A 137,529-nucleotide genomic window follows, 5' to 3' on the forward strand; every position below is an offset into this window, starting at 1 on the left:
TGGTGAAACCACCCTCTGGATCTGAATGGAGAGGCTGATTTGGACTCATCCTTCTTCTGCCAAATCGGTGGTGCAGACATCCTCCCACCTGTGATGTTTTACATCCCCTGGCTCAGTATTCTCTTAGGTCTGGAGGAGCCTTTGTCCTGGAACCCTAGTGCAGTGGCACAAAGGCTGTCTAGGGCTGGGTGTGTCTCTGTCATGTCTGCTGGAAATATAAATGTCTAAACCCTCACTAATAAAGAGAAGTAGAATTTGTCATCACAGCACCAGGCCCCACCAGGAAGGGGTTGTTACCAGAACTATTGCAGCAAATGGGATTGGCAAAGGAGATAGGAGGTTCTTCATTTGAAAGTGTTATGAATACTTGTGGGTATTAAAAGATTCTTTCATAAGACTGACATACAGTGGACAGAATTAATACTCCTTCTATTACTCTCTTGATCTTTTTTAACTCCAGATTTCCCCGAATTCACTGTTGCTTGTAAAAGTTTAGGCATTACATCAGATATCATCAGTGTGATGCTATTTCATTAAAAGTCTAGCAAACAGAAACCTGTTTTAAACTGCTTGGGATAAAATAATAATGATGATGATGATGATAATAGTAGTAATAATGATGATGTTAGTAACCACCTGTGATTATGTACTGCTGTAAATGGAGGGGAAGTGAAAACATTTTTCTCAGAGGTTCACAGTACAATATGGGAACAATTACTTTTAGACTGTGCTTTTCTCAACAGAGGACACATTTAAAAATTTGAAGTCAGTGGCCTTAGAGAACTTTTATGCACAGCTTGTGAACATTAAGCCCCTTTTACAACATGCAGCTGGCTAGGACAGCATGGCAGGGTCCCACCCCAGTCTCTTGGGAATCGATGGCAGTCATCTCCTAATGAGAAAGGCACTGAAACCCAGCACCGATGTCAAGGTGGAGTCCCCACTGAGAATATGACATCAATGGAGAAAAAAGTTCCTCTTTTGGCAAGGTGTATGAATATAAAGGAACTTATAATTGGATTTCCTTAAAGACTTGTAGAACTAACACTCTTACAACTCTTCACATTGAAAGGAAGTTCTTTTAAATTCTGTTAGTTCTCCAGCCTACATTTTTTAGAAAAGTAAGATGTGCAGCTTCTGAAGAAAGCCAGGAACAATGAGGTGAGCCGTATTTGCATTCACGAGTTATTCTGTGGTGGCACATTGTCATCTTTTGTTGAAATATCACAACTTTCAAAAAGACTCCTTTGAAGCTAAAGAATTATATTTCATCTTGTTTTCTAAAAAGTTACACTGAATACACACTTTGAAATGACAATGTGAGATCTGACTGCCCTTTAGCATAGGTCTGTCACCTAAGGTGCCTGTGTTCAAATCAAGGTCATTGTGTTTTCTGTTAGCTGTGGATGATAGTACACATCACATCACTCTGTATCCACACCACTGGCATCCCAACATTTGGTATGAGAGTCTGCAAGATACTCTATTTGGAAGATGAACAAGAGTCAACTAATAAGGGCATTAGATTTAAAAACCAGTCTCTGCTTTGGGTGGTTTCTCAAGATCAAAGTTGAGGCTGATGCAGGGCTATGTGCCATACAGAATTAATGGTCTACAAGACTGAAAAGAAGGTATTTTAAATGTCTGTGTTATGCAGTGCTGAAAGACTTCTGCTCTCACTAATCAGTGGGACAGAGCAGTCCCAAACTTTTAAGACAAAGCAATCATGGCAGAATTAGGAACCAAGTGCCACCTCCAGCCTGGAAGCAGTTTCTTTCTTTAAACAAATTGAGAACAAATAGCAACAGATTACAGCCAATTTCAAAATGGGCATTAAGAATGTATGGGCAGTAGGAAAGCACCTCAGCTGCAAATGGACATTCAAGAACTTGCAAGGGATTGAGATCAGGTTCTCTGAACCACTCTTCTCTCTATGGTATGGTTTTCATGCTGGTCTGCACTGGTGACTAATGTAGGCACAATCAAAATGTGCTTGAAACTTTCAGTGAAAAAGCCCAGTGAGCTGCTTTGCATATCCTAGATTTTAATGTACTCATTGACTGTCTCGCTGAAGTGTTGTCTTATTAACAACATGCTTTTATTCAGGTAGTTACCATTCTGCAGAAGTCTGGAATCCCACCCAAAGCCTACTGCTGACTTTTCCTTCATGACCCAGGCAGAAAGCTCAACTCCTGTGCTGCTAATTCCCCATTAGCTAGAAGGAGAACATTAAATTTTTGGTAAGCTTGTGAGGCCTGCTTCAATAATCTGGGAAAAAAGGCTTTTTAGCCTTTCAAAATGAGGTATATAGGGGATTTGGTTTTCTTCTTTATTATTTTTGGGCTAAGTCCTGAACCCCTTACACAGGCAAAAACCCGTTCTGGAGCACTTCTGAGAAGAAATAGTGACCAATCCAGCATTTGTTGCAATGACTTCCACAGCTCTCTGGCTGTGACGCCAAATGAGCACACTGCTTTCCAAGAACATGCCCAATATCTGGCAGAAACGTCATTTCAGGACTGACTTGCTCTTAAAGAGGCATCAATTTTGCTCTAAGTGCTATTCCATTAAGAAGAGCTGCAACCGATGCTAGGACTTTATGTTAATATGGAGTCTGAAAGCTTAAAAACATAGACTGCTCAGCAATTAGGAAACTGCACATCAATTAGATCTGAATTTGGTGCCTTGCCAGCCTTACAGATTTCATATATGACCTGGAATAATCATGGGACCAAATTTGTAAAAGGGTACATTAACCCCAGTCGAAATTGGCCTCACTTTGCCATGGCTCATCTAAGCAACAGCTTCTGCTCTGTGCAAGACATCTCTGTCTCACAGAAAGAAAGAGCCAACCCACCTGGTTTCCCAGGCAAAGAAAAATAGCACACTTTTTGCTATTGCTGATCATTTTTGTTCTATACTGAGGGAGCCTGACCCACTGGGCCAAGAACACCTTCCTCAGCCCTCAGGGACCCTGAGAGAGCCCCCTGATTTTCTGCTGCTAGGTTTCTCTGGTTTTCCTCTGCATGTGGGCAGAGCATCTGCATTGCAGACTTTTGTGGTGGAAGGGACCACTGGGGTACTAAGCCTTTCACTGCACTAATCCCAAGGGAATCTGGCCCTTCTCTCCCAGCTGGGAACTCTTCTTCTCTCTGTGTGTCTGTTTCTTATTTGTACAGTGGAGATAACGACACTACCACATCCCACAGGGATTTTGCAAACAGAAATCTATGAATATAGTCCTTGGGATTAGCAGAAAGACTGTGATGATTGGGATCACAGAAATACTCAGATAGATCTCTTAGGGAAACAGCTGGTAAAGGTATTGGGAGGGATTTAATTGCCCTCTGAACAATTAAAATAAGAAAAGGCCACAGTTCTAACTTACTAAGTAGGAGTAAAATTGAACTATTGGATTTTACTCTGCTTAAATGAGAAAAACTGCATATTTTGTAATTAGATAGTAGAATTCTCTGATACATTCAGTTGCTTTTATTATCCAATGGTTTACAAAATAGGAGTAATCTCTGAGACCTCTTGTAATGTGTTTAAATAAGCCCAGTACCAATTAATATGAATGGAAAAGGTTGCACCCAAACAATCACAAGCCTGGAACTGTTAGCATGGTCATTTATGGAGAAATCAGTGCTGAAATAGGAGCAACAGAATTTGCTCGAGATTTGAGTGCATAGCCCACTAATGTTTCTGTCTCTAAAGGTCAGCTGTGGAAGCAGATGGTCAAAAGAAACTGGCTAGAAATCTTATTGCAGTGGATACTAGCAGTGAACATAATTTTTAAATCCTCAGAACAGAAGGCAAAAATATTATGACTTGTGATCACAGTCTGCATTGCTCCATTTCCACTCTCCTAAGTTCTTTTACATGCTACCATGAGTCTGACCAGACCTTCTGTGTTGAGACACCCCAAAATCTTGTGGCATGTCTTCTTGCATGGGGCAGGGGCAGCGCGAGGCCCTAGGACCTGAGCTTAGTCATTGCCCAGGCTTTCTCTTGGTATCAATGTCCCAGGTGAGTAGAGCAGCCCTGGCCATCTCCACACGCTGCTGTCCCCGCTGTGGCAGGTAATGCCATGGAGCACCAGCTGCTGGGACTCTGTGTGTACTCTTTGTTTGGGCTTCAAAAAGTGTATTTATTAATGCAATCCTGTTTGGGTTTGGTTTGGTTTTTTTTTTATGCTTCCATATGCTTTTATTATGAATTCTATGAGTTTGCATTTATTAGAATTGAATTCTGGTTTTGCATAATCTGTTTTTGCTATAATACTGGCATTGTGCTGGTATTGAATGATTCTTAATTCTGCCACTGTTTATTTTCTTGACCTAAGGAGAACTACAGTGTGTGAACAATGCTCATTAAACCCTGTCTGCAAGCAGTTTACCTTGCTGTTTCTGTCAGTCCTAGGCTTAGTGAGAGCGTAGGAGAACAGCTGAGAGAGCACAGAGAAGTAGATAGGGACATTTCCAGGCACTGTGAAAAGCAAGATAGTGGCATGTCCCACTAAGAGGGCTGAGTCCAGGCAGTACATATAGTTGATTAATTGCATATCTGCATGATGCTAGGCACTGTACAGATGTACTGTATCTCTCTAAGCCCTCACGGCCAATGCCCCTTAAATCATCCATTCCAATGGTGTCATCCACTGAACAAGCTGGCACACATAGTTACATAAATATCAGCTGACATTTCACATAAATAGGGCGATCAAAGGCAATACAAGGGGTTTTTTTGACTATGAAATTATGAAATCATGACTCCAGAAGACACCCTGTTCTTTCAACAACTCTTCCCTGAGAGATTTTGCCATCTACAAAGTTTGATTCTCTAGATATATGATGTGGAAGCAGAGGTCCCAAGAGCAGGCTGTGCAATTAAGATCAACACATTTATCCCAGGCTTTGACACCCTGTTATGTCTGTGTGTGTGATGACTATTTCTGCAGGATGAGGGGCTCAAGATCACTTTTTGAGGGATGGTGGGGGCCAGGAGCTGGACCTGGTCAAGAATATGGACAGGCTCATGTTTTGTGAAGAGTTTTAACATGAGGTGGGGAGGCTGAGAAATCTGTGCCTGGAGAAGGGCTGGATGTGGCTCTGATGAGGGGAAAACAGACACTCTGGACAGCCAGTGATGCCCATGCTTAAACTGGGGTTGTTCCTTAGAGGGCGATTGCCCTGGCAGAGCTCTGGCTGTGATCACCTCATGTCTGCACAGCTCTGTAAGGGTGAGTGTGCCTCATGCCTGAGCGACTGGCAGAAGAGAGTGGCAGCATGTCACTGCCTTCCAAGCCTTCTGGGGAACCCTTCACACGCGTCCTATTTCCTCCAGCCCCCAGACAAAGTGGCAGAAACCGAAATCTGATTTACAGCTTCCGTTCGCTTGCCTTAATAGACCAGGGTGTGATCCGAGCTCGCATGCCTTGCTGCTCATCGCATCTGACAGTCCAGACTTGCACCTCCAGGACTAGGAGTGTTCTCATCCTGCAGCCACTCTCATTATTTCACTCCAGTTAATAATGTCTGTCTCTGTATGGGAGGCTTTTTTTTTTTTTTTTTGTATGGAAAAGTTAGGAAGCAACTCAAGTCCTGTGATTTTCTCAGATATTACATTCATTATTTTCTCATCAATGTAATAGTCAGATTCTCCCATGATACGACAGGAGCATGAACAGACATTACAGCTGAACAATCCCCTTTTACAAGAACAGGCCCTTTATCACTGTCTCCTACCCCCTTTTGCAATATTCTGTGGTTTTGAGAGAAACCCGGTTTCTGAAATCTTGAAGAACTGTATTAAATACCACTATTGTGATTCCTTTTCACTGAGCATTTGGCTTCCTCTTTCTTATTCTGAAAAGAGAACCCTCAGTTCTGATATAGGATCTGCATAACATGAACAATAAGGGGAGCAGCAAAGCATGCGGGAGAGCGTTTCACAGTTTTTTCTTGTATTTTTCTATCTTCCTCCTCCTCCTGCTTTAGATTCTCCAAGTGTTCTTCTACTTGCCATCAAATAAACAACCCTTGTGAAGCTTTGGGCTCAATTAAAGTGTTAAATATGCTACTACAACCCTTCTTAACTTTGTTCAGAGTTGATTGTATAGATCTAAAGGTAAAATTCTTTTTTCAACCTATATATATTCAAGAGAACACCAAAAAGCATTCTAAAACGGGAAGAAAAAAGGCTGAGGTTTTCATGTTACAAGGCAATTTTGGGAGCATTAGCTAAGGAATCTGCCACTGTGCTTTACATACGATGTTATTGTGCTTAAGAAAGATGTTACCACACACGTAGCATGACTGGAAGCATGATATAAAATAATAATTAGACAGGTACTGCCTATAATTATTTTGGTAATTTTAAATCTTTGAAAATACTCATGTATTTATATTTGTTACCTCTTCTAATTTGTCTTGAAAATAGGTCTGTTTACAACACAGAACCAAAAGCATCTGAAAGAAGGAAAAAAACTCCTCCTCCCATTTCTCCCAGTTTCCACTTACATTTCAAAATCTACACATCCCTCTACTACAGATCCCAAAGTTGGAGGTGCTAAATTTCCCTTCCAACCCAACACTTTGATTCATTTTTCTTCTGTTTTAAGAAGCAGAAGAAAAGGAAAAAAATATTCCATGTTCTTGGTGGTAGAGGTACAGAGTGGATATTATCTAAACTTCCAGTGAATCACAGCTGACAGTGTTGCTATTTCTAGGCCAGAGAATCACTCTTTGAACAAAATGCAATTGCTGTGTCTTTTCAACCTGCGCTTCAGCAGAGTGAAACAGCAGGATTCCCGTACTGTATAATAACTGTCAGAAACAATTTCTGCTCTGTAAGTGAGGTGAAGCAAAATGTCAAAATATTTGAATACATTTCATTGAGGATATCTTCTTTTAAATTAGTGAAGGCTAGAGGAAGAGAATCCTATTCTCTTGCATAATAAATATGCATGAAACAGTAGGGCCAAGTGAATTCTAATAAAGCTGGGTCCTTGCTCGTTAATGTGTTGGAGAACAACAACAATAAAACACAATAATTATTAGTTAAAGAAATGCCAGCACTGGCCTTTTACCAACACTCCTGAACATATAAATCGCAATAAATTTAGACTGTCTGAAGATGCTGTGTTAATTACCATATTTTACAAAATGCCTTGGGTAGGGGGGAGCAATCACAGTGACCGAGAAGGATCCCAGCCTGAGTGTACACATCTCGTTATTAGTACAGCTGCTTTCCTTGGAAATCATTAGCCAAAACCATGTTTTCTATGCTCCTACCCAGAGAAGAATGCTAAGGAAAGTTTACTAACAAGACCTCATAATTTTTTGTGATTTTGCAGCCCAAAGCAGCTTATGAAGAAAATGCTTCAGAGTCTACAAACACCTAGAGTTGAGATACTTTCACTGTAATTGTCTTGAATTTGCAAACAATTCTCTTGTGCTCCCATTTACTGCTTGCAAAGAAAGGCTGCACAGGTTAACATGTCTCGAGCACAGTAATAAGCAGCAAGGTGACACATTTGTGCCCAGGAGGATGGATGAGCAGAACACCTAATTCATGTGCCCCAAGAGCTGCCAGTCATGCAATCCTTTCAAGCAATTTAATGCAAGATTCAAGAAAGCTGCAAAGGACCAGAAGAGATCTGCAACACTGAAAGGCAGAAGCTTTATCTGAAGTCCCACAACAATGAGGGAATTACATGGAAGCAACTCAGCAGCCCTAAAATGTGGATCACTCTTAAATGCCACAGACAAGTTGGCTCCCTGCTTTTCTTGAGTCCCTGTCAATGTGAGGTGGAACACCAATGGATGCATCCAGCACAGAGTTTTGTCCAGCTATAGTCAGTCTAAACTGATTCAGAGTAAAGCAGAAAAAAGCTTGCCAGAAGCCAAACCACATGGCCAGGAAAGGAAAAATTATCCCCAGTCCCTGCAGGTCACCTGTGGAAATGGAAACATCACACTAATGTTAAGTAAGGGAAAGGTCAGTGAAACATATATTTGTGCAGGTATAACTCTAGAAAGAGGAATATGAATGCCCATAAAAAACCTCCCTCCAGTTTCCTGAGTAAGTGTTCTTGCTGACTGTATTGAAATGCTGAAGTGGATCTGTCATTAAGGTGGTGAGCAGAAATAATAAGCACAATTTATAATGACATGGGCACACATACATACATACACACACACACACACACACACACACACACACAGAGGCAGGAATTCTCTGTATCAGTGAAAATAAGACTGGCCCTGAATTGATTTGGGATTCATTAGTTCACAGAGCTCATTATACAACATCGTGAGATAACAGTTCAGTCCTATTTTTGGTTTTCTACTATAATCCAAATAAAGCATTATTTTTGCTGTTGATGCTAAGATGTTCACATCTGAAAAAGCCCATTTCTAGTAACTTTTTAACTTACTGTTTTTTTTAAAAAGTATTGATCTGAGTAGCTAATACTGATGGACTGCTATGTAATATACTGATCTTCCCATAAATTTCCACTCTGCTTGGCATTGTGATCCTTTTCCCATTTAGGACCCTGAAAAAATCTCATAGGAGATGACCAGAACAGGTTAATTTGAATTACCATATTTTTCTGTAATGAAAACTGGAAATCTCTTTTTAGTAAAAGGTTTATACTTACAGAAAAACTGAAAAATACCTAAGTTGCAGGGTTTTATACTGAATGTAATACCAGTCAATAGCCTTGTTTAGAAATGTAGACCAAATTTGTTGCATTCCAAACCTCTGCTAGAGAAGGAGATTAAATCTAGTAAATTTCTATCCAGATGCCCACTTATCAGAGGGCATTTTGATAGCAGTCCAGTGTGTAATGACAGATTACAACATATTGACTGTGCTGAGCACACTGCCAGTTACACCAGTTCTACTGAAATGCATTACTTTTAGTACAGGGCTTTTTTGTATCTATCCAATGTGTTTCCTCTGCAGGGAAAAAAACCCCAGAATTTACGCTTGTTTACATTCTTAAGATGCCTGGGTGATTTTATTTTGAAGGCAAGTGATAGAAAATAAATAATGTTGTTTTCTTTCAGATAAAATCTTCCTAATTTGTGAGGATTCTGCTTGTTGATTTGATTGCTGGGCTGCATTATTTAAAATAGTGTAGCTAGAGATTACAGGTTTCTTTGGTAATACTGAGATAAAATTACAAATCATTTTGCTGGTGTTCAGAGAAGATAATGGCAGCCCTTGGTAATGTACAGTGGTCTGCCAAAATTGCTGAAAAGAAAGAGGAAATTTCATCTAATCCACATAAATTGAGTATGGGGATTATCAGGCTCTCTGAAACATGCTTACTTTAGTTCTGGCATGTGGCAGGTAGCTATCCAAGATGAAATGTGCATCTCTGCTCATCTAACCATAGAATATACAGGATTGGTCTCAATTGTCTGTTTGCAAGTATTTTGAGTAAATTCAATAATCATAATTGCCTTGTTTTCCTCGTATTTTCTTTCTGTTACTGCTCAGCCTAATGTCTCTCTTCTTCTTGTGTTTTCTCACCCTGGGGATCAAGAGATTGTCTCTAATATCTTTTAATTCCTCCCTCATTACCAATTTTTGATTCTCTTCTCCATCCCATTAAAACTCTGACTAATTGAAACCTCTTCTGTATGTAATATTCCTTGCTACAGACTTCTTGTTGATTGTTCTTTTACCCGTTTACACTGTACACATCCTGTAGCTGAGCATGCACCCTGCTCACAGGCTGAGAAAAAAAAAAAGGAAAAAAACATGTTATTTTGTAACAGTTTTTCATTAAAAAATGCCTTCTTTTATTTGAAGGTAACACAGGTGATAATGGTTCTCTTACTTTTCTTCCTGGTCTATGAAGAAATTTAAATAAAACAGTTGTCTTTCAGTGAACTTTTTAACTAGTTTCAGACATATATACACAAGGGTAACACATTGCTTTTGGAAGAATCAATCTGGCATGTATTCAAATGGCTCAAATTCATTGAATAGTATATTTTTAAGGTATTAGAGAACAGGCTCCTTGGTAAGCATTAGGAAGCACACCATTTGCAGTTCAGTCAGTAATTTTTGCTATTACTGTGGCACCAAAGAACAAGCGGAGTTACCATAAGCCTTCTAAAAGCTTAGTATTGTTTTCATTTTTACTTATCCAAAAATGTTGAGGGGACTCTGTTCATCTTTTCCAGAAAATGTTCCATCAAGGAGGGAATCAATGCTTGATGAGGTAAATGTTTTGATGAAGTCAAAACCTTTTTTTATGGTTTTACAAGAAAAAAGTAATACAGACTTGAATGGGAGAGTACAATGCACAATGAAATAAAGATTACTCTGAACAAACATATAAAGGAGAGGGTACCATAGGACTGCTGTTGCCTTTCATGTGGCTTCACAGTATCTCATAAACCCCAAGTCCCTCTGAGAAGCCAAAGCAAGAGCTGATGAATATAATTGACCCTATTGCAATTTAAATTTCCTGGCTGATGTGATATAAAAGGTTTGGATCGAATCTGTTGAGGCAAGATTGCAGGTTTGGATCAATGCTTTTTCATATTACTGTAACAGATGAGCATCAAAATTCCTGTAAATATTTCTCTCGCAGTTGCCAGTAATTATCTGTGTAAATGACAACTGAATGGCTTTAAAATAAATTTAAATCACGAAATCAGGTGCGATGTCTATGTTTCTCACTCATAATCTTTTATCTTTTGTTCTTTCCCACCCTTGTCTGTGTTTCCTTCATCACTTTCCCTTCAATCTTTATCTAAACATGTTTGGTTTTGAATGCCAGTTGTTCCTCAGGCCTGCAGTCTCTGTCGGGCCTTTCATTTAAGCAACAAATGGAGTGCAACAGATGGAAATGGGACTGGAACTACTGGATCTATAAATGAATTGGAAAACATGTCATGTTGCTTTGTGGAAGAAGGCTGGGATGAATAGTGGTGAGTGGCAAAGTGAAGCCTCTGTTTTAGGGAAAAGAATATTTAGCCTGCCTGGGACAGTAAACCCTTTGCAAAACTTCAGCCGTAAGAGGGGCCAAAATTGAGTCAGGTACATGAGTGACTCTTGTCATCTGTGTGAGTTTTAACCCATCAAGATGCAAAAGACAGCTGAGAAGGTGAACAAATTCTTTCTTCTAGAGGGTCTTCTCTGACTGACGCAAATACACAAAAAAATCACAGATTCACAGAATAGTTTGGGTTGGAAGGACCCTAAAGATCATTTGGTTCCAACTCCCTGCCATGGACAGGGGCACCTTTTACCAGACCAGGCTGCTCAAAGCCCTCCCAGTCTAAAAATCTGTAAGCAGCCCAAACAAATATTTCCCTAATTGTGATATATATTTAACTTGGATTAAAAACAAAACCTGCAAATGAAAAATTATCCCTAATATATATATTCTGAAAAGCAGATAAAGTAGGAAGAGGTGACAATGAAACAGAACTATCAGGAATGGCAAAAGGCAACTTAGCTATGAAAATGAGAATACAAATGTCTCTAGAAGCTGAAATTGAATATACAGTAGACCAGCACCTGAAGTAGAGTCTCACACCCTTTCAGAAGGATTTTGTTGTAGACATAATTCAGGAAAAATGAATTCATTTGAGACATTTCCTTAATCATAAGATTCCGTCTTACAGGAGAAACAAGAACTACAAAAATAATTAGGGGCATGGAGTGAATTCATTTACAAGGGGAAAGATAGCTAGTTATCTTTGCTAGGTGATGATTAAGAGTGGGAGAGGGATGCATAATAAGAATTTACAAATATTAGAGGCATAAATATACAAAAAGCAGATTATAAATATGCAGCAAAGTATTTTTAAATCCAAGGACCAATGTTTGGGTTGTAGGTGACTTATTTGCTAAGGGAAAAAACACATGATGTAAAGCCCTTTTCTATGTAGGTTACTGGTTCAAATCTGCCCCTGGCATGACATGACTTTATAAGTTAAAGACTATTTAGAATTCTCCTTGAAATAAATTTTCTCCTGTTTCAGGAGAAAATGTCTTCATTACAAAGGCTGAAGGCTGGACCAGCACTTCTGCTTGATGACTCAACAGAGCAGCTACTGGCATGCACAGCCCCTTCCCAGGGTGGTGGAAGGGAGGTTGGTTGGTGTGGTAAGCAGAGGGAGACTTGCACTAACCCTGTGCACCTGCCCCTTCACTTTGTCCTGCGGGATCAGGATCCTGTCAGGATCTTATTTGTGATACCGTGTGCAGGTAAGTAGTGAAACGGTGATTAGTGAACGTGATTTTATGGAGCCAGATTTGTGCAAAAATTGCACATATGTTAAAGCCTATGGGAAGGGTTTTGCAGGAACAGATTTGCATTTATTGCGCTCACATACAGAGTTATGGATACGCAATTTCAAACAGATGAAAAATTTTATTATGTTCCTCTCTAATAGAATCCTAAACTCTAAGCATGACAGGACACTGTTATGTCCCCATGGGCACCTAGACAAGCACTAGGATTTATCAAGGGTCTTTGTGTAAGGACTGACCCAGCTGCTGCACTGGCTGATGCCTGCAGCACAAAGAAGCACTACAAGCCAGTACCCTCTTCTCTTGCCTCACTAGCCACCATAAAAAAGTCTCCATATCTGTAAAGTTTTAGCCCATTCTGTTGTGTAATCACAACTGTATAGGTCATACATACTGTATGACCTATATGGAGAGCCAGAAGAAAGGCTAAAAAACCCCCTCCAATAATAAACAGCAGTAGCAGGGGATCTGGATGCTTCCAGCAACATGTGTAAGTGAATCAGAATGCTCTTGCAAAGCAGACTGACAAATACTCCCTGTAGAAGTAAAAGCTGCTTTTTAAGCTACCTCATACTTGACAAAGGCAATCTGCTATGTACACCTATACTAATCTGAGTGTCAAGAAATGTCTTTCTCTGAAATTCTGCACATAATTTGACTTAGAAGTGGGAGAACAAATAAGTAATTTGCTAAATCTGAGAGATGTTTGTAGCACTTCCTTTTGCTGAACCAAAACATACATTGCATTAGGACTCCTTAATGTAGGTATTGTTTTGCAGTGGAAGGTTACTGAAACTACGAGTTTCAGAGAAAATGGATTTGGTAATAATTAAATACATTCTGTGCAGGAATAAACTTATCTCTTCTAAGAAATATAGTAGTGTATTTAATTTTCCAGTTCTCAGGTTCCTTTACAGACCATAACATGCATGCTCCTTTTAAGCAGAAATCTCTGCTGGTTTGGGTTTTACTGTCTTTAATCAAGTAAATCCACCTTCTGCATCAATTAAGATCTGAAGAATTAGCACTTAGTGTCATAAAAGTATGTATTCTAATTTCATTTACAATGCACAAATTGATGACATAAGGCAATCTGTACCTCTCATTTTCTGCCCCTCTCTCGCTCCCTCCATCCTCCCATCTGAATAATGTGGTTCAGAGCAGGAAAGGTCAGGATTTCAATACCTATGCGAATGAAGGTTTCTTTTTAGTGTGACACAAGGTCTCCTTTTCTCACGATTTGAAAATTCAGAATAGATTTTTTTCATGACTTGCCCTTGACTATAGTTAGCCCTTCTCAGTGTAAAATAGGATCTACCCATATTTGAATTATCTTTATTATTGATAATGAAAGGTTTTAAGAGGGAAGATGGAAGGGATGAATACTAGAATCCTTGACTGAAACTGAGCAGAGATTCTTCTGGAATTTCCCCTAACGTGTCGAGGATCTTTTTTTTTGTTAGGGTTTTGGGGGAGGTGTGGGGGGGGAAGGTTTAACCTTTTTTTTATCTCTCCATAAAGTTCAGTTTATGGAGTTCAGAGAGTGGGGAGATATTATCCTCTGTCCTATCTGTAAGTGAATGACTGTATCTACTGTCCACGTGGGTCAAAATAATTCTTTTTCAGATCAGTCAGATTCTGAGTGTCTTTTGTTGCCAGATTCAGTTCTAATATTCATCTTCCCATCTGTTTTTCCTTGCAAAGATGGCAGTGAACATGCATGGGTGGTATAAAAGGACATACCTACCCTGACTTGAAAAGGAAATTGCTTTACACCAGCTGAAGATTTACTGAAGAGTAGCTTCTCTGCTGGTTTGGAGGAGGTTGGATGGCTGATAACAACCAGAAAAAAGAATGTCACTACTCGTTTTGCTCTCCATTTTATCAGGGTAATAATGCTTGTACTGTTCAAGGCTTCTCTTTCAGTCCTTTTCTGTCAATACATTTCAAATCCAGCATCTAGTGGTACAAGCCAATTAAATCCCAAATTCACTTGTCAGAGCATTCTCTCTATGTGTCTGCCATATTCTGGAGCCAAGTTCTTCAGTTTCTTGGGTTTAGTCCAAGAGGAAACATTAACAATAAATAACGATGAAGATCTGTATGCTGGGAATTAAAACAATATCTATTAAAGGCACTCCACAGAAATGAACTTGAAATGCACGATGTGAAAATTAAATAAAACCTGTAAGAATATTAAAGCTCCAAAGAAATATATGGGATGACTGCTGAGAAAAAATGAAAATGAGGTGCCCAGTGTTTTTAAACTGTTTGGATTTTTGGCAGCTTGCACAGTAAGTAAAGGCTTTGAATCAGAAAAATTCCAAACAACTTTCAATTGCCCTTAAGCATATTTTGGACTCAGTTCTCAGTATGGACAAATGTCACAGAGGGGAAGAAATCTGGCTCAAAACTATGAAGTGTAAGTATTGAAAAAACTTAAATATGCAAAATGTGTGACTTTCTATTATATTTTTAACAACATTTCAAGGTTGGATACATAATTCATGGCATTTTGGATATCTTGAGAGAAAGTACAGCGTTGTAAAATTTCTGGATCAGCATCTCTTGGCTTGAGAACAGACCAATACCTCTGAAACACTTTCAGCTCCCTTAAAACTGTTCTGACTATAAAAGCTCCAATGCCATGATCCAAAGACCACAGAAAAAAAAATCTTAAAATTATCCTTATTCCAAAATGTGCTCTGAATCTGCCTGCATTGTGTAAGGGAAGGGATTCATCCTTTATGTGGAATGGGCTGTTTAGAAATACAAGGCAACAAAGCACCCTGCACTTCAGCAATTTCCTCCTTAAGAAGGCAGAAATCATCTCCTTGTGGAAGAGACCCATTATCTCAGAGAGTTCATTTGTTGTTGTTGCTGCTTTTTTATCACAGCAGCTGCCACAACAAAGCATGGAATGGCAGGTACCAGGACTGGTGAGCACCTTGGCTGTGCACCGCACCAAGCCATGTTTTTAATGTCACGTTTGGACAGCTTTGTCCTAAAGCTGCCTTTGCATGTGGATGGTGTGGTGTTCATGGTGCTTTCCCCTCTTTTCCCTCTGAGACTCTTTCTTGAAGCATCTAGAAAGAAATAAACTTCAGTGCTTGGAAACTTTTTTTTCCTACCTGGTGTTTTGAATCCATTCATTTTTTTTTTTTTTTACTGTTGAAAATGAAAACTGAGCTGTATAATTGTACACAGCTCCCAGTCCCTGCAGTGCTGAGGTCAACCCAAGCTAAAACATGAGCTGCCTCTCCAAGCTCACCCTGGAGACAATCATCCTAAAACCGATGGAAAACAGAGCCCAGTGCAAACACTTGAGCTGCAGTCCCTTTCATCTGCTCTGAAAGGCTTTTGGCGAGATGTCAGATGGCACCTCCCGGCCCCGCCAGTGCCTGGCAGCTCTGCCGTCATGCAGGGGCTGGCTGCCTCACCAGGGCACTTCACCCTCTCCCCCTACAGCCTCTGAAAGTGGGAGGCACTGCTGCCCTCCTCCCCACAGGGGCCACCGGGGTTGCTCTTCAGCATGTTCTGCTCAACAGTTGTCTCTCCGCTGGAGACATTCAGGGAGGTCCTTCAGCAGACCCAGCCGTGGGATAAAAGCCACACATTAAATAATAGCTGTTACTCTCAATCCCCTACACACAGACCTTAAGGGAGAAAAGAAAAGAAGAAAGGGAGAGCGAGTGCTGTGAAAATAAGGAGTGTTCTGTGTGCTTTAGACTGACAAAAAAATGTTGTTAGAAATGAAAATAAATAGCAGGTAATGTCCTCACAATTAGGAATTAAATATTCCTTTAATAACTGTTTTCCTAGGTAGTCTTAGGGCAACTTCAGAGCCTTGTGGTCTTGATGTTTTACACGTATTTTTGGGGATTAAGTATGTTCTTTCCTTCACATAATCCCAGAATCAAATCAGGATCTCAGAGGACTTCAGTCACCATGGTCCTCCCCTGGTGCTCCCTGTCCTCCCCAGTTACCCAATTTACAGCTGGGTAATGCTATGAACATCTGGCCAGAGGTTTTTTAATCCAGACCTTGAGGGCAACTGAACCTCCTGGAGCTACGTGTCCTCACAATTTGTCTTGTTTCCTTCTGGTACTGTGATGATAAGTAGCTGCAACATCTCCAGGGCGAAGTTCTGCATGTCTCCTTTCAAAGGAGTCATTGAGGGAACAAATCTGTCTGGGGCAAGAAGGAGATCACCCATACCAAGATGGCTTGCTTGACTATCTCCTAAATTACCCTCTCCCATAAGTACTACCAGCACTAGGGAGTGCCAAATTAAGAGCAATGTGAAATCTTTGCAAATGGTGACTAAATGATGGAGACAATAACAATGTAAATAACTTGGTAATTTAAATAGCTGGTTGATAAATAAACCAAAGTCAATATATATTCCTGCTGGTCTCTAAAGAAATTAGACCAGTAAATTCCTGTGAATCACAATAAGGAACATATTTTGTGCTTTTAAAATAAATCTCCAAGCTGCATGATTAAGTACTTTTAATTATTGTAGAGTGGTACAGGCAGCAGCTTTATATATTATATCTCTCCAATCAATAACAAAAGAACTGCTTTGCAGGAACTGATGCTGTACTTTTGCAAGAAAATTAGTTGTACTTCAAAAGAAAAAGTCAAATGTTAACTTTAGTTTGTCCTTGCTAGTCATTTTATTTGACACGTATTTTAAAATTATGTTGGTTATTTCGTGAAGAAACACACTGCTTAAAAGAATGCAGTGTGCCTTGAACTGGGTAAAACTTTGGCTGTTTTTTGCATTTTAGTTGTAGCTGATGAGAGAAAAAACAATGGAGAAATACTTTTCTTTGACTTCATAAGCAACATGCATGAATGCAGAGATAATTTCTCTAAACTTTCTTTTATTTAAAAAAATATGAAAGGAACTCTGAAAGGTGGGCACTTGAGAATGGTATTTTATTTTAAAAGAAACGAAAAAATGCTCACAGTAGGCAAAATCCCCATATGAAGCCTGTAGCCCGTTGCATTCAGCAGGTAGCCTGGATTGTTAGCATAATAGTAAAACTCCAACAGTGACACTTGAAGCAAAACTTTATGCATTTTTAAAGACAGCTAAAAAAAAACCACCCTCAACTTGATTCTTGCATTCTTGTTTTCAAGCATGGCACTGGAAATATAAGCCAATATATAGTCTTAGCTACCAGTATTAGCAGCCTGGACTTTTCTCTGAACAGCTCTGTGCACCATGAACACTGGAGAGATGTTAGTCCTGTTCAAGGTCACTGTAGCCTGTTTTTCAGAAAACCCACCTTGCTTATAGGTGGCTTCATGTTTAGACAACCACATCTGTCCCTCTGTGGCCCTTTGGGATCACCCTTTTGCTTTGCTGAAATTCCTAAAACAAGTCTTTTACTCCTCCTTACCTGAGCAAGTTGTGATCATGCTATCAGAAAGGAATAGAATCCTATGAAAATGCCTTAGTGGCACAGGAGCACCCGGCTAACATCACTGCTGACCACACTCAGAGGAGCTGGGCACCTCGGGCCTGCTAGCAGAGCTTGACCCAGACACGTGGGAGGGAGGCTCATCCCCTGACCTGGAGCTAAACTGCATTATCTTTCCTTCTCTTAGCAGTGCAGTTTTTTTTTCTCAGAAGAGAGAGCTGCTTACTGCCAGTAGCAGAGTCCGCAGCCAGAAGTGCTTGCTTTGCTTTTGATATTGGCAGGTATTTTGTCCAGGAAGCAGCCACTATTAGCTATTCATTGTGTCATTTCACACCTCAGGTCTCTCTCAAGCTCCAGCTGTGTTGTGGATTACTCCAAACCTATCGGAAATGGGCATCAGCTCATGATGGCTTCAAAGACATTTTCTCCATTTAACCATCATAGAATATTTCAGCACCTACTTTCTCATCTTTGTCATGTTTTGCACATCTGGCAGAGTAGTTGTATTCGTAACAGCTGACAATTCAGTGGCACTCCTGCACTAAGGCATCCAGCAAACTTTGCAGAAAGTGTCCATCTGCCCCCAGGGCAGCAGTTATCTGTGGTACCTCAACTGCACCAGGCAACATCCAGCCCGAGGATGGGCAGAATGAATTACAAAATTTTATATTGACCCCAGGGCCAACATTATACTGGAAAGAAATCTTTGGTAATTTTAATGACTGTAGCAATTCAGGAAAAAGTCTCTCCACTAGATCTCATTCTAGTGTAGCATCTTCTCAATGCTGCCCTGAATAGCAAACAGCACTGAGGAGGTGTCCTCTGCCAAGCTTCTCTGTCTCAGCTCTGCTCCTGCTGTCCCTCTTGTCCCACAGGGCTCTGCATGCCCTCACACATTCCTCCCAGGGATGGAAGAGGGGTCTCCCAAATAAAAAAGGGTAATAGCTGGCCCAAAATATTCAGATACTTGCTCTGAATTTCACCTGTACCTGTATTAAAATTCACTGCCCACGTAGTTCTGCCAGTCAGAGGGGTGAGATTTCTCATCAGAGGGACAACAGCAAAGTGGCACTTTCCCCAAGAACAGCTTGGATTTTGTCTGTGGGAGGGAAGGACATTGATTCCAAAAGACATATCTGAATGTCCACAGGAGTGCCTTCCCAGCCCAGTGTATCAATCCTCACTGTCTGATAGACACAGACACACTGCTTCCAAGTGAAAGAGAATTATGTCCCAAGCAGTGCTGCTTGCTGCAGCCCTCCCCCTTTGCCTCCACACCCTGCCAGCCAAACTGCTCACAGAATGACTCTGTTTGGTTGACAAGAGTCACTGTGATCACAGTCCAAGGTGACAGATTCCCCCTTTGCAGGGAGCCACGGGTTAAAGTACAATTGACCTTCAAAACCCACCAGCACAGGCAGTGCTACGCTGGAGTGAAATGCAAGGCTAATTTATGAATGGGGCAACTCATCAGCAGCATTTTAATGAATAAACGATGTGCCCATTCATTATTTTTCCATTTCCAAGTGTTAATAAACAGGCCGGTGATAATTAACTGAAATTCTACCTTTATAGAAAAGTGGCACTTCATAAATATCAAATTGTGCTATTATCGTACATATCTGCTGGATTTCCATGAATATATAAATTCAGCAATTACCTCTGGAACTGTTTGCTAAAACATAAGAGCAGGTTAGCGAAGAAGAGGAAAGTCATACAGCAATTAAAATTTGAGAAACAAACAAAACATCCTCCTGATTCAAGAATTCAATGACAGTAAACAGGGCAATGCAATCAGGAAGGAAAGCCCTGTCCTAATCAACAGAGGTGATTTTTCACATAGCTTGAGATGTGAGCTGAGAGAGCAGCGGGGAAAACTGCCTGCAATCAGCTGAGCGAGGCTTTAAGGCACTGAGCATCTGAAATTCCTCCTCAAGGAAGCAGAGCCTGGAGTCACACAATTGTATCAGAAGGGCAACTTCCTTACAGAGAACAAACAGAAACCCCCAAATTTTTGAGCCTCCCTAAAAAATACTCTGAAAATAATTTCAAAATTTAGGAAATGAACTGACCTTTAGCAGGGGTGGGCTCTGCACATTGCTGGCAGAGATGGGAGCTGCATCTCTCATCTCAAAGGTGTTAATTCCTATACTCTTTCTGCAGGGAGAGAGCAGGTCCCAGCGGAGCGGGAGGCTGTGGGAGCAGGGTGAAAGTGAGGAACGGGACCCTCAGGCAGCAGTCTTGGTTTGGCTGAGCCCAGTACAGCACAGTGACTGGCTAGGTTGGGTCTGAGACCCTACACCCCCTGGTCCTGGCTTTGGTTATTCAGCATCTCTGCCATTGAGTGGGGTGGTGGGGGACACCTACAAAACTAGAGACTAGTGGCTAAGTGACATCAGTGCAGAGAGGTGACACAGGCATGTTGGACATGGTTAGGGATAGAATTTAATGGTTGTTGCTCCTTCTTATTCCATAGAGGTGCTGTGCCCTCCCCAGGGACAGTGCTCCTTCACCGAATGGAAAAACCTGGACTCTCCCACCCCCAGGTAAGGGAGGGTATCCGAGGAATAGCACTGAGACAGGAAAGATGGGGAGGGACTCACGTTGCTATTTCAGCCACAAACCCAAACTCTGTCTTTGGGGCGCAGAGTGCTGAGCACAGGGACCTGCTCCTGCTCTGTATTTACAAACACAAGCTGTGCAGGACAGTGCTGTGGTCAGACCACGGCTACAGAGCACTTGCCCGTGTGCAGCAGCAATCCACCAGCCTGGGCGACGAGGAGATTATCCTGCCCACAGCAGGTGACAGTGTTGATTCATGGCTCAGCCAGCCCCGGTTGCTTAGCTATGCAGCTGCCATCCCCCGGCTTCCCACATCTCCATACAGTTCCTGAAGCCAAGACTACTCCAGCAAGGGAATGCACTGGGCCTAGAAGGGCAACTTCCTTTGATGAGGACCTTTCAAACCTCTTTGACCTGACCTCACTGACAAAAGAGCCCTTCAAAGAAGGTGAACTGTTTCATGTGGCAGCAATTTCTCATGTCAATCAAAAAGATTTTTTTCTTACAGCAACAACTCTCTATCCTTTCCCCACAAAATTATTCATTTTAATACAGCTATTCTCCTCTCTGCAGTGAGCACCCTTGGGTAGCATCTTCCAGTGTCTCACAGATACACTCTTCAATTTGAATTTTCATATTTTATTTTCTTTCAATGGGGGAGAAGGGAATGAAGTGAACTTTCTTTGATTAAGATTCTTCTTTTGCATTTTTAAAACACACAACTTCTAAAAAGCAAATTTCTGCATAAGATCTGGTGGTCTTCTGAATATCTTTTAAGAAATAGATGCTCAGCTGCCTTCTTTTTTTTTTTTTTTTTTTTTAAATGATAGAATATTTGACCTGTTGGCCTCAAATTTTTAACTCCGTTTTCTCCCTTAAAATATTACTGCAGCAGTATTTGAACTTCTATGACATTGGGAGATACAAGTGAAACAAATATTTCTGATGTTGAAATAACTATTAAACTTCAATGTGGATCCATAACCTTGAACCACATTTTTTTCCAGGAAGGGAGAAATATAGATCCACAATCCAGAAGAAGCCACAAAAGTTTCTTGAAATAGCCTACAATAGATTTTAACCCATAGAATTGTATTGCATTGAAAGTCCATTCTCTCACACATTCTTCTCAGGCTTAAAGGGAGCCTCAACCTCCTCTGTGACTCTGGTAACCTCTACATCTTTGGGAAGGAGAGGTTTCCTTCCCAGTGATATAAAGCATCTGTCCTGATGCTTGAGCAGGAAATACAAAAGAAATGATCTAGCAAATTAGTTTAGAAGAAAAGCTTTTATCTGTTTAGAGATTTGGAACATCTCAAGAGCTTCAGCAGAGATGGATGGATGGTCAGGGAGTCAATGAGGTGGTCAAATCCACAGGCACAATTTAATCAGACTGTCACTCCTGGCAGTTCCACGTCCTGCCATATGGCCGTCATTACCCTCAATGTGTGACTCGTGTGTTTGTTGAACTTGTTCATAAACACAGCTCTGTTCAATGCCTGCAGTTAGGACCATATAACCATTTCACCTCCTCACCTTCTCCTGATTTGTTACTCTTTACCTCTTCCTTTGCATCTGTCAGCATTTTCTCAGCTCTGTAATTATTTACTTATCCATTTAGTTGGAAAGGTGGTTGGCTTAAGCATATTTTAAACTTTAAAAAACCTAACGCTTTTTAAAAATGAGACCAAACTTGTCAAAACAAACACAAACTGGACATTTTTGAGAAAGGGGATGTGTAGAAGAGCAAAATGGGTTTCCTGTCAGCTGGTGGAAATTAGCTGTGATTTGAAAAAATGGTAAGGGTTTTTATAAAATGTCCTGGCTTTGTCATGTTCTCTGCATTTAATAATGTGCTGTGATCACAGCCTAGTGGTTCTGTGGGAATGCCTAGTGTAGGAGTATATAAATCACACTTTGCTTTTCTCAATGGCTATTGGAGTTGTATGGAAATCTTTCCAATAAAGTGCCTGAGAGATGCTTTTCACTGCTAGTGTCCAAGTTTTATCCATACCACTCAGGAAATTTATCCATATAACTCAGGAAATTTTACATTAAATGAGACAGAAAGTTTGATCCCAGGTTGTACCTCCTGGCCCTAATGGATCTATGTATGTGGCAGACCAGATCTATTCCAGTTATTTTAAAGAAATAAAAAAATACCCATAGGCATGCTCTTAGAATATTACTAATGGAGAAAAAATAAAGGCCCAAAAGAAGGGAAAAAGCTTAAAAGCAGCAGATGAACTTTAATTCTGGTCTCTGAATTAGACTTTTAATTATGCCATCAAGAAGTCCTGTGCAGAATCCTGGGTCGCTGCGAACGCTGAAACCTCTTGATTGCTATTTGTGTAATATCTGCCTCAGTTATCCCCAGACACCCTGGGATGAAAGAGTGGGAGCCTCATGACTCCACAAGTCACAGTTAAAATGAGGAATATGGCTACGAGCCAAAGCTCAGGCTGAGCTGAACGTGCAGCTGCAGTTTTTTTAGAGGTCAGCACTACTTTTTCCATGGCATACCGATGGCTAAGGAAAACTAACGCTGTTTTAGTTTTTGATCTTATTTACGTGGACTTCATGTTATGCCAAAATGTAGCTAACCTGACTGTCTCTTTAAAGGGAAAATGAGCTTTTGAAAGAGGCTGTAACTGAGACTTTTGATCAGAGCTGTTTGTTGTAGCTCTCATTTGGAAAAGTACAGGAGATACAGGAGAGGAACTCTGACAACGTTTCCCTATTTTGCAAGAAAAAAAAAAAAGACTTAAACCTTTACTTCCTAAGACTCAATCCCTTATTTTATCCCATCCCATTCCTCATAACTTTTTTAATCCACTGATGATTGATGTAAACAAGTTTTACAGACTGTAGCTCTCAGATATGCAGTTTTATCAGAAACTGTGAAAAGCAGCATCTGCAAAAGGAAGAAGAATCCAAGGCAGTGCTGTGCTGGAGATTTCCTCCTGGAGGAGCTCAGTGGCAGAGCCCAAGCTCAGCAGTTATCTGTGGGGTTTGTTTGCCAGCTGGCCAAGCAGGAGGTGATCATGGGCCAGACAACCCTCATCCCTTGGGACAGGCCAGGATAGCACATGCTATCACTCAGGCAATGTGGGGCATGGCACAGAGGTGACAGTGCTGGCATAGGACAAGGGGATGTGGGGAGGATGGTGTGAGAGGCCATCCAAGCCATAGGGAATGTGGTGAGGATTTGGGACAGTTGGTTGGGAGGAGGAGTGGAACAGGAATATAGGACACAGTTTCATAGTAAACTAGGCTTCATTAACGATTCGGCTCTCAGAACTGCTTGTTTTCCAACTTGCAAAGAGTCTGTCAAGTGCTGCCTTTTTTTCTCTCTAAGACTCTTCTCCTCATTACTGTGTTCTTTTCTTTATTGCCATCCCATGCTGTGACTTTGATTCTCTGCTCTGAGTCACAACATATCCACTGCTGCTTTATATTTTGAAATGTCTTCACATCAGCATTAATATAAGAATGCATTTTGGCATAATAATTGTATCCAGTTATTGCCCACATAATCAATAGTTCAGAGTTGGTAAAACCTTTGCTGCCATTTAAATCAAATCATTAACCAAAGCAATAAGAACCTAAATGTATAGATCTGTAAACATTCCTAACAGCTGCTTTATTTAAAAGGGGGGAAAGGGACTCTGGTTTGGGTTTTTTTTCCTCCCAGTCCTACATAAAGCTGCCAAATAAAATGATTTCATCCTTTTGTTCATCTCTCGAGCAACACAGGCCTAGGCACAAATTACCACAAGTGTCAGGCTGGGCTCCCAGAAAGCAGAGGGCAGCAGGGGAGGGGACTGTGGCTGTGTCGTGCCTGGATTGCACTGGCAGAGTGATCCAGGAGCCACAGTCACACATTACACCCCACGGATGAGCCTGGCACTTGCTCTCAAAGCAAAAATCAAGTTGTCACAGGCTGTGTCTGTGCTGCTGAATTACGCAGGGCTAGGGAGCAAGCCTGACTGCTGGCCATCCGGGCTGCTTAGCGATTAGCTGTGCTCTCACACCTCGGAGCGTCTTGAGATGCACCGGCTTCCCTCCCTCAGGGAACACCGGGATGCAGCTGCACAGTCAGTGAGGCACACCAGGTTCTGCTGCTTCTGCCCTGCAGGCACCCAGGATGCTCTCTTCAATGCCTCATCCCATGCAGTTGCAGCAGTGTCCGGAGTTCCTGCTAGGAAAACATCACCGTCATGGTCTGCAACCCTCGTGATTCAGCACCAAATACAGCAATGACAGAGCCAGAACATCACATTTATGTCCCAAGCCTGTGGGAGCATCCTGCCCATGGGAGAGCCAGAGCCTAGTGCCTATGTGCTGCTGGAAAGGCTGTGCCTGTCTGAGCCAGAGAACCAGAGAAAGGTTTAATTTAATTTAGCAGTACAGATACAGCTGCTGTGACAAGGAGTGCAAACATCTCAGGTGGAGTTATTTCTGCAAGGGCTGGTGTAAGGTGATGCACTGAGCCCTCTCATCCCATTTGCATACGTGATTTTTGAGGCTAGAGCAGCCTTTCTGCAAGTAAAGCTGATAGCTTAAGCTTTAGACATTGTTAATTCTCAGCATTATGGCAAATAAGACTTACACCAGGTATGTAGGAACTGAGGAGCCTCAACTCATACGTTACTTTTGAAATTCCTGGTCTGAATCTCTGGTTCACCAAATCACAGAATGGCTTGGGTTTGAAGGGACCTTAAAGTTTCCAGCCCCTCCACCCACTAGACCAGGTTGTGCAACACCCCATTCAGCCTGGCCTTGAACCCTTTCAGGGATGGGGCATTTACAACTCGTCTGGAAAACCTTTTCAAGTGCCTTTTTACATAATTTAATCTAAATCTCTGCTCCTTTGGTTTAACTGTTCCCTGTTGTCCTATCACTAACTGCTCATGTAAAAAGTTGCTCTCTCTTTTTTAGAAGCTCCCTTTAAGTACTGTAATGCCTCACTGAGGTCTCCTCAGTCTTCTCCTCTCCATCTGTATGATACCTCATTATGATATGTAAGAATATCTCACTGCTGTACATTCTTCAAGGGCTGACACAGTTCTTGCTCATTCCAATATAAGGAGAACTACACCCACTAATGGTGAAGGGGTTTCATCAATGTAAAGTTTCACAGATGTTTCAGGGGTCAAGAAGAAATCACACTGACACTGGTGCTGACACTCTCTCTACTTGCTGCCAAACAGACAAGACAGCCCAATATTGTTTTGCACTCTGCAGCATGTATTGGCTGTGATGGACATGTGCACATCCTTAAAACACTGCCATGCTTTTGAAATTATTTGTTTGTATGCAGTGCTTTAGGAAGGCTGTGTTTTTACAAGGCTGACTGAAGATATTTGAGAAAACAAAAGACAATACACTGCTTTGGTCCCTTCAAGTCTTCTTTTTATATAATGGAGACAAAATTGTTTCTGCTCTCCAAAGTCATCCTTGCAGTGCAAGCATCACACCCAAAATTCAGTATTTATGGTCTCACACTCTCAACAGAAATCTTGTCCTGACTACAGGCTCCTCTCACTCCATCCTTTCTCCACCTCTAGGATCAGCTGAGAAGTTGTTACACCACAACCCAGAAGAAAGGAAAAGAGAAGAAGCCTTCAGAGATTAGCTGAAGTTCACATCTGCATCCCAGCCACGACAGCTCCCAGATCCCCCTCTCAGGCATCTCTCTTGTCTCGTGGCCTCTCACCCCAGGGCGGCATGACTTTTCCAAAATTCATCTTTTTTTATAGTCAAAGGCTCACCTATAACTCAGATGTCAATTTAATGTACAACATAAATGTATACTGCACATATAACAGAGAAGCACTAGGTCTAAGATTTGTTGATGAGGGTGATCTGGAACATTTTATATGTGTGCTTTTAAAACCATAAGCAGACCATAAGTGGTCCTTCCCTGGTGGTTCACAGATCTTTTTGAAATGTGACTGCAGCATCTGCTAGCAGTGTTGTCTACATATATGTAAGCTTTGCTTTTCATGCATATTCATGTGGTAGGTCATTTAAACACAGCATAAACAATAACAGGCCAAGGACTATGTCTGATGGACCCCAACAGGACTAGGCTGAAAAGAAGATTTAGTGCTTCTAGTAACAATATTTTGTTGGCAATTTGACAGCTTTGACCTAAGCCAAGTGACAGCGTTAGGTGATACACAGTGTGCTGACAACTTATTACATAAAGTATCATGGTTGGCTGTCAGAAGCTTTCTTGGAATCCAGAAATATAGCCCTGGCCAATTTTTATGGCAGTGAAAATGTGTTCAGTAATTTCTACCAAGGCAGTTGTTGAGTGGCTGAAAGACAGGACTGATGGAGAGTTATTTGATAACAACAACAAGTTGTCCACCTGCAATTGGGCAGCTTTATCCACATGGTTTAGTAATCTTCTTTGGCAGTGACTCAGATGTTACAATACAGTCTGGACAATTCCCTTTTCTTTCTGGGGGAAAATACAATCCCATCTGAAAATGAATTGGGAAGGACTAGCAGCACATGGAGGTAATAAAACAATATCAGTTGGATTCTGTGCCTTAGAAATAAAGGACACCCCATTTTATGCCTTGAAACTGTGAGGATTTTGAGAGCCAGAGAACACTGCTCATCCTTGTATAGCCCTGGGAAGCTTTAGGGTGTTTGCAGAGCCAAGAATCTGGCAGACCTAGAAGTCTGGTTTTTTCAGTAATGATTTGGAAACACAAAACCACAGATCTTCAATTATTTTTTCTGAAGATTTGTTTGCTTAAAAGCAAATAAAGAGATGATTCTCCAGTAATGTCATACAGCTTTGTGAGAAGGATTGATATGACAGGAATGGTCACTTTTGAGCTCTCCTGAACATCCCTTCTTTTGCTTCTGTTAAGGGATCAGCACATGTGCAAACAGCTGGAGGATATGCAGTGTTTTGAGTGGGGCAGATAGCTGCATTGCAGAGTGAAAGTCAGCAGGCACATGACTCACACCTGGAGCTCAGATATCCTACCAGGTCTGTTCAGATCTGGGGATTTTCTTATGTGGCTTTTGTAACAGTGGTTACATTCTGTGAATTACAGAGGTACCCATATATATTTTAAATGTAAATCAAGCATAGCATAATAGACACGTGCTCTGATTTAGAAACCTTAATCTTGTTTTGACCAACAACCTGAAGTTTCTCATTCAGGAAGAGAACATGATCTCAGGGAATTTAACAAGTTAGTGTGCTGTATGCTGGGGAAAAAACTCCAGGAGGATCCATTGCCCAGGGATGCATCAACAGACAGCTGGTCTCCAGCTTTGGCCACTTGGGTTTGATACCTGTGCTCCAACCTGGCTGGTGGGATGTGGTGGGGAAGAAAAGCAGCAAGAACCATGATGGAAGGGAAGGCACTGTGGGTATTGGCAGTGACCTTTCCTTCATGGGATGCCAACCCATCTCAGCACAGCCAGATAAAATGAACAGGTACAACGAGTGAAGCAATCACAGACAACTGTTTTCAACTGCCTGCACATGATCAGACACACCGTCCCCTTCTTCTGGCATGTCTCACACAATCTTAATTGAGAAAGTCAGGAGCTGGAGTTGAAAATACGGTATCACATTTCCCATAATGTGCGAATTGATGGTTTCCTGCAGTCAGTGCTGACAAAAATCTTCCCTTCCTCCAAGTTCAAAGTAACTGTTGAATATACAGATGGGCCGTATCTACACCTTTCCCCTCACAGCAAAAAGTGCTTCAGATAATTAAGATTTTAAACTGTATTATGAGCAAGAACCTTGGCCATTTTAAGGAATAAGGGTTTCCTTAGAAACCGTGAAAAGTAGTTTAGGAGCAGACGTTTATGAGGACGAATATGTACACCATCAATTAACACCTTGTTTCTTTCACAAGTTCAGTTATATTTACAACACTGCTATGAAGCAGTGAAAGCAGACAGTTTTGTATGTGCATCAGGGCTGTGAAAGATAGACTCTGCGCTACCAGACAAACAGGGATTCACACCATATGGCTGGTTCAGGAGTTTTGACCGATTTAGAACAAATGCATAGTAATTTCCCACTGGGGTCGGGTTAGGATGAATATTAATACAGATCAGAAATGACAAACAGAGAAATGGACAAAGATTGCCCCCGGATTACATCCCCCACTTCTGCCTTACAATGAGCTTTAAAGCAGTTTTCTTGGCAAAGGCAGTGGCTTGCACCTGATTTCCATGGTACTTTACTTACATCAGGTCCCTGTAAAATCCCACCAAATGTTTCCAATTCCAAGCAGCAGATCATCAGCTGCAGTTTGACATCCAGAGGAGTTCATAGGCTGAACATGTTTAAAAAGCAGCCAAACAAGCCAAGAGCTCAACAGCTAACAATGTTGAGGAGGCTGTAGACACTGAGCTTGGCACTGACAAACGCTGCTGCCATTCCTACTTTTAGTGCTGGTTTTATCCAGAGATTGTTTTATACCAAATGCAGTGCTGGAATACCCAGCACAATGCATCTACATATCCTGAGAGATTGCAGTTCTAATACACTACATAGAACTTAGCAGTCCAGCTGACAAGCAGAAGAGTAAACTATTGTGGAGTCGGCATAAAATTAAACCTAGTTTAGTCTTGCTTTCACTGAAGGTTTATTCCCCTTCTTTGCAAGCAGATAAGTTAGAATATAGTTCATAATTGCCTGTGAGTCTCCTCAATTCAATTTCTGATTAGCTTGTGTAGTGAAAATAATGACTTGAGCCAAAACATGAGTTCTAGATTTGGTGCTAAAATGGACGTTTTGAGTCATAGTCCTCCACCTATCTTGTTTCAGAGATGTGTTCAGCTCCTTGGAAAGCAAAGATGCTGCCTTTGGAAGTACTGTTCCTCAGCTTCTGAAAGAAAGCCTTTTGGGAGATGATGCCTGAATGGTGTTGTGTCACCCGTGCTCACCACCTGCAGGAACACAACAGGATAATCTCCTGCTATGCTTAGGCTACACTGATCCTCTCTATGGGTGTTCTGTTTTCAGCTGACAAGCTCCAACCATGTGAGTGGAAATTTTTTCATTCAGTGGCTTATTTCAGGATGGCTGATCTGAAAGAATTCAATTAAAAATGACTCAGCTGATTCTGAGGACAGGTTAGTAGAATGACTGTCTTCCAATGTTAAAAAAAATAATTTATTTGAGGAACTCTCTAATGCAAATGCTCTGGAGTGGTGCCTTCATATTTGGCAGGATGAGTGGCTTTTCTGCACAAAATTTTCTTTTTGCAGTTATTCAGAATATTCTCATGCAAAGCCTTTTAAAAGTGTAATTAATACAGACCCCCTAATATACAAGTCTGGTTTATGAAACTGAATTGTTAAGTATGTTGACATGGGATTTCCTTGAGACTTCTTAATTTTCTTTTTTATTCATTCTGTATTTGGATTTTGGGTACCACTCAGCTAGAGTATTCATGTTAAACCCATTTTACCTCCAAAGAGAATAGAGGAAGGACTATTAAGCTATGAATTCAAAACTTAAACAATAGTCCAAGTTTAATTTCTTCTTGTCCACCCAATGTACATGAGGAACTGTGTGAAGCAAACCAAGTAACTCAGCAACTACGTGCATTTTAATTTTATTTTCTATATACTGTTGTATTTTCTAAATGTTGTTCACATTGGTATTTTGGTCCAAAGGCAAATTTTTGGAATTTTTCCTAGTTTGCAAGATGCTCCTCAGGGGTGCACCTTCGTATTTCAAACATAAGCTTAATTTTTGCAATACTAATTTTTAAAGTCTGATCTTGCCACCTTTGAAATAATCTTGTTAGGTAAATTGTTTATCTCTTTAAAAAAAATTAAAAAAGTCAGAAAACAGAACTGACATAGAATTCAAGTTTTCAGGAAAAAAAAAGTCTGTATCAGGTTTAGATGCCAAAATGAAAGGCAATTCTGAGACAGACTTAAATTTACTATAATGTATGGGAGAAAAATCAAAAACATGGCCAAGACACAGTTCCTTTTGAGCTACAGCAAAATCATTCCTTAAGAATAAATGCACGTCAAGGGCCTCCTTCTGAATGGGATCTATGCAACTGCATCTTCTGACCCTTTGCAAACGTGAGCCCTCATCTTACAAAAAATACAGTAGGCTTGAAAATCCGAGCAGCCTATCCGGGCCGGTGCGAGGCAGGCTCTGTGAACCGCAGGACTTGCTTTTCATCAGCGAGGCCGGTGCTCACCTCCTGAACATTTCCATCAGCCCGCTGGCAGATGTGCTCCCATAGCAGCCTTGTGCTCACCCCCCCTCCTTTGCTCCCAGCATTGTCTGGCAGCGCCACAGCAGAAGCGAGACAAAGATAAATGGAAGTGCAGAAGCTGTATTTACACAGCATTTAAACATACTGTATGCTGGAGATTGAAGAGCTTGCTGATAGGTGACACTGCAGGTTTCAATAGGGAGCACATCTAGTAGAGCCCTTCTGCCTCATTCAGGTCATGTGGCCCCCACGACTTTACTTAAGGGTTGTTGTTTTGTCTGAAAAACGTTTTTTTTTTTTGTGGAAAAATACAAACAATGGTGAAATCTGATCCCAGATCAAACGGCAAAGCAGGAACATCGCTCTCCCAGAAATGTTCTTCAGCTATTCAAAGATTATCCAAATCCAAATAAGAAATAAACATGAAAAGGAACATACACAAAAAGAAGAGAACCAGAAAAAAAAATTAAACTTTTAAAATACATTGATTTTGCTCCATAAGCCAAAAATGTGAAGCAAAAATAGAAGCATTGCATCAATTTTTCATCATTTGCCATTCAAATAACATCTCCATTTGGCATACCTTTAGACACCAGTCTTACACTTCACAGAGTGTTAATATTACAGCTGGAAGAACATGAAGCTGCAAGAAATATTTGTAATAAAACAGATTTTCACCGAGGTAGGTCTGTTTTCAAATTCACATTACAGTGACAAAACTGGAATAAACTTCTGACATTTTGAAGACTGTCAATCCATTTTTATCATAGGATGACTTTAGAATTTTATGTTGAAGACTGGCATAAAGGAAATATCAAGAGATATTACAAGACATGTCTTTAATGAACAATATTTTACTACATAGAAGTGAAGAAATCGCTACACTTAACCACATCTCCTTTCAAGAAGTCCTTTGTTCTGTTGTGAGTCACTGACAGAGAATACAGATTATGAATGCAAATAAACACAGTGATATAAAATAATAAATAAATTTTCATTGTAAAAACCAGGTTTCCTTGGCTGGTGAATACAGTATGGTATCAAGGCAATCAAAATCTTGATGTTACTGCTCTGGGAGTGCAAGGGATGAAGAACTATTAATGTTACCAGCATCTCTGTTAGACACTAAATACAGAAAGGTAGCGGGTCATGTATTCTAGTTGTGCAAGCAGTGCCTGAGCACCTTGTAGAGGTGCATCAGGTGCTGCACCACGTGGGAGGTGAGATTCAGCTGCCTGGCTGTTCCCTGTAGGCAGGTGTGTAGAGGTTTGTGAGAACTGGCCAGAGCTGTGGGGTGCTCTCTTCCCTCAGAAGCTGGTTCTGATTCTCAGAGGATTCATTCCTGATGAGACTTCATCCCTTTATGCATGGGGGGAATGACTATGGACAGGGATGCCTCTCTCCCATCATATGCTGGGGGTTACAGCCCCTTTGGCTCCTGCAGTTCCCTCTTTGCCCATGAAACTGTGCCTGCCTTATTGTCATGCAAAATAATTCAGCAGAAATAAAGTAAAATAGTTCAACCAGATGAAATTTAAATAGTATAAAATTGTGATTTGTGAAGCAAAACTGCTGAACGGGTAAAAGAAAAAGGAGCATGAAACATTTTGTATCAGTTTTCCCATTTCGAAAGGCTTGCCTGTAGAATGACCCATCCAGCATTCTTCAGGCTTTAATTAATTAAAAGCAGGGAGAAAGTTAGGATTTTGGCACAGGATAAATATTCCAGACTTGAACAGAAGATGTTGCTTTAATGACCTGGACACCATCCAGGAAGTACGCAAAGGCTAGCAGACACTTCTGACAGCTAATATATCTGATAAAAAAGAGCATTCTGGCCAATTAAAGAACTGGAGTAGAAATAATGGTTTGTCACCAAGTGTGTAACTGAGGCCAATTGGTCCAGATTAACCAATGGGTTATCCTTTGTAAGTGAATTTAAAGGTCACGATGAGCTGTCTGGGTAGGTAAAAGATAAAAATGTTAAATTAATATGGTGGCAAAAAATTTTCAAATGTGAGACATGGAGATAAAAATTAGATTTGCAAATCATGCAAAATTACCTGGAGTGGACTAAGCAAATTGCTCTTATGGCAGAAGGTCATTAAGAAAAAAGTGTGAATAAAAGTATGAATTTCTATCCACTGTAGAAAGCAAAAGGTTTCTTTAAGTATTCATAGTCAAATGTACTCCTGAAGGACTTTATTATAAACTACCAGCTGGGTGCATATACCTCTCTGTTCCTGGGGGAAGTGAAGTGAGGCTGTTTTAGGGCAATCTAGTTTCCACCTTCTACAATAAGACAATTGGTTCTATCATTGCTAGCTGACCTATGCAATACAATTTGGCCATGAAGAGATTAATCTAGCCATAAACATTATCATTTCCATGTCACAGAACGTCCCAGGACAGGTCCCACTGAAAGAGGATTCTCTTAAAATCTTCCATTGCACACAGAGGCAAAGCTTGACACTGACTCTGGACAAAGACAGTCACAGACTTCAGGATCCCTACAAGACCCATAGGTAAGATGTACTGCCCTTGTGCCTACAGGACATGAGGGATGAAGAAGCAGCTCTGGGTCACGTCTGCCAGCACTGGGGGCTCCCATCAAAGCACCCTGCCAGGTGGCTGCTGATCACCAGCCATTCCTCAAGTGCACCTCTGTCCCAGCCCTCTCCAGAAAGTCCTGTAGTGCTATGAACATTAAAAAGACTCTGTCCAACAAATACTTCTGATTTCATGTGCATCTCAGCCAGCAACTGTATTCAAATTACTCAGTTTGCTGCTACTTGAGAGATAAGATTCCCAAAATAAGGCAATAAATATCCAACAGTAGCTGTTGCTTATTTTTACGAGCACCTGCAATACGGGGGCCCCACATCATCACTGCAGTGCATAAAAATGTAGATGCTTATAACAGGCCAAGTCTAGGCAGCCCTGCTGAGAGGCATTTTGGTGCTCACTTCCTCATAGCTATCCTTGGTGCTTTCTCCCCACATAGAGGGGTGTCCCTTGTCCCCCAGCCAGGAGAATGCAGCTTGCTGCTTTTTCTAAGTCTATTTTCCAAGCAGATGAATAGCCTGGGAAGGACCCTGCTTGGCAGCCTGCTGGAGCTGAGATGGGCAGGTGGGCATTTTCCTTGTCTTCCAAGTGTGCAGGTGAGAAGGGGAGCACTGATACCCCTGAGTGCAGAAGCAAAGAGCAGAACCAAGGAGGCTGCATTTGGCTGTGCCTTTCCTCCTGGCACATATTTGCAAATATTTGGTTTTTAGCCTTTTTCTTCCAGCCCTGGGTCCAACTTTGTGCAGTCTGCTGTTCTGGTCTGATTTGGGTGGCTTTGAAGGCACAGGCAACAGCAACAGCTCTGACAAAAGTGCAAGCACTGCTAAACGACATAGATTTCCATTCCTGCATATAACATTGAGATCATCATCCAGGCTGTGAGATTTCGGGACTTCAGATATGGGTTACTACAAGTATATAACCAGTGATCATAAGCAGTATTTATTTTTCTTTATGGGAGTACCTAAAACACCCAAACCACACATAAAGCAGCTATTTATTTCTCTGAGGGGCATTTAAAATACCTGTTCTTTCAGCATTTAAAATACCAGTTCTTTCATGGATTACCTGTGTGAGTGGATGAACTTAAACCACTAAAGAGCTGATTCTGAGCCAAATTTTCAATGGATATTAAAAAAGATGAACACATACCTAGGAAAGTGAGCATTGCCACATGAGGCAAATGCATGCAAATGAAGATATCCAAGTACAATGGCCATAAAACGTTGATGAAAGGTATTTTATTGACACCAAAGTAACCTTGTTGAATTGCAAATTTGGACTTCATTTCCTTTTCTGTAACCAGTGCAAAAGCAAAGAAAGGATCTGATTTCCTGGAAGCACGTTTGTCTTATCTGTTAATATATAGTCCCACCTTTTACATTGGGCCAATATATTTATATGCCCTTGGTTGGCATAATTTGGGACAAAAAGAAGGAGATATCTTGATTTTTCAGAGAGGAGCAGCTATTTTGAGGACAGAATCTAGGAAAGTATTTTATAATTTCTCTAAAGAAAATGTTAAAACAAATAATGTCTAGTCATAGCATTTGATTTTCCATTAAATTAAGGGCATTAAATATTAAATTGTTCTTCCAGTAGAGGGAATTAGAGTATCAAAACTTTTAGCACATGGCTTCCTATAGCTAGTTTACTTTGTAGGGTTTTGTAGAAAGAGAGACAGCCAAGTTGAAGTTAGCTTTTGTGTGATATTCCTTATGATGGGAACTTCAGAAATAGCAAGTAGTACATGAGCTTAATTACAAATTTGAAAGTGACTGATCTTAGAAACAAGAGAGCACGTGGCAGCGATGGCTTGGAAAATCCTGATGGTTGCTTCAGCTCAGGCTGCAGCAGCATCCTCCTGAGTCTGCCTCTGCCTGGTGGTGTCTGTGTGCCTGTGATGGAGCTAAAAACTCTCCTGGTACCTGTGGTGAGGCTGGTTCCAAGGCTGTGCTCATATGCTGCCATTTCAGGGACTGCTACCCAGCACTTAGGTGCACTAAGGTCCCATTGATTCTCCAGTCATGCAGACTCTCCAGTCCTCTACTCACTTTTGAAGACTCGCTTAGGGAGCTTCTGAAACTTTTACCTTAAGTCTCTTTGCTGACACCATGAAAAAGTGAGAGAGCGGACAAAAGCACCCTTGTAAAATAAAAATAAACTTATTTATATTTGAAATTTCAGTGGAACTGCTGTTCTGCTTAATGATGGCATTGTCCACTCAAGTGCTAGCATCTCATTTTTAACACACAGAGCTGGCAAAATCTCTTTCTGAAATCACGGTATGTCTTTCATGAGATGTGAAATATGGGGACACGAATCTCAGTCAAACCTTCCCTCCACTAAGTAACCATGCAAATTATGAAAAACCTCTCACACAAACAATAAGCAGAGTCTTCTTAACCCAGATGACTTTCCTAGTCTGTGCCTTGTTTTCTTGCCTTTCCTTAGCTGTCACTACATCTCTCCCCCTGTAAGCAGCTCAGTCTCATTAAAAGCAAAGTGGTGAAACTAGCCACATCATTATATTCACTTAGACGGGGCTTTTGTAGCCAGCACTTACCGTTCATACCACTGCCACTTAGGGTTTGTGAACCCCCCATTGGCACCTACCTCCTGGTTTGTTGGTTGCTTTTTTTTTCTTTTTTTCCGTGTCTTACTTTGAAATTTACATGTCTTCAGAACAAATAAAATTCACAACAACAAACTAATTAATGGATTCCAGTTTTGACAGCTACAAGAAGACAGATGAGAAAGTAACATGCTTCTGGCAGCGTGTTATCAATTGGGAGGCACCAGTGCATCGCCTCTATGTGGTACAGTGAGCTGGAACCGACACTGACAGATGACACAGCCCTTGACAGTGAAGCCTGTACGAGCTGACAGCTCCACTTGCACTCAGGCAGGTCCACGCTCGGCACTGGAACTGAACCAGCTTGATGTGCAGAATATGCTTGCTTTTATCTTCCCCTGGCTGTACAGTGGGCAGGCTGAGCAGCACTGTCAGGTGGAGCCCAGGACCTACCTTAGAAAGTTTAAACTGTGACAAGTGCTAAGATTTTACCAGTAAAAATGAATTAAATCGGTTGATAAGTATCTTTATCTTCCAGGCAGTGCCTTGCTCTCCTTTTTGGAAGCAGGGTGGCTTCCTGGTCAGTAGGACTGCAGGAGCTCAGTCTCCTATGGACTGATGGGTGTCTCTGGTTGGATTCTCAGGTGTTTACTGAGGGACTTGCACTGAGAAAGACTCTGTCACAGCTGAGCACTCGGCGCTTCCTTCTGTCACACAGAGTCTCCACGTTGAAGAAGGGCTGAACACACATTCCTGGCTCTCTTTCAGGTGGAGCTCCCTTCCTTGGGCAGCTGCCTTCATTCATAGAACAGCAGGAGCAGAGCTTGCGTCTTCAGGCCTATTGTCTCTCTGTCAGATTTGGTCAGAACTAGCCAAAGGTCCAGGTTCAGATGGTGCTGGGGTGTGGAGAGAGGGTGTGGATGCACATGCAATTACAAAACGTGACAACATTGACCTAATTTCCTTTGAAAACAAGGGTAATACAGCATGGGTAGAGTTTCTTCACACTATACATTCAAGACATATATCTACAATTTTCAGATTAGATTGAGTCTGACTGCAGAGGCCCTGGCAGCCTTATCTAATTCTTCCATCAAGGGACAGGAATGCTAGAGGTACATGGGTAACTGCTCCATGCCGTGGTGAATTACAACCCTACATCAGGTATCTCTTCAGAGATTACGGTGATAGAGCTTTGTTCCAGTCCTTCTCTTTTAGTGTATGTAGATGAGTTTAGGAAGAGACTGTATGCTTTTAAGGGAACAGAATACTGAAATCAGTATTGTCTGATGTATTTAAGAGTATATTGCCTTAATGAGGAAACAGTCTGGTCAAATTAGTTTGAATCTGCCTAGACCTTCAAGATGCTTCTTTTTCTTCATCTCAAACACTGTAATTTTTTTCTGATGACATTACAGAGGAACTCAGAGCCCTATTAACAGAAAAATCCAAGTTTTATGGCTCCAGTGAGGGGATTTATTGCAGCCAACACATCTCTCTCCCTTGCTCCTTTACAGCTCCATGTGGTCCTTCTGCCTGCTTCCCTCCTGTTCATTACAGTCTCCTTTGGCCCTCGAGAGCAGCTGCCAGTGCTCCCTTGGCCTCACGCCGGGGTGACACAAGCAATAACGCCAGCAGAAGCCAGAGTGGCACTGGGCATACTTGTCCGCATTCAGCAGCTGTCAGCAGCAGCTATTTGAAAGATAGATGGGGGTTTATATGGCTTTGTTTGTGCACATGTGCCTCAGAATACGGCGCTGAACTAGAAGGAACATAATTCCACTGGCTTCACTGGGACTATTCGTATCCTTAATATTATGCTCGTGTTTTAGGGACTTCGCCGAATCGGGACCCAAATTTGTGAAATTTGTGCTGTGTGCACATTTGCCTGTGACATGCTGTCATTTCAGCTACTCCAGAGCTTGGTAGTACTATGTAACAGGAGGTACATTTCACACAGTCTGTTTTCAACTGATTTAAAGTGTAAGAAGAGAAAAAAGTTCATTAAAAATTGGTCTATAAAAAAATAACTGGACAATTTTTTTTTTCAAGTGCTTTTCTCTGTGGAGTTTTATGAGGATACAATTAAGATTTGAGTTAATTTATCCAGATATTTGTACTTTCGCTTAGTGCTACAGATCTAGGTGATGTATAAAAATAGATCTGGTGGAAGTCTTCAGAAAAAATTGTTAGCTCGGCCAAGGCAATGTGTTGGGGGGCAGCACTGCAGGTGCTGACAGTTCAAGTCAGCCTGCTCACGTAGGGCTGAAAGGTTTTCTTTGACATCATGGTAGCAATGCCATGACTATGTCTGAGCAGTTATTGCCAAGTTCTTGCTTTCAACATCTAACATCTACCTGAAAATTTAGCTTTTAGAAAGAAAGTCAAGCATTTTTTTTTCAGCTGAAGCCAGTTTAGGATGGACAGAATATAGAAAACCAGTGATTTTCACCCTAACATTCTTTTCATGGGCAAAACCATTTTATTTCCTGGATTCAGATATGCAAACATGCATATTGTAGCAGTTTTTTTTAAAATAAAAACTTTACAGAAAAGATGAACTAAAGCTATGTGGTTCTTTGCTCTGTATTTCATACCAGTGAAAACTAATTTTATACAAGCAAATAAAAAATGTCACAGGTGTGCTTAATTTTTAGGTATTACAAACTCCCCCCTCAAACCTCTCTGGGGATAAAATATCTTATTCATACTGCTCCTGACTTAAGAAAAATCTTCCCAAGCACAGAACAAACATGCCATAGATGCTCAACACTGTTACAACTGAGCGCCCTGGGTGGTCAGCTGCAAAGGCCAGTAGAAAAAGCTGTTTAGAAATCAGGCCCTCACTTCAGTCCCTATAATATGAAATTGAGCAGTGAATTGACTACCTTCCATAATGCACCTTGCAGCAAGAATCTAGGGTGTTTGACTAATCAAAACCAAAGCTATTGTCCTTCTGTAGTTTTTAATCTTTGGGGATTTTTGAATCTCTACGGGTTGTGAGAATTGCATCCTTACACACTTACAAAACAAAGCAGGACCACTGAACAGGCAATTTGTGAACTCTGCCCATCTAGGTTAGGAGCTGAATCCAAATTCAAACTAGATCCAAATGAAATATTTATGAGTATGCACAGATAGATATTTACAGAGAGAGACATGGATATAGACAAATTCAGATTATCTGTTTTTCTCCTGCATGATCAGACTGTTACCGGATTGCTCGCTTAGATATATTTTAAATGGCTTGCATTTATATTCATGGTGTTGCACATATCTGTGTTCTTGCTGTTTTAGATAGATTTTAAAATATCATACTGAAATTTTGTGGAGCCCGATAAAGTTGGATAGCAAACTTTCCTAAACAGAATAAAATTGTACTATCTAACATCATACAAGGCTATCCAAGATACTCTTTAACTCCTTTAATTACAATATAGAGCATGCAGTTCTTTTTCTTTGACATTTTTTGTGCAATTTCTCTTCAGAAAACTCCATCATTTTTATCTGCAGCTCAAGAATACACAAAATATTTCTTTACAGCCTTGTTTATCAAGAGAATCTCAGGCACGGGAAACCACGGTGAGCCAAATTTCCCTGTGGTTTGTGCAGGGAAATTCACTGACCTCATGAAGACTCTTGTAATTTATACTACTGAGAGCATGACTTCTCTGGTGTATCCACATTATGGAGATTAACAAAACATACTTAAATTTTCAGCTGACTATGTACTGTGGTACAATCTGCATGAAAAACAGTGCATTTTTTTATTTTTTTTTTTTTGCATTTTGCAATTTTTGCATTAAGACAAAAGGCTGAATTTTGTTTCATTACATTTTTATTCCAATGACCCCCACATTTTGATAGGTAAATGTAGTAGTGTCTCTGGTTTGTTCCTTGCTTCTATTTCAGAGCCATTCATGGAAGACAAATCTACCAATGGCTGTTAAAAACAAAACACTTTCTCTGGTTCAGAAAGCCTCTGAGATGACAATTTGTGGTTGCTAGGAGAGTATTTTTGGTAAATATCACTATGCATTTTCTATATTCTCATGCTTTTCTGTAGCCATCTGTCCTCCAATCTGCTGAAAAAAGCATCTTGGACTAGATGGCCCTTATATTCATTAGATTCAAAGAAGCTAGAAGCAGACCAGCTAAAGTTCTAAAAGTTGCTCTCTAAGTAGGAATGTTTGCTGATTCACAGAGTGTTTTAGGTCCTGATAATGTCATTTTGCTCTTTTCTAATGATCAGGTTGGTCAAGCATAATTCACCTTCAGTGAATCCATTCTGTGCACATATTTTCTGTGGCAACTCTGGAAGACAGAAGTGGGGAGCTGAAAGTGGTGACAGCAGCAAGGGGGAAAGAGTTTTATTCCTCTGAGAGCACTAAATACTAAATAAGAAACTAGAACTGTTTTTTGTTGTGTGTTTTATTTGGTTTTTTGTCTTTGTTTTTGCTTTTTTTTAAAAATATATAATGGTTGGTGGCTTTTTAGATGAAGTGAGGAAGAGATTCTCCAGTGGATGCATTAACAGGGCTGAGATCCAGGACATGCAGCTTCAGTTTCTACTCTGTCTCAGTAATTTCTCTCCTTTCTATAGGAGTTAAACTGTACTACTAAAGGAATGAAGAGGAAAGAAGGGCACTACGGCCCCAGTGATACACCCTCTAAATTGTTCTCCCACTGTTGGCTTTGCTTGGGGTCACTGCAGGCAAGTCATTCACAGATAAGGCACTTCCTGGTTGGATTCACCCTCAAGTCTGCTCCTGAAAGGCAGGATGAAAGATTTTGTACTCAGTTTTATAAAAACACTGCCCTAGTGAGCTGCAGTATAAGTTTCATATTAATCCAGAAGTTCAAACTGAAGAAATACCTGGAGAAAGTAATGACTATGATCTAAGATCTAATCTAAGATCTGCAGAGATGCTACTTGGCCCTGAAGACACCCAGGTGGATGATCTGGAAAGAGGTGAGCAGAGTATCTTCTGCTTTTCTCCCTGTGAAATCTGAGTCAGCAGCTGTCTTTAACAAGATTTGTTAAACTGCTAGATTAACACCTGGGAACTCTAAGCACTACTGTAAGCTCAGTAAATAATAAAAATGAGGCTAGCTTTTTGATAAAGTAGTTCTAGTAGGAAGGAACAAGACTTTCCATTATACTTCCTGAATGTGATGCCTTTAAAGAATGGCTCATCAGAAATGTATACAGCAATCCTGTTTCAAGACATTCTCAAGAATTCCCTTAATTAGCCATCCATGTTTACTGTACTTATCCATCATAATATGTGCAGTGTTATATTTGCTATCTGTAATCTCTTTGTTAGTTTTGATTCTTCTGAAATGCATTTTCTCCCTTCAATGAAAAATACCAAAAGAGCTTTCATTCAAGAAAATATGCTTGGCATCTGAAAGTTTGGGATATGTGGGAGTCACATCCTTTTTATACAGTTTCTTTTTGTACAGTAGGAGTTTAACTCCTTACTGTCTCCAGCAAAATTAAGTCAAGTTTAGGAAACTTGTAGTGTAGATACTCAGTGCAGGGGGAAGGTTTGAAGGGAAAGCCCAGCAGCTGCTGCTCTCCAGGAAAGAGGGCAGATGAGAGGGAAAGGGAAGAAGCTCCATTTGTGCTCACAGTGTACCAGAAAGGAGAGTAACACTCTTACCTAAGTGCAAAACAGCTGTAGAGCAGCTATAATTTTGGTGCTGTATAGGGAGGATTCCCTGGAAGCACTCAGCTTTCTGAGACAGGAGGGCTCTGCAGGCTTAACAGGCTGCATTTTCAGTTATTATAGATCTAAAGGATAAGGCATAGTATCTCTATTTTTTGCATGATTTTTGCATGGCTCCTCTTGTTTTCCAGTACTTCTCTGACTCCAGAGTCAGGTTAAAGGCGATAGAAGTTGATGTGAAAGTATTGGGCATGGGAACTGGACTGAAAATAAACAATACCGTGATTTTGTTACTTTCTTAATTTTGGTTGATCTGGGTGCCACAGGGGCTCCTCCACTCCTTGCCATCTGTAGCTGTTCTATTTGACAACCTTGTGTACTGGCTATGGTCTGTGCCACTATGCACAGTTTGCACATTAAATACATTTTCCTCTCACTCACGAGCCACCATCTCCCTCTCTTCACTACATTTGCTCATCTGAGACTATATGGCACAGGCATAAGAGCGGTACAAATATAGGAAATGTAGATTCTTAAGCACTGGAAAACTAGCTTAGCATCCCACCAAGGCCTGGATTGTACAGAAGCAAGGAAGCTATAATGCCCTCTAGCAGAGTCTCTGAGAACACTTGCCCTGTGGCAAAGGCACTGCCATGGGGCTGATTTACTCTTTCTGCACTGGGGAATTGCCAGAGATCATTACAGGAGGGATATAAAAGAAGGCAGGATCTGGCTCACTGACAAAGAGATTTCAGGCCAAATGACTCACCTCTGGAGGAGTCAAGACAGTTTTTCAGAGGACATGACTTACAAGGAAATCCAGTAGCTGGGATTTATTTATTGTTCAGGTCCTGTTGAGCTTTTTTTAGCTCTTAAACAGCAAATCTGCATACACAAAGAACACAGAGTCATGAGGTTTGAGGACAGACTTCATGAATGGTCACTTGTTGTGGCTTACCCACAAAGGAAGAGAAAGCAGGTTTTTAGTGTCTTATTGTTGCCCAGATCATAAGACCCTGGTGCCTGTTCATGTGACAATAGCAAGCTGAGCATTTGAATCTGGTTATAAACACATCATTTCTGAAAGCATCCATCCTGAGAGATAGAAGTTTGCTTCTTGTTGTAACTGTCTCTTTTCCCCTCAGGTCTCATTGAAGCTTTGCCAAAGAGTTCAAGTAGAGAGCAGTCGCACAAAACTGAGTCACCTAATGTTCTTTAGTGTATTCCTAACTCAGACAGTTTCTAAATATACTGCCAAAGAAGGGCCAAGGTGTTCAGGAAAAGACCACGCTGATAAAAGTATGCACATCCAGTACAGCCAGACACAGACTGAGGTGTAATACAATGGGCTAACTGGAGCATAACTCTAAAGTTGCATTACTTTGAAATTCTTCACATTCTGTGCAATAGTTTATACCTTAAGTCATTCTAGTATTTACTGCAATATGAGCTATGTATGTCACATTAAACTCCTGACTTACCCTGGATATCACTGAAAACTAATTTTGTTAGTTAAGTTTGTTTGCCTGTCTGAAACTGGGAATATTATAATATGTGATAGTTCTAATGAAAAGTTTACTTTTGCCATATAACTGGTTCTTCTCAAGAAGAACCTCACTAGTAAATTAAAAGGATAGGAAATGGCTTAAAATAAATTGATATTTATTTCCATTTGATAAGTCATATAAAAATGGTGGTAGGCATTTTGAAATGTAACATTTCCATATTCAGAACAATCTCTTTTACATGGGACATAAAATCAAAAATTATTTGATACTTGCTCATGATAAATTTAGGGTCTACTTCATTAAAATATGACTTAGTCTGAATTAAACTCAAAAAACAACAGTTCCAGATCGGCAGCTTTTGGGTACTTTGCAAGTCCATTTTTTAGTAGCCAATTTTGCTACAGATAATATAATTGCAAATGAAACATATTTACAGAAATCCTTCCGTGTTTAGAGTTTTACATTTAACAGTTAAAACCTGGCCACAGCAGTGGAATTAAAAATAAAAAAAAAAGAAAAAAAAGAAAAAAAAGAGGTATTTTTCTGTTACATGCATGTTAATTGGGATTTTCCTGTCACAATGAGGGGTTATACAGAAAGTGATCTGAAGAAACTTCTTATAATACACATCCCGGTGCTTACTGATGGCACTTGCACTACTACTGCTGGTCTGATTTACTCATTTCACTGGGCTTGCTTAATATTAATATGTTTGTCTGTTGTAAAAGCAAACAACAGTCAGATATAGTGTAGGAAGTCTCCTAATTAGAAAGAAAAACATACGTAAAAAATTTAAAAAATATTTTACTAATAAACTGCAGCTGCATTTTACAATTACAAGAAATTGTAATGCCTTGATGAGATAAATCATGTTGCTAGTCTAAGCACAACAAGGTGATCTGGAAAAATAAAATACAACTTCTTTTGATAAATAGTTTTTGTACTGGGACCATACCTTGTATTCTGCTAATACCAGGTAGAAATGGGAGCAGCAGTGAATGCTGACTGGGAAGATATGAGGAAGGCACCATGTTCCCAAGAAGCTGAGGAATATGTAAATGAGAAATATGCATCCTTTGCATGCTGCTTTCCTGCCAGCAGCAGCGTGCAGCATTAGGCAGGCACCTATTCTGCCTCTGTCTAAAATCAACTCTACTCAGGGTGCTCCAGTTTTATCACAGCTAGAATTTTCAGCATTTATGGATTTTTAGGCCTGAGGAAGGATTAAGATACTTTTTTTTAGAGTGTCAGACATGAGTCTTAGTGGTATTCTGCTTGTACTAAGCCTCCAGCTGCTGTTCCAGAGGTGTGGAAATTGCTCATAGCCCTGTGCAGATTACTTAGATTCCACAGAATATTTCAAGCAACACAAAGTGCCTATATTTAGGTAACTAAAGTGACACTTAGGTGTCCACATGGAGTTCTCTACGGGTGAACAAGATATCTCGTCTTCCTTTGTAACCTGTGGAGTTCTACTTTTTACAGTCAACAGAGACTTGACTTTGTTCTCTGTGGTCCTCTGACAGTATTGACAAGGTCTCAGCTTACTCAGATGAGAGCTTACATACCTGCATCCCACACACCTATTATCTGGAGCTGAATCCCACTCTAAATACTGGTCTAAATTCTGGGGGTTTTTGTTCTCATTGAAATGGGACATTTTTTACTGCTGCTTAAACTATGGTGATGTATAATAGATGTCTGAAGTTTGAGATTGAGTAGGTCATTAATTAACTCAACTTTAAAGTCTAGCTTGGTGGTGACAGAAGCAGAACATTCACCTGTGCTACACTGGCAGGATGGTAACAGTGTCAACAATTTACTACAGAAGACTACAGAGAGCAAATTGTGAGTTAAATATGAGCATTCGGATTCTCCTCCTGCTGATGTTCTCAGTGAACTGCTTTAGAAAGCAGCATTACTTTTAACTGAGTTTTTACTCTTCTTCATTGCAAGAGAGCAAGCTCCTCTCAGTCTAAAAGAACATGGGACTACCAGAAAGTGTAGAAAATCTTCTTCACACCTAGTCATTTGTAAATAGCTCCGGCCAATTCTATTTGTTTCTTAGCTCTATCAACACCAAAATGGAATAGAAATTTCGACAAAAACCCCCTATATATCTGTCAAAAGTGAATTATTAAGGGACTTCTTAATTTCCTTCTGATATTGCACCTTAAAAGTAAAAAAAGAGGACGAGAAATAGTCTGTTTAAACTAGGTACTGACTATAGAGAAAAAGCTGGGGGAAATAAAAAATAACTGAATTAGACTGAACTTGAATGGTCTTGGCTGGATGAAGAAGAAATGCCCATGGACAAATTTGGAAAGCTCAAAGATGGTGTTCAATTTATCTAAGTAACTTTGTTCACTTGGATTCAGTTCACAAACTTGATGCTTCAGTAGAATTTAGAGTCCCAAATTTGGATGTTGTAATGGGCAATTACCCTTGGATGCATGAAAATGAGGCAGATTTTGCGCATCCTATTGCAAATACTTAAGTATGAGAAGCTGAGTTCTAAATATTTGCCTTCCTGACTCAGGACAATTATTAGACATTATATCTTAGTGAGCATGCTTTATGGCTTGCAAATAAAAGTCATGTGTTCCAATGTATTTAATTTTACTGGCCTGACTTTCACATATTTTAAGAGCTCTCTACCTCTCCTTGGCAGCAGAAGAAATTTATCTTGCCAGAGGAATATAAAGGGCCTGTAAATGAAAATCAGGGCTCAGTTATTCTATTTCTGAATATCAAGGTCTCAGGTATTAGGCTGTTTGAGATTACTGTTACCTACCCAACCATAATGTGAAAGTGAAATCATGCAATGAAGAATGTGCTACAATGAGTAAAATATTTCCCCCTTCTGTTGTTCTATTTCGTTTCCCTACAGTTAAGAGAAGCATAAAATGTGCAATTGAATCCCGTTTGCTTGATATTAAGATAATAATTTCATGCACATACCCATACAAACAATGCTGCAATGAAAACTGAATACATTCCTGCAGCCTATGAAAACCTCTGGTAAATCGCCTTACTCTAAATTAACTAATAAAACTTTCCTATTTATGCATGCTAAAAGGGTAAAGGAGAATGATAGCAGGAAATTCCTTTTCCCTCATGCTATGGGTTCGGAAATACAGTGACATCACTCCTATTGCCAGGCACTAGAGGAGATCATAATGGGATATAATTGTTGCTTGCTCATTTGATTGAACTCCAAAACTATATCAAATAACACTTAATTATGCACTAGAATACCGTTACAGAAGAGAACTCAGAACTGAGCACTCAGTGGAAGCAGAAGCATTTAATAATTACAAAACTCCTGTAGAAGCAAAGAGATAACTTGCTGCTAATTAGTCTGGAATTTTACGCTCACAATATCCTCAGTAAATCTAGTGAAAATTAGTTGGGAGCCTGAACATACAGTTTTACTATAGCTCCATCTGGTACGTGCCCTCCAATTATCCAGCACGTTGGCTGGCTGTTTGAGGGACACATTTGATATCTGGCCAAATTTAAAGGTCTGCTGGAGGTAAAACAATGCCCACCCTTTTACAAGGGGATCATTGTTGCTCAACAATAAAGCTCTCTGGCTTATTTGAATGTCAACAATTCAGAAAAGTTGATGTTTGGAGCCATCAAATAAAATGTTTTTGTGAAACAGTTTATTATTTCAGTGGTAATTATTTGAATCATTCATGGTAAAGGATGTTTGCTAATGAGAGCCTGGCTGCTGTAAATTCCAGGGAGACTGAATGCTCTTTGTGCTGACAAAAAGGCCCAAATCACTGGAGAGCGACTGACTGGACAAATCATTCATCTATGCAAATGCCAGCTGAAATGGTCAGATGCATTTATTACCCTGCTCATTATAGTAAACAAGGCAGAAATCGTGACTGGCAGTTATCAACTTGCCCTGAAGTGTGATTTGTTCTCCTACCACTATTTAAATGAGAGGAAGAAAGGCATGCCACCAGGGACTTTGTCGGTTTATAAAAGAGTAAATGTCACATAGCCCAGTGCTTAAAGACTTTTGATTGACAAATGTTTTATTTGACATATCAAATGATAATGGTTTTCATATCAAATAGTCCATATTTGTTAGCAGAAATTTAACCCCTGGAAGAGTGAGAACTGATTTTTCAGAATGCTCTGAATCCAGATGGAAAGTTGGACATAGAAAGAAACTCTCTAACTGGGTGGACTGGAAAGAGTGTTGTGGGAAAATATATTTTTAATGGAGGCTTCAAATGAACTGCTGTCTCAGTTGCTTCAAGAAAGCATCTCATATTGGCAAGGCTAATAGCATGTAACAGAAGGAAATAAAAGAGTGATTTATTGCTGATTTTTTTTTAAAAGGAAATACAAGAGCTATTTGGGAGTTCTGAACAGGACCTGCCTCATCCTTAAGCTATGTTCCTAGAATTCTTACGCTTACAATAGGACAGGACATAGCCTGATTTCTTCAAGGAATGTATGAATTTGACAACCAGAAATTTTACTGGAGAAAATAATTTAAAAAAGAAGCAGAAGATCATAGGTCAGAATTCTTATCTGTATCATAAGTGTGTAATTTCTGCTACCTTTTATTTTAACAAGCACAGGTGTGCACAGGTGATCTGTCTTTTTTGAATACAAAGCAATTTTTATACAGGTGGTTCTAAGACCCTGTAAAAATATTTAAAAAATCCTAAGTCTCCCAGTATTAAATAAGAAAGAAATGACACATGATGCTTCATATAATTTGAAGATGATGTTTTTTTCATGTTGGTTAGCTGGTGCAAGAACCAGACAGAAAAGCACGTATGCTCTATCCAAATGTGGACTGTTTGAGAATGACCTCTTTCAGCTTTATAGAAGTGAGAGGGAAAACTCTGAGGCAGATCCTTTAAACACTTTCCATCCAGAAGAGTAAACTGGATCTCAGGAATGAGTTCCTGAAACTGAAGAAAAATCAGAGATCATTAGGTATTGTAAGAGGAGAATAAAGCCCTTTGATTGTGACTCTTGGGGGCAGGGGAGATACTGCCTGTATCCAATACATATTGTTGAACTGAGATTCTGCAGCCCACATAGCCTGAAAAAGAAATGCTAAATGGAAAAGAAGCAAGGAATAGGGTATCAGAAAGATGATTCGGATTATCTAGGAAATATAATGTGATTTTAATAATGGTATGAATATGAAAAATACTACTTATTAGCCAGAATGATAGAGGGGGGAATTAAAAACAAACAGTGTCTATATAATGCTTTACAGCTCTTGTGAATCAAACATTAAGTGGTTCATTCTCTCATTAGCTCTGTGAAGTAACATCATTAATCCTCCTTTGTGATGGGGAAGCATCTGCATACATAGATAAATGATAGATATTTAAGGTCACTCAGATGGCTGCCGCCAACCTGGGTATTATTACCTAGAACATTTGACTTCCACAAAAAAAAAGTGTGTGTGTAGCTGTTTCTGTAAGCAGGAGTATGTATAGAGACATTTCCTGCGTGCTGAAAATTAACTTGCTCTGCACACCTCTGCTATCAACATTTAAAGGTTCCTGCTTTTTAATGTCATAAAAAAAATACTTGTCATCGTGGTTATCACTACCATTATTAGAAACAGGATTTTTCATTCCAAGCTGAAATACTGAATCTTATTCCCAGTATCCAGTATGTATAGTGTGTAGGTTGGCCTGGTGCTTGAGAGTAGTATCTTTGGCTAGTCAGGCTGTGCTGCCTTGCTTATGGAAGGAAAAAGCATCCATAAATATCCTGAAACCACAAGGATATCTGTTGAGATATACCTTGCAGACAGAGAACTACAAAGATTCTTGCTCATCACAATCCAACAGTAGTATTTGATTTTGAGACATTGTGCAAGGATAACTGTCAGAAGATAATTATTGCAAATGCAGGGAAGAAAATATTCCAATTCTTTTTCTAAAATGGCTTCCATTATTAGGGCTAAGCTCCCTCTCTCAGTCTGATGATAATACATTCTGGATATACATATTAAAAAATTAAAAGTAATTTGTTCCCAGCATCTGCTTTGTAGGCATCTTGACATTACACTTCTGTCTGGGATACATCCAGCTCTTATTCATAGGAGTCCCTGCTCCTCCCCACTCCAATGCCCTCATGTTCCCCTTTGATCATCTTCATTCTCCTGATTTCTGACTTGGTCTCTCAGTAGCTGCTGTGTTTAAATGCTCCCATTGGTCCCCCATTCCAGCTGCCATCCATCTCCTTCAGACCTGACATGACATTCTGGAGTCGTTGCTTCTGCGCATCTTGAGGGTGCTGTCACAAGGGGCTGATTTAACACAGTGGAAGAGGCAGACAAATGGTTAGCTGCAGACACAGGACAGGCCAAGGGAGCTTTGTAAAAGCTATAAATAGCCTTCTTGGGTTTGAGGATTTTGCAGCTGAAGAAGGCAAGGTGCTAATGAGGCAGGAAGGAGCACCTGCTCTTCAATGACATTGCTGGCCTCCACCTTCTCCACTGGAGAAGTTAAAGGAGTTGATTAATATAGTTCAGGAAGGTTTCAGGATTAATTTTCAGGTATGTGAAGTAATCAACATTTTCTCAAGCAGTTAGTAGGTTCAGTCAATAACAATGCCACCTTCAGAACTATGTGTCCAGAATAAGTGATCATCAGGAAGCCAGGTATAAGACAACACTCAGTCTAAAGGGTTATAATAATGCAATAGGGAAAAAATTCATAAACAGTGCTAAATATCTTTCATTAATGAATACTAACATTAATGAAGCTAACAGTAGGCAGCAAGAACCCCCAGTCCTGTTTAATTTTGCTAGTTATTCTAAGTAACTTGATGTCCCCTGTGTGGAGGTGAGTGGGCAGCTTGTACATAAGCAGTTTTCAGTGCATCCCAAACCCATGCAGGAGCTGCAGATGTCATTGCAGCTTCATGCTTGGACTGGTGATCCCTAGCTGTGTCCTCCAACCAGTAAGGAAAGCCTTTGATACAGGAACAGAGAAATCAACAGATTAAAAAAAACCCCAAAAAACAAACCAACAGATTCAAACCAAACACCACTCTTCTCGTGAAACTGCTCTATTTAAAACTAAAAAAAAGAAATCACTCTGCCCTGAAAAACATATTCCAGTGCTCTAAGCAACTGCACATTGTTACCTTGCTTTTTGAATAAACTAATTAATTGCATTACCAGTAACTCACTGACAAATCTCATGATCTGCTGGAGGAAAAACCTCCAGGAAGAACTGACCTACCTAAGTTCTTCCTTATGCTACTTTATAATGGGTTAATTCCAGTCACTTCAAAGTGTAAAAATCAGTACAGAAGCAGGCCAATTCTTTTATATATACTTTTAGTCAAAAACTATAGAATGGTCATAATTAGGAAAAGTCATTGGCATGTGCCTAATAGCCTGAATCTGAAGGGACAATGGAACAAATAAACTGTGAAGATATTTCTACATTAAAAAAATTGTTCCTTGCACAGTCTGAGCTGTGTCCAATACAAAGACACTATTATCAGCCTTTTCATTATTCAGAATTCTTTCAACAATTGCATTCAAATTAATATAACCATCGATTTCCATAAAAGCATGAATTCATGCTAATTGTACATTAATTCCCAGGCTGAATAATTGAGGTATCAGATGCAACAGCTCAAAAAGCTAAACCTTGTTTAGTGCTTAAGTAACAAGTTATAAGCCTTATGTTGATCAAGAAAACTGTACCTAGGCCTTCATTAACATACTAGGAATCAACCCACAGCTGATAAAATGAGAGACCCTGCAGGTTTAACAGTGTGTGAAGCTGTTGTGTTTGTGAACATACCTGTGCACTTCAAGTTTCTCAGAGCTGCTAATTTTATTGCTAGGAACCATCACCTCCCATTATGCTACAAAAGGCCTCTCCATAGCAATCATGATGTATGGATGTGGAAAAGGAATTATTTTAAACTTATGTCTAGTTTTTCTTGTTTGGCATCAGCTAGCATTTACTCCCACTTTCCTGTATTTCTTCCTGGCCATGCTGAATGGAGAACTTAGATGTAGATGTTCTGCCATTACGATTCCTCTGTGAACTAATATGACACTGTGTTGCTTGATATTGCCTCCCATTAACTCTCTCTTTATAAACATTACCTAGCTCATGAACCTACTTTATCAATTAGGAAAACCAACCAGATTTTTGCAGGAAAATACTACAATTTCAAAAGTTAAAAGGTTGCAAAATAGAAGGAGATAGCTAAATAAACTTACCCAATTTACTTGTAACTAACAGCTTGCTTGTTTCTAACCAGCTGTAAGATGGAAATAGAGCATCCAGCCCGCTAAGGTAGAAAATTCCAGTATAATTATTAGCCAAGAATGACAAACCCCCAGACCCACCACAGATTTTATATTCTGGTCATTTGAATGCCAACACAGTACCCATACAAACTTCAGAAGTGACTTAGTCCAGTTGTTTCTATTGCTGTAGTGAGTTCATTACTAAGCAAAGAATACTTGGGTCAGACATTTGGCTGTGCTATTTTGTGTTTGTAGTATATCTACACTAAGGGACTTTCACAAATTAAGGAGATCAGAAGTATTTCTTGAGTGTGTGTCTACACATACAGAAATTACAAGCACACACACACAGTGTATGTTCTAACTGTTGGTATAGCAGGGAAAAGAAGGTAGATACAAGCTTCTAGTTAGTATCTGAAGCTCATTAAGTCGTTCCCGAAATTGGCTGCTACAAGCTTATGTGTTTAGGGAAGTGTCAGTTTCTTTACTTACACATTATCTGCTCAAAACAAAAAGCACAAAGATCAAAACTAGAGACTTCTTGCCAGCTTTACACACCTGCCCTAGCAAGATGAGCTCTCTTTCTCAATCCATTTCCCTAGTTTGCTCTACGGTGTGGAAAAATTCTTGAATGACAAGCTCAGATGGACAACCGGAAACCATTTATTCTCAACTCTGAGAGGAGGATAATTTCTGCTGGCAAATTGACCTTATCTGTTTGAGAAGATAGCTTCCTTTTCTGTGCCCTTGCTTGCTGAAGAGGACTCATTAGGTTAACCCAGAGGTCATTAGGTCATTAACTGCCCAAGTTGTGGTAGATTTCCCATGACTTTTTAAAGCTTGCATATGTTTAGACTTTCCAGACTTTCCTTCACTAAAATTCAGGAATTTTGTTTTAAAAGAAGGCAAAAAAATAGGATGTTGAATTCTAATAAATATTCTGAACTGTTCCATCACAAAATAAGCTTTTCAAAGTGCTTTGTATATTCCCTCTTCTCTTTTTTTTTTTTTTTAAATATGACACAGCAAGCAGTATAACCTTAACTTTTTATAGATACCTTTTCTTATGTTGTCTTTTGATCCACCAGTTTTACTTTCCATACATGTGATATCCCTAGCAATGGAGAAAGATACTAAATAAGCATATAGTTTTACTGTTGGCATATTTACATGGCTGAAATCAGCTTTCCTGCATCTGTGCATCTGTGGATACTTTTTCTGAAAGAAAACTTTTGCCCATCTGATCAATCATATCAGAAGTCCAAGACATCAGTTGCAAAGAACCACCTCCAACTTCTGCACTCAATGCTGCTGATAACAATGCTAACATTGATCCAATTTGAACAGTAATAGGAACATCACAGTACTTTTCAATGCTTTCCATGTTTCTAAGCCCTTGGTGGAATCATCTTACTGTTTAGCATCTGTAACTCTTCAGCTCTGCTGAGTTCTGATTTGACTGATCATGCCATTGTGAAATGTGGCAGCGGTGGATGAGCCACAGTCCGTTTTCTAGCCATGGAACACAGCTGACCTATAAAAATATCTCTGGTCATATGAACGTATTGTAGAGAATTTAAAATAGCTATGTGATGCTTGATGAGAGGATGACAATGTATTTTTGTGTGGCTAAATGACATATCTCTATTGAGATCAATATGACTCAGATGTGCAAACACTGAAGTACTGCACTGCAGCTGTATCTATTTCCCTGGTTTTTGTGCTAAAAATGCAGGGTGGACATTATACACAACTTTCTCCAAACTACCCATCCTCTGCTCCTTGCTGCCAGATAGTTCATACAGGCATTATACATTAAAATATTAAATCACTGATAAATTTCTAAAGAAAAATTAATGGCATAATAAATGATACTTGAGTTGATTAACAATTACTACCAATCAATATCATAAGTCTGATAAAACACTAATTGTCCTTCTAATTGTTAGAACTTTCTTTTCATCATGAAATTACAGTGTGACATTGTTTAAATGTACCTTACAGCTCTCCTGTTATAAAGAAGGAATAAATTGTCCCTGTTCCTTGAGTGTACTTGCCTGTGATACCTCTCTGCACTCCTAGCAGGCTGCAAGGAAAACCTAGACAAGAAACAGCCAGCAGTGTACCAGGAGCACTTAGTTTTAGAAATCTGACATTCAGGAGGTTAAAGCAGCAGGTCTGGTTTGAAGAAAGTAGGTGCTTTGCCAGAATTGCCTCTGGGAAAATTTTTTATGGCATAGATACCTAGAGCATTTACTTGTCTGCTAGAATAGAAAAATGGTGGTAGCCCAAGGGCTAAGGGAATTTCCTACTTATTCTTTCAATTGTTATTCAGGTTTCAATGTTACTGTATACCTTCCTAAAATGTTATATAGGTTTTACAGCCCTGCTCTTAAATTTCAATTGAATACAGTAACAAGCTGTGCAGTGTCAACACAAAAGCTTAATAAGATTGTATCTATCTCTGTCTCTTTAGATCTCTATATGAAGCCCATTGCTGGTTAAAATTAGCATATTATCCTTACTGGATCCTACTGTTGCTGACAAAGGATTCTGATCTAAAACTTGTCTGAAGATTCATGCACAACAACCTCTTTGTATACAGTAGATTTTGCTATCTCAGATTTCCTAATCCTCATTAAAAATCTCATAAAGACTTCGGTCAGCACATCCTTTCCAGGCTTTATGATTACTGCTCATATTTCTGCAAAAAGACAAAAGGGAAAGGAGAAAGATGTTTAACCACGGTAATACTGTATTTTGATAAATCAGTATTTTCTCACTCTTTATGCTTTTTTCATAAAGCTTAATTACGTATCATGGAGTATTTACACAGTAAGGGCAGTGCATAGCCATTCAAATGCTAAATCTGTTACTGTCATATAATTTATAAATATATAAATCATGTATACTAAGGACTTTACAGGAGAAAAAGTAAGACATGTCCCTTGCTCAGTGAATCTATAGCCTAAATTACATGTGATCTATCAAGAACTAGTAACAAGCAGCAGAGACACAGATGAAACACAGCAGTTAACAGCATATAAAATTTAAGCACATACTTGTACTGTGGCACATTCTTCTATCTTTTGATAAAATACAAGAAAACAAAGATAAAATGCAGTAAATATGATCAACTACACAATATAGATTTTCATAAAGTACAGTAGAGAAGAGAGAATGCTACACAAAGTATTGTAATATGGGAAAAAAACCTCACAGGGAATGAAGTATTTCTTTTCAAAAAAAGAGTTCCAGCCAACATAACAGACAAAGAATTGTTAGGCCTGGCTCATGGAAACACCTAAAAACTTATTCAGTCTCATTGGGTAAGTATACTTTCTTTTCCATTTCAAAGAATATATGTAATTTCACATATCAAAAAGCAGTAATGCTGGTCCAAAAGGCAGTGAGATGTTTTCCATGCTGGGTTAACATCGTGGGATGCAGAGGAAGCCAGAAAGAACAACTCACACCAGTGGCAATGGTGTTATGCATACGCACTCAGTGCTGCCTTGCAGTTAGCACTTGGCTAAGTTAGTTGTATTAAAAATAACTCACTGATTAAAATGATTTCATTATTTTTAGAGTTCAGTTTAACACTTTAACATACAAAGCTTTGCAAAGTGATAACACAATTCAGATCAGTTCCCTGCTGGGAGCAGGACCCGGTGACTTAAAAGTCAGCTAGTTTTCTGCATGAATTGTTTACTTACAAAACATTTTCTCAAATGATATAGAAATAGCAACACAGGCCTCCTTTGTTTGCAAACTTAACTAAAGTGTTACCCTGTTTCCAGTAGGGGCTGTCTTCTAAGTCTTTACACAAGGCTCAGGTAAGGCTCAGTGCTTCATCAGCAGATTCTTTGTTCTCACTATAAATCCCTCTGCTACAAATGCTCTTCCAACAACCACTTTGCCTGGAAAAGTGGATCTGGACATCTTTAGTGAATGCAGAATATAAATGAGCCAATGACCAATAGCTGGTGTGGGATCTTTACCTCCTCCAGTGGAAAGCTTCCCTCTGGACATTTTAATTGGTCATCACAATGGTGCCTTGGGATGAGTTAAAGTACTGGACAGTGGACTCAAGGCCTAGTCACCTGTCTTGGGAGCCAAAAGTCACCAGTCATATCACTCATTTATGTGCCTTTGGTATAGACACAGACATAGTCACATTTATCCATGCAACTTACATGGCCTTTTCATGCTCTATACCTATTTTTGAAATAACAATATTTCTACCGACTTCAGTTAAGATTTCCGCTCATAAGCAAGACATACCACTGCTTATAATAATGAGAAAATCCTGAAGGAGAACAGGATGCTGTTAAGACATTAATTTGGTGATGACAAACTTTGATTAACACACAGAAGCCAAGTCTCACCCTTATGTTACAAAGAGAAGGTTGCCTGTACTGCTCTACAAGTGTATTTCCTTTCAACACAGTGGACTATTTCTGGGCTATGTTTAGTTTTACTGCTGATGTGGATATAGAAATATGTATAAAGTGTTCATGTGCCATAGCTTGCTGGAAATTATCTGTCAGCTCCAGATGTAGATAACTGTTGAATAAAAACAGATCATCAATTGATTTTTGCAAAGGCTGTAGAATGACAATTTGACAGTAATTTGGAGCACATCTTGAATGCACATAGCATGACTTTGAGACAGCAGCCTAGACAAAAAGGACACTGTCACCCAATGTCCTCTATCCCCTTAAATAAATACTAGTCTCTCTGCAGCTTTAAAATGCTATGTGCCATTGGGCAGCCTCTGAATAATGATGGAGTTGATTTTTTAATTTCTCTAGCTTGTTAAGGATATCTTCACACATAGCACATCCTATTTCCTGTCTGAAAGCTTGAGGATGGTCTATACCAAGTGAAGAGAGATGTACCTCCAAACAGTGACAACTTCCATGCCCCTTAGGCATCTATCATAGGAGTGAAGGGGATATGTTGGATCACCTGGAGGTATTGATGTATCCCTATGATTTATACAACAAGCCCAGCAGACTAGACCAAACACAGAATTTTGCCAATGCTAAAATTAAGAGCAATCTGTTCCAGACTCTGTGAGCTGGCAGATGAGTAGACTGAGAGAAAAACTTTTCATATCCATCTACCTTTCACACTGATAGAGAATTCAACCTCCATACTAAAATAAAGGATAAGAATGATTTGGACAAACACAGACCTCTGTACAGATATCTCTTGCTTGCTTTCTCTTTATAGGTGACAATAGACAGAGATAGAAACAATTATGTTCCTCTTCTTAGGTGATAGATTGAATGCTAATGTAAAATGGGTTAGATAATTAGTTAAATTAACCTATTAAGTTAAGTGGGTTAGATAAATTGTTGTTAGATAAAAAACTAAAAAGTTGTTAGATAAATTGCCTTCCAAGTATTCCCTCTCTTCATTTAATTTGAAAAGGGAGGATAGCATGAGAGGTACAAAACCTAAAATGAAAACAATAACATAAGATTACAAAAAATCATTTTCATGCCTAACCTGTTTTCTGGCTCACCAAACTTATTCATAGTCTTGTTTCCAATTGTATTTTGTATTAAAAATTCAAACTTTGAGTTGGACACTTCCTGGGAAAGTGGTTATTGAAAGCGCCTTTATAAATACTCCTGTAACTTGCATCCAATTGTAGGATTGAGGTGAGGAAAAAGGATGCCAAAAGGCACTCTACATTGCCATCACTGAAACCTGAAGAGTCTAGCTTCCTCTTCTAGGGAAGCAGTGCCTTAAAATTTGGGGCTTAAATTGTTATTTTAAAATAGTACCTTAGTGTCTGAGGCTCATAAAACGTGTGTATATATATTTGTATTTCTGTATGTGTGCACATAGGCGCGTGCAAGTGTATGAATCACCTATAAGCCGGTCATCCTGGCATGTCTCTTGTGGAAATCAGGGTTGTGTGGTGGCTTGTCTGCCACTGCAGCTAGCAACCAAGATGTATTCTATACTAAACTTATAGATTTCTATATTTGAAATTTATTATAAATGCATAGAATTTATATTAAAGCATTATAAAAAAAGGACCTTACATAGCAATTATCTGCATATTTTCTGGACTTTTAGAATCACATTTTACCACCTAGTACAAGTCAGCAACTCTGTTTTCTACTGTAACTGAATGATCCCAGGTACCATTTAACATGGAGCCTTGCTGGAGACCTGAGGAGACCAGTAACAGCAATTTTGGTGATCATTACAGAATCTCTGACTGGAAGGAGTAGCTGGGAGACAAAGCACTCTTTCTTGGATGCGTGTACCAAATTAAATTATGTGATACTTCCTTTACAATACACCAGGTAAAAACCCAAGAGGTACCACTGTGCTGGAGGTAAGTACTCATTAAGATCAATTAAAAACAGGTCTGCCTTGATGACATGCTAGGGGCTCAAACATGGCATTGAAAGCACAGCCCGACTCACCTGGAGCTAGGGCAAGACACACTGCCTGGTAAAAAGCTCTGTGAGAAACCAAGCCAGGGCTCATCAGGAGCGGGTGAGCTCACAGCACCCACCTCACCATGGCCTTCATATCTGCAGAGGTAACAAATCACAAAATAGAGTGGGCCTGAGTCACAAACCATAACACTGCAATAATTTGACACCCTGGAGGGATGTCCTCCAGAGGGACGCTGACACACTTGAGAGGTGGGCCAGTGTAAATATCATGGACATCAACAAAGCAAAGTGCGAGGCCCTACACCTGGATTGCGACAATCCCAGACACCTACATGTTGAGTGGAGAAGTGACTGAGAGCCACACTGGGAAGAAAGGTGTGATGGCTGATGAAAAACTCAACATGAGCCAGCAGTGTGCACTCCTAGTCCAGAAAACCAGTGGAGTCCTGGGCTGCATCAAAAGCAGCGTGGCCAGCAGGGTTGGGGAGGTGATTTTCCCCCTCTACTCTGCTCTGTGAGAGCCACCTGGCATACTGTGCACACTTATGGTGTCCCCAGCGTAAGGAGGACATGAAAGTTTTGAAGCAAACTCAGACTATAGCATCTCCCCTAGGAATGTTGAGCAAGCTGGGGCTGTTCAGCCTGGAGATGATTTTGTGGAGACCTCATGGCAACCACCCAGCATCTGAAAGGGCCAACAGGGAAGCTGGAGAGACTCTGCATCTGTCCTTGTTGTGGTAGGACAAGGAGGACTGGGTACAAACTGAAAAAGGGTAAATTTATGTTAGACATTAGGAATAAATTCTTAACTGTGAGGATGGTGAAACACCGGAACAAGCTGCCCAAAGAAGCTGTGGGTTACCCGTTTTTTAAGACCAGGCTGGATGGAGCCTTCAGCAACCTGGTCTAGTGCAAGGACTCCCTACCCATGGCAATGAGGTTGGGGCTAGATGATCTTTAAGGGCCCTTCCTACCCTTATAATTCCCGGCGTCTCCTACCCCACAACAAGCTCCCCGCACCCGCTGCCCACGGGGCCTTGCGGGCCCGCCCCACGCCGGGGCCCGGGCAGGCGCAGCCGGCGGCCCCGCCCCCGCCGCTTCCCCCGGCTCCCGCCCCCGCCGCCCTCCGTGCGCGGAGCTTCCGGCGGCGCCCGGCGCGGCGGCGGCTCCGGCGGCCCGGGCGGCTCCGCCCTCCGGACGGGGTAGGGTGGCGGCGGGCGCGGGGGGCCGCAGCGCCGGGCCCTGCGGCGGCCCCGGTCTGGGGCTGGCCCTGCGCGGCGGGTGCGGGCGGCCGCGGGTGTGCGCTCCTCGTCCGCCCGCCCACGGGAGGCTGGCGGGGCCGGGCCGGGCCGGGCCGGTGCTGCCGGCGGGGAGGGGACGCGGAAGGCAGCGGCAGCAGCGGGCAGTCCCGCCCGTATCTGCCCGCCGCTATCCCTGGGCCTCGGCGGGAGCTGCTCCCCGAGGAAGGGAACTGCGCCCCTGGGGAAGGGAGCTACCCCTGTCGGTAGAGAGCGTGGACGCCCAAGGAGTGGGAAGGGGTAGGGATGGAGCAGGGAGGACGGGAGGAACAGTGCTGGGAACAGACAAAGCGGGCGGGGCTAGGCACGGGTTGTGCTCCTCTCCCCTGAGGGTCCTCCGGCGCTGCTCGGTCCCTGCGCTGTTAACACACTTCACACGGCTTCACCCGTGTCCGATCACAACACCACAGAAAGCAGGATAGGAGCTGAACTAGCGATACTATTATATTTTAATTTTTGGGTGTGTACTCTGGGGTGCTTCACTTCTTGTGTGTTGTTATTTGCTGAGAAATGTCAATTGGATGTGAACGGGCACGATTAGGAGAGCACAGTTTTAAGCTGTGCCAGGGGAGGTTTAGGTTGGCCATGAGGAACAATTTCTTCACAGAAGGGGTGGCTAGAAACTTGAATGGGCTGCTCAGGGAGGTGATGGAGTCACTTCCCTTGGAGGCGTTTAAGGAAACCTGGCACTTAGTGCCGTGGTCTAGATGACTTGGTGGTTTTAGGTCATAGGTTGAACTTGGTGATCTCGGAGGCCTTTTCCAACGCAATTGATTCAGTAATTCTGTGACAGTGGGAGATAACTACATGGCCTAATCCCTGCCATCCATGCAGTGAGGAAGCAGCTGACCAGCAAGTAAATGCAGAGTATGCCTGCATGAAGAAGCAGTATGATATCTAAAGAGAAAAAGGAGAGGACAAATGCACACAAATTCCTTTTTAAAGGTAGTGTGGGGAATTTTAAATTTTTTTTTTTACATGAAGAGGAGAGTTTCACCACAGCTGGAAGGGTAGTTGGTCAAAATGAAGTGGTATAGGACTGGTAACTTTGGGCTCTTAATAGAGAGGGCTACCTGATGATTTATTCATGTTGATGAACAACTTCCATTATGTGGGGAAGCTGCCTCCATAAGACATGGGTGGCCACTTAAGTGTGCAACAGGTACCGAAGGAACTTTTGTCTCCATCGTATCTCAGTGCTAAACCACATGATGTGTCTGGTCCTAGCAGGAATGAAGTCAGTGAAGTAATCTGAAATTCTTGGATTTTGCATGTTTTGGTGCTCATGAAGGCAACACAAGATTTTAGATAGATAAAATAGCCATATATTTCAATTTTTTTCAAACAGTTAAATGTTTAGTTAGAAATCTGTAAAATGGCTTGTTTCAATGCCAGAATATATTATGGGAAGAAACACAGCAAATGGTGCCTGAGTTTAAAGTATACTGTAAGAGCTTATTAATTTTTAATTAATAATAGCTTCTAGTTTCAACAAGTTGAATGTAGATGTTGGTATAATCTAGGTAATTAACAGCAAGAGATGCTAACCTGTAGTAAAAGTACTCTGTTTTAGACTGTAACATAAAGATCCAGTATTCCCTCTGTGGATTAGTGTACAAAGATAATTAAGAGATTTCCCATTTACCGTCTTTTATCTAAGACACACATAATAAGTTGCATTAATCTTTCTTCAGAGATCATACAATCTATTGTTTTTGTTATTTATACATTCTTTGTAATTTGTCAGTGTTGCTGCTTCTTTTATAGTCAAATGAAAGAAAACTGCTCACTGCTCCCAAATGTGAGACTAGCAAAGCCGGTGTAAACAGGAATTATTACTTCACTGGCTTTAAAAATCAAACCTGGTGTATGCATGACTTGCATGTACAACATTTGCTTCTCTTGAAATAGTACAAACTCTTGCCTATCATGTGCTTTTCCAGGAATGGCTCAGGGATGTAATCTGCCATATTTCTTTTTTTTTTTTTTCTTAAATCTAGTGTCTGTTACTTGTTATGTTTTCACACACATCCTTCATTTCACAGCCCCTTGAAATCTCAAGTATTTTTCTGTGTACTTCCCACCTTTTCTCAGTAGTCTGGTTGATGAATAACTGTCCTGTTTCTGCTTGTATGGGATAAAATTGTGGTTACTGAGGAGTTGCATTTGCCAGCTAACCAAAATGAATAGGTAGAATCATAGAATATCTTGAGTTGGAAGGGACTTATCAGGATCAAATCCAACTTCTGGCCCTGCACAGGACACTCCAACAATCACACCACGTGCCTGAGAGCATTGTGCAAATGCTTCTTGAACTCGGACAGGATTGGTGCTGTCACCACTTCTCTGCAGAGCCTCCTCCAGTACGCAACCATCTTCTGGGTGAAAAACATTTTCCTCATACCTAGCCTAAACCTGCCCTGACTCAGCTTCATACTGTTCTTTCAAGTACAGTAATCATTAACTGGATGGGTTGCTTCAAAGCTGGAAAACAGATTTGTATACAAAAACTCCCTGTAAAAAGAGGCAAAATAGAAGAGATCTAGTGCTTTTGAATGTTTTAACTTAATTAGTGCCTTTCCCCATGAAATCTGTACAGAAGCTGTAAGACATTTTTCATTGTCAGGGTTTGCTGTGTTTGGAAGAAGGAAATAGTGATTTACAGTCTTAGAAGCCTTTGTGTATGTATGGCACAAAGAGAAGAAGGATTATTCAGATTAGAAAAAAGGAGTTTGCCCATATAATTGAAATCGTTACCAATTGAATAATAGTCTGGGTAGGAGATATTGCAAATATTTTGATGGACTCTAATGTTTTTTGAAAGAAAGTATCTCTTAAAAAAGTTTTATTCCATGTCTAGTCCAAAGTGGTTTTCTGGAGTCCTGTCTGTCTTGTAAAAAGCAAGGTAACATTTTTGGTAGCCATTTGAGCTGGTCTGACTTGGGGCCTGTGTAGTCCTGCTCCCCTCTCAAGCCAACACTAGCACAAGATGGTTTGGGGAGAAGAACAGACTGAAAACTCCCAAGTGCTTGCAAGAGTAGTTCATGTCTGGCTGGGCAAGCCTCAGGACTCATCTGGCTCCCCAGCAGTGCTGGCTGGAAAGGTGCATGAGATTGGAGGACAGGGCTCATGCAACCCCAGAGAGCAGCTGGGAATTGGATCCAGCCTCAAAGTGCAAAATGGGCACGTAGGCATAGGATAGCAGCTCACAATGTCATTGTGTGTTCATAGCATATTGGTTTTTGTTTTTAACCAAATTTTTGTCACCTTCTGTGCTGGTCTCTGGTGGCTGCTGGAGGTGCTGGTATTTAATAGAACTATTTCAGTCAATTTAATGGACTTGACAGAAGAAAAAATTATGCTGCTTGGGAGGAGAATAAAAAGACACAGTTATAAGAAACCTTTATTAGGCTTTAGTTTGGCATAATTATGCCTGTACAAAAAAAATTTAAAAATTAATAATATACAACAGGCCAGAGACTCAGCCAGAGATCGGAAGGCATAGCTGAATAGGCCTAAGTGGATCTCTTTAAAATAATCAAGCAATTTGAGGGAGGAGGGAGCTTTCAACATAAACTTTTCATGTACATGAGCTCCAGAGCTTGATGCTTTGCATAGACCTGAGTCTGCATTTTATCTTTTTTTGCAAAGTAAAATCCTTTTAATTAGAAATCATCTTGACTTCTGGTAGTTCCTGAAAAAAAACTCTTTGTATCATGTGGCCCTACTGATCTGTATTTAATGTAATTATTTCACTAGCTTATTATCTTTAACCTCTGAAGCAGTTTTTCATTTATCTTTTAACTCCATACAATTCTTAATGCTTCTTTTAAAATGCCAGAAGAATTCCTGTTTATATTGTAGTCCTAACAGTTATTTAATCCTTCTTTTATAATTGTTTTGTCTTACTTGTTATAAACTACTATATCTGATATTGTTCTTAACTCATTTGCCTCTACTTCTATTCTTTAGACTAGTAAGTTTTCATGAAAGCTTTCTGTTCCTACTTACTTTTGACCCTGTTGACCAATGCCAGCCAAAATTGACAAAGTTGTGTCAGTGGCAAGGATTTCAAATTTTTACAGGTTTTATGAAATCGTCAAGTAGAGGGAGAATGACCCAAATTAATATTACTGCTAGTAGAAAATCAGTGTGATTTCAGGTTATTTCCTCTGTTAGGCCTGGCTTAAACTGGCCAGCTAGCTGACGTACAGCTCTGAACTGTTGGATGATTTTGCTGCTCTTGGACAAGCTTAGATAAGGAGCACAACTGGGTTTTACAGCAGTGCCACAAGAGCTGCAGCCTGTGGCCAGAAGAAGCCTGGAGTTTGCAGTGCAGATGTGAAGCTACGTAGGTTGTGTATGTGAGATAACTGATTTCCACCTGATCTCATCTTCCTACAGCTGAATGATTCTTAAAACTGAGATCTGTAAAGCCATAGTTTCCATGGAGCAGCCTTCAAATCATGTTAATCAATAGCATTTTAAGTTTGAAGGTGGTGTATATGCTGATCTAGCCATGATTCCAGGGCTTGATAGCAGAACGTTTGTTGAAGTTTAATGTCTGTTGCCATATATATTCTTTAAATATATCTTTCTTTTTTAGAGGGGAAGAATCCAGAAAGAGAATGTATTTGTAATCTTTACTTACATCTTACATCAAATCATCTCTGCTTTGAAGAAATAAAATAACAATTTTCAGTTTGGAGTTGATTTTTTTCCTTTTTTCTTTTTTGTTTTATTTTAAGGAGGAGAGGTTCAGGATTGTGCTACTTTTTTTTTTTTTTTTTTTCCCCAGTGTCTTTTCTGGAAGGTGGCTCAGGTTGTCTGGGGGAAACGTGACATCTCCTGGTTGTTGGTGTCCCAGGAGAGCTTGAAGTAAATCCAGCATATTGTCTTATTCATTCTGCACTGACTATTAGGAGTAATACATGTTGTTGACACCTACATCAACATGTGAAACTAAAAAAAACCCAGTAATAGAAAAGGCAAGAAAGTGAGAATTGAGCAGTTCATTTATAAACTTTCTTTCTGTCGTGAGTAAAATGGGAAAATAGTGCAGCCTGTCCTTATCTGTTATCAAAAGTGCCTTCTTGCTGGATACGTTCATGCGAAAGACAGCTGTTTGTACATCTCTGTGTGTTTGTGAGTATGGGAATAAGCAACTGACTCAAAAGACATGCACTGTGGATCTGTGTAAAGACTTTAAAAAGTTTCCATTTGTTTAATTATTTACCCTGCTTTAAACTTACGCTTCCAAAAACTCTATAGTAGGGTCTCACTTGTACCCACTGCAAACATTAAATACATGGTTGTTTGCCTGGCAGTGTGAAGCATCGTGTTAGTTGTTACTTGAGGTGTCTTCTGCAATGGAAGGGTCAAATCTGTTGGTTTAGAGATTACCACAGTGTGTATCCTGTGGTAAACTAAGTGGCAACTTCAGCACACGCTGTTGAAGAAGCATTTATTCTATTTTGAGACATGCTTAGTCATCCCTGTTTTGGCCTCTAGCGGGTTACAGGCATTACTCCTTATTCTCTCATAGTAAAGCTGATGGACAAGTTAATGAGAAGGCCAGTTTGTGAGAAACAGTTTGTGGTGCTGGAGGATGTGAATTCATAGCCCAAGTGTGTTGTGTAGTGCAAGTGGAAATTGGAGAATGCATTGCACATTTTGTTGTGTGTTGGTAAAACTCACAGTTTACATCACGCAGGTATGGAGCAGCTGCTCAATATGGGACAGGCATATGTAAGAGGATCTTTATTAGTAGGGAATATGATACAGCCCTCCTGTGTCCTGTAGAGAACATTCAGCTATAAATGTTTCTTCACTTGTAAACAGAAAGTTTTAGTAAAGTTTCTTATCTTTAATTTAGCTTTTTCTAATTGTTAAACCTGCTTATTTGATTGTTTAACTTGTGTTAGTGTAGGCTGTGTAAAACACATTGGTATCATTAATTGATAGTATATTTTGTGTTGGCTTTTTACAGTATGCAGATCTAGTACATTTTGTGTTTAACTGCATTGTTTCTTTAATGAAAATATTTTCTCTTGTCAGAATTAAAATGTTTTCTATGGGGACTTCTGCTTTGGATGCCAGGACTCTTTTGAGGACCTCGTTTGTTGCATGGTTTAAAGGAAGATGATGTTGTTAGTGAATTCTGAGCATCCTTCAGGAGGCTGATGACCCCTGTGTCGTTGGTGTGTCATGGATAACTTCAAACGGTAAAGGCGGTATTTTTGTGACTGTTCAGATTAGCATTCTGATAGAGGAAACAGTGGGTTAAATTTAGATTAGCAGCCGAAAAGAGTGAGCCCAAAAGCTCATTCTTTTCACTCTTAAAACCATTTACAATATTTTAAAAGAAAGTAATGGTATTCACAATGGCTTTAAGAAGCTGTATCTTCACAATAGGAAGGTGAATCTTCAGATATGCTTTCACAGTTTTTTACAGCATGGGCCAAATTTAATTTCATACTTGAATTAATTTCCCTGAATCAGTGCATTTTTTTTTTTCTTGTAATAAATTCCTAAAGATAATGCTTATTTTGACCATTAGTTTTTTTGTTGCTTAAGGGCTGGTTTTGGCTTATGTTTCTACATAGTCTTCTCTTTTTTTAAACAAAAAATAAATGTGTAGTAAGGTAAAAAAGTAAATGGGAAACCAGACTTGGTAGATTCCAACTAAGCAATTGTTTCACAATAAGATACAATAATTTATTAATATTTTAGTAGCAGTACTTTGCTTAAGATGATATTCAAAACAGCACTATTTGCTTTCTAAGAATTCTTTATCTGCTCACTGTGTTTATTCATTCTGTTTTATCAGCTCTTTTTCAAAACACCACAGGCAGTTAATGCAACTTATAAAGGACTCCTGACTTTTTGCATCTTCCTAAGTCCTATCTAGATGTCACCAGTGTTTCCCATGTTAACAGTTCTGAGCATGTTTTACTACATGTGCCTTCGGCGCCGAGCTAGGACAGCGACGAGAGGAGAAATGAACAGTCGGAGGGCTATTGAATCGAACACCCGAGCCTTACCTATCAATGTTGAAATAGTTCAGTATGCCAAAGAAGTGTTGGATTTCAGCTCTCATTATGGCAGTGAAAACAGCATGTCGTATACCATGTGGAATTTAGCGGGTATTCCCAATGTGTACCCTAGTTCTGGTGACTTTACCCAGACTGCTGTCTTTCGAACTTACGGGACCTGGTGGGATCGTTGCCCAAGTGCTCGGCTGCCTTTCACGAGGACACCATCCACTTTCTGTAGCCAAGACTATGTAGAACTTGCTTTTGAAGAACCAGTTTATCCCACTGCAGTGCACATTCTGGAAACCTATCATCCTGGAGCTGTAGTCAGGATTTTGGCATGCTCTGCAAATCCTTACTCACAAAATCCACCAGCTGAAGTAAGGTAATTTTTTTCTTTATGCTTTCCTGTAGGATGTTAAATGCTACAAATAGGATTGTTTAGTGAGCTTTACTTCCTAGTATTCATCGGTTTTGTATCTGACCCGCTAGAATTTTTTTATTTCTTCATGTTTTTAAAACTGTGGTGACTCGTTTTGATAGCAACTTCAGAGATGTAGACATTTTGTAGGAATTAATGCATCTCCTAATATCAAATGTACTTTGTGTAATGATAGTTTTGGTGTTGGAATTTTTATGGGAAATAATTACTATGTCTGTATAAAACACTACTTTTGAAATGGTAGGTCTGAATTCTTCCTCCAGTAGGAAGTTGTGTAAAAGAGGTTGAGGGATCATGGCTGCTGTATCATCCTGCTTCAAGTAGCCATGGACTCTTTCTTGTCTGCTTGCTTTAGGTTGCATGTATTGTACAATCAGGCACTGTAACTATTCGTATGGAAATGAAGCTGAAACCAGAAGCACAGAACAATCAGACAAAAGGTGATGCCATTTGTCTGATCTTTGTTTTTGGTCTTGACAAGGGGTGTGAGCTGCACTTGTTTTTACAGTCACTTCAGGTAAAAGAAGCAGATTTAATCCTGATGACTTTCCTTATATTAGTAAGTCTTGATGAAATTCCAGTTGCAGGATCAGGAGCGTGCTAAACTGAGGAATGGTAAGAAAGTGAAGAAAAGCACTGTGTGTGAGGTGAGAAGCTCTTAGTGAGGAAATAGAGATGGAAGGAGAGAGTGAACAGGTCAATGCCCATAGTGGGGAAAAACTTCAGGAAAAGCCATCAGTATATGTAACTGAAGTATTCCATATCAAAAAGAGGTTAAAAGATACTGAAGTATTCCATATCAAAAAGAGGTTAAAAGATACTGAAGAAGTAAAGGAAGGGAGAGCTGATAGAGGAAATACTTAACAAAATGTGTTCTGTTAAGATCAGTATGCCAACAAATACTATATTGCTATGATATACACACTTGGGTGGTATAAGCAGGGATAGCGTGGATGTTGGGTGTTTTTTTACTGACTTGCCTTTTACAGATGCTGCTAAAAAGTATATTTTTAAGTCTAACTTACTATCCCTTGCTTCCTAATACTAGGCCATTGATGTTCATTCAAAAACCCTTGGAAAATCAGGTGTCATGGTTTATATTCAAAATTCTCAGTTAATATATTTTTTATGATTCTATAATCTACTGTAGTTAAGGGCAGTTGCTTGTTTTACAGGTCTAATGAAAATATGCTGTATAGCTCTGAAGTAAACATCTGAATTCAAGGAACAGTGATAGGTCAAATAATAATAGGCCACGTAACTTTAGAACTATCAGTGCTTTTGGCACTGTAATACAGAACTTATTTACAGGATGGTATGTGGTGAAGGCAGCTTTTAAACTTTCAAATTCAGAACCTAATGTGAAATGACTTCTGGGAAATTACTCTGAACTTCCATTTAACTTTTTTATTTCATTATGTAGATTTTATTTCTTTATGGTGGAGCACAGAATAGAAACTTTTGAGGAAAACTCAAAAATAGTCAACTGAAGGTTTAATTAGGTACAGAAATAAAAAAAAAAAATGTACAGAGAGGTAAAAGGATACAGAAGTGAAAATACTAATATAAAACTTTGGTGTATGTGCTTTATGACTTCTCTTGAGGTGTGGTCAGAGTGAGTGCACAGATGCCCTCCTCCATACTAAAAGATGAAGTTTCTGTAGGATCTTGCTTTTTAATTTGTAGGCAAGAATGTCCCTTGTCCTGCTTGCATAGGTTAACATTTCTGGCTGGAAAAAGGTTGTCTCAGGCATCCTTGGAAGAAGTTGTCCGTGCTACCTCTTCAATACAAGTTAGTCTTGATGTTAGAGGAGTGTTATAGAGATCCTTTTTTTCTCTTTCCTCAGCAGGACTTGTCTGTTCAGAGCTGCACCTTTGGTTTGTATCTTTTCTTCTAAAGGAAGCAAATGTCTTATTTATGATGTCTTGAAGAGAAGATGAAGGAACCCTTTTTCTACAAGAGAACAATAAGAAGAGAACAATATTTTTTCTCTGTTCATTTGCTCACCTTTAGGAGGGGAATCTGAAGAGTTGCAAGAGTGCAGTCTCTTTTCTGCTTCTGTTCTTGGTCTCCTGGTTTTGCTTCCAAAAATTCTCTGAGATATCAGCTAAGAATTCTTTTTTTTGAAGATGGAATACTGCTGTAATCTCAGGTGATTCCTTGTTTAACTGATGTTTTGGTCTTGAAGCGCTGCCATGCTATTTTCTTCAGTTAAAAAAGGCCATGACCTACTTACTCAAAACGCACTTAGAACTTTGTTTTCCTTTTCTGACCGTTTTGATGCTTGGTTTTTACCAATGAAGCCTTTCAGTGCTGCTTTGTTTTATGAGCTGACGCTGTATCTGTTTCTACAGTGTAGAGAGGGCAGGTCATTAGGAAGGCTCTTTTTTTTCCAGTTCCTACTTTTGTTATACAAAGAAAGCCAAACTATTGGTGAAGTCAAAACTGCTGAGAGGAAAAAATCTGTGCAGACTTGCTTAAATGTTATGTTTAGTGGATTATACTGCTCCAACTAGGAAATATTTTTTCTTTTTGGTTAGCATTTAAAACATCAGGTCATTCAAAACTTTGCTGTATACAAAAACTTCTATGCTACAAGAATCTTTGTGAGGAGCTAGTGTATTACAGTTCTTGCTCAAGAGAATTTTACGTGTTTTTGTTAAACAATGGCTAACACCCACATACTTGGTCGATGTATTGCTCACTTTATGCTTCAGTTGCATGAAAGACCAGCTCATGCAGGTGTTCAGAAAATGGTCTTTGGTTATATTCCTTTGTTGCTGGTGCACTGAGTTCTGCTGTCGCAGCTTCGTATGATGCTGTCTCAGGTGAGCTTTATTCAGTATCTTTAGAGGTGGGGGCAGATCTTCATGGAATAGGAATTGACATTTACTTCTCAGAGGGTATGTAATTATTTCTAAGTAATCCTCATGCTTAAACACAACAGTTTGAAGGTTTTTTCATTATGGTTTAACTGGCATCCAGCAACTGGAGGATTCTTCATCCTTTCATATCTTTTGCTTTAAAGACAGAAGGCATTGCATCACTGTCTGGTGAAAGTGCTAGAGAAACTGCTGTTCTAACACATGGAAACTTTTTGTGCTTTTCATTTGTGCCTCTCATACTGGTGAGAAGTGTAGGTAATTCTTTAAAATAAATTAACGTTCCATGTACAGATTTGTTACGTGAATTACTGTAATGCAGGAAACCCAAGAAAAAATTAATAGTTTGAGATTAGGGAAATGTTGTAACATAATGTCACAATTTTTATGTGGTGAAGAAATCAATCCCTATTTTTGATTGTGTTATGATTTTTGTACTAGTGTGGCCCTGGGACTTTGTACTGTAGTGTACATTCTGTGTTTGTAGGTTTTGGTGACAATGCTGAGTTGTCACCAAGCTTCAGCCAGTCAAAGAGGGAGAGCTCTACACATGTGTGGTGGGGGCAAATGCAGCATGAGCAGAACCCAACCAGGAGAATTTTCTTTGTTTTTCATGGTGTATTGGATTGATGGGTAAGATTTAGCTAGCTTCTTCTTTGATGAAAAAAAAAAAGGTTTTTCCTGTTTTTTTTTTCCCTCCTTTTTTACCCAGAAGGCTTACTCTTGATGATTTCCTAATGGCTTCTTCAGTGTTAGCCCTTTTGATAGATTTTGATATTCTTAATAGTTAGTTGTTGTTAGTATTTTTTAAAATGGGAGCTATCAAGTAAAAAATAATCTTTTCAGAAGTTAACGTTTTCCTTTTATTAAAATAACTTCAGTTTTTAAGTTTGGAATATGAAACAAAATATTGGTCCCTATTCTCCTGTTGGGGTCTTTTTAAATTTAATTTGACTGCTGTTCTTGTATCATATGTTATAGTAATATTGTATATTCATGTTCTTTTGTAAAAGCTCAAAATCAGAGATTCCTAACTACTCTGAAATCAGTGGCTGTACTTGGGGTGATGTGTCCTACCTGGCATATGCAGTGATTGCTTCTTCAATAATTAGAGATTATCTTGTGATTAATTTTTCTTGTTTTCTACAGATAAGGTGTGACATGTTTTAGGTTTTTTCTCATGGATGAGATACCATGATCATTTGTCTGGGACCACTTCCATTCTGCCTTGTATACACAATCCTGTTGTTTATTTCTATTTAATTTGTTTAATTTTGTGTCGTTTAGAATTTTGCTAGAAAATTGAGCATAGCTCAGTATTTCCAGTCTTAACTGTGTTTGCTGTATGCAAAGTTTCTTTCTGCTTCTGAAAGTCTTAAACCCTGTAGAGGCAGAAACTGCTAGAAACCAGAGGAGCAGGCTAATGAAGATGGACAAAATAAAAGGCTCCCTCTCCTTCCAATGGGAAATTTATTGTATTTAAGCTGCCTGGACAGGGATTAAAAATGTTTGATGGAGCCACCCCCCACTCCCCCGCCTTTAAAAAAAGGCAGTGAAACCAGAAAGGCAGTGTACTGAATGTAAAATATCATGAGTTCTTACTTGTAGAGAGTGGCATTCAGATGGTTCTTTCACTCTACCTTTTATTCCCTGAGAACCTCAGATGAAAACACCCAAAACACTGCTGATACCATCAACACATTAGAGTGTGATAAAGAACCTTCTGGCCTGTATCTCACCTATGTGTAACACACAAGTTCTAGACATTTGCATCCTTACTTAAAACTTGTTTTGACATCTTCAGGCAAGCAGCTTTTTCTTGTTCAGATGCCTGTCATAGAAAAATGAATCGTGGGTATGTGGAATACAGTCATTTTTGAGAAACTCCTAAAAAGCTCATGTAGGCAGAGCAGTCACTTGAAGTACCTTTTGGTATTTTAAATGTCCTGAGCATTCTTGGAGTCCTGTCTGCTGTCTCTGGTATTTCAGAATTGAATTATTGGTAGAAAATTTGCTTTGCATTTTCTCTTAATAATTAGACTGCTGTGAGCTTTGCTTATCAGCGTAATCTGAATGATTCTTAAACTGTGCTCATGATCTTCCCAGTCTTCCCTGCTATTTGTGTTTTTGAGCTCACAGCTGAGATCAGGGCTGTGCTTTCCAGGTTGGTTTGAACTAGTGTGCTGAAGCATCCCTGGTATCTTTGCAGGCAGGAGACTTTTTCTTGTAGGTAATCTACAGATTTTTGCTGTGCAGTTGCTTGGCTAAGAGCAGCATGTGATTATAATTGATGCAGAAGTTGCATTTTCATCAAAGGTGTGGTTATATTCTCTGAGATTCCTTATGTTCTCCTTGTTGGTCTCTATGGAGCTCTCCCTTCTATTGGCTTTTAACTCAGCTATTAGTTTCTTGAGGCAAGGCATTTATTGGATTGCTTGTAGTGCTTTTTTTACTTTCTACACCTATCTCAATTTGACAATACAAGAAACCTCAGCAATTGCAAGCAAAGTTTAATCTTGTATCGCTGGAGAGAAATCTGATTACTTTTCCTAGAAACCCCTTTTCTTTTCCAAAGGCTCTCTCTTCAGAAGTAACCAGGTCTGCTCAGGCATCATCTTAATGATTAAAAATCTTTCCAAAAGCATTAGGTCAACAAAAAATTGGGCAAGCTTTAAATGTGCTATCATTTGACACAGACCTTACAAGTATGATTCTCAGCCTAGAAATCACCAGACTGTTTTTTCCTTCATGATGAAGGAAGAGGAATGAGAGGTTTTTTTATTTATTTTTTTAAAATTTTTTACCACAGAGGTGTATGGAGTCTTTAGTATCTGAGAAAATTGAGTTCCTGTCTTCATGAGACAGAAATTTAATGGGAAAACTGAGTCCATGACTGAATGGCTGAATGGAGAAACTCACTTAATGTCCTCCTTTTCTTCAATCACTAGAGAAAATAATACAGATATTGCTGACTCTTATTCAGGCTTTGCCTGGCACTCACTCCTTGCTGGAAAGACTGAGGCTTTCTAATTGCTGATGAAACTGTCTTATCAAAGCATTCTCTCTCATTGTGACATCTTTGATCAGCTGTTACTATATAGCTGCAAGACTGGAAGACAAACAGTGTACTACCTGAATTAATTTGATTCTGCTTGATATTTTGAGAGCTACCTAATTAACTCAGGGCATGGGGCAGGCAGAAATTCTTTGACTTCTTTGAAGGTATTTATTGGGATTCAGTTTCTCTTTGTTTTGGGTTAAATAGTTTATTGAGCACTGTAAGCTTGAAAGAGATGCAGGCAACCTTCTTAGGGAAACTGATTTTGATACATATCCTCAAGCCAGGATTGACTGTAAAAATGCCTTTCTCATGAAAGATTTTTAAGTGGACTACCGTAACAAAAGAATGTTCCAGAAACTCTTGCTGAAGCCTGTTGGAAAGTTAGACTTTTGATCCTGATGTGAATTCTTCACTCCCATTCTGTTTACATGCAGCCTGCTAATGTGTCACAGCGGTGATCCTAGAGATAGAGATCACTTACACTTGTAGTGGGGTGGATAGAGAATAGTAATGGCTTAAGAGCATGCAAAGAATTTACCATGCCTACTCATGGGAAGGATTTATGAACCCTGACTCAGAGCAATGCTATTGCCTGCTCTTGTGTGTAGTGCCACCAAGGCAGAGAACATCATCAAATCAACCTGATAGGCTTGAGGTTTTCCAGATAAACCAAGAGCTTACTCTTTTGAAGTTAGATTGGTGGGCTATTGATGAAAAGTAAACAGTATGACAAGGACAGTGGAAAATTGTCACTGGGTTTGTTGTTCATGAGCATTTTGTATGCAATGTGGAGCTTCACAAGATTGTGAAGTCATGCTGCGTGTCTTCCATTTTCTCTAGTTTATTACAGAGACTGGCAACTGGCTGCTGCTTGCTGGAGCTGGTTATTGCACTGCAATTTGATGAGCCCAGATCTCCAGATGCATTATTTTTTTCCAGAGCTCTGCAGCTGCTAGATAATCCTCTCTCCAGGGTCCAAAAGGAGAAGTCAATAACAGACACATTCTGCGAAAAGTTGACGGTCCAGTGTGTGTTAGATGAGTGAAAAAATAGCCTTGAGTTTCCCTAAGGATACTTTCAGTGGCTACATGGAAGTGTCTAAGCAAAATGTCAGATGGTGATCTGGATGTGTTCAAGGAAGGTCACGTGCCTTGCCAGCACTAAGTATTTGCTTAGAGAATCGACCTATGTGAGTGGATACGATAGTGGGACTACAGCTGTTACTTTGCCATGACTTGACATTCATTTTGAAAATTAATTAAATCTTTCCTTAATACTATGTCACTCTTACGAAAATTTAGGGTAGAGCTGTCTACTCTCCTAAGTTAGTACTTTGATGTGCCATGTGCTCCCTCCTCTTGTACGTTTGTCTTCGGTTCATGACATTTTTGGTTTTTTTTCCCTTTGGACATAAGAGTTCTGCAAGTCTCCCATACATAAGGTACTTGGAGAGCATCATGATGTAGGATAGGAAAATTTATCTGTGCATACCTGAAAATATCCATGGTGAAAATGGAAGTTTCAGCCACTAGGGATTAATTTTCTTAATTTTCCTACTAGCAAATATCAAACTTCTAGACCTTACTTAGGCTGTGTGCAGCATTTTAATGAAAATCCCTACATTTGTTTTGCTTTCTGTTATGATGGAAAGAGTTTAAGCATTTGGTTCTGAAAGGCAAAGCATGATTAATTTTATTTTCTAATTTATATTTTCCCTTTTATCCCCACAAGTGTTCTGCAGTAGGTACCAGTGTTGAGCAATACTTGTAAATTCAAAGTGTCTGGTAGGAAAAGCCAAGATGCTGAGGTACTGGGGAGCAGATAGAATGCTTCAGAAATTCATGTGACAGGACAAGGAGTCTGGGAGAAGTCCTTGAAGCTGGGATAGGGTGATCAGAAATAGATGGCATACATGTGGATGTGTCTGGATTAGTGTCGAGGTAAGCATATTGTCAAAGGGAGTAGCAGTAATAACTGCTGGAGGCTTTCTTCTTTAGGAATTAACTAGACTTGAGGGAGGAGAAACATGGACATAAGTGACGGAAGGCTCTGCATTCACTGAATGAGGACTCATGCAGATACAAAAGAGCATGTTTTAGGCAAGTTTGGGAGTGCTGAGGATCTAAGGAATGTAAGGCTTGGTTCCTCCAGAAAACTCGGTTGGCAGTGGGTTTCTCTGTCACTTACTGGAGGAGATTTTGGGTCTGTGTGTGAAAGTAAGGATGTATGCTTTCTGTGCATGCCCTGAGCTTCTGTCTGTCACTGGACCAAAGAAGAGAAAGGCTTTTCTGTTCAGCAGTTTGGAAATTCTGATGTCTTTTTCAAAGGACCCTTTCAAAAATTCCTTGAAGTTTCTACTTTCTTTGCTAATTTGTCAGTGAATTAATTCTAAAAGGAACATTTTGCTTGCCTAGGCAGATAAACAAAGTAAAATTTAATGTTTTTTCTGGTAATTTGTAATACTGTAGTTTGGACAGGCTTGATATTAAAGAGCTCGGGTGGTGGGTTTTTTTTCTTGTTTTGTAGGAAATAAGAGGTCAGATGACTCTCTTTGGGTTACATGACAAGATTGGTCCTTGTGTACTTACACTAACATGCCATCATTGTGAAGACCTCAGCAATCCATTTGTTTTGATTACCTTACCTGTGAGATGTTAGAAAGATTTGGGTACTGATAACACTAACAAGTGACTATGAGTCTGCAGTTAATTTCGTTATTCAGTGATGCAGAGAAAATATGCTAACGTCATGAATTAATGTGTCCTGTTAAATTCATCCATAGGATATTTATCAAACCTAGGGAAAACATAGGGAAAACATCTTTTCAGCCATTTTTCTTGCTTGTTAAATACTTCTAACAGAAGATGTTGTCCTCTTACTGTGCTCAGGAATTGCTTTAGTAACTTTGATTTTAATTCCTATACTGTATGTGGTTTTTTGTTTGTTTTTTTTTTTTGTCACAGGTGGGAAATACTTTGGTCTGAGGCACCTACGAAGGTGAATGGTCCTCAGGCACGGCAGTTTACACCCTGTATAAAACAGATAAACTTTCCCACAAACTTAATCCGACTGGAAGTGAACAGCTCTCTTCTGGACTATTACACTGAATTGGATGCAGTAGTACTGCATGGTGTGAAAGAGAGGCCTGTGCTTTCACTTAAGACTCCAATGATTGATATGAATGATATAGATGAAGATGAGGATGAAGAAAAATTTGCCTGTGGTATGGACACCCTTAATAAACAGTTCAGCATTGTTACCCTCAGGGAATGGCCAACTAATGGATATTTTGATAAGCTGCCTTACGAGGTAAGAAAAGCATTTTTATGCTCAATCATTGCTTTGATCATTAATGGTGCACAGGTGCTTTACAGGGTATTGGTCAGGATTGTGGTTTTTTTCTCAGTTGGTTCCTTGCATTCCTTGTGAATCTCTTGCATTTGCTGTATAGGTACACCTGAATTCTCTGTCTGCTCCCATGGGTGGATGTTAGGTATTTGCATAGTTTCTGCACTCTTCTTCTCAAGAGTCTGCACATTCACACAGTTTTTACATCGGTTATTCTAGCCTTGAATTTCCAGCTCTTGAACTTAGAAGCTTTTAGCAGTTTTCCAGTAGGTTTTTAGTTTTCATGCTTGACAAAGAAAATACACAGAAGAGATAGGAAAAGATTCAGTAAACATCTAGAAGTGGAAAGAGTTTGCAACAGGCTAAAAGTTTGTTTTCTTGTTTTCTCTCTTATAAAACTTATGGTGCTTTGTTCTTGATTTTATTAATTATTTTTTATATTATTATTAAATGAGCTTTTCCCGTCTAAGTTTTGAATTGTGAATAAATACAGATACTAACTTTATTATGACTTGGCTCTAGTGGTGTTTGGTTGTTTGTTTTTCCCACAGAGTTTCATATATGGTGTTTCATATATTTTACTGTTGATGCTTGCATAGCAGTACTGAAGTAAAGAAAGTGCTTGACATAATTGTTTGAAAGTTTGAAAACATGTTGGTTTTAATAATTCAAGGAAATTAATTGTAGATAAAACTTCATTTAAATGTAGGAGTTTTTCTTGTTTGAAAAGGCTGAATAAATTGATTTGTAGTATCCTAGAATACCAGAGGAATTGATTAATCTCTTTTTTGTTCCACATGATCACACAATCATGAAGGTTGGAAAAGACCTCCAAGATCATTGACTCAAACCATAAATGGTTGATTACACATATTAAAATTTTAATTTAGGAAGTATTTGTGTAGTCTTGTTACTCCTATGAACTTCTGTCTCCATGTACTCTGTTGTGTTTTTCTACTCTCCTGTTTGTCTACCAGCTTCCTTTTTTATCCATTTTCTAAGATGTGTGGTTTCATGAATAAATTTATATGGTCTGTCAATACCCAAACCATTTTTTTTCTTTTGCTTTGATTTAAAGAAACTGAAAAGATGGGTGGAATATTCGTCAGAATACTATGAAAGGCTATTTCTGTACTGGTTTTGTGACAGCGTAAATCCCAGTTTCCTGCTTTCTAGTCCAGCTGGAAGGGTTGGGCATTGGAACAAAATGTTGTACTTGGTAGTGTGACAGTTTTTTATCACATTGGATATGGAAGCACAACTCTGCATGCTGTATTTAAGACTGACAAATGTCAGATTTTTATGGGAAGTGTTCAGACTGTGGATGAAGTAAGGCAATTGCTGACTCCTGGTTTTGATTGATGTATTACATGAAAAATTGTAGGTGTATATTGATTATCAGTGTGTAACTGACACACTGTCCTAAGTTTTTATGAACATACCTGTTCCTTATTTGAGCTATTTAAAGCTTTTTCATACTACCCGCTGTAATTCACAATGTATACAAGCTGAGTGGGTTTTGCTAAGTAGGCAGCAGTTCCTCCAGCCTTTGTTGTATTTCTGAAACTCCCATAGACTATCCCATCCCGTCCCATCTCATCATGTTGTTCCACAGAATGGCATTAGGAATGGTTTGCTGCAGTGTGAACTCTAAAGGCATTTTAAGATTGCTCCTAAAAAAGAGAAAAATGCTCAGCTTTCCAGGGCACACACTTTTGTAGGAGAAACTGTAAATTTTTTGATGACCTAAGTGAGAGAATTTTCCTTCTCTAATCTTGGATGGTGTTAACCAGCACTTAATTAGCTGTGAAGTACTTGTGCTATATATGTTCTCTTCTCCAGAGCTACCTTAAAATTGAGGAAGGATTTTAGAGGAGAGACTTTGTGTCCATATCTTCCTTCCCAGTTCATTGACTAGCCTGTGCTGCTTATAAGGTGGAAGGAGTAAGGCCTTAGTCTTGGATGGCTTTTCAGGAATACTTGAGGCCTGAAGGCCTGAACAAATTCAAAGCTTTTGGGAAAGCTGAGGAATACCTGCCACAGCATACATGTTATGCAGTTTGAGACTTACCAAGATGTGCTGACTACTAAAAACCCAGCTTATTTTTCTCCAGAGAGGAGAGTCAGAAGTCTCTATGTGCTCCTGTCCAAAACAGATTTTTTTTTTTGTAAAAATTTTGGTATAGGAAGATATAAAGGACATCTTTGTCATTCCTTGAAGCTGATTTTTCCAAAGGCTGCCTACAAGCTTTATGGGCTGTTCGTGTCTCCTGATGTTCACTATTATGGTAGGCACTATTAAATGTGTCTCCATTTGCTGGTGCAAGTTGTACTGTTGTGGAACCAGGGATGTGTGTTTTCTTAAACTATGCTGAGAAATGCCAAAAGCAGTAGAATACCATCTTCTTCTTGCCTTCTCTCTTTGCCTCTTTGTCCTTTACCTGAGCATGTTTTAATATCAATTCTAATTAAATGGATTCAGAGCTGTAGCAGCTCTAGCTGCAAGAGTCAAAAAAATTGCAAGTTGTTCATTTGTCTGTTTCTGAATAAGTGGTTTGCATAGGCCAGTGTATTTTTTTTTTCTTGTAAAACCATTTCCATATGAACCAAAGCTTCATATGGAAGAGCTGAGGAAGGAAATTTGTAGGAAGTACAGATATTGTAGGATTGACCAGCATCCAGACATTCTTTTCTTACAAAACCAAATTGTGCATTATTGTCCTCTAGCCACAGAAAATATTTTATTAGGGGCAGATGGTTGTTGCTTGCTGTTTCTCAGCAAAAAAGCATAAAAAGCTAGAGAAACTTGTGGTTCAATAAGTATTATTAGAAATAATACTTTTATATATGTATAATATGATATATATATCATATAATAATATATATAATATACCTCAATAATACGTATTAAAGTATTATTACCATTGGTAAAGTTTGTTCCCCTGTCTGGGCTTATAAGCAAACTTTACAGTGGGTGAGAAGCTTTTTTTTACATCTTCTTTCTTTTAAGATGTTATATTTTTTATTTGGTAGTTCAAAAAATATGCCTGTATGTGAGATGCTGGAATCAGGGACTACCATAATAAAAATATGGATTGGCTGGGAATCAGGATCATTTTTGTGCTCAGCACACAGTGGTTTTGTGTACTTCTGTTTGTTGGATTGTGGAGAACTGTGATTTGGAAACCTGCTGGTTTTGGAGGTGTTCATTGTAGTGGGCGTTGATCTCGCCACGCATTTGAAGCTGGCATGTACCATGTTTGCTTGGAAATGGGAGAGGAAGTACTTTGGTACTTTTAGCCCATCATAGCCTAAAAGGCAATCACTGATTTATAAATGATATTTTGTTTTCCTCTTTCTATTTTTTTTTCCAATAAACTTTGTTTTTGCACCTTGATTTATAAGAAAGTGTGAAATAATAATGATTATCATAATTTTTCATAAAATCACAGTAAAAACTGTTGTTTGTGAGAAACTGCATTATGAAATTAGCTTTCAAAGCAGATAACTCTGTAGCATTCTTGGAATCACCACGAACACAGCGTTGCACAGTACAGCACATCATGTCACATACTCATTATGATATCAAATGGTACTTTATGCTAGGGTACACAGACACAAAAAGCGTGTTCCTGACAGGCACCAGACTCCAGGCTAATGGTGATTAATGGTTATTAGCCTGTGCGTTTTGAACCTGTTATCTTTGTTTAATCAAAAGCCAGGAAAAAAAGCACTTTATAACATAATATCATAGGAGTGACATTTCATTGTATGCTTTCATTCTATATATTGTGAAGTACCATAATTTCAGTAAAAAATAAAGACAGGTTTTTTTGATTGAGACATGGGAGATTTCATCTCAGGTGTGGAAAGACATCCTGTGTGTTACAAAACGTTCATTGAAATCATTAATTAGTGTAAATGGACATTGTTTAATCATTCATAGTTTCGTTCACCATTCCCTATATTGCTCAGAAGTTACAAAATAACTTTCTTCTCATTGAGTGAAATTTGTGTTTGCTTTTATCAGACATTATGTCACACTAATTGTAGATATAAATTCTGCTAATTGTGCAGCCTCTGCTGAGCTTTCAACTCTAGAAAACTTAGTAAGTAACCATGGGAGAAAAATCTGAGGGAAAAGGAATTAATAAAATAGATATTTAGCTGAATTACATAGTGAGGGCTAGCTGAAAGTTTGTAAAAATCAAGATATTAACTTGGGATTATGTCTTTGTTAGCCCTTAGTTATTTTGGGTATTTTAGGTTTCAAAATGTCGACAGGTTCCTGAATGTCAATTGGGTGCAGACTTGGCTGGTTATAATATAATTGCAGTTATTATACATATATATATATATATATATATATATATATATATACACACACACTCTGTCTGTCTATCCATCCATCCATCCTGTTAAATTGAAATGTCTGTGCTGGTCCTCTGCATCAATGTGAATTTCAGACACCTGCAGAGACAAAAGCCTGGGCTGTTTATAGGGGAAAGGACAAGGAAGGAGAAGATGAAAGGCTTGAAACCAAGGATGAAAGAAACTGGAGTATATCAAACACTGTATTTTTGCATTGGAGTTGAACTAAATTTTTTTAAGATATGTAGCTCTTGTTGGAAATGTAAATACTAAATCTGGAGCTGAGTAGGAAGTAACATTTTCCGTTTTGCAGGAAGTTGAATTGTTTTGTTGTTCCAAAAATGAAGGGGGGAGGAGGAGAGGTGGAAAGTAGCTGCATAATAAAGTGATGCATTGGAGGTACAATCTGTTTGGATCTCACAAAAAGCTCCATTTTCATTTTACGTCACAGATTTTATTCTGACTTTTGGCGGACTTGTCTTATGAATCCTTCTAAGACATTAAAATGAAACATGTTGGTATTTTGAAAGGACCACAGGATTCTCTTCCGTTTAGTTAATTTGTGAGTTGTGGTTTTTTAAATTTACACTGATTCATTTCAGCAAGTTACTGTTTCCCACCCTGCTTGAAAACAGTCAATTTAAGTTATATAACTTGAGTGCAGGTACTTATATTTGCTAGAGACAGCTCTGCTAAAGTAAACATTAATTTTTAGATTTCATTTTTCAAGTGCATTTTCTGTCAGTTCCTAAGCTAAAGAAGATTTATTTATTTTGTTGGGCGTTTTTGTTATTTCCTAAAGTGAGTATTTATGTCTGTGTGTGTGTTGATCTTTCCTTGGAAAGGAAAAGTGTGATATGAGAGGAGGAATATTTCTTAGTTTCTGAGTGTGACATAAGTTCTTACAAAAACTGTTACAGTGATGCTAGTCGGAAAGGCTGGTGATTATTCTGAAGCTGAGATGATTCAACTGATACAGTTAAAAAGGGGTTTTGCCGTTCTGATTTGACTCTGGTGTTGAACAAAAATGCTCTCAAAAGTATTACGGCAAGGAAGCTGTAAAAGGAGACTGGATTATGTTGAATTTTTTATCCATTTGCATAGTCCAGAGGAGAGGTTATAAGATAGAAGACAAAACACTGATTTTTAAAGCAGAGAGAAGAGGAATAAATCTGAAATTGGTTCAGGGTGTGGGGAAACTGGGACATTGTATGGTTTTTCCATGTACTTTGCAAATATTTCCCATCTTAAAAACTAAATATAGACAAGAAGGAGGATGCCAGTTCTGTGTTCTGTTCAATGAAAGAGCAGACTTAGTGAAAGGAAATATATAAACATAGTGTTTACATATATATCACTGTTTAAATTAGCATGGGTAAAGAAACTTCTGATTTGAAAGCTTCCTGTCACTTTCATATGCTGATCTGCTTTTTCCTTTCTTGTTTAGCATGTTGTCAAATTGAGAAGGCAGTGCAGTTCTATTTAATAGTTAATTGATTGATTTGAGAAGTTGCTTTTAAGTAAAAGGATTTACTCTCTTTGAAGTTAGAACGTATTTTCTTATTCCTTTGCAGTTTTCCCTTAACATTTTAAGTGCTATATGACCATCTGTGACTTTTTTTTTCCTGTTTTAATATAGCTCATCCAGTTGATTTTGAGTCACCTTACAGTACCAGACCTATGTAGACTAGCACAAACTTGTAAGCTACTGTATCAACATTGCTGTGATCCTCTACAGTACATTCATCTCAGTTTACAACCTTACTGGGCGAGGATTAATGACACATCCCTGGAGTACCTACAGTCTCGCTGCACTCTCATCCAGTGGCTGAATTTATCTTGGACTGGAAACAGGGGAGCCATCTCTGTTTCTGGATTTAGCAGGTCAGTGTTAAATGTACAGAAATGTTTTGACAATCTCTGCTTGCAGAGCTGCTGCACGGTAGTTTCACTAAGTATCTGAAACTTTATTAAAAGGCAAAAAATGTCTTGGATCTACTATAAAGGGTGTGATTGTTATGATGTAGAAAAAAGGAACAGCCAAAACAGTAGAAGATACTAAATATAGCAGCAGAAGTCCATAGCAGTCTGTAGAGTCTGCATGTTCCAAGCTGCTTGTGACTGAAAGGCTTCTTCCAGGGGGAGCAGTGTTTTGCTTTCTTCTGGGCTTCTTAAACACTCTGCTAGAACTGAGCTATCAAAAATCCATCTTGCAAGGAAAATGTTTATGGTTGTTCTTTGTACAGATGAGTCATCAGTAGGACTGTATTAGAATGGCTGCAGTAATAAACTGATTGCATACTCACATGGTATGAGCCAAGTAATCACTGGAGTCCAATGTAAATGCAAATATTTTCATAAAAATGATTTAAAACATTAGCCCTGTTGGAAAACAGGGGGGTTGCATGTGCATATTCCAATGAGCTGAAAATATGACTGTGGTGTAGATCATAAAAATAGCAAATTTGCAGGGATTCTTCTCTGTATAACAGCCATGTTCTCTGCTTTCTTAAGATATCATTTCTTGCTTCTTTGCTCATTTGCATTAGTTAAACAGCTTCTATCGATGCATTTCATTTAAGCAAAAGTTGTTGCTTGAACTAAGGGGTAATCAGCAACGGCAGGTGAAAGCAGAAATTGACTGATAAGAAACAGAAATATTTAATATATCTGAAAAAGTTGTCTGAACTCTCATTTGTTTTCTGAATAAAAAGGTTAACTCAAGTATGCAGACATTTTCTTTCCTTTCATGCCAAGTTCCTTACCTGAGGAAGTAAAATATTTTGAAGAAGTACTTTTTCAAGATGTGAATGTTGCTTCTGTTTTTCCACACCTCCAGTGTAATGCAAGAATCTTACGCTTTTTTTGTGCTTATTGGCAGAAAAAGAAAATAGACTTTGCCTAGTTGTTGAATTGAGTACAAAAATTTCTCCTAAATTTGGATTTCATGTTAGATACTTTATGCAGAGGATAAATATGCGAGCTTTTATTGAGAATACAACTCTGAAATCATGAACTGCCTGCTTTCTGATGCTTAGCTATTAAGTCTGTCTTTTGAAAACTTAACATATGTGAATCTTTTTGGCAACTTTTTTTCATTTCCATTAATTAATTTATTTTTTTTAAAGCATACAGTACTGCTAAAAAACTTTGTAGGCTTGGAAGAAATTATTGCCAGATTCAGAGACTTCTGAACTTTAGAGTTTTGGCATTTCTGACTTCCACTTACTTGAAAATTATTTTTACTAATTTTTTTTTTCTTCAGTACTGAACTACTGTAACATTTATGTGTATACAGTGTTTTTAAATAATAAATACTCATTATTTGTCTATTTTTATGCAAACATTTTTGGTTTATGTTTCTTATAAGGGATTATATTTATTTGTAACAAATGGGAAGAAAATTATTGACATTGTTGCAATTCTGAAATTATTTTAGTTTTGGGAAAAAGTGTTTCTTGAAAGGGATGGATGTAGTCTGGGAATGGGAGATGCAGTTCAATCGTAAATTTCGGAAGCAAAGTTATAGGCTAAATAATTTGCATGTCTAAACTGTGCTTATTGTTTTCCCTTCTGGAACAAAAGTTCTCCACTGTAACTGGTGGAGAGGTCTGGTTTTAAATTCTTTTCTATTACAGAAATAATTTTGCAATCCTTTGTTCTGTAAAAGTCTTTTCTTGTAGAATCCCAACACAAATTTTTCTTTTGACAGTCTTTATCAGCATGTTTGTCAAATTTGCTGGCCTCCAGGAGAGGAAAATTTGCTGTTCATTTGCTATGGAAGTATCTGTTAGTTGAGGAGACTCATTAGAACTAGATTTGCTTTTCAAAGGCCTTAATCTAACTCTTGTTGAAAAATGAGCTTCCTGGTAAGAGATGCTGTTCCTTGACAGATAAATCTGTCAATAAATTCTTTAGTTCTATTGCCATGGTTGTCATTAAGATACCACAATCTGGGGAATATTACAGCATCCAGGACACAGAATAAAGAACTCAAATAGTTTTTCCTTTTGTCCAAAACCAGGACACATATATTTTTGCATTTTTTTCAGCATTTGGAGTTAGTTGGCAGTGTTGAGTTCAAAACCGGTAGAGTTGGTTTAATTCTTACAGTTGTACAGTTTAAGTTATGATTTCTACAAGTCAGGGTATGTTTAAATGCTACTCTTGATTAAATCTTATTTTAGAAAATATTTTTCAAAAATGTTTTTATCTGTTGTTTTTTATGACAATCTTAAAAGTAGTAGCTTGTATAAATTTGTCATTTTAAAATGTTCATATATGCATGGAATGATTGAAAATGCTAAGAAATTATTGGAAATACAGACCTTCTTAAAAAATGTATTAAAGTGAAAAGAAGTTAAAAGTAATTTTAGGAAATGTGACTGGAGCAAATACTGTATTATCATGAGAAGACAGAATGCTTCAGGCATATGAACATCCTGAGGCAAAGCTGAAGGTATTTTAACTTATTGATAACATCTACTCCTTAGGGCTAAAAATTACTATCATACATTTTTCATTTCAGCATATAATATAAATTAACTAAACTTTATATTAGATTGAACTAAAAGTGTACAAAAAAGTGAAAGGAGTATCCGAGCAGTCTCAGGAGTCTGAAATGCAAAATGACGGGGAATAAGCAAAGATTTCACAGCAAGCATTACATAAACAGCACTGCATTTCTCTTGGTTTTAGAGGTCTGGTGAAACTCTTCATGCCAGGGGGAAATATTAGTGTGGGAGGGTAGGACCTATGTAGGAAGAGTGAGGAGAGTTGATTGGAGGAGTACTAAATATTGAGACACTGAATAAATGCTCTGAGGTTTAAAGAGCTCAAGGACAATGACAGTTTAAAAACTGAGTTCTGCATGCAGATTTTCTTGGATCACTGATAATGTCATTAACTTGTTTAAATTCTTTTGCTTTAAACATCTGAGGAATTAGGATTTTTATTTACATCTGACATTTTACACTGTGAAAATGAATTAATAGTGTTTTATTTTCAGGTTAGTGATGCAGTATTTGCATGGCAAGCACATCCAGGAATATTTCTTGAACAGTTTTGTTGTTGTTCACGTTTGAAGGCTTTCATTGCCTTTAGTAGAAGTGTGTTTTGACAATGTTTAATTTGATGAGGCTTTACTAGAAGTCAGATTAGCAGGAGGGTCAGAGAAATTACTGAAATATGCACCAGTCACAGAAAATAGGAGTAATGTGTGACTTCACAGGGATTTTCAGTTTTACAATCAGGTCTGTCTCTTGCTTTAATTTCCAGAGGTTTTTAGTAAAACTAGGTTGGCTGTAACTGAGAGTAAGTTATAACATTTGTTTTGCATGTTTTTCTTGAAATAGTTTTATCTGTGTTGAGAACAGCACAAGATCAGATACTTAATATTCTACTTACTTAAATGCCGTGTTTTAGAATTTGCTTACCAAAAAGAAGGTGTAATACATGCTAGAGTAGAAAATAGAATAGCTAGAGGAAGGGAAAGTGACTTAATTTTAAAACCAAATTACCTTACAAAGTCTCACTCTCAAGCATGAATACTAGCATGCGCCAAGAGAATCAAGATGTGTGTCCAAATCAATTTGTCTGGCATGTGGTCTCACCATTCTGTGCTGCTCCTGTCCTTCATCTCCTAATCTGTGTGCCCTGAGAAAGTGCCTGCATAAGTGTTCAAGGATGTCAGAGACCTGATGGGACACTTCAACCAACACACGTCTCTGTTCCAGCCCTTGTGTTGCCATTTGTTCTTCATTGTGCTTCTACACCTCTGTGTACCCAGCTCTCCACTCATACCAGCCTTAACACTTTTGTTCGTTTCCTGTGCTAAATGCTGCTGCTGTCCTGTAACATGCCAGTCTTGAAAGGAAAAGCATCGCTGTGAATTTAAAAATATATTAACGTGTCTTTAAGAAGGATATTAAAATGGAGTATGACAAACCATTTTATTAAGCACAGGACTGAAATTGTAAGGCAGAAAGTCCTCTGTGAGTTTGTGCAAGTAATCATATAGATAGAACTAAGTGAGAAAGTGAAGACCTCAAGATCTTGGAAGTGAAATGAGGAAGAACAAAATCCACGTGAGTTTTGACTTTTTGCATGTCTGGTGGCGGGCTCTGGAAACAGGAGACCTGAGTAGCAGGAGGGAGCGTGCAGTTGGCTTGAAGCAGACAGAAATGGTTGTTTTTATTAAATACTAATTCTAGCAGGTTTATACCAAGGAAGGCCTGGCAAATGGGGCAACATTTTATCTGTCAAGTAACAGAGATAACATCCCTAACATGGATGCCAATGTAAGGTAATACTACAAGGGAAAACGCTAAACAAAAAAATATTCTGTCCAACCCTGTGTTGTTCACAAACACAGGAAGTTGCTTCCCTTTTCCGCCCTCTCTCTTAGATACCAAATTCAAATATATATCAGTGAGTATAAAATCAGTACTGAAGATGTTTAGTTGAAAAAAGATTTGGTAAAATCAGCATAGTAGAAAACTGTTGTGTTGATTGCACTAAAGGAGTATAAAACTATGTAGCTAAATGTGTTTAGGGAGGATGAGTAGATGAAAGAGAACTGTGATTCCTGCTTGTTGTAGGGTCTTTAGTAATTTTGAACTGGGAAGTATAAAGTGAGGACCACTAAGCTAAGTGTAGATTCTGTAGCCAGTGCAGTTTCATCAGAAACCATTGGAGCATAGGTGATGTGTTCAGTACCTGCATAACCACATGTGTAAAAGTATTTTGAGGTTTTTTTTTGGGAGGTCTTGCATACTGACATGAACAGTACCTTGTACCTTGGATTTTCATTTTGGATCATGAGATATGCTTATGATGTACACATGAATTACAAGATTGGAAATTGTTAATGGGCTAAGTGACCCTGTGATCATGATTGATTTAACATCACTATGAGCAAGTATCATCCTGCCTCCTAATAGATATATTTGATGTTTCAGAAAAACTTCACTAGGACTATTACTTCCCAAAAGCTGAAGGGGTTGAAAATAAGCAGCAGGTCTTGAGAGTAGGCAGAAGGTGATGGAAAATGAGATTACCTTTTTTATTAAAAACATCAATCCCCTCACCCTTGGAAAAAAACAAACCAAAACAAGGCCCCCATCCCCCCGCCAAAAACAAAAGCAAAAACCAAAACTGAACAACTAAAAGGCCTGAAAAACTGCTATCTAGAGTGAGGATAAACTTCAAGGGAATGGTCCAATCCAGTGTCTACAAAAGAAATGTACGTGTTCACGTTATCCTAGGTTGTTCAGTCATATTTTATAGCAAACATGAAGGGATGAAGAGAAATCGCTTCAGACATGGTGTGTATAAAATATTGATAATAAAAACAAAACTAAAGGGATGGATGACTGCAGAACAGAGGAGAGACAGAACAGGAACCAGTCAATCCTTGGTGATTAAAGGGAGAGTTATATGAAGAAATGTGAAGAAATTTTGATTTGGGTAGAAGGTGCTTTTTTTGGATGTTGTTTTCAGACTAGCTAAATCGAGCCAGTCACTCAGATACTGTTAAGTCTCAGAAGTATGAAGACCGTGCCACATTTGTTTTGAAAGCATGAGAACTCATATTCTACCTTGCCATATGGCTCTACGTGAAGATCCATGTAGAAAAACAGCAGCAAAAACCTCTATCCTGAGCAGTCTGTTTAATGCAAACAAAGGTCGGGATGTCTCCATCTTTCTGAGGACTGTGCATTTCTGCCAGTTCTCTGCCATGTGCTGGCTGGGGACTTCCTCAGAATCTCCTTCTCTTCCTCTTCCTCTCTTTCCTACATGCACATCTGCTCATTTTTGTATCCTGCTGCTGCATGTACCTTATCCCCCTTTTGGTTTTGTTTCATGTCTCCTAAGTAACCTTTTCCAACAAGGCAGCAAAGCCATGAAGGGCAATGCTTGTTGCTGTAACAGTGTTTGGCCTCTGCCTGTGTGTTTCAAGTGTAATGAGTTTAAATAAAACGTTATGAGGATAATAACTCCTAAAGCTGGTGAGCCTGGAGTTCTTCTCCAAGTCTTTGGGGTTAACTGAGTATTTCCCTGACCTGGTAATGTTAACTTGTAATAGGTCCTAGAAAGAGAAGCGCATTGATCTCTACTAACATTTATAACAGCCAAGCCCTATTAAATTATATGGCAGTTAAGCTAACATCCATTATTGTAATGGAGTAATTCATAAAATATTTATTTGTTAGCAAATTAAAAGCTAGGGGTGTAATAAGTGGTGACTGACAAAGTTTTATGGAAAATACCATCATTCAAACAAACCTTATAATTTGTTGATGAACGAAGCTGTGTGAATGTATTGTTAAAGCACTCATTAAATAGAGGAATTGGCTAATTGGTAATCAACAATGTATCCATATATCTCTACTCTGATTTCCAGGGGATTTCCATCCTGCATTTCTCCATAACAGTGTTGAACTCTATTGCTAGTCTAAATGTTGCTAGCACTTAAATGTTTAAATACCCAACGTTAATTGTTGTGAATTGTTGTGTCATTTCAGCTCTGACATTCCCATAGGAAGGCTTACCAGTCTCTGTGAATTCACTGTATCCAGTATGGAAAATGCTTGTTTGATTAAACTCTGACTTTAAAAGCTAAAATAGATTTTAAATAGAGACTGCAGAGTTAGGAAAAAAAACAGTGGAGGAGTAGATTTGAAGACCATACATGGCAGAGCTCCTGTGGTTCTGGGGCTTATGTCTCCCCTTTTGTGTCTCAGACCCTCTCTTTGTTTCTGTTTGCTTAGGCTCATAGAAATGTTGGATGTTAGGGACCTCTGAAGGTCGTCTACTCCAAGCTCCCACTTGAAGTGCCAGTGTCCCCAACGCTAGATCAGGTCAGTCAAGGTTTCAGGTGACTCTTGGAAACATCCAGGGATGGAGATGCCATTCTGGAATCTCCTTTTCCCTCTGTATTACCTAGGATCTGCATAATCACACTAAGGCCATGTAAAATGCAAGGTGAAAGGAATAAAGGAAGGAGATAATGAATGGCAAGTATTGAGTGAATAATGAAAAAATAAGGGAAGGAGGCAGCTTGAAAACTTGGATCTTAAAAGATGTGTTTGAAATCTTGGGCCGCTGTTGGTGTCATTGAGGAATGCCTCCCTGAAAGTGTCTTCTTCTAAGATGAGCAGCAATTTCATCCTAAGCTTCAGCATGAACAAATGCTTGGGAAGGCTAATAACTCTTTCATTGTAGCAATAGGAGTTTTTGGGCAAGGAGGAGCCTTGTGTCTGTCTGGCATTTCTATTACATCTGTTAAACCCGAGAAGTAATACTGACTCATGGTGGAAGGGTCAGAACCTGAAGCTGCTTTATCTTCATGAGCATTTTTGTAGGACAGAACTGGTAAGAGAGCAGATCAGAACATTTATTAAGAGAAAATAATTCATAATCTTTGACAGGTCGCTCCATTATTACAGGAAGTAACATGGGAAACTCATTACAGCCTGTAGTTTAAGAAACTAGTTTTTCTACTGGGGGAACTTTCAAAATATAACATAAGCATGGCAAATGTGTAGGTTTTTTTATCTTATTAATTATCAAGCCTACAGTCCTGGTAGTTAACTTATGGTTTTAAGGTTATCTTTTAAATGAAAAAGGAGTAAGTTTAAGTGGTTTTGGTTAAAGCTTGGATTAGAGATAAAAGAGCTTGAGTTTCTTACATTAGATCTCTGATAGGAAAGTAGAATATAGAGACCATCAAAGTTTCTAAATTCTGGGTCTTTTGTCGTATGATATGTTAATTTTTTATAATTCCAAATAAATTCAAATACTCCTCATGAATTTGTGTTCTAGAGCAGCTAGCATGTGTTGATTCTTAGTGAAAAGAATGAGATTTTTTTTTTTCCTGAAAGTCTTAAAACACTTCCGAATATGTAATCCACTGAAAAGTATTTGTTTTTTACATTTTGGATTTTACATTTTTACATTTTGAGATTTTTCTGAGATAAATACAAAATTATTCATGTAAACTTGCAGGCCATTGACAAAATTGGCTTTTGACTGCTTAAAAGATTTTCAAACATGATTAGTGTTTTACTGTGCTCCCTTGTCTCAGAGTTAATATTGAGAACAAAGTATGTTCTAACTTCCTAAACCAAAACAGAATTTTCAAAACTAGTGTCTTTGTTGAAAGGAATTATTTCCTGGTTAACATGGTTAAGGTTTTGACAGTATTCAGACTCTCACCTGAAAGTCTGTTACTTTTTCACTTAAAACATGGGGTTCTTTTACAGGTTCCTGAAAGTCTGTGGCTCTGAACTAGTACGTCTTGAGTTGTCTTGTGGCCATTTCCTCAATGAAACATGCTTGGAGGTCATCACTGAAATGTGTCCAAATCTTCAGGAATTAAATCTCTCATCATGTGATAAAATACCACCTCAGGCTTTCAACCACATAGCCAAAGTGGGCAGCCTAAAGCGTCTTATTCTCTACAGAACAAAAGTGGAGGTAGGAACAGCTATTTTTAACCTTTGCAATAAATATTTTCAATCCTGATAAAGTTGGTTTTGGGTTTAGTTTCTTTTTCAATAGTGAAGAAGTAAATTAGTATTTTGAGTGTAAATTCAGAGCTAAATTCAGAAAATCCAAGGGTAGTTTCAAAAACCTTAGGATTTTCTTATTTTCAGCATAGCTTTTGGCCTGCGTGTTTTAACTTACATTGTAGGCTGGTGACTTTCCACCAGCTGTTTTAAGCAATGTGGTAAAATTACAAATTTAAAGCTTTCCTTTTGCCTTCTCTAGGCAATTGGCAAATATAATTGTAAAATTATTGTGTTTAGTAACTGTCTTTAATTCTCGACATTCTCTCCTTTAAAATGACTTGCTAATTACTGGATTCCTACAGTGTTTGTATATTAGCAGTATTTGAGACACAGAACACGACTTTTTTATACAACTTCTCATTTACAATGTAAAAATTACTTCTTTATACAGTTACTTGACTGCCCAAATCAGAGTTGTTACTGCTTGCTGCAACACAATTCCTCTCTAGGATGGAATGGGTTTGTGGGCTGCTGCTGAGAAGTCTCTTGTAGTTTGCTACATTTTACAAATGTTGTATCCTTATAAATGCAGCAGTTTGAATCAGAGGAATTCCACTCTTTTCTCAGTAACTAACTCTTATGTTACAACCTTACTACCATGGTTTACATGGAAGCTGTCCTACTTCTGTTGTTGCAAGAGCTGTGCCAAAATGGGGCAAAACCATGTCTCTGTAGGCTGTTTCATAGCTTCCAATCCTAGATTAAGCATTTTAAGATTTTTAGAAAGTTTGATTGTGTGTGAGTTGTGGTACACAGAAGTCAGGCTGTGACACTGGATTGTGTGGGGTCTTAATCTGAAGTGTAATGAAAGGAATTAAGTTGGAACAGTAGGTCCCGTCAACTAGATGTGCAAGGGACATCTGAAGTTAAGAGTACTGTATTGCATTCATAACCAGTTCACACCTGACACACGTGTTAGAGTTAGTTGGGTCTTGTTGTCCTTTGTTTGGGGAATGCTAAGTTTGTTTGTGCCCAAGTTCCAGCTAGGAGGCTGTAATGGTGAGTAACACAAGGCACTTAGATTAAAGGGTAATCTACCTGATGTGAGCAGTGCTTGCTGTGGAGTTTGCTGTGGAGAGTACAATCACTGTGAAGCCAGTACCCCTTAGTAACTTGTTACTTTGTGGTAGCTGCTCTCTGTATTGAAGCAGTTATTATTTTCTTCAAACCAAAATGAAAATTGGTGAGCCCACATTTTTTTGAACAGAACTGTATTGATGCCTGATCTGTTCTTTTTCTGAAATCTAGTCCTTCTGTTAATCTTGGATAGATCTCCTCTATTTCATTTTGACTGTTGGCTCTAATTCACAGAGCTTTTTCAGATTGAGGAAAGATCATTGTATCAGAGGTAGTGATTGTATAATTTTATTACTTTTAGCTGTTGATTGATTAAAATCTTCTTGATTCTACTCAGGTGACTTCTGAAGTTTGAGACTTCATGCTTGTAATAGTGCAGCAAATGAAATGTATGCTGAGGTGATTGGTAACTGTCATTCCTCTGCTATCTCTGTGCTGAGCAGAGCTTGAAATTAGATTGAATGTAGGTGGCAAATATTTCCTGACTTTGAAGCCCTTACATTGTGAAGATTCACTTCTGCCTTTCATGTGTATGGACATGCCTCTGCTTGTAGCCGACAAGAACATTCATTCATAATCAAGTTTATTTAAGATCGTGCTTACATTTTATACCTAAGTATGAACAAAAGGCACTCTTCCTAACAAACAGTGGAAGAGAAATTTCTGGAAATTTAAATCCATAAATTGGAGACATGCTTGGGTTATACTTGTCAATGTGAAGCCACTTTGCAATATACATTGTGTATCACAGGTCAAAAAATAAAAGGGAAAGAATGAAGATGTGGCATCGGATTTGAATTAAAGCATTGGAACTACAAAAGTCACAGATTCATAGAAGTGACATTATCTTTCTTGACATGAGCTTCACTTAGTGCAAATCTTCAGTTATCTGTACAAAATAGGCTGCCATTCATGCTTCTGTACTTTTAAGCTGGTACAGAAATGCTTGTTACTAAGTGGTGGCTATATGCAAAAAGGCATTGATTAAGCAAGCATTCTGTGAAGTGATTGAGACTTCTCTAAAACTTGTCAAGGAGCTTCTTTGTGTTCTTGGTTTTTGTGAAATTTCTACTGCTGTCTTCATTGTTGGAGCTTCTGAGGAGCAAACAGAGGAACAATACTAATGATTAATTAAGAACTTGGCATTGTATTGTTGCCAACTGGATCTGCTCAGTGAAAAAAATCTGAGGCTGTGAATCCACTAAGAAAAAATGCAAACTGATAACATGTATGTGTTTATTATGAGAAAATAAGAAGGTGAGAAGAATAGATCTGATACGGTGTTCTGTTGAAGTTCTGTCTCAAAACCCATGAAGAAGAAACCAAAAGAAAAATCTGTTCATTTAATTTAGCCTGTTTTCTTAAATAATTTGGGGCTTGTTTTTTTTTCTTAAACCAAGCAATAAGCAAAATAAACCACTAAACTATCATGTGTTAGAGCACATCTGGGTAAATAGTACAATTTTTTCTTTTGGTTGTGGATTTGGACATGTGATTAAACAATATAGGAAGAGATGAAGATTCTCCATCCTATTTGTCAGTATGTGATAATGCTGTTTCTGGTTTTGCATTATGCTTACTAAAAAATACAGAATTAACATTTTAATAAAAGAAATGGTATTTCTCCCATATACACTCCAAGCTACATGCCCAAATTTTCTTGCGCAGTCTAAGTTTTGCTGTAGCCTTTCCCTTTACTTTTTGCCTTTTAATGCTAAAAAAGAGGGGAAGTCTAAATTTAAAGTATCTGTTGTACTTTTTCCATGTATATGATTACTGTAGATAATATGACATAGATATAATAATAATTTAATAATAATAATAATAATAATGACATAGATAAGTCCTAAGGAAACACTCTGATGAAAAATTGACTACTATTAATGTGGGTTTTTTTAGGTGCATAGATTTTGAGAACAATGGAACCTTAATAAAATTGGTAACATTATGTTGTCTGAGCAATTGTAATTCCAGTTTTTCCTTATTTTAGCTATTTTCTTTGAATAGATTTTGTATTTTCAAGTGTTGGTATTGATTCTGTAATCAAAGCTCCAGTTTTTAAGTGTGTTTTTAATGAAATGGGCAAGGCTAGTGTATTGCTACTTAGCACACTGCTACTTTGGTTGCTGTATCATCTGGAAAACGTTGTAGTCTTTGGTCTTCACCCTGCTGATTTCTAAGGCTATATGTAATGTTATTTCCTTGACATACTGAGTGTGAGGTTGTGTGTGCAAAATTGTTTTCTAACCTCTGAACTGAAGCTTCCAATGCCTTTGAATTATTTCAACCTTTGTGTTAGAAGAAAGTCCAGTGACTTTCAGTAACTTTTCAGTTACTAAAAAAAGTGTCCTGCATGGCTATCCTCCTCCCCACTAAAAAATGTGACTCATTTTTCTAGTGCTAGAAGTTTATTAATAAATGTTCTCAAAGGTTGTTTGATATGTATATGCTTGAATAATTAGTATCTTGCTTTGAGAAACTAATCTCAACTTGTGTGCTCAATACCACTATTATACTTGTGGGATTTTTGTGCTGGTGGTTTTGGTATTTACTGATATATAACTCCTTAATGTTTATTTGTTGAGAGTGTATTCACAGCAGAATTTAAGCACTTGTTGGCATTGATACATTTGAAGAATACAATGAACAGTGGAAGTATTATTGTGTACAGTAATTGGCAATGCACATCTTTATCCTTGAGCATGAATATTATCTTAATTTAATGCTTACTGTGAAGTGTTCAGTCCATATAAATAATGCAGCCAAAATTGTATTTTAAAGAAGCCAAAGCCACAATTACAGTAGGAGAACTTGTCAGTCTTCTTAGTGATGGGTGTAAATTTTAATGTAAGATTATATATTTCGTGTTGCATATTCTGACATCTTTCTAATGTGTAAAAAAACCCCATAAAATTTGTATTTCAATTATATTTGAGATAGAAAATAAAATACATTCAAATTAATTACAATGGGCAAAAGACTTTGTTTTTCACACATTTTAAAGCAAGTGTTGTGTTTATAGATTTTTTTCTCTGATAAATTTGACTGAAAGCAAATTTGGAATTTGGGCAGCTGCCAGAGTGGATCCTGGAAATCTTGGATACCAGAAAGAAGCAGAGGAATCGTAGCAGTAGATGTAGTAATTCTTATTTTCTTAGGCCATGAGCAATGTAACAGTTAATGCTGCCATAAAATATTCTACAGAGTTTTTAGAAATAACCTATTATTGGTCATGTCATACTTTTGAGAGCTGTTGTTTAAAGAGTTTTCACTTTGAGCAAAGTTGCATTGGCTTGATTATGTATCTTTAGGATGGAGAGTTGCAAGCAAATAGTGGGTGAAAAAAAAAGGTGAAAGGCACTAGCTAGAATGTGGATTCTTGGAATCAAGCTGAGTCAGTGACAATTAATTGTGCGATACAGGGCCTTGATGGTGCTTTTTGATTTCATGTCAGGCTCACGGTGGAATCTGGTTGTTTGAGCCTGTAATGTGAAGTAAGGGGGAAGAATGAAGGTGTAGAACAGATTTGCAGACATAAGGGAGGACATAATTTGACCAAATAAAGCAAAATCAAAATACAATAATTTAATTAACTGCAGAGACTATTACTTTCATTTAATTAATTCAGTAATTGCTGTGTTGCTGTGTCCCAGTCCCTGCTGTGCCCCTGGCACTGCCAAGTAGCTATAGAGAACAAAAAGGTACCTCTGTATATTCTGAATCCCAGCTTGCAAATTATACTGGGCCTGTTTCTGAAGAGCCAAGTTGTTCTGACTTTTGAAAGGCTGCACCTGCACTCGTTAATAAGGCTCATTCCACCTTGTTCTCCTCTTACCTCATGCTTATGAGTCTTCATATTGCATCAGTGTTTTTAAGTGTGTCGTAAAGTTTTGGAGACAAAAGTTTTATCACTGTCTCAAAAATGATATCTCAAAAATGGTCCTATAATTCATGTGCATTAGAGGGAGATGGGGAGCTGATTTTTAATGAATGCATTTCAGTTGTCTCCCTTTTCATCATGTTTCTTTCCATGTTATATCTTCCAAGGTGATAGCTGATGGATACTTGGATGAGAATAGAATTCCTGTTCTAATGCTAGCTTCTGGTGTGGAGGAAAATTATTTGCTGCCATGTTTATTTTGAATCTATAAATTAAAATTGTCTGCATTAATGTCAGAAGGCATCACTCAAATACCCTTGTGAATTTTGGTATTTAAGGACAGGGTGGAGGCCTCATCCTGGAAAGGGACTGGGTCCTACATCTCTTGACAGCATTTTTCAGTTGGTTTGGGGATGCCAGCTGAGCTGGAGCCAGGTGGTCTGGGCTAAACAGTTTCTAGAAGTTCCTTCCCACACTTAGCTCTTCTGTGATTCCCTTAATGCTGGTGACACTGAGAACTTAACCCAGGAGCTTTGTTTTCCTGGTCTCTGACTCTGGCCGGTTACAAGGTGCACAGTTTCAGTATGCAATACTTCTTACATCAATAGAGTTTGTGTAGTAGCAATTTACTATTTGTAATTTTGTAGCTGTGGTACGAGGATATATCTAAAGAAGGCTGAGATTCTCTGACGTGTGATACTGTATAGGATACTCTACATGAGGGTGTGTGTAAGGACTTGAAATACTGTACACAACATAACATGCTTTTCTAAGTTGTAGGGAGTTCACGTTGTTACAAAGCTCAACCTTTTTGTCTGGAAAATTGGAGAAAAGCTTGTTTAAGCTTGTTTAAGAGGTATAATAATTTCTGGGCTCAATGTGATTGGATACCTGCAGGGGATATCTCTCTCTGTGACTACATGGGCATCTTGCTCTTCCAAAAGACCACAAAAACTACACTGTAAAGGGTGAGGTGACCTCTTCTATTTGTTTCCTCATGAAATAGCTTGAAGAACTGAAGAACTTAAGCATTAAACAAATTTGGCTACCATTTAGTTCTAATTGGACGTGTGATTCCATGCCAGTTTCCATAACTGACATTTTCTGTAACATTTCATTTATCCGAAAGCTAACATATAGTGAAAAATAGACCAATAGAAGGTGAACAACTTGAATAGTTCTGTAAACGTCTAGATCCAGGTCTAGTTTCAAGAAATAGTGTATTATGTATTTTGTGTGTTATTGAATGTTTGTGTACTATCCCCAGATGTGGGTTTTTTCTGTAAAAAATAATATACTGAGAATAGGTATTTATCCTTAGAACTCAAAATCTTAGAAGCAGTGTGAAAATGAGTGCTTTCCGGGCAACCAGCAGGTATGAGAACTTTTTTTGAAAACTACGTCTAGTACTTTATAAGTGTCTAAAATTAATTTTGAACCACTGACATGTTTGTTAGCATGCATCTCATCTCTATAAGCCTCTCACAGCATCTTCTATCTTTAACATAATTGTTTTGAAGTATCATAGACCTAGAAGACCGTAACTGAAATTGTCTTGATGCCTTGAATACTGTGTATGGGTGTGGGGGGGAATGGGAGGGAAGATAATCCTGGAATCATATTTTACAATTTCTTTGTTGGAGCAGATTTAGATGAAAATTGTATTTCACCATTACCCTACATTTGGTTTTCTACATTATTGATATATTGCATTCTGCTTTCTGTAAAAAAAAGAAATTTATTTTGGGGACTACTGCAACATGATTGCAGGTTTTTAGATGTGGAGGTAAGATACCTTGAAATTCATGAAGTAGATCTTTTTTTTTTACTTACAGGCAATATTGGTTTGCCCTGTTGTACCTTCTAAAAGGCATGGTTCAATAGAAGTTTACAGAATTCTGGCTTTGCATCCAATGAGGTTTTTAATCGTTGTGGTAGAATAGCAGATGCCAAGTAATTTCTGACTTAGTTCTTTCACAGACTGTGCCAAGAAAATCCCCTCACCCAAACAGTTGATTTTTGGCTTTCTTCTAGTGCTGTGTAATGTCAAAGGGAGGAAAAAATAAGTATTGTGAATTTTTGTAGCTTTTTAATTACTTTTGACAGTCTTAACAAGATCATCTTTTCATGTATGGGGTGTTTTTAATTACAAATATTTATAGAAATAGTAGCACTCAGATTGAAATAGAATTGGTTTCTTCTGAGAATTTCTTTGGTTGGTTGGGTTTTTTACTACAGGTAGTTCAAGTATGCCAAAACATTTTTAGTGTGCTACCTGTGAAATACTATTTCACTGGCTTAAGGTAGACTAATACATCCACTATTTGAAAATAACATTTTAATTTAACAACATTAAGTAGCACTCATGGTGTGTGTGCTGAAATTAAGATGTTTTGGGCTAATCTGTTCCCACAGTCGTGTGTTTCTCTGGGTTAGTCAGCCACTTCCGACATCCCTTGCTGTGTAAATTTAAACCTTTTGGGAACAAAAGGGAAGCTTCTGCCCAGATCATGAACAGAGGAGCCTTTCTGTGCAGTTTTAAGAATATTATGTTTTTTCTGCTGAAGAATCGGCTTCTGAGAATTATGGATGTGATTGGTGAGCTTGAGAGACATAGATGTCATTGGCCTGGCCTTTGTCCACAGTCCTCCAGTTCTTTTTTTATTTCAGTGTCTCAGGGTTCCAAGAATTTTAAATAATTAATTCAAAAGTCATTGATTTGATAGTTTTTGGGAAGACAGAATACTTAGAGCACCCTGGAGAGTTGCCTCCTCTTTACCACATTTACCCTTCCTCATTGAGGCAGGATTGTGGGGGTGGGTATTGAAGGAAATATTTTCTACTAGTAACTTGGATTTTTAATGTTAAAAATACAAAATTGAATCCTGCATAATTAAATTTTTTTCTTCAACAGAAAGGTTAACTGGAGAATTAGTGACCCTGATTAAAAACATAGTGAGTAAGGGAAGGGAGGAAGCAGTCTTAATTATCTGAAGATCATTTTTAGATTTCTTTGTCTTAGCATTAACTTAACTGAAAAAAATTGAAGAAACAATTGAAAAGAATAAAAGTATTTTTAAAGAGTTAAGCTCTTGTTTTACTGAGGAGCTGGAAGAATTCCTAATTTATGTCAGACACAGATCTTCTGAGAAGGGGGAAAAACAACCTGTTGTTTGTCTCCAGTAAAAGATAACAAATTTAAACGTATCTTTTAAGATTTATCTATAGAAAATGAATTAAAAGCTGCAATCTATTTCTTCCCTAAACCAAGCTCATAGCAAAACTTCATTGTTTTTCTTAAGCTCTTCCTTTAATCTTACAGAATCACACTGTAGTGCACTTATTTTCATGCCTTGTATGGTAGTGCAGCTGTTACGTGATAGCCATATTATAGTGTATCATTTGTATTTTTTAAACCCTTTTTAGATTTTTTAAATCTGACTACCTGACAATGAAACTGCAATGAGTAAATAGTTAAATGTTCTAAGTGCATCTTTCACAGGTGAGTCACATCTGCTACAGACAGAAGGTTTTCTGTTGAGCTCAGGTTATCTGTTGGATGCCTTCTTTATCATGCTAACATCAGAAATTATTTGTGCCTTCTGCTGAATCATGAATGTAAAAAAATCCTGGAAAAAGTCAAGCAAGATTCAGTCTTGCCAAGTGTATTGCTCTGGCACCAGTGTTTGGTTTCTCTGCTGGTGGGTTGTTTGTTCAAACCAGCAGTACTTTTACAACACTGAAGTCAAAACTTATGCGATGGCCAAGGCCTTTACAAAGACAGGTAGGTAGACAGACATTTTAATCCAATGCCACCTGTTTATTTGAAGTATACACAGCACATAGCTGTCTTCCAGTAAGTGTTATTGTATGTATCCAGGTGTGTATTACAGAGTGTAGACTTCGATGTTTGGACAGACCTCTCACCTGTCTTGTGTGGTGTAAAGTGGATTTCAAGTGGTAATCTCATCTCTTGTTCAAGCCAGGATCAGCTCTGTTGATGTTCTTTCTGATAGACATTTGTTGTACCCGTATATAAAGATTTCAGAGAACCTTCAGGGCATCTTCCCTTTTTCTGAGGTTTATGACTAGCTACTATGCCTTAAAATATTTCTGAAATATGCTCTGTAAGGTTGTGTTTAGCAGCACTTTCATATCCTTCTGATCAGTTTGACGTCAAAGTCTTCTCTCTGAAAACAAATTCTTCACTGTATGTTTTCCTCATCTGAAAACATCTTTCCTGTGAATGGAGGACAGGGCAGACCATTTTATTTGCCCACTTTGAACTTTTCCTGTTGTCTGTGGCATCTTATAAAAATTAATTATTTTGGTAGGTTTTCTTTTGCCTTGGATGGCAAAAGAAATTTAGACCAATGAATCCATGATTTCACTAAGTAAATCTTACCTAAAGTTTATTTCCAGAGTGGTTTTTTGTTTTAGTGTATTTTGGGGTTTTTATAATCGTCCACACTTCTCTCAATCCCTTCAAAAGGGAGCAAGTACGAAGCTAAACTTTGCCTTTGGTTCAGGGGAAACTCATAAAGTCTCCAAATGATACATGTCTTGGCTAAAAGGCAGAAGAATGTTGTTACATGGATAGTCTTTGATTTGACTGTCTCTTCTTGGCCAAGAAAGTGAAGTTAGACTCCAGGTTAAAACTTTGTTATCCAGAGTTTAAGTGGCCTCTTAGCTCCTCTTGCAAAGCACTCTAACATTTGAAAGTTGGCCTGTGTTACAGCTCCAGGATTGGGTGATTGCCTTGCTGTTCTCCTTTGCTCAAGTAGGAGTGTTGTCGCTCATGCTGTTGTACTGACAGATGGCTTGACACAGACAGGTTATTACAATGATAGTCCTTCTATATGTAGTGCATATGGATTCTGTGAGCTGCCATTCTCTCCTGCTATTTTCATGTCTTTTGCCACCTGGATTCGCAACTGACTGAGACACAGCTAGGCATGCACAAAGGGTTTTTTCATCTTACATGACATATGCAAAGCCCACCTCAGTTACAGAAGAACAGACACTGTGTCTGAAGGAAATCTGGTTTGCTGTGTGTGGGCATGTATGCGCCCCAGAAGAGGAATTAATATAGCCAGTAAAATGAATGTTGAGTATGTAGTTGTTTACTCTTGGGCTTGACTTGGCACAATTTGTGATGGTATGACATGGTGTTCTACCAAGCTCCCTTCTATTACTCAGATTTCTAGTACTTTTTTAAAAGTTGTTTTGGTTTTTTAAATAATGGTTTAAAGTAATAGATTGTGAAAAGACCTTTGAAAATGTGGACTCAGTGCATGGCAGTACAAGAAGGGCTGTCTTAAAAAAGAGAGGGACTAAAAAGGTACTCCCAAGATACCCGTGACATTCCTGTTGAAATTAACACATGGAGCTCAATTATCTATCAAGATAACTATGAATACTAGTCTTCCTCTCTATTTCACCCCTCTTGGAAGAAGTATGGAATTGATCCTGCAAGCTGTTCAGAGTGACTGTTCACTTTTGTACTGTTTGTATCAATTAAGGAAAGAGATTGCTATTTCCCATTCTTTCAGGCCAGTGTTTAAATTCCAATCTGGAAACCGTTACTAAAAGGCTTGGTGGAGTGCAGCAATATATTCAGCTTTCCTGTGGAAACATCTGAATACCTGCAGAAACTTTGTTTGGAGCTCTGTGTACAGTCAGAAACTGATTTGTTTAGCTCCGGTATTTAAGGTTTGCAGACAGGAGTTTGGGAATTTTGCTTTTTATTTGTGCATCTGAGTAGGTTCTTAAGCTCATAGCTTTCACTGAGTTGAATAAGAAAGACTGTCTCATTCTTTTTGAGTTGTTTATTCCTCTTTAATCATACAAATGAACCATTTGCTTATTAAGTGTACAATTTAAAATTAATTGGATATTTACACATTTACCAACCTTAAAATAGTCTTAATAACCTCTTGAATAATAACTTTTTAATGCTTGCATTTCATTCCCTAGTTACCTTTTCCTTTAAAAAGTGGATGAAAGTCAAGTAAGCAAGGGACAGTGACTTTGTAAGGCTTCTACCAAGATATAGGTGAGGAGGGCTTAGTCTTAGCATCTACTTTTAGGCTGCCTTTGAGAAATCAAACCTTAGAAGGCCAAGCTGGAATCAAGATTCCATACATGTCAAGTGTTTGGGCATTTATAATTGCTCCTGGGAGATGCCTAAATTAAATGTCTGAAATGGTCTCTGTGAATACCCCGTGCTGTGTCCCTGTTCTGTGTCTGCCAGTCTTTCCAGGAATCAGATGTTTCTTCTTGGTGATATGGCAAAGGATCATATTTCTGCCAAGTTCCATTAGAATGTAACAAACTGAGGAAACTAAGTAAAGCATTTAACTATAAACTTTCTGAAAACAAATAAATTTATATTTAAATAAATGATTCTACCCATAAATACAAACGTTGTTGACTAGTGTTCTTGTATACTTAATAGCAGTCAATTACTTTGTCACTTGTATACTGCTTGGGTTTTTTTCTGTTAGAAACTGTTGTATATCCTGTAGAAATCCACATATTTTTGTCGTTAATATGTTGTGAAGCCTAGTCCTGTTTTAAAGCTTACATAGATCACAAAGTCCTAATGAAGTGATGTTTTAAGTATGATGCACAGGTATTTGTGATGTGAATCCCAGATTATATTCTTTTGTTCACACTGTGTTTCCAACTACAAAACAAAATACGTCTACAGACATTACAGAAGGATCTTTTCTGTGTCTTAGAAACGCAGGTAAAAATCTGTAAAGTTTCCTTTGTTGTGGAACAGACCAGCTGTTCACTTTAGTAAGGTGCATCTGATGTTGCAGTCCAATTTCAGGCTGAGCAGTGTGCAGTACTTTCTGCAAAGAATAGCAACGTTAAATGGCAGGAACAGGAGTGTAAAATGCACATTATATCTGTTTCATCTGCATGATAGTAGTGACAAGTGCTCAATGGCTGTCAGCATCCTTGTCAGCACAGAGCCGCCTTTGACATTAAAGTCCCCAGCCCAGGCCTGATGCTGTGCAGCTCTATTGGCAGTTCCATCAGGCTGCAGCTGATCTGCGAATGTCAGAGCCTGCCCTCTTCTCCTGGTGTGTTGCCAGCCCTCTGTGTTTGCAGGCTGGCCTCGCCTGTTATTTGATCCTGCCGCACTTCTTCATCGGCTCTCCTATGGGAAATGAGCGGATAGGTCAGTGGTGTGAGGGCGTCTTCAGGGCAGCACAGAACCCCATCCAAAGTGACTTGCATAAAGGTTTGTAATGATTATCATTTCTTTAAGCCAATCAATGGGTAAAGTACCCAGAGACTCATTAAGTGGCATTTAAGGCACCTGTAAAAGAGTTTTGAGCTGTATTTCAGGAAATGTGGTGACAGCCTTTAACGTCTAATTGACCTCTTCTCTTTGTTTCACTTTCTGTATTTCCTTCTGATGTGTTCCCCCGTGGCAGCAAACAGCCCTGCTCAGTATTTTGAACTTCTGCTCGGAGCTGCAGCACCTCAGCCTGGGCAGCTGTGTCATGGTGAGTGCTTGGACCATTCAGGATGTGGTGGGGGACTGTGTGTGTGTCTGTGTGTGTGCGCGTGTGCGCACTCACTTTGGAACCTGCCTGGGTTTGTTTCACAAAGGTGTGTTAAATGTGAGATTGATACAAGACTGCTCTTTTGGAATGTCCTAGATGAATGCAGCTTGGTCATATATTTAAGGGTTATGTACTGGTTTAGTAGGTCTAAAATGGCTTACAGGCTTTCTCAGAATTCTTCAGGCTTTTTCTAAGTTTTTGGGCATTCTCTATATGAGTAATCACTTAATAAGTAATTAATACGACTTTCATAAGGAGTTGCAGCAACTGATCAACTTAAAATGGAAATAAGTACAGTCTTCAATCATTCTTCAGTAGTTGCACTTCCTGTAGTCATAAAAACTGTTGTAATCATTTTTAAGGGGAAAACAACTGTGCAAAAAAAATGTTTCTTCAAAGAAACAGCTTTTGCTGCAGCTTGATCCTCAGTATTAAATGAATTTTAAACCAGCTGTGTCTAGGGTTTATAGGAAATTTATTTTTGTCTTTTATAAAAGTAGATCTCACCATGCAATGAACAATTTTTGGAGCTCTTTAGAAGTGACTAATGCTTGAGACAGATGCATTGTGTGTGTTAGGAAGAAAACCTTGAAACACCTCTGTATGTCTGGAACAATCCTGCACGTGACCAAGTGTCTGCTTTCCTTGCAGATTGAAGACTATGACCTTATAGCAAGCATGATGGGAGCAAAATGCAAAAAGCTTCGCAGTCTGGATTTGTGGAGATGTAAAAACATAACTGAAAGCGGGATTGCGGAGTTGGCTTCAGGCTGCCAGCTTTTGGAAGAGCTTGATCTTGGTTGGTGTCCTACGCTCCAGAGCAGTACAGGCTGCTTCACAAACCTCGCGCGCAAACTCCCGAATTTGCAGAAGCTCTTTCTTACGGCCAACAGGTCTGTGTGTGACACGGACATCGAGGAGCTCGCTGCCAACTGCACACACTTACGGCAGCTGGATATATTGGGTAAGAGAGTGTGGCAGTAATGGTGTTTGTTTTACGGTGTCTCAAAAGCTTTTCAGTTAAAAAGGAGTCCTTAAGGCACAACTGTCTTATAGACATATTTTTTAAATAGTTACTTCTTAAAATTATGGTTTAGCACATAAAAAAACAAAAAGAGGGACATTTTATTGCATGAATTCTGACTCAGAATCCAGTGGATTTATACCAGCTGTGTAATTTGACTGCTGGGTATGAATTGCTTAAAGTGGAATTTAAGTACAGGATTTTTTGCGCTGACTTTTATTTTCATCAGTTTTTAACTGAAGCCTTTCTGTTTTGATTATCAGAAGATGCAATTTCTTATCATTCTTTCTGCTTTTATATTTTCATTTCTGTCAAGTGTGACAAAGTATATGTATAGCATGAGTCTGTGATCAATAGACAGACTTCGCTTTTGTCCAATAAATATTTGTGTTATATAGTATGTATTATGTACTATGCAATACTGAATTTCTTCATCACTTTTATCAGTAAATTGAGTTATTAAAGTTGAAAGGGTAATTAACAGCAAAACCTAAATAGACTTTCTAGTTAGGTGGGAAAGAAGTGATGATGGTCAAAAAGCATAGCAAATCTGAAATTCCTGAAGCTGAATCCTCTGTAGCTTCCATAGTTGATAATATTTTTAGAGATCTAAAGTAAATATACTTTGAAATTTTGAGTAAGGACTTTGAGAAGTGTAGTTTTGTGTAATGCTGAATTTATTTTTTTATAGTGGCATATGAGGTTTTCTTTTTATAATAATGTAGGACAGCAAGGATGTTTGTGACATCAGTGTGGGAGAAAATTCTTCATGGTTTTACCAACTTAATTTCACAGGTTAGCTGAAAAAGGAAGATTTAAGTGAAAGGGAATAAAGTAGTTGCTCTGTGTACTTCTAACATTTAATAATTGTAATGAAAATACTATATTTAGGTTGAGAGGGATACTGCAAAGAACTGAGAACCATCAACATTAATAATGTTCCAAGCAAGTTTAAGGATTTATTCTTACCAGCATTTATAATTTACCATTTAATTTAAGTATTTACCATGTGGGTTCAGATTGGCACTCCAGTACACTCCTCTATAATGATAAAGAGTTTTACTCACTTTTGACTGAGAGAGTCACCTTCTGACCAACATGGGAAAGACATATGAACAGAAAAAGCCTTAACTCCACCTAGTATAAATTGTAGATACATTATGTTTATGACCCCCAGGGGTACTGTGTTTTGTGTATCTTTAAGAGACTCTGCTCTCTAGCTAAATTATCAGGGGCACACTGTCCTGTTCAGACACAAAAAGTTTCCAGATAGTGTAGGGAATTAATCTTTCGAAACACTTATGTCCCCCTGACCACCCACTTCCATGTGTTTCTGTTACAATGGCCTTGTGTCTGCCCACAAAGTGGTCAGACCTCGTTACTGCACCAGAGGCTCTCCAAAGAATTGTTTGGCTGTGTTAAACTTATGGATAGTCTGTTACTTCTGTGTCCTCTCTGACAATAGTGAAAGTTTGCTGCCACAATTCTTTAGTGTTTCAATTCAGATTTGAATTCAGTTTGACATCTTAATGCACTTTTTTTTTTTTTTTTTTTTTTTGTAATAACATGAAAGTAGAAAAGGAGTTTGTTCTGTTCCCTGGGTGCTTAACAATATTCCTGAGTCAGGTGCGTTTGTATTCAAACTTTACCAGCGAGATGTTGCGGTCAGATAAATCCCCTCTAGGGGATATCAAGTTGAATTACCTGCAAAATGAATAATCTGAAAAAATAATTTCTTTCTTCCTTCAGAGAAATATTTGGTAGGGGGGGGAAAAGGTTGTCCTCTGCTGTAAACAAGTCAGTACAAGGTGATACTATATATGTGAAGGACTTACTCTGCTTTTTTTGGCAGCAGTGAGGAAACTGTTAAATTTTTTTGGTCTGAATATAGTAATCACTACAGTCTGTGGTTACAAGAAAGAGCTGTCAAGTAGAACCACATCGTGTCATCTGGAGGTAGTTTTGCCAGGTGTTCCCATGTAAGTGCAGAAGTCTCTGTTGTCTGAACTAAAGAGTCTCTCACTGTGCAGGAGTACCAAGGAAGTCATAAATCTCTGAATGTGCTCTTACTTTGGGCATGTGATACAGGGCCATCCTCTTACTTTAAGCTGCATAAATGCGTAGTATGTTTTTGTCCTTCAGTAGAAGTGTGACAACAGGTCTGAAACTGTAAGAGGTCAGAGCTCAGCTTTGTAAGAGTAACCTTGAACGGTGGGTCTTCTCTGTGATGTGAACGAATGAGAGGTGCTCTCATTATAGCTTTTGTCATCTCCCAAGTAAAGAAATGTCTGGCTTGCCTATGCATTGTGAAGGGTGTAGAGGTCTTGCTGCTAGGTTAGCACTGTGTGCTGTAAAGGAACTTCTTTTGCTTCAACAAAGCTGTGTAAAAGCGAGATTCTTTTGCTGTATACAAGCACTTATCTAAGTAAAGGTCAGAATGTTTTCCCTTTACTGTAGTCACCAGCACTGAAGATGCTATACAGGTGTCTCTCTGCAGTTGTTAGAACTTATAAACTCGTCAGAGAAAACTCCTTGTTTCAGTTATAGGTTGTTTATCATCACAATAGCTTCAGGGGTGGAGGAGTCTAAACCTCTGAAAGAAAGCTTGTTGAACTATAAGGGGTGAAAATTATATATGGCCCGGATGCTGTTTTTAGGTGGTAAGTCTTGAGGCTTGCTACCCATCTATCCTTTACCATAATTGTTGGGCAATTTCCTTGTTACAGAGTCAGAGGATGAAAATTGGTGGTTTTCAAGGACTCTGTATACTTGCTGGCCCATGTAAAGCATTATTGGATGTCAGGCTGTGTTTGTGCTTTGTAAAACATGGAAAGTAAATTTGTGTTCAAAAAAAATCATGGGCTGGTCCATGTCTGCTGTATCATAAGTTTGGAAGAGGAAGCGTGGTGTGTGTCACTGAATGCACAAGGATGTGTTTCTCTCGAACTTTTAGTTCTGAGCTTTCTTTTACCGACTACATCCTGAACTGCCTGCTTACAAGTATCATTTCCTTCTCAGCCCACATCTTTTCCACTGACTGGCATGGCATGTTTCCACCCTCTGTCAGAATGATCCAGCTATGATCATCTGACAGTTCTGTAGTGACGCAGTACATCAGCCAGTGCTATCAAAAGTTAAGTGGACACCTCTAGACCAGTAGTTGAAAAACTAGTCTTCAAACTGTGATCAGCATTGAGCAATGTGACAAGTCAGATGGCAACCTGAATTGACAGTGCCAAAAGCTTTTCTTGCACATCACATCAGCTGCTTAGTTTTTTTACTGTGGGGTTCTCAGCTGCTGTCAAGGGTGAAGAGTAAATCGTATTAACCTCACTCCCCAAAAGTTCCAGCTACCTCTGTCCTGCACAAAAGGAGTAGTGAAAAGTAGACACCCTCGTTACCACAAAATTCATGTATTCCTATCTACATTCCAACACCTCCTACACCTTCCTGAGCAACAGAAAACCCAACTGCCCCCTTGCCAGCTGTCAAAGTTTTCAGCTTTATCTTGAGAACATCAACACGTAGTTAGTCAATTCAAACATGAAAATGTGTAGCACATTAAAATTTTGAATTTGAGTTGTGTGCAATAGATTGAATAAAATGTAAAGATTAAAATGCTAGTTGGGCTGGTCTAGGAGAATAAAGGAAAGAAAAGTAAAAATATTTGAGGGATGATGCTAGTTATTTTCAAGGTTGGTACTCTGAAATATTATTTGGTGTGTAGTAGTGTCCCTTGCCCTAGAAATTTGGGTTCTGTAGTTTTTATAGCTGTCCTGTGCAGATCTTCTAAACAGCTATAGAATTTGAAGACTTGAATATATAATGGATATAAATTAGATTATTTACAGCTAATAAACATAACTGTTCTAGCAAAGAGATCATTACTCTTGCCTTTTACAAGGGTGATACAAGACAATTAACTGAACAACAAAATTAAATAGCAGATTTTAATATTTTGGTTATGTATGTATTCTGAGAAATGTCTGATTAGTCTGTGGAGGAGAAGTTAGTAAATAATAAAAGTCTAAAAGTCTCCAAACTCTAGAAGAAAAATGCACCATATAAGTAATTAACTATCAGGCTACATTGTCAGTCTTTCAAAAGCAAAGGAAAATGTGCTGTATTAAAATGATGAAATTATTTTGAATGGGCTTTTAAGATAAATACGTCACTAACTGTACATTGTATAAATAAAAGTAAGACTACATATGATGTTCACTTACCCTGTGGTGTGAATAACCAAACCCCAACTGGATTGCTTTTAGAAAATTGTATTTCCTAACATAAAATTTTAAGTCTGAGGAGATAAAAAAACAGGTGCAATAAAATATGCAATTTAGGATGACCTACTTAGTTGCAAATCTATTAAAAGTCTTGGATGAAATGGTAGGAGAACTATCAAAGTTCAGGTAGGAAGGAATGAAGAGCATCCTACACGAAAAAATCTGTGGCTAGGAATCTAAATCTAGAATTTTTGTAGAAACATTTGAATCTTGAAGCATAAAAGCTGTGATGCATAAATGAGGCTGGGTTTAGATGAAGGTGCTGATGTAGTAGCAATTTTAAGGCTTGGTGGAAAAAAAGATAAGTGGCATAGTGTTGTTCCTAGAGTCGCATTTGGAATGGTAGAGCAGGTCTGTCCTTATGGCAGAGCAGTGATATTGTCGTAAAGTTCATGGTCAAATGAAGTGAATAAATAAAGCATGTTAGAGAATTTCTGTGTGAAGCCTTTGGGACTGTTGCATGAACCACCAGACAGTTATGATGATGGTGATTATATAAGGGTAAGGGAGTTAAAAATCACAGTGATAATGACAAGCTTAGTCTTTGAAGAGGAGGTAAAACTTGGGGGCATAATAGCAAAGACTGTCCTTGGGTGATGTTCAATAATGTCTCAAAGCAACTAATCCGAAAGCCTGATGTAGGCTAATTGAAGACCACATTTAGATACCCCCTTATGCAGAAGAGTAGTGGAGTCTAGTGGAACCATCTGGAGTCTTTCTGAAATTGAACCTCGTGCAGAGAATGAAAACAGGAAGATGGACTCTATAAAGTGGAACAAAGTCACAGTATGAAGTATTAAGGAACCATTGGCTAGAGGTGAATAATTCTGTATTTCAGCTGTGTTGGAAATTCACAGGAGCTCAGTAGACAGTCTAGATGTGAAGGCTCACTCCAATACAAGGCTATTGCAGGGGAACTGTTGTGTGTCCATTTGTTGTGTTCTAGGCAGAGGGGAATCAAGCAGGCTGCTACATCAGAGCCATTCTTTCCAGATTAGCCTGGAAAGCTGCCTTAAATTGGAATGCCAATACAGAAAGATTTTGAACAAATCAATACATTGAACAATAATAAATTGTTAGGATTAAATGGTATTTATGCAGTGGTTCTAAATGAGCTCAAATACAGGGCTCTGGAAGTCTTATTTCTGGTGTGTTATCTGTCTCTTAAATCAGCCTCAGTGCTAGAGTAATGCAGGGTTACAAACATGGCACAGCCTTTTGTAAAGGGCTTGGGTTAGGAGCTGCAAAACAGTAAGATCATCTTTTGCTCTCTGTAAACCAGTGGCAGCCATGACAAAGTCAGTCAGTGGACATACAGAGGACATGACCATATGTTGAAGAAGAGCTGCATCCCAGCAAGGGTAGTATTAGCTTTGTCTCTCTGGTTCTTTAGAATTCCTTGGAGTTCTTGGTGAATGTGAGCTCCACTCCAGTCCATAGAAGATTGGATTTTCAAAAGCTTTAGCCAAGGTTGTGCTGCTTTTGTAAGTTAGCTGTCTTCTCCTGGATATTATGAGTGTTTCAGAGACAGCAGAGGACAAGGATGTATCATCTCTTTCCACAGTGAAGTTATGTCAGTACTGTGGTGGCCAAGGGTCTGTTCTGATCTGTTTGTAAGTAATCCAGGCAGAGGGGTGAATAATGCCAGAGGGTAACACACAGGTATTCAGGGTAGAAAAATCTTAAACTGAAGAACTTAATACTGAAAAATGGCAGAATGATCTTGTGATACTTATTAAACAGGTGATAAAGCAGGAGGAAAACATTGAATCAAGTGCAAAGTAGTTGCATGAGGCAAAATAATATCAACTAAATATATAGGGGACTGGATTTGTATAAGCTGTTTTGTAGGAAAGAGATCCTATGGAATATTTTTGGAAAACATCAGCTCATTGCTGAGTATCAATCTAATGGGAATAGAGAAAACTAAGGTTTCTTAGACAAGAAATGGAGAAAACACCATAAGACTTATTACAAAATTACTGACTATGTGCTCAGTGCACTGTATTGTTCTGGTCATCCAGTTTCAAAAGTACTAAATTAGTGCAGAAACAACACAACAGGGGTCATTCTGAGATGCAAAGGAGTCTGGAAAACAGATTCCCTTGAGGGCACAGAAGAGATGTGCATGGGAGTATGAGTGATTTAGAAATAGTGAACTGGGAATGATCTCACTGCTTCTTTCATTGCATCTTAATTATTGCAATTAATAGGCTGGAGTTTTTTGGTTTTTCTCTTTTTTTTTTTTTGACATTATGTAGTTAAACTGTGGAACTTATGAAGGGGCTGTAAGTATAAAGAAATTCAGAAAAATAGTAGAATCCATGAAAGATAGCTTTAGAAACACTAAAATTATAAATTTTGCCAACTGGGACAAATCACCAGTGAAAAGCTACTTTAAAAAATATACTTCTTTTTGTGCAGGGGAGGTGAGGAGTGTAGAGAACATAATTATCCCTGACCCTAGACAAGATCCTGAACTAGATGGCTTTCTGGGGTGCTAGTTAGCTGAAGATGGAGCTGTGTGAGTTGAAGTGTCTGCCAGCAGCTTTCTGCAGTAGTGTTGGATATATAAACTCTATAGGGAAAGCTTGATGAGCAGTTTAGCCTTCTGTAGACACCCAGGCTCAGTTACTTGCCAGGAGTAACTTGCCAGATTTCCAGCCTTCCCTGTAAGGCATGAATTTCCTCTGGGTCCAGTTCCTGTCTGCCAGCTTGTGTGGATGTCCTACACGGTGGAAGGTCCCCAAGGGGCACCGAGTACTCCAGACAGCTGACTCACACCGCAGTGCCCAGTCAGATGAATCAGGTGCTAAGCACAATGGACTGGACTGTCTGTATGTCCATCAGCTGTAATGGCTGCATGGATTTGTGCTTAAAAACATCAATTTATTTGGTTTCTGACTGAATCCTTTGCTTGATTTGACCCTGTGTGACACTTGGGAGTTCAGCCACTGTAGTCTTGTTTTTAGCAGGGTTTAATTAGTGTGTTTTATACATACATGTATGTATGATCAGCAGTCTCTTGAACAAGTGTCCCTGCATGTGTGTAATACCCACACTTGCTCTAGAGCCCTGGGAGCCTTGCTGATGCCTTTTGAATTGGAGTAGCCCCCAATCACTTTTCTGCTGTGCTGATTGTCTCTGTGCTCAACAGGAAAGCCATGAGAGCATGACTGTAGCATTCCATGCTGCTGCCTGAGCCCAGAGTCTGGTCCCTGGGTGGTCTTGTGGCTCTGGGTACTTGGCTTCTGTAGCAAGAGATTCCCCTTGACGTCGTTAAGCTGCCCCCTGTTAGGGAATGATGGTGACTTAAGCAGTTAAGAAAATACTCCAGGCTTTTTAAAGGTAAAAGTTCTACATGCTCTCTGAGAAGTTTTTAATTTGAAAACTAATTTAAATAATCTAGATAAAAGTTGTGTTGTAGTAGCATTTTTTCATGACATGGTATTAACAGCTTAAATCCCTCCACTATTCTTGGTAACTTTACAATTCTGTTTTGTTTTCTTTTTGGACAGGAACAAGGATGGTGAGCCCTGCGTCTTTAAGAAAATTGCTGGAGTCTTGTAAAGATCTTTCTTTACTCGATGTGTCCTTCTGTTCACAGATCGATAATAGAGTTGTGCTAGAACTGAATGCCAACTTTCCTAATGTGTTCATAAAAAAGAGTTTCACCCAGTGACTCCCTACATATGCTGCTGTGGAACTCGTTTGACAGAGTTGTTTTCCTGTAAATTTGTGCTGATTTTTTTTAAGGAGAATTTAAATCTGCTATAAAATAGTGGAAACTATTAATTATCTACAAAAATGGGTAAAATACGTTTAAATGTATTATGTTAAAGTTGATATTGTACCTAAGAATTATTTTACTCTGTTAATTGGTGGTACTGCATGTTTTTAAGTACTAGCCATATGTCTGGCTTTAATGAGAAGCAAATGAATGTCTTCTTAAATGTCCCTTCACAGGGTGTTATACACAACACACTATGTTAATATCCAGGTGAAAGCAGAAGTTCAATATTTATCAGTAAGGAAAATATGGGTGCTTCCCTTTCCTGTGTTTGTGTGTGTATATATAAATGTATACATATGTATTTGTATATACATACACAGATATTGTAGCATTCTAGTTTGGTGCAGCATAAGATTTTATGATCAGCCCTATAATTAGTTATTTGAAAACCAGTTTAAGTGTGTATAAGAACAGATAGAAAAGGCACTTTATCTTCTTTGAGTTTTAGCAGTGAATTGTATCACAGTTTTCTCCCTTCCTTTACCTGAAATAGAAGTGGTGTTTTATAGTCCAGCCTAAGCAACACAGCAGATAAAGGCAAGAACCTGGACCACCTGAACTTAGAGCAGAAATGAAAGATAAAATTGACAACTGCTTCTTGATATTGAGATACAAAGTTTAAGCCAGGTACTTAATGTCATAACTGGTAATGTGTAAAAAACTCCAGCGTTGTTCTCTTTTTCAGGTTTCTGTCATGGTCAAGACTTGATTTGTGATACCTTTGGTTATTGTGTAGAGTGCCATGGAAGGTAGAACTTTAGAGTAATGCATTAGCAGTTGTCCTTTCACTGGCATCAAATCTACTGTCAGGTGTAAAAACAAACACCCTTGTTCAGTAAAACAGCAATGAAAATGTTATGGGTTTGAAACAAGGGCAATATGATTTGATAATTTTATGATAGCCAAACTTAGTACTGGATTTGTTTTGTTTGGGTTTTTGTTTTGTTTTTCCAAGAGGAGTGTAGCTCCAAGTACTGTTGCACTCTTTCTTTAAGACTGCTTAACCTCTGAAGAAGGAAAGCTGTGTTGATGGACAATTTCTGGAAGTTTCTTCCTTTTGCACTTTCTTGGATGAAGCTTTTCTCTTTTATTTCCTTGAATACCACTGCTAGAGTGTGTTGCTATGTACAGCTTTGGTTTAGAATTTTACCTTTTTAGCCATTGTTGATGCATATGGACCATAAAATATAGGCTGTCTTTTGATACTGGTTCTGTTATTCTTCTGTTGATGGCACTTACTACCTTCTGGAATAAGAAGAAAAATACTTTGCCTGAGAGAAGTACAGTATTGTACTGAAGATCAGTGACAAAGAACACTTCAGTTCATGCAGTAAATAACCAACTGCTACTAGAGGACTGCTGCAAATCGTTAAAAATGTGACAATCTCTGTGACTCCTGAATGACTGCTTTGAACTCTTTGTGCTGGTGCCAATACTTTATAAACCATGTCATGAAATAGCTACAGAACATTTATATGATTTTACTGAAAGACATAGTTCTTCAGATTTTTAATTTTTTTTTAAATCTCTGGGGAATTCCAGATCCAAAGAAGGGCATGCACAGTTGGCTTTTTGATTTTTTTCCTCCACACAGATGGCACTATGGGATTTCCAACTAGTTTATGCCATTCCATTTTTTTTCTTCTTTAGAAATCTAGGCATTGTCAGAGAACTTTAGATTGATTTACTTTTTTTTTTCCACACTGAAAGATGTCAGCTTTGGTATAATTCTCTGTGAGACCTCATTTCTCTCAATCATGTTTGGGTTCATTTATTTTTCTCTGAAATTTTAACTTTTTTTAGTCTATATTTTTCATTTGTATCTGAGTATTAAACATTATTCTAGTTACAGGAGAACACAGGTACAGATAATGGGAGTTTACAAAGAAAAGAATTTCAAAACAAATGTTTTTGTTGTAAAATTTCACTTCTCAGGGGTTGTTCTGTGTTTATCTCCTTTTTTTTTCTATAGAGATCAGTTTTGTTTGTTTTTCACTGTAAATAGAATGGGATGTGGATGAAGTGATAGCCATTGTGCCTTCAAACTGGTAAATTTGGTAGATAATACAGTTTAACTTCTCATCAGTGAATCAAATACATGTTTTTGTAATCATGTATGTGTAAAAAATTTCATTCTCTGTTGCTTTTTAGGTAGCGTAAAGAAGGTTTAAATTGAAATTTTGTTCATACTGAAGGATTTTTCTCTTTCTTATGTTGCATCTTCTGCTTGAAATTGTTCTTTTCAGGAACTCTTTATTGTCACTTGGAAGATAAAGTGAAGTTGACTTTTTATTTGGGTTGTTTAAAAGTTAGCTATTGCAAACATGTAATTAATTCAAAGAGCGGAGAAATGATTGGAAATTAATTCCTACATAGCTGTGACTTCCTATTTAGTTGTAAACTTCAGCTTTCAGTTAGAGAGTAAGAAGCTCTTTTAGCTATGGCCTTATAAGTCCAAGAAGTCTTCCAGCAAAACAAAGTTAGACCAGACTTGACATTTGTAATACTTGTGGGATAAAGAAAACAATTTGATTTTAGACCTTCCTTATATGTCACAAAGAAGCAAGAATAGGTCACTGTCTCTTTAGTTCTGCTATCTTTTACTTAAGTGTGTCTATTTATTTATACATATGTATGCATAAATTATATATATATACATATGTTCATGTGTATATATAATTTTTTTTGGATGTGTGTACATACATAAACATATATGTATAAATCTCAAAGTGTTTCATGTAGGAATTACTTTTGTAAAGTGAGTGTAATAGCAAAAGATGTTTCATAGCATTTCTGCTTTCAACTGTTACTTTACTCTACCTGAAGACTGAGTTCATCTCCACCCATGCAGCAGGAAAAGCCTGGACAGGAGATGTGCTGGATTTCCAATGTTGCTTTTCCAAGTGCCTTTTGGTTTGTCTGCTCATGAAAGGTGTCGCAGGGTATGAAGAGTGAATGCAAAGTCCGGTAACTACTGTGGACTGTCTCCTTGTGAAGCAGTTGTATAGAGGGAAACTTATATTCTAGTTTCATTTAATCCAAAATTAATTATATCAGTTCCTCCATTGGAGCAATGTAATTACTCTTGAATTGTGTTGTCATCTCCATCACTAGACTGTCCCTCAGTCATGTTATCTAAATTCTGCTATTAAGGATATTACTTTTTTTTAATCCTGTTGTTGGATTATCTGTCGTTCTGAAGCTTTGTAAAAGATGTGCTTTGGCAACAAATATTAAAAAACATGACTAACATGTCCAAAAAAAGGGGTTTTCTCTGAACTGCTCCTGTTTTTAAACTAAAGGGGGGGCTTCCATATCCTCTGTATGAAATTGATGTGGGTTGGCTTGAAGGTAAAGATGTAATTCCTTGGGTAATTTTAAATGATAATTTTACTATTTAAAGCATCTTAAGTCTTCAAGGCTTTAATTCAGTAGTGTACTTACTTGTATTCATGATTTTGAGCTGTTACATAGCTCTATGAAATACTTGGGGTTTCTGTTCTTTAAATTGTACACTAAGTCCATTAGTGAAGCCTGACTTATATAGAACAGTTTTCTGTGGGAGTTTGGACCTTATAATCACCCATGTACTTGGAGATCCAAGTTGCAGGAAAAAAAAACCACAAACAAACAGCAAAATCTACCTAAACCTTTGTATTTCCTTAGAGCTCTTATGCTAAGTTTTCCAGATACAAGATGTTGAGTAATCATGGTACACAGTGAGTAGAATTCACCTCACTGAACGTTAGTTCTCTGAAAGTTAGACATCTACTTCAAGGGAGAAATCTGGGCACCTCTAGAGAGTTATTAATCTCCTATGGCAGACATTTAAGGAAAGTAGAATGAATCATGTTCTAGAGAGCCTCTCTGGAGACTGTGGAAGCTGTGATTTAGCTCAGGTTAGATACTAAACTGAGATTAATTCCATCCAGTGCTGTACTACCTGTCTTGAAAAACAAGACTGAAACAACACCATCCATCCTTAAACCTTCAAACCCTCCAAATTCCAGAGAGAAGCAAAAAAAAAAAAATAAAAAAATTCTGACAACCTTGAGGAGTTTTCTTAATGCCAGAATCTGCTTCTGCCCCATGTCAATGCCTGTGGTATATAATTTGTTTTATTTCATTCATTTGGCTTTTGGCTTTGGGTTTTTTTGGAAATGCATCCTCTTTCCCTGTTCCAACATCTCATGTACCTAACTGGCTGTATGTATAGTTCTGTAAATACATTAAGTGAACAGGCAAACATAATTAATGAATTCCCACTATTTTGGTAATCTTTCATATTGCTATAATTAAGACTGAGTAGTCTAACTGCTCTACTGTCATCAGAAATGTCACCCACTGTGCATCTGCAAAAATTGTGTGCCGAGTCCTGGTTCTTACTGTGTGTACTTATTGCATCTTATGGGATATATTTCCCATGTCACATCAGCAGGACTGCTAAATTTACAAAAACTAAATAAAATGTAGCATTTTATTATGGACTATGGGAGCGACTTTATAGATATGATTTACTTGTTCATTATTGCTCTTTAACAATGATTCTGTAAGTTGCAGCTTTTGAAATTACTAGACTAGAAACCCTGGTTTAATGTATCTGCACTTGCTGTGTCAGACATAGTCAATGCTTTTTTTCCCAAATGAAGGCATTAGTCCTTCCCTGAGATGATGATTTCTGTGATTTTTAGATCTCTGACTTGATATTGAAATGCACGAAGGTGCTCTGAAATAAATGTTACTGGGCACAGGACAAGTTGTGGTAACTGATGTTTGGAAGGGAAGAGGAATGAGTGTTGCACGTTACAGATCCTCATGAGCTTCAGAGAATGGCATCGGCAGAAGGAGTCTCTTTAAGAAGATTCAGCCTCTGTAATAGGAGGCAGTGGTGAAATTTTCCTTTTCAGCTAATGGACTGAACAACACTGTTCTTTTTGTTTGAGTTACATAACTCTGGTTTCTCCTTGTCTTGTTTTCATTTAAGGATGGTAAATGGTGCAGTTAGGACAGACGTCCTAAACTGAAAGGCATCCATTGTGAGGAATGAAATTTTTCTGTTGCATGTTTTGTTCACCTTTTCTAAAAATAAAAATTAAAATATCCTCAACTATTTGAAAACTCATTTTTCTTAGATTCTGAAAAACTGCAAATATCAAGAAAGTTGAGAAAAGAAAAAGGGGACTTAATCAGATTTATCTGGAAACGCATGGAAGGGTAGCCAGAGCTATTTATAGATGTGAGGAAAGTAAGTGCCTTGTTCTAGATCAGCTGTTACCTTTCCAGAAACATAGCTTTCCACATAGTATCACATGCTCATACTTCTAAATCAAGATTTACCATTTAGGTGTTCTTAAAATTGACCTTTCATGTGCATGATTGTGCAGTAAGTCATGATGTCTCTTAATTTCATTTTTATCAACTACATAAAAATATTTTTTTCTTTGCCTACCGCTGTGAAATCATGGTTTTTTATTATTTAATGAAACTACTTCATTCATGTACACAGAGGTGCATATAAGACTTAATTGCTCAGGTTTTTTGTAGCTAGTCCTTTTCTGAGGACAAACTGCAGTTTAGGGGTAAAATGGTAAAAGTAAAGAGTAAAGTCTCTGGAGAAGGTTCAAGGGAAATCTGATCCAATGTATAGGTATACCTGATGGAGGGGAAGAATGAAGTAGAGGGAGCCAGATTCTTCTCAGTGATGCCCATGAACAGGACAAGAAACCATGGGCGCAAACTGAAACACACAAGATGACACATTTTATGGCACAGGTTGCCTAGAGAGCTTGTGGAGTGTCCATCCTCGGAGATACTCATTATCCTGGGCAACTGACTGGGTGGCCCTACTTGAGCTGGTGAAGGCTGGACTAGGTGACCTCCAGATGTTCCTTTCCGGCCTCATCTGTTCTTTGTTCCATGATCTGAGGTACACCTGTGGTTGGTTTCTTTGCTTCATTGTACTAATTGCTGAAGAAGGTGGAGGGAGGGGAAAAGAAAGAATACCTATCCTAAGGAACTTGTCATTTTGACAACAGACACAAGAATCTTGTATGTTTCCTTTTTTTGTTACTTTGAGCAGGAAAATCTAAATAGAACTTAACTGGAATAAAATTTTGGTAATGTTTTCAACATGCAGATCAGATGCAGGGGTATCATAAAAAACAGACAACTGTTTCATGGGAGTATGATTGTCATTCCAAAGCCTGAAAGTTACACCAAGGACTAAGAAAACCCTATTTTTGGACATTGGCAATAGTTTCTGGATAGAAACTGAGTTGTCTATAATACACTAGGAGTAGTTGAATTTGTATATCTTTAGTATTTGTTTACATAGACCTTACACTGAATTAGGGTGGCCATGGTTTAGGTGACAGTTCCTCCTTACTCTGTTGGAAACTGAGTACAGCAGTTACCTGTTTGTAGTGTCAAACACACATGTTTGAGTTCAGGTGAGAAAGAGGACCAAGTTTATGAAAAACTGAGATATCTGAGTGTTTTAAGGAGGTACCATGTATAATTGTGGTGAGTTCCCATCTTTTGTATTTTTACTATTTTGCCATTGTCAGGAGTTGTTGTCTCTGCTCGCCATCAGAAGATGGGTTCCCTTTTATCAGACCTTGGTCTCTCAAGATTTTTCTTGAGTGCCACAGATTTTTACACATATCCACTGTTCTGAAATGACCAGAGAAAATAGCTGGCTTGGTTAGGATTTGGAAACTAATGGCTAGTCTATTCTTGAAGTTACTTTGGAATAGTTGCTAAAAGTAAATTAAAATAACCAGGAATTGATGTGTTCACAGGGAGACCTTGCACTTTCTTACTTAACTTTGGCATACAGACAATTACAGATGTCTTTCAGCTGTCATAGTAAAATCTGTGTGATGGTGATCTTCCTGGATTTTGTTAGTGAACATAAAGCAACTGCAGCTCTTCAGCATCTTTTGCATTCATGTCCTTGCCAGGCAGATGCTGGAGATGGGGATTGTGGAGATTGGTCTGATCTCTGGAAGTGAGGTGTGTAAATTGCCTGGGGAAATTTCCTACTCACCTTTATTCGTATGTGCAGATGAGAAGGAAGGACATATCCAGACTTTCACATTTAAATACCTAAACCCAGCACCTGGATTCATTTAAACATAATAGGTCTCTCCCTGGCTCCCATCACATAACCAGCAACAAAATACTTGCATTATATTTATGATTTAATAGTAAGCTCCATTTTCTGCCACAATATGAGTTTGAGTAATGTAACAAGAAACTCCTATTGCATTACCTTTTAAAGAAACTAATTTCTGTAAAGGTGGAAGAGCACCAATAGAGGGAATAGTTCCAGACACTATCTGTAAATACCTGTGCTGTGCATGCTATGCCTGTAAGCACCAGAAGCAAGTTATGCCTTTTTGTAACAACAAGTTGAGAAGGACAAAAGGGATAATTGCCTCTAAGCACATTTTCTGTAGCTGGAGGATATTTATATAATTGAATTTTAAATATCTAGAGTAGATATTAAAGTTAGGACACTAGTCTCCTAGGGTACTGTCACTGAGTAGATAGGTTCTTCTATAGGGTAATTCAGATCAGATTAGTCTTCAATTGAGGTCTTGAATTGACCTTTGGAAAGGCAGAGGTCTGTGTAGACCAAATAAATTTTCTGTTGGAAGCTAGCACAAGTGGGTTCAGAGTAAGAGGTTGCTTACCCCTTGGTGCTCGCTATTAGTCCCCTAGTTTGACTTGCTTCCACCCAAGGCCACCACTTGCTTTGCTTTGTTAGTTGAACTGGATGTGATTGCTCCCTACAAAATATCTTGGTTAAATCTAGAAAACTGCTTGTTTTCTAGTAATTGTCCTTTTGGTTGTTTGGTGTTTTTTTACCCTCCCAATTTGGCTATTAAAGCCAGCAGAAGGAAGGGGGCATTTAGTGTCAATTTAAAGAATAACAAGCAGCAGGTGGGAGCGTGCTGGTTGTGCAAATGCTTTAATTCAAATTAGCATAAATGAGGATAGCCACTCTTGATTGTGATCCAAAGCTACTTAATTTTTACATAGTTCATCTCAGTACTGTGCCACAAAAACATCCAAAGTGAAGTTGTTTATTTGCACCTCATGATGGTGGCTCAAGCCCTAAAGTGGAAAATACCATTGTGAACATATGAGAACATTCAGGTCCTAACTGGTTTTGATAAATTCCCCCCAAAAAATCCTTCCTTCCAAACATGTTGGAAGGTTTAGATTAGAAAGGCTAATAAAAGCATATTTAAAGTATGGTGAAGGCAGTGGTTAGCAAAACTAAGCTGGAGGGAGGGCAGCAGTTCTCAGGACTGTTTTCCTGATGCTAAGCTGCATTGGCCCATGAAGCTAACATCCACTACTTTGGAGTCCTAAATATGGTCAGTAGTCCAAGAGCTCTTCTGTATGTGCAGTCTTAGATTCCAAATCTGTTTTCTGTGCTCCTATTCAGTAATTAGCCCCACTTTTAGTTTTGTGCTCCTCTTAGTATACTAGCAGTGTTTATCTTAATAGCTATTTTTGTTTTTAATATTCCTCTCTGAGACTCATGCCTTTCTTTTATACTTAGGCAAGTACTTGATTACATTTCAAAACAAGATTTTTCCTCTGGTCTGTGTTCTGCTTGACTAAGTAGAAGGTAATGTTTTTGGTGTAGTCCTTCTTTTTGGATTTGGCTACTGTATCTTCTTTCTGTGTGTAAACCCAAAGGTGTCTGCATTTGCAGACACAGCTTGGGCATGGATACCTGCCTTCTCCTCATTTGATGCATGTTTTGGGTTGAATTGAACACATACATACACACAAAACAGACATGTTAGTCCTATATTCATGAAGAATTTAAATTATTACAGAGAAATCATCTAATGCCTTATATTGCTAATTCAAAGATAAAATCTTCCTATCTTTAAAAGTTAACCAATTATTTCTATTTAGGAAATTAAGCCTGTTTTCTTCTGCTGTGTTGGATAATTTAAAATGTCATAATACTGTATTGTGCAGTTTACTCCATTACTGCCAGTATAAAGAGGTTGAAATTAATGTTCTCCCTGAGTTGTCAGTGTCTGCTAATTTAGAGATGACAGAAGTGTGTTAAAATATATTCAACCTATAATATTTATCTTGCTTTGCACTTAATTTGTTTCCCTTTGACTGTGTTGCAAAATGCCAAGTGTACATAAAATAATGAATAAAAAAAAATAAATTATTTGTCTACATTCATTGACCTTTTCTGCATTCCTTTTTAAAAACAATGTAATACAACACAATATGATGCATTCCCAGGAACAGTTTGGTTATATTTTTATCACTGTTCATTTTGAAATAGGACACCCTGGATGTTTTTTGGGATGTGAATTCATAACCTAGCTTTTTTCTTTTTTTTTTTTTTTTTAATAGAAAAGTGTGTAATTGTTTAATGGTTAGCTTCCTCTAGTCCTATGAAAGCACATGGAACTAGGTGTATTACACAAAATAGATGCTTCACTGCCTGAAACAGTTTGTGGTACAGAGCAAGAGACAACAGATGTATGTAGACAGATGGGATATAAAGCAGAATATGGAGATTACAATGTACCAAGAGAGACCTCCAAGAAAAATATAATTGTTGAATTTCTTTCAAGGATAATTTCCTAGTCTAGTGCAAATTATGTTACCATAAGGTATTTCTTGATCCCTTTAATTATGTATGTACTGGTACAGTTACTTTTAAATGTGGAACTTAAGTAACATCATAAATTCTGAATTTAGCAAAAAGAGTTCTGCAGCTTTTAAAGTGGGCACCAGAAAGGGACAGGTTATCAGCTGGACTCAACTTGTCAAGAACAGCCCACATGTTGAATTGAAAATGAGCAACTGCTTTGCTAAGAGTTTGTCCTCCTTTTGATGAGTTATCTAAAGTGGTTTTATGGGTTCCAAAGCTAATGTTCATTTAATCAGAACCCATTTTCTTCTGGACAAATTTTTTGAGTGTTAGGTTCTCCTGATAGTGCTAATTGTTCAAGGCAATTAACTTAACCAGATACAGTGCTTTGAGTTTTCTAACATCTCTAAAGAAACTCTTAATAAGACTTGTAATCTCCAGCACCTCCTGAAGGGTTCTGCCTTTGTATCACAGCTTTGCCTCAGGCCAGTGTAATTTCAAATGTGCTAAAACTGTCTTCTAGCATCAGCTTAGAGCTGCTGGTGCTTACAATTATCCAGAAGTGTAAGAACAAGACTGGACCTGGGTATTGTGCATCTGCACAAAACACAGATGACTTTTGACACCTGCTAAAGTACAGTTTTAGGCATTGTTTCTGAAGGCCCTGTTTCTCGTGATGCCTGTTTCACAGTATTGAAAATTCACACAAAAATCTGAAATATGTCAGGTGTTTGTCCTTCCTCTGTGTGACACTTCTGATAATGCAAACAGTTTAAAAACCTACACAGATAAAGCCAGACTTCAAAATATTTCAGGATTTGTGGACTTTAATGTCTGAGAGTTTGTAATACCCTTCTTTATTTTTTATTATTCTTCTTTATTATTGTTTGGCAGATGTGCATTATTATTTGGACAATTTAAGGAATTATGTGTTCTCCATGCCCATACTTTTACCTGCTCTGTGTCCAGATGGAGGGAGGAAAGCTTAGTGTTCTGTGAAAACATTAAAAATGCAAACTTATCTCTGTTACTTTTCAAGGCAGTTGTCAGTCTTGACTGAAATTTAAACAGATCACTGCAGATCTGATACCATGCATGCTGCAGTTGTTCATTCACTGGTAAAATCAAGTGTCATTATATACAACATATGCAATTATTATTACAAATAGATATTAACATAATGCTCTCCCTCACAGATTTTTAGAGCTAGAAATAAAAATGCCTTGATGCCATGACCAGGCAGTTTTGAACTGACAAGTATCTTCAGAAGTTAAAATAAACACAGCAGCATTTTTGTAGCAAGGTCATGTCCACCCCTCTGGATGCAAATTCACAATTTCAGTTCAGACTTCAGGCCAATAGGTCTCTAAATGCAGTTGGAGCCCAGTGATGCAGTCTCCATCATTTCTTTGTGAAAAGGATGAATCATGCATAAATTCAGCCTTCTTAAGTGGCTACAAGTTCAGGGCTCAAAGTGCACCACAGACAAAATATTTAAAAAAAATTTTAAAAAAATTATATAATTGGTGTTAAATTGTCTGTATTTAAAAACTACACTGAATGTGATAGAAAGATGTGACTGGCAACCTACTTAGGTTATCTTTTCTAGTACTCATGTCTAATAATAAATATTAACATTACTATAGAACAGAAGGCCTAGCATAGAAGAATCTAGAAGAAAATCACTGTGTTTGGGATAAACTTCAGAAAACTTACTGTGTGGTACCTCTGTTTAGAGAAATCTTCATTGTGTTCTTGTCATTGTTTCTGCTTAGTAGTTGCAAAGGGTTTGTCTGCAAAATTACCTGTCACAGGGAGGGTTCACTGAAGGTGATGACATGCTACTTTCAACATGTGTCTATTTTTTTCCCCCCATAACATTCACAGATATACTTGATACAATGCCTTGCAGTAACTTTCATTCCCCCAGCAGATATCTTTTCTAGGAGCCCTACCTAGTGCATATAAGATGCTCCTCTTTTTAAAGTGATTGTGGAAGGGACAAAAAAATGGTGAGACATAACCTTCAGGTGCCCCAGACTATGTTTTTATTAGTGCTGTGGCTGCTGCTTGACCTAGCTGCTGCTGGGGAGGAGTTTTAAAACTGTTCTGATTAATTTTCCATTTGTGTGTCACACAAATGGAAAGTATTCTAGTATTTACTGTATCTCTGAATAATGAGACTCATGGAGAAAAATGTTATGCAAGAGCAAATCACTATCTTTGAATTGGCTAAGAGAAAGGATTTGTAAGATCAAAATATTGTGGGCACTGGTCAAACTGAGAGATCTACAATGCTGGTCTGCTTTTTTTATATCTATACTTTTAAGTAATTCAGTCTTTTCAGAGAATTATGGCAGCTTTCAAGTTAAAATATTGATCAATGGGTGTTCTGCTGCTCTCCAAAAGGTCTAGAGACTGTGTCTCCTTCGTTCAGTGGCAGATCTTTGTAAAAGAGGCACTGGTTAAGGATCTCCAGCTCATGATCGAGTGCTGTCTGTCACCTGATGGGAAGAAGTCAGTTTTGAGGGGGTGGGGTCACAACCCCTCTTTTTGCCTTTTCCTAAATATACAGTCCTTAGGCAGTTTTTACATCTTTCATTTCCCTTAAATATTGTAGGAGACTAAGGGAACGCATACCATCTCCTCTCTCTTTGCAAGGAAGTACACATACTGCCTTGCTCCCGAGCATATCTCTTTCCTCAGAACAGCACTGTCTCCTTATAAAAACACTCTTCCCCAGAAGTCTCCTAAAATAATGAGCTTAAATTTGGAAGAGTGAGGGAATTCCAGCTTCTTGCATCTTTCTGTCTGCTGCTGAATGATTCATATCTGTTGTGGCTCTGTTCACACACAACAGCAGGATGTATCCAGGGAAGGCAGAGGCTGTTCCCTCTGGCCGAGAAATAGCAATGCTATATCTTGTCTCAAAACAGATATGAGAAAATGGTCCATACTCCCTTGGGATGCTCTTCTGTACTGGGTAACAGGTTGGAATTGTAACATTTCAATGAGGCTGTTATTCGTGTTTTACAACACTCACAGCTGCTGCAGCCGCTGCCTCTAAGGACTCCTGCAAACTCCACGGCGTGTCCTTCTTACCCCAGACTCTCTGGTCACTGCTGAATTTTACCTTAACTAGAAGTTGTTCAGCACATGTAAATGATGGGGCTTTCTCCTGCCCATAACAGCCCGTGGCCATGTAGGCTGTGTATTTAGGACTAGCAGGAGCCTGCTGCAGCTAGCCTTATTTCCTCTGCTGAGAGTTAGGTCCAAGTCTGGCGGTACAGCAGTGCTGGAATGTGGGAAGCCTTGGATTCAGGCCAAGGGGAATTAACTGAAGGTGCAGCTGAGGTTTAGCTGCTGGATTATGTGTGTGTTCTCGGGGTAAGTCCCCTTCTGCCCTTTCACTAGAGATACAGAGGCAGGAGAGCAAGAGTCACGGTGCTGGGCCAGGCAGGGGAGAGGGAGATTGATTTCAGCCTTGTGGGTAGAGCCTGTGGGAAGTGAAGGGGTGTGAAATTGAACCTATAGATGTAAAACCCCGAGTGACCTGTCCCCTACTGCGGTTGGGCCTGCATTTCTGAATGGCCAGCTGGAGAGGAGGCAGGACCAAAGCCGGAAGGACTGAAGGCCTCTCTGCAGGTCCTCTCAAACACTCATCTCTCTTGGCTGGCTACACAAGGCATGTGGGCAGGCTGGGTTGTCTGTTCTCTTTCTTGCTCAATTCAAAGAGCAAGACATGCATGATTAAATGCGGGACCGCTTTAAGCTAAAGGCCTTGATTCCATCCAAAATCAAAAACCTCTGGTTCGGGATATGATATGTATACTGAGCATGTACACAAAATTAGTATGCAAAAGGCCAGTGTTCTCCAGCTCCTCAGACCTATTAGCAAATAAATCAATCCTTACTTATCAGCTACTTTAGGAAGGGTCCTTGGAACACAGCCAGATTTTCCCTTTAGAGGCTGAACCTTTGTTATGATTTTTGCCTACTGTGAGCAGAGCTATCTCCACAGGTAGGTTGAACACAGACTTGGTCTTTAGCTGAAGATGTAGCCATGGCTTACCTTTGCAATTCCTGCTGTACCCACAGCATTTCATTTCTGTTATCTGTACAAGTCCAGCATTGATGTTCAGCTGGAAAACAGGTTATTTTCTCCCATGTCTGCTCAGTGCTACAGTATGGGCTGTCTGTAGTGTGATTAGCTCTGTGCAGAATGCTTATTTCTTTCTAAAACTTAATCTGTCTTGGGTGTTTTGTTTTGTTTTGTTTCAGCTCAATTTGCTTGTTGAGTTAACAAGAGACTCTGAGATCGTGATATGTCACTTATCAGTTTTCAGTGCAATGAAGTCTGCTGTAGCAGAATGTCTGAATGTCTTGGGTTCTTGATATTCACAATATTTTAACATTTTCAGCACCTACATACACAGCATGGCAAGTGGTAGTTACAAACCAGCAGCACTGAAATAAACACAAGATGTAAACCTGTGTGGTCGTACCAGCCCATGCTGCTGCGGCGCCTGGGCCCATACAGAGCCGAACTCCTGGCACCTCTCAGAGGGCCTGGGGAGGCTGTCATGGGCCTGGGAGTAAAGACAGCACCCAGCCAGCACAAGAAAGGCCCACAGGAGACCAGGACTGTTCCCAGATCTCTGTTCCTGCAAAATGGGGGAATCCATCAAATGGAAGGAGTTTTGGGGTTGTTGTGGCTTTTTTGGAGGCGTTTGGTGACACCGGTCTGGCACATGCGGTGGTTTGCCTTCAGCAAGACCAGAATTCAGCAAGAACAGGACACCATTTGGTGAAATGGCAGGATTTGAGCCCCCTGCCTTCCCAGAAGAAGGGAGACTGGCAGAGGTGTACTCAGGGTCTCAGGACCTGCCCCTCTCCCACTGCCCCGGCCGTGCCCTCGCTTGCAGGGGGATGTGGGGTGGGCAGGGAACAGCTCCTGGAGGCTGTGGGATACCTGGCGCTGGGATACCAAGCTTACCTCCCTGCAAGCTTGAGGGCAGGAGCAGGAGCCACACCGCTCGCACACAGCGTGGTCAGAGCAGCCGAGCCCCACAGGTGTCCGTGGGACCACGCGGGTCAGCTTCTGCACCACGGAGAAGTGACAGAGCCTTGTCCTGTTATCCAACATGCCTGAGCTGGAAGAGGGATGGCCAGTCTGAGGGAGTGCACACTTCCCCAGCAGGAGGAGGAGGGGAGGCAAATAGCATCTCTCCCAGTTTTCAGGGGCTTGCAAATAAACTATGGATTTGCTGGTGGTTTTGGGCGGTGTTTTTTTGTTGTTCTTTTTAATCCCATCCAGACGACAGGACAAGCAACACTTTTAACATGGGATTTAAATGTTTCTGTATGTATATTTAAAACAACAATAACAACAACAATCCCCCCAAAAATCCCAAAAACCACACAAACAAAGCAAACAAACCAAAACCAAACCACTAAAAAACAAAAAAAAGGAAGGGAAGACGACAAGCGTACTCACGACTTTGTCATCCCCCTCCCAGAGGCACCACGGGCTCCAGCGACCTCTCTGACGGGTGTCCCTGAGGCCGTGCTTGTGCGCAGGGAGAGCGAGGGCTCTGGGAGCGGGGAGGGATGCGGGAAGCGCCCCTGCCCTTCCCGGGGGAGTCCCCGTGGCGCCGCCAGCCGCTGGGGGGCGCCCGCGCTCCACGCGCGGCCCCGGCCCCGCTCCCGGCCCAGTCCCGGCCCCAGTCCCGGCCCAATCCCAGCCCCAATCCCGGCCCCAGTCTCGGCCCAATCCCGGCGCCAGTCCCTGCCCAATCCCGGCCCAATCCCAGCCCAAATCCCGGCCCCAGTCCCGGCCCAATCCCGGCCCCAGTCCCGGCCCAATCCCAGCCTCAATCCCGGCCCCGCTCCCGCCCCAATCCCGGCCCCAATCCCGGCGCTAATCCCAGCCCCAATCCCGGTCCCAGTCCCGGCCCCGCTCCCGGCCCAATCCCAACCCTGCTCCCGGCCCCAGTCCCGGCCCCAATCCGGGCCAGCTCCCGGCCCAAATCCTGGTCCCAATTCCTGCCCCGCTCCCGGCCCCAATCCCAGCCCTGCTCCCGGCCCCAATCCCGGTCCAAATCCCTGCCCAATCCCGTCCCCAGTCCTGGTCCCAGTCCCGGCTCAATCCCGGGCGCAATTCTGTCCCAATCCTGGCCCCAATCCCGGTCCCAGTCCCGGCCCAATCCTGGCCCAATCCCAGCCACGCTCCCGGCCCCAATCCCGGTCCAAATCCCTGCCCAATCCCCGTCCCAATCCCGGGCCAATCCCGGGCCAATCCCGGTCCCAATCCCGGTTTCGCTCCCGGCCCCGGCCCGTGGCTCCTTCCCCGGAGCGGAGCGCTGCCAGCGCTGAGCCCGGCCCTCGGAGCGGGGCGAGACGCTGCTCCGCGGGAAGCAGCAGTAGGACCCCCGCCTTCAAACACCGTCCAAAGCCCAGCGCTGCCTGTCCCCCGACAGCCTCGACCCTGCGGGAAAGGCGGTCCCCAGCCGCAGCAGCGGCCGAGCCGTGTATCAGAGGCAGTGGGAAGCCGTCTCGCCCCTTTGTACATCTTGCGGGATTTCTCCTCGCACAGGCAATTGGCAAAGGTTACGAAGGCGTCTTTAGATCCCCTATAATCCCAGTTTAAATATTAAAAGTATAAGCAGCATAGGCCCAATATTTACCTATGTAACTCCATAGATTTCCCTCCAGACCAGGATTTCTAAGAATTTAAGGGATGGATTGCGTTTCTTCCTTTTCCCCCGCCCCCCCTTCTTTACTTTTCCCCCATCCCTTCGTATTTATTTAACAAACTAACCTGAAAAGGAGGGGGGAAACGCCAACAACAACAACAAAAAAGCCGCAGTATTTTTATGACCGAGAAATAACCAGTCTCCCTGTCTGTAACGTGAAAGGAAGGCGAGATTCCATCCCCAGCACCCGCTTTGTCACTGTCTGGGTTTAAGTGGCCGCCACATCAACACAAAAGGCCAACACATACACACATCCCAAAACTCGACACAAAACCTCAGTTGGCTCAATAGTCAAGATGGGTATTTTGATAACGAAATAACCTCCCTGCCCTGGTGGGGTCTGGGTTCCTCTTTGTGCCCCCACCGTGCTTCAAGCGGCAACCGCCAAGAAAAAGGGGGGGAAATCCCTCAAGAAAGTGTTTAAGATAAAATTAAATCTCAAACGGGATTAAGGTTTTAATTACAATTCCCTACCGAAGTATCATGTTTGATGAACTGATTCTATCAATTAATAGTAACCTTAACTTAAAACTTATGAAATAGCTTTGCCTGAAGTATATGTCAGACTAATTTTTTTTTTTTAAGGAAAAAAAAACAAGAAAAAATTATAAAGGTACATGCTACAACCACAAAGTACTAAAGCACTAGCAGAAGAAATTGTAAAGAAGAAACGTGCTTCTTTGGCTAGAAATTATTGCTTGTGAACGCTTTGGGAGTGTTCTATCTGCTGGTGGTGGTTAAAAAAAAAATGGAAGTTCTTTTAGAAAGGGAAAATAGATGTATGTTTCTACCCACCAACGATATAATTTCATAATAATTTTGGCCCACGCTATATTAAAGAGAAAAACAAGGTAATTGGAACATGCATCAACAGTTTTCCATGAAATAAGAGTTAAAAGAAGTAATAGAACTAATCACTGTCTCCTCAAATCAAGTAGAAAACATTTCAATGCACTAATTAGAGTAATTAGAATAATAAGACTGCCTATATGTGGTAAGACAATGTGTACAAACAACTTTATTTAATGTATACTGGTAATCAGCGATGCGTGCGTGCTTGAATGCTTAGTGCAATAAAATTCACCCCCGTCCGCCCAAACAATCAAATACAAATTAGTTTAATGATTGTGCCTGCTTGAACGTCTTAGAAATCCACAGGCAGAGGGAAATAAATAGCACCATCCTTGTTTGTACGTCTCCCCTACTGACCAAGGAGCTGATGCCTCCATGGACTTGGCAATGAATGACTGTAGACATGAATGAATCAAGGAGGGAAAGAGAATTAATGAATGAGTCAGGCTGGCTAAAAACAAGTCCTAACTTTTAGACGAGCGCCTCTTACAACTCCCGGGACGGGAGGAGACGGGACGAGGAAGAGGAGGGGGACTTTTACAAGCTGCCTCTGCTTGCCAGAATTTACCGCCGTGAGAAGAGGAGGGGGTGAAACACCGGCCGCCAACTTCGTACCGGCCTGCTCTCTTTTTAATCCTTAAAGCTGACATCTGTGCGGACAGGCCCAGGGAGGCGCGGAGCGGCACAGCTCAGCTCGGCCGGGCGGGACGTGCAAGACAACCGGCGGAGCTGCAGCCGGGCTGGAGCTGGAGCCCAGCGCTGGGACGGCCAGCACCGCCCCGGCCCTGCCGCAGAAGTGATGGGGTTCCCCGGGAGGCCCCCACGCCCTGCATCCCCACTAGCGGAGGGAGGCAGGGCTCCTGCTCCGGGCCGGCAGCGTCTCTGCCCCGGCAGGGGCACGGACGGGGCCAGGCAGACACGGGCCCAAGCAGCCGCCTCCCTGGGGCGAAGGGGTCCCGGCACCCCCTTCCCAGCCCCCCGGGCCCCGGCCGGGGAGGCAGCGCCCGCCGCCGACCCGTCGCTCCTCCCGGCAACGCCGGCACGGTTTCGGCCGCTCTGCTGCCGCTGTCCTTGCCTCATCCCTCTCTCTCTTTGCCCACCGACGGGAGGGCAGATCAGACCCCTGCGTCCCGCAGGGATGCTCGGGTCTGGCGGCTGCGGTGGCCGGGTTGCGGGGGGAAGGGGCTCCGCGCCGGCAGCGGTGGCCTTCCCGGCCCCAGGGGCCCTGCGTGAAATCCCGGCATACTCGGGCCACTTGGCCGAGTTTCGGAGGTATTTACAGGGAGTTCGCAGGGAGAGGTAATCGCTTCCAAGGAAGAGACCCACAGCGTGGGCCAGGCCACGGACTGAGGCCGACCGCGGCGTGAGAATCCACGCGCTGCGGCTGGGACTCTCTTGCCGGAAAGCCCACTTGTTTGGTCTATAGTTTGATGAGAAGTCGGGTCTGAAGACGCGTCTTTCCTTTTTGTTTTACCAATTCCGCTAAAGCACGCTTTGGCTTTTCTCTAACTAATTTTCCCCGGAGAAATGTCCGCTCCCCCAGCATCGCCCGTCGAGCCAGGGGCAAACTGGCTTCTGCGGAGCATCTTTCTACATCCCCGACGGCAGTCCGGCCATGCTCCGAGCACAGAGTGCCAACTTCGCGCCCGCAACTCTGAAAATTTGTTTTTTTATCTTTTCTCGACATTTAAAGCCAGAGAGGCAGCCCAGGCCGCGTCCCTTCCGAAAAGCACAATAAACAGATATTCTCCCGCAGGAGCAGGGGAGGCGGGAGCGCCACGATTCCCAAGACAGACCCCAACGCCCAGGCTCCTCTCTGGAGGCAGCAGAAGGCCGCCGCTGTCCCGCGCACCGCCAAAAAGCCGGGGGCAGTTTCCTTCTTTCCACACCCCCACTCCCTGCTCCTAAAGACGATGCCCACGCCCGCCAGTCTCCCCCAGTGAGAGGGAGAGGTTTAAACCGGACTAAGCCCAGTTCTCCCGCCCGCCGGTGACCGCTCTCCCCCGCGCCTCATCGCCCACCGGAGGCCGTCGCCTCCCTTCCCCGGCCGGGTCACCCGTCCTCTATCCCCCTCACCGACGGCACAGCAACAAAGAGCCACCAAACCTCCAACAACGCGGCTCGGGACAACCCCGAGGCCTGGGGGCGCCCGGCAGGCAGGGGCAGGCAGCCGGGGCAGAGGGTTTTTCCCCATCGGATCAACCGGAGGGCGGGGAGCAGCCCCAGGCTGGGCCAGGTCCGAGGCCGCGGGCAGAAGGCCGGCAAGGCGCAGGCAGCCGGGGCCGTCCCGCCCTACCCCCGCGGCCCGGTGACGGGCAGGAGCGCGCTCGGGAGCCGGGGCACTGGAAAAGGGGGCACGGGGTGAACCCCGAACTGCCGCCGATTAAGCCCGACGGAGAAAGACACGGCGGGGCGGAGCCGGGGCCAACCGCGGCCTCTGCACCCGCCGGGGCTCTCACAAGCTGCCCAGCCCGAGAGTAACACCTGGCCAGACACCATCCCGGCCTGCCCCGCAGCCTGGGGAATTTGTAGGATTATTTCCCCTTCCTCCACTTCTCTCTTTCCAAACCCCGGCCCCCACTGTCCACTCTCAAGAGAGACGGCGCAGCTGGGCGGCGGTGGGAGCTGCCCCGGTCGGACAGCACCGACTACTGCCTCTCGCCCCTGTGGGGCTGGAGACACTGGGGGTGACAATCAGGACTGACAGACTTAAGGATATACAGCATCCTCTCGTCTTCCAGTTTCGGCCTCCACCAGAGAGAGAGCGAACCGAGCAAACAGGGCTTTTGTTGTTGACGTCTGACCTACGACAGAGTGTCCCTGTTGGAAATGAGAGCGATGGAGCCCAAAGAGCTGCCGCGCACTCTGACATCCACCTGCAGAAAGGAGCATCCTATAACTGCTCCATTTCCCCCTCTCCCTTCCCTTAAAAGAGAGATCGAAGGAGACAAAAAGAATGACCCCCGAACCGGCTGGCCTCCCCACAACAGGTCCAGAAGGATGAGCGAAGTCGCTCCCGTAAGGTCAGGCTCTCGCTGAGCAAAGAGCCCCGGAGGAGCAGCCTCGGGACCTCGGCCGGGGACGGCCCGGCCCGGAGCAGCGGCCGGCCCCGCCAGCCCGCCCCCGGCTGAGCCGGCCATCCCCGCGGAGCCGGGCCTGCCCCGCCGAGCGAGGCTCCGTCCATCCGAGTCACCTCCTGCCCACCCGACACCGGAGCGCTCCCCGACAGCAGGGCCCTGTCGCTAAAGGCGAAATATTCCCTGGGCGCCCACCCGAGTGTCCTGCAGAGGGCAGAGGCTGCTCGCTTTCCGCAGCCCGTTCCGCGGGCTATTGACCAAGGACTTTTAAATCCATACCCAGCTTCAACATTTTACCCGTCAGCACGTCTGCGGTCACAAAACACTTCTTCTTTCTGTCACTTCTCTTCGAAACTATTGATAAGATCATTTAGCTGAATCTGTTCGGGATGAGTGTAATATTGACTAGAAGTTAGAAAAGATGATTAAATCTAATAAGCCTAGAAACTATCGTGAAGGAAGGGAGGGGTGGGAGAAGAGCAGGATATCGCACTTAGGAAACCGAGGCAGCCAAAAAGGACCTGAACACACCGCCGGGCGTGCGAACACTGCGCACTCGGATGTCGCTTGCCAGCGCCAGCCCCGCGGGTCCCCAGCCGGGACCCCTCCGGGAAAACCGACCCGCTCGTCACCGCACGGAGCCGCACCTAACGTGAAAGTGGGGCCATGGCCGCGGGGCCCGGGGCCCGGCCCGGGGGTGCGCAGCCCCGCTGGGCAGCCGCGCTCTTCCTTCCTACTGCAAACGGTACTCCCATCATTAAGCCCCGCCTTTTTGTTTTGCTTTTTTTCTTTCTTTCTCTCTCTCTCTCTTTTTTTTTTTTTTTTTTTTTAAGAAGTCAGATGTTAAATTATAAAAAGGGACCGAGAAGACTCGAATCGCTTCTCCCCCATGCCTTCCGAGAGAACATGCAACAAACTTGAGGAGCAGATCTCCTCACCAGCATCAAAGGCAGGACAGCCCTACCCGCACAGAAATCAATGCTCCAAAACACACGGCAGTGGTTCATCTGCGGAGAGACACAATGAACACAGCTCCCGAGGCTCTCCTTCAAGACTCTGAAAGTTATAAGCGTGGAACCTCTCGGTATACGCATCAAATTTATTCGAAAAATTCCACGAAATAGAAAGGAACGGCGGTGCTTTTACACAGAACTCAGCTCAGTATAAGTACTGGGGTTTTCTCCCTCCAGATCTTAAGAACTATGCAAATCTGTGCTATCTTCAAAAATAAAATAACGATATTTCAATAATTAGAAGAAACTATGAAGGTATTGTGCATTTCTGTTTTATGTAGATAATAAAATATTACTTTAACATAAATATATAAGGATCTCTGCGTTTTTATTTTTCCCCACAAGCACATCCAAATGTACCAAAACAAAGTATTTTTAAAGAGACTGAACAAAAAAAAAAATTACATCCCATATAGATTTTGTTCACCTACTCATTTAAAGCTACAGAAAAACAGTTTCCAGAACCTGTTTGCTTTAAAAGAAATAAATATACATTGAGGCAGGCCACTTAAAAATGATATGAAAATATTTCCCTGGGTAGCATTTAAAAAAAAAAAAAAAAAGAAAAATAGACAAAGAAAACATTGAAACTATTTCTGCATTTCAAAGGACAAATATTAAACATATATACATAGTGGTAAGGTTTGTGTGGTAACTTTTTTTTTAGTAAACCTATTTGGAGTTTGAGGCTTTCTCAAACATCCTCTCGACTCCGTTGTCTGACCTTACACACATATTAATAAGTGTCTGAAAGTTCATTTCCTCCCTTTACCACTGGATCTGCCCTGATCTGATTCACTTCACTAGGCGCTAGTCCTCAACACTTTAAATAACAAGCAGCTCAACACATAAACAAACAAACAAACAAAAAACCCAAAAAAAAAAGAAAAAAAAAAAAGTAAGAAAAGAGAAAAGCTTGGTGCCCGTATCTTTTTAACAATTGTTGGAAAACCAGGAAAAAGGCTAATGCATGTGCCTCTTAGAAATCATCATCTGTCTTACCAAGAAGAAAGAAAGTAAGAAAGAAAGAAAGGGAGAAAGAAAGAAGGAAAGAAAACCCAGTGTCACAGGCATTTTAAAAGACAATGAGAAACATATTCTAAAGCCTTAGCTACTGAATGCAATATTTATAGGAGAGTTCTGCGAGAGAATGCTTCACTGTTTTTTCTCCATAATTGTCCAACACTCAACTAAGTAAACTTTTAGATTATAAAAATGCTTTGTCTCTATAGCACCCATTTGTGCTGACTAAATGATCCCTTTATGAATTTATAACTATCATAAAGTTCCTCTAATGTATATGCATAGCTGTGTGTGTGTGCATAAGTACACAAACACGCACGCAGACACACGCACATACATGCGCTGCTCCGAGGTCCCGCTCCTCTGCTTCCCTTCAGAGCTTTTTTGTTTTCTTTTTTTCCTTTTTTTTTTTTTCCTTTTTGTCCCCATGGGTTTTTCTCTTTTTTTTATTTTGGAAAGTTAACCATTTCTCATCAAGATAATGTCACGAAATGCACTTTAAAACTATTAGCGAAGGGGGTGGGGGGGAACACGGATTGAAAAATGGCATTTTTTTCCCACATCATTTCATTCCCCAGTGAAAGACACAAGGCTGCCCAAGTTAAAAGTGGTCCTTTCCTTCAATAAATTATACCACAATCTGACCAAAGGACAAGGGGAGGATGGGGAGGGAGAGGGGTTGGATAGAAATAGAAAATAAAATAAATACTGAAAGCAAAGTAAATAAGAAATGCACACGGTCTCTGTGCAGAGGAGGGGGCAGCATGTGTTTACAGGCAGGTGTAAGCACCCGACCCCCACCTCGGGCCCAGCAGCTCCTCAGGCTCTCCCTGGCTCTGCCTTGATGTAAAACGGCTCAATAAAAGAAAGTTTGGAGGCTGATATTGGCCCGGGCGATGAGACCAGGGATGCCAAAGGCACGCAAGGGAGCCGCGGGGGGAGGAGGGGAAGGAAAGGGCGCTGAGGGGGCGGTGGTGGGGGAGCTAAATAATCCCCTTTCCCTCTCAAGGAAATGCCACTTTCTCTGGGAAAACTCTGGAAACATGTTCCCTCTCCGCCTTCCCCACACCAGGCCTTGCTTGCCCGCACTGACACAGTCTAGAAGGGCTGCACATATTTTTTTTCCTCCCCCTTTGGTTGCGCCTCGACCCCCGGACACACTGCCTGAAAATGAAGTTTACTTTGTTAATTTGCATTATTCTCCCTTCTCCAAACTTGACTCTTGCCATTGAAGGCATATATTAAACAATTACGAGAGTCACATCTCTGGAGAGTGGAAGCTGGAGGTGCATATATATGTGTATATAGAGAGATTATATATATGTGTATGTATGTATGTCTGTGCACGCATGCATATGTATACATACACACACATATACCAATTCTTTTTGCTATGGTAAACGGAGAAAATAAGCGTTACACGTATTTAAGAATACTTGTTTATAACAAAAGTTCACATATACACATAAAGCAAATGCTAAAACACAGTAACATATTGTAGACCGGTCACTGGTTGACTAACGCTTACTGTGGAAAATGCAAGTCATTTGCAAAATTAAGGTCGGAAAGGAAGGGGAAAAAAATAAAAAATAAACATTTTGTTTATGTAAACTTCGATTTTCTTGCAGTGCAAATTGGTACGGTTAAATACTGTCTACATCAAAAGGGATAGCTTTTCAGTTCTCTTCCTTTTTTTTTTTCTTTTTTTTTTTTTTAACATATATTCATACAGGGGATCCACAGAAAATAAACACAGCAGCATGTGCCAACACCGAGCGACATTCCACAATGCAATCTGCCTTTGTGTGGCGGGAGGGGGCTGCGGAGGGGACCCGAGGTGGCTGTGCCCCCCCTTCGCCTCCGCCCCCTCCCCGGCAGGGCAGCGCCGTATATTTTGGCCAGCGAGTGAGGGAGTTTTGTGCGAACCGCTTCGCCCTGCGCCTGCCCTGCCGGTGCCTGCCGCTGCCCTGCCGGTGCCTGCCGCTGCCCTGCCGGTGCCCGCCTGCCTGCCCGTGCGCGGTACCCACCGCACTCCCGTGCACGGGCACTCGCCTGGAAAGGTCAAAATACAGCATCACACCTCCTACCGTCTAAGGGACAGTGTGGTGCAGGTGCTTTGTCTGTCTATCTGTCTGTCCGCTGTGATTCGCGCTCGCCCTCTCGCTCGCTCGCTTTTTCTTTGCTGTTCTTTTTTTTTTTCGCGTTTGCTTCTTTTTTTGATTTTTTTGTCTTTTTTTAAAGATAGGAGAAAATAAAATTAAAAAAAAAAAAAAAAGAAAAAAAAAAGGAGGACAATCAAAAGTTGGGGGAAGGAGAGGAGGAGGAGGAGGAGGAGGAGGAGGAGAGGAGGAGGAGGGGCCGGGCGCCCCCGCCGCGAGTTCACTGCACGGGGGTCTGCACCCCGTGGTGCGGCGGCGTGTCCCTGCTGGCCCCGTACACGTCCTCGGCGCCCGGCAGCGTCCCTCCCGGGGGAGTCATGCGCTTCTCTTTCTGTCTCCTGTTACAAAACCACACTCTCACCACCTCCTTTTCCAGCTGTAGGCTGTCCGCGAGCGAGGTGATCTCCTGGGCGGAGGGCTTGGGGCACTTGAGGAAGTGGCTCTCCAGCGCGCCCTTGACGCTCACCTCGATGGAGGTGCGCTTTTTCCGCTTGCGGCCCTGCGCCGCGATCTTGTCTATGCTGGTGGGGCTGCCCGAGGAGGAGTCCGCCTCCTCCAACCACTTGTTCAACAAAGGCTTCAGCTTGCACATGTTCTTGAAGCTGAGCTGCAGGGCCTCGAAGCGGCAGATGGTGGTCTGCGAGAAGACGTTGCCGTAGAGGGTGCCCAGAGCCAGCCCCACGTCCGCTTGGGTAAATCCCAGTTTGATGCGCCGCTGCTTGAACTGCTTGGCGAACTGCTCCAGGTCGTCCGAGGTCGGCGTGTCCTCGTCCGAGTGCGGGTCGTGGTGCGGCGGCGGCCCGG

At 39.9% G+C, this 137,529-nt stretch overlaps 2 protein-coding genes across 7 annotated transcripts; one reads left to right on the forward strand and one right to left on the reverse strand.

Moving 5' to 3' along the window:
• Positions 1 to 58,672: 58,672 nt before the first annotated feature.
• On the forward strand, positions 58,673 to 121,405 carry FBXL4 (F-box and leucine rich repeat protein 4). 6 transcript variants are annotated; one of them, XM_015621866.3, is made up of 10 exons: positions 58,673 to 58,748; positions 59,638 to 59,789; positions 64,902 to 65,068; positions 65,674 to 66,263; positions 75,228 to 75,573; positions 81,623 to 81,867; positions 90,249 to 90,462; positions 102,966 to 103,037; positions 103,749 to 104,061; positions 111,926 to 121,405. In XM_015621866.3, exons 4-10 carry the CDS (start codon positions 65,755 to 65,757, stop codon positions 112,087 to 112,089), a joined length of 1,863 nt encoding a protein of 620 aa, XP_015477352.1. In that variant the 5' UTR covers positions 58,673 to 58,748; positions 59,638 to 59,789; positions 64,902 to 65,068; positions 65,674 to 65,754; the 3' UTR covers positions 112,090 to 121,405. The 6 variants fall into 6 exon arrangements, with proteins under 6 accessions (XP_015477352.1, XP_015477354.1, XP_033368756.1 ...); XM_033512865.1 differs by lacking the exon at positions 58,673 to 58,748 and adding an exon at positions 58,945 to 59,084; XM_015621868.3 differs by lacking the exon at positions 59,638 to 59,789 and having other exon boundaries at positions 58,674 to 58,748.
• A 15,398-nt stretch (positions 121,406 to 136,803) lies between these two features.
• Positions 136,804 to 137,513, reverse strand: POU3F2 (POU class 3 homeobox 2). The gene has a single exon (XM_015620467.2). It carries the CDS (start codon positions 137,315 to 137,317, stop codon positions 136,946 to 136,948), a length of 372 nt encoding a protein of 123 aa, XP_015475953.2. The 5' UTR covers positions 137,318 to 137,513; the 3' UTR covers positions 136,804 to 136,945.
• Positions 137,514 to 137,529: the final 16 nt, after the last annotated feature.

The sequence above is a fragment of the Parus major genome, chromosome 3 (genome assembly GCF_001522545.3).
Source record: "Parus major isolate Abel chromosome 3, Parus_major1.1, whole genome shotgun sequence".
Classification (NCBI taxonomy): Eukaryota; Metazoa; Chordata; class Aves; order Passeriformes; family Paridae; genus Parus; species Parus major.

What these genes read in the sequence shown, in the direction of transcription:
- FBXL4 (XM_015621866.3), top strand. Translation starts at nt 65,755, where the DNA reads ATGTCACCAGTGTTTCCCATGTTAACAGTTCTGAGCATGTTTTACTAC. An exon ending in GCCTGGGCAGCTGTGTCATG is followed by an intron (nt 103,038 to 103,748) that starts GTGAGTGCTTGG and finishes CTTTCCTTGCAG; the next exon opens with ATTGAAGACTATGACCTTAT. An exon ending in ACGGCAGCTGGATATATTGG is followed by an intron (nt 104,062 to 111,925) that starts GTAAGAGAGTGT and finishes CTTTTTGGACAG; the next exon opens with GAACAAGGATGGTGAGCCCT.
- POU3F2 (XM_015620467.2), bottom strand. Translation starts at nt 137,317, where the DNA reads ATGTGCAAGCTGAAGCCTTTGTTGAACAAGTGGTTGGAGGAGGCGGAC.